Source organism: Mercenaria mercenaria, chromosome 14 (assembly GCF_021730395.1).
Source record: "Mercenaria mercenaria strain notata chromosome 14, MADL_Memer_1, whole genome shotgun sequence".
In the NCBI taxonomy this organism is placed as follows: domain Eukaryota; kingdom Metazoa; phylum Mollusca; class Bivalvia; order Venerida; family Veneridae; genus Mercenaria; species Mercenaria mercenaria.
Window position 1 is genome coordinate 49,946,122 of NC_069374.1, and position 144,179 is coordinate 50,090,300.

The 144,179-nt window shown below is 35.0% G+C and overlaps 2 protein-coding genes across 2 annotated transcripts; both read left to right on the forward strand.

The window, feature by feature from the left end:
* The first annotated feature begins 6,524 nt into the window (after positions 1 to 6,524).
* LOC128548182 (uncharacterized) lies at positions 6,525 to 51,267 on the forward strand. The gene is made up of 4 exons (XM_053522618.1): positions 6,525 to 6,593; positions 33,946 to 34,073; positions 45,481 to 45,592; positions 50,947 to 51,267. Exons 1-4 carry the CDS (start codon positions 6,525 to 6,527, stop codon positions 51,115 to 51,117), a joined length of 480 nt encoding a protein of 159 aa, XP_053378593.1. The 3' UTR covers positions 51,118 to 51,267.
* Positions 51,268 to 53,718: 2,451 nt separating this feature from the next.
* Positions 53,719 to 92,753, forward strand: LOC123527060 (uncharacterized). The gene is made up of 5 exons (XM_053522619.1): positions 53,719 to 53,730; positions 54,342 to 54,618; positions 65,243 to 65,308; positions 85,213 to 88,120; positions 90,546 to 92,753. Exons 1-4 carry the CDS (start codon positions 53,719 to 53,721, stop codon positions 87,837 to 87,839), a joined length of 2,982 nt encoding a protein of 993 aa, XP_053378594.1. The 3' UTR covers positions 87,840 to 88,120; positions 90,546 to 92,753.
* Positions 92,754 to 144,179: the final 51,426 nt, after the last annotated feature.

Consider the following 144,179-nt stretch of genomic DNA (forward strand, 5'->3'; position numbering starts at 1 on the left):
ATCGTAATAATGACAATTACCATTAAAAAAACCTGATTATTATATATGGGGCGTTCCATGAGAAAACCCGTATTAGTTACAAAAAATTCAAAATTGACCTTTTATAATTATATATTACTGAATGGTTCGCTTGTAAAAAGTCACAACTATTGTCATAGGTCCAAAGAATCGGGGGTTATTAGTTATATGATATTAAAACATCTTACACGTTAAATAATTCAAAATAATGTCTTAAAATTAGCTTGAAATAGACGGTTCACTTTAGTCATTGCCAAATATTTCAAAAATAAGCTCACGGACCTATACATTTTATTTCACCATATTATAGGCCATACGTTTATTTACGACTGTGAGAAGTTTCATTAAAATCTACATTGTAGAAAAAATTCTATCCGCGAAAAAGTTATGAAAGTTGCGTTTTTTTCCCATAGACTCCCATTATGAAAAATTGCGTGAGGTCGAAATTTTTCAAATCAGTCTAGCAAAAAATCAAGCACACGACACTATCTTTTTATTTGCTGAATTTTCTTAGTACATTCCGAAGTTTTGAAAAATCAGAGTTTAATCAAATTCTACATTTGTAGAAAATAATTTGATCCTAACGTGCAGAACTACCTTAAGCCTAACAACATTTGAAGCTGTACTAGTCAATACCACAAAGTTCCTGATCAGCGATTAACATACGTAGTAATGTAATAAAGGCCATTATTTTCTATTAATGTTACCATTACAGACTGTAATTGTTTAAATTGATCTGTGTTAAGTGACCACCTGTCAACAAAGATCACATCTTTCATTTCCTAAGGTGGTAAGTATAATCTGGTTTGACTGTACAGGAAATTACATCAATACTTGATCTTAAATATCACATTGTAAGTTTATCATAAAGTTGACGGGACTCGAGCTTTAAACTTGAAACATAATTAACTGATTGGTTGTAGAAAACTTAAAAATCCAAACAAGCCATTAGCTAAATCACTGGTCTGGTATTTCGATGGTCTGTTGACGTACATTAGTATTAAGATCATTTTATTCAGCAAAGAATTTGAAATAAGTTCAGAGAGGACTGACGTTTGATCCATTTTATATGATAATGCTATTAATCAAGCCATTTCATACTGGCCTTGTTATTTGTCCAAAGGTTGTCGTTTTGGCCCAACATGTACATTCGCAAACGGAAATGAAATAATTCGAGATTGATTTCAGGATAGTTGTATATTATTAAGTAACTACCGACCATTAAATAGAGTGTTATTAAAATCTGTTAAAAGAATACTTTGGAAGTGGCAAATGTTTTTACAAAGTGTCTCTGCAAAGCTGAAAATGGGACAGTTTTCTCGCACGGTATAGAAATCTATAACAGCGTCCTGTCTCAACAGCGTCCTGTCTCGCTGTTATTAAATATATACATATTTTAAAAAGTTTCATAAGGCCTTGCACGTTGTATTAAGAATACATAAAACGACTTTATAAATAGATGTTGTGCATACTTACATGTTAACAAAAGCACTATCTGAAAATTTAGTCAGGACCATAAAAACAAATGATTCAATAAAACGTTTTACCATGTTAGTAGTATATAACGAGGCGTTTCGGAGAGTTGGGGCAGCGGTGCAGCGGTGCAGCGGGGCAGCGGGGCAGCGGGGCATTTTAATCCGACTTAATCCCTAAACCGACATAATCCCCTAATCCGGCTTAATTTCCCCTTCAATGCGTAATCGTTGTGGAGTGTGGTCCCGAATTCAAGATCTATATAGCAAGGGATTTTAGAATATTTTTTAATTCTGGCAAATTGTCTAAATTTACAACCTAAGGTGCTGCGACCCTTTGTTCCATTATAATAAAGTTATACGTCCACCTTTATATAATGCTAACAAAGTAATTTTATCCACTTGTTTCATTTTAGGGAGATTAAAATTATCTACGACCGTTCTTAATTTCTTTTCAGTTCTGATTTGTGTGAAGACAAGCGCGTCTTAAAAATTATTTAAAAATTAAAAAAAAAAATACAAAACGGAATATTCTGTATAATATAAACGAAAGCGATAAGCGCATTTTACTTTATTATTATTTGCACGTTTATCATTATCTTATTTATTTCCCATTATTTTAAGTGACTGAAAATAACACCCGCAGCCGGTTTTACAAATGCAATGATTATATTTTTTCTTTTCATTTTATGACTATGATACAGAGCACAAACATATGCGCTTAGCCCTTCAACAATATCCAGTAAACCCGGGAGCATTTAAAAAAATTAATTTGAAAGTTAAATGTTTAAAAATCAGATAAAGCAAATGTCTGTTTAGATGTTATACATAATTACACAAACAAAATCTTACCTTCAATATCACACTGAGCTTTTAGTTATAGCGATAAAGGGCGGTAATCACAAACAATAAATTCACTAATATTTTCCACTTTGTAAATAAATTTCAAGTCTTTGGCTGCTTCTTCAGAAAAGTAAACATTTTGACTTTCCATGTACATATTTTTCATTATTTTCAACCGACACTTTATTGATCTTTCTATGGCTATAGTAGACAACGGAAATCTTCCTAATTCACCAAAAACTGCACAAGTCGGCGTTTGTTTCCGGTCCCCTCATGCATATTTGAAAAATCTTAGATGTATTTTACAAAAACTTTATGACTATAGATACCCATATTTCAGATCCGTACAAAAATTTAAGGAAACATCCAGATAGCAAACAGTAAAAGTTTTGTTTTCATATTCGGGTTTTATAAATACAAGGGTTTTTGTTTTATTTGATTTTATTCATGATACTTAATCCCCTTCAATGCGCATTCGTCGACAATCGGGATTAAAGTAAAAACGCCACCAAAGGGTACCGAAAACTAATCTCTTTTGTAGAAAAAATAAAACAATAAGTAACATTCTATTATAGGATGTACACCCCTCTATTGAAACGTTAATCGTAAGGAATAACACCGGCATTTATGGGCAAATAAGTGCAATATAAGGAAAAGTTACAGGATTATAATGATAGAACAAATATTTTTGGGGACCTTGTTGTTGTTTTTTTCACCCCACACTGTCCTCGGATAGGGAAAAAAAAGCCCAAACAACTTGTGTTACACAGGGGGTATTTAAAATCCTCATGAGTCACTATTTTTCTCAATATTCTCTGTCTATATACAACAAAAAATTTTTAAAATTCATCGCATGATCCTTTATCAAAATTGTATAATTTTCCCACAGGAATGGTCAAATGTCTTAAGTGTGTACCCTTCTGTAAGCAAAGGTTCTCTAACTGATCTGCCTCTATTCTTTTCAATTAATTGCAGGAGCTGTTTTATTAAAGTTTTCTCTGACAAGGCACAAAAAATTCACAAATTAAATGACGTACCGCTTATCAGAATAGCAGTTACAATGACCTCCCATTGTGCTGTTTAAGTCATTTCAGGATATAGTTTCTTACATTCGCATTATAGGCAGAAACAAAATGGCGTGTATAATCATTTGATGTTTTTATATTTAATAATTTTATGATAGTTAAACAAATGAAGGTATTGCATTATCCATTTTTGTACACTTATTGAAACAATTAGACGGACGTTCTGGAGGACGGACATTAAGCCACCTAACAGAAGTTTTAGTCACAGACTAATAATTAACAACTTATGTAACCCGTTTTCATTTTAAAAAACATGGGTATTAAACCCTCTGGTACAACGTTTAATCTTATCAAATAAGCATTTATGAACAGAACATTAAAGTGAACACTTTTGCATATATATTAAGAAAATTATACTCATGAGTAACAGCATTCAAACGCGGTTAATCTGTTCCATTTCAGTCTGGGGATTACAGTGAAATGACTGCGGGGCCCCCTTGAAACCCGATTCTGGATGAGTGTAATCAAAGACCTATAATATACAAAGAAATGCAGCTTTTCTAAATCTTACCAACTCACGCGGCAGATGGGCCAAATCTCACAAAGTCACGTTTGCAAATATCTCGTGTTTTATTAAAGATAGAAAAAATGAAAAATATCATGCAATAGATCAGGAATTTATCTACAAAATGATACCTTACTTTTCAAAATCCGACAACAAACAAAAAAAAGTTTTTATGCAAAATACAAAAGCCCTTACATTAACAGCAGTATATATAATTTGCCATTAAATCGCTATACTGGCAAAGTTTAAGTGCACATTTCTTAATCACTTTTGCATATATCAATAAAATTATACTCATGAATAACAACATTCAAACGCAGTTAATCTGTTCCATTCCAGTCTGGGGATTACAGTGAAATGACTGTGGGGTCCCTTGAAACCCGATTCTGGATGAGTGTAATCAAAGACCTATAATATACAAAGATTTATGATTATAGATACCCAATATCTCAGATTCGTACAATAATACGGAAACATCCAGAGGGTCAAACAATTAATGTTTTGTTTTTATATTCAATTTTATTTATACACGGATTTTTGTTTTATTTGCTTTTATTCTAAGATACTTAATCCACTTTAATGCGCAGTCGTTGACAATCGGGTTTAAAGTAAAACCTGCCACCGGAGTAACGTAAAACTAATCTCTATGATTGTAAAAAACAGTAAGTGCATTCTATATATATAGGATAATACACTACCTCTATTGTCACGTTAAACCCCGTTTATATGGGAGAAAAGTGTAAATAAGTAAAAAAATTTAAAGTTGTTACTTTTAGAACGAATTATGTATAGTATTATAAAAACAAAACGAAAATTTTTAATAATAAAAGCGTTGAAGGGGTACTAAATTAACTGAAAATGTTAAACGTTAAAAATCAAAGCGCTAAACGAAACTGATGTTAATTTAAAGGTATTTAAAAATTAATGTCTTTAAAATTTGGGTAAAACAAAAACGGTGGCTGGTGTAATCAAAGCGTGAAAGTACTTTTATTATTTCAGAGGGAGAAGACCTTCCTCGATATTCAGGGGAAGATCATCATAACCAGATACCAAAGGTTTTAACGCGTTATACTAGACAATTTTATAACAAGTTAATTCAATGTCTCAATGATTGTATCATAAAGAAGAAAGCCCTTCTATCAAACTTACTTTAATTTCTGTCATTTCTGCCAAAGAGATATGTTAAAAGAAGAAGAAATTATCATAAAAGTCACATTAAACATCTCTCCTTTATAAATTAGCATAAATTACTAAAACTAAAGAAAACTATTAGCCCGTCTTAATATTTAATCTGACAATCGAATTTAAAGTTAAAAAGAGTCAGGGGGTTAACAAAGACTTATCTCTATTGTAGAAAAACAACACGTGGCATTCCACTATAGGATGATACATACCTCTATTGTTGTTACTTTAATTGTGAAGAATAACACCGACGTTTGTAAACTAAAACTTTGAGTGGTTTTAATCAAAGCGTTGAAAGTACTTTATTATTTCAGTCGGAGAACACAAAAACTTCCTGAGAGTTTACAAAAACTGATTCGATTAATACGAAAAATCGATCGACATTGACAAAAACTTACCAGAATGCAACAAAAACTCGATTTTTTACACTATATAATTTAACGGGATTTAACATTTTTTGAGGCTGTGTAGTATATAAATATCTATTTATCTCTTAATTTAAAATACGAACGTATATTATAATGGACGAAGCAAATGTTTTGTCTCGACAACACCAAAGTGTGTGTATACTCGAGTTCTCTTTACAATTAAAGTATGCTAGGTACGTCGTAGATACGCTAGAATCTGTCGCATTTCATCACACTTGTCTCGGGTGTAGCAAAGGTTGGCTGTCACAAAGGGATCATACTTGTTTGAATAAAAAACCCGAGGTGCAAGCCAAAGACGTTTATATCGATAACAAAATTTGTACTCAAAGAGAGTAAGTAAGCTGTTTACTTATTATGGCGATATCATAGACGGTTTGACGACGAAAGCTGTTGTTTGACTGGGGGACGGAAATGAAGGTTTTGGACATGTATGCACGGCATTATAGACATGTTCATGTTACAAGTGAAATGAAAAGACTATCGAGAACTCGCATGAAAAAAAATCCCGCCTGGAGGAGAAAACGTTTTGAGGGCAGCCAGAAGCATTCTAACGCAGCACGCATGCTAAAAATAAACAAAACACGTAAATTAACTAACACGTTGACAATTTTCTTTCCTCACTGGCGAAAATGACGGAGGAACTTCAGTTTAAAAGTAGAAAAATTGATCAACCCTTTCTACGAAGTTTAAAAAACGAAGATTGTCTTTTTATAGAACCATGTAATTGTACTTGGAAACTGAAAGCTGTTGTTTGCCTGGGATACGGAAATGAAAGGTTTTGGACTTGTATGCACGAGCATTATAGACATGTTCATGTTACAAGTGAAATGTAAAGACTATCGAGAATCTCGCATGAAAAACAATCAATCCCGCCTGGAGGAGAAGCGTTTTGAGGGTAGCCAGAAGCGTTTTTAAACGCAGCACGCAGGCTTAAAAATAGACGAATACGTAAATAAACTAACACGTAGACTTTTTTTTCTCACTGGCAAAAATGACGGAGAAACTTCAGTTTAAAAGTAGAAAGAGTGATCACCACACGGAGGAAGAAGAGATCTATCAAGTAGAACCTTTTACCTAACAATTCAGGGCAGATTCCTCCAAAAAGGGAAAACTTTTTATCCAATATGGTCTTTTACCTTCGTTCATATACATCATTTCAGTTTCCATATAAACGCATTTACTTAAACATGAAGATACAACTGGTCGTTCTATCAATATATCTGTAACGAAATTTGAATTATAGCCAGAGTTTTATAGAGTTACATATGCATGTGTAGTTAAATGATACTAAAAAAATAATATAAGAAATAGTGTCGGTCTAAATATCAGATAGATCTATATAGAACCTTTCGTTCTAATGTAGCGATTATTTTGGGTCGTTAATGTTAAAAGTATTTTCAACTTATTTCTTTTCATGCAAAATTTATAAAAGAAACAGTAATAGTTTGAATTAGGATCGCTGCAAACAGCTTTCTGTAATATTTTAATGAACCGTATTTCTTTAAACTGGACATTCATGGTTGAGAAAATGCGCAAGCTAATTCTATATTGATTACATATCTGTAAAAGTTTGAATGGTTTTAATTTCAAAAGCGTTGAAATAATTTCTTTTTTTTTTATTCAGTCGGAGAAGATCTTTCTTGTTATTTTGAAGAACATTAGTATACCTTTGGGTTATAAAACCCTTTAAATTTGAATTTGTTTGACAGAAACGATGAATCTTTGGTTGACGTATTGGTGTACACAAATAAAATAATCGTATTCCTTTATCGTATTTTATTTCTTCAACATCGTTTTACAAATTGATATCATGCTTTTCAATAAGCGCTCTAACAGTTCTAAATGAAGAATTGCATCAACGTTATCTACGTTTCGTAAGCAGAATAAGATTTTGTTTTTTATCCTTCTCTAAGACTGGAAAACCAATTATATTGAAGTTCTTGGCCACCACTTCGTATCACATCTTTGACATAAAGCGCTATTTCCACATTCTCAGGAATATAAGTCATCCAGTCACTTTCACTGATTGCCTCAATATTCAAATTCATCTTATGAAAACGAATCATATCGATCAAAGTGTCTTTAAAAGATATAAAAGTGCTCTTTTTCTTAAGCCACTGTTTTATGCTTCCGTGGGAAAATGTTTGTGGCGTTATTTTGCAAAGAGCCAGTTTATACGGCTCATAGTCCAACACGTAATATAACGGTATGTATGGTCTTTCAACACAGTCAGAAAATATTTTTCCACATAGATCCAATGCTAACTCATCCATCATTTATATTATTTAAAACTGCCTCTTCGGCCTGTTTTCATACAAATTGCGTGTATTTGATGAACACAAATCAGCAAAAAGCTATTTCTGTTTAAATGAAATTAAGATACTTCCTTTAAACGAAACCTAGAATAACACGATAGTAGGTAGTGAAGGCTCAATGCATTTACATTACACAGTGCGCTTCAAATAATCAGTTAATAAATACATTAATAAAACGTACATAGCATCGGAAAGGACTGTATTGTTAGCTTAACGGGCAACGTGGACGTTTTCCAATATTTTTTAAGAAGTATTTTTGTAAAAAATTTAAATTTATAACTTTAATAATGTTAGATATCATATTGTTAGCTTATTTCTATTATCAAAACGCGGTTAATCTGGTCCTTTCCAGTCTGAGAATTGCTGTGCAATGACTGTGTGGTCACTTGAAAAAACGAATCCAGATGAGCGTATTCATCTTAAAAAATACATGATATTTGAATTATCAGTGTTTTTCATAGTTACATTTAACATGTCAGAGATAAATAGTTCTTTACAATTTCCGATTTCCGCGAATTAAAACAAACGGGTGATCACGTATGGCATAGCATTACCGCATACGAGATAGAAAGATAAGTAGAAAGACAAACAATAAAACATTCACTGGTGATCCCTAGTTTTTACGTACATATTTTCATGAGAATCCGTACTTGATAGTCTGGTCCCCGAATTCTATGACAAGTTGTACGATGTTTGATATAAGTTTGTCTCGTCTTTTCATGAAACAAAAACATGAGTTTATAAAACTATGAGCTGTTGAGAAACATTCGACGCTAAAAGAAATATTTAAATGCCTTAAATAAACCAACACTTCATTTTCTATCCCCATGTCTTTATACATTTTTATTTGGATATTAGTATTGCTATAGCTGAAAACCCTCTACCACTTTCGTTTTCGCTTGAATAGATGAATAGATTATTACTGGCGCCGTGGCTATCTTTCAAAATCTGAAAGGCGTTTAGCAAAAAAGAAAAAAAAAACTTAGCTGAGTGCAACAAAATATGCATTCCTTTAACAAAAACTTTTTTTTGGTGGCTATATCATTAGTATCATTAATATCAATAGTCTTTACAAAAACTTACTTAGGTTATACAAAAAAGTTGATTGCGTTTACAAAAACTTACCCCGGGATGCATCAAAATATCCCAAATACCTTTAACAAAAATTTCCTGAGGTTTTACAAAAATGACTCGATTAATACAAAAAATCGATCGACATTGACAAAAACTTACCCGAATGCAACAAAAACTCGATTTTTTACACTATATAATTTAACGGGATTTAACATTTTTGTGACTATTCGCGCAAAAACATCATTAGTCTTTACAAAAACTTACTAACTCTATACAAAAAGTTGATTCGCGTTTACAAAACTTACCCGAATGCAACAAAATATGCCATTACCTTTAACAAAAACTTCCTGAGAGTATACAAAAACTGACTCGATTAATACAAAAAATCGATCGACATTGACAAAAACTTACCCGAATGCAACAAAAACTCGATTTTTTACACTATATAATTTAACGGGATTTAACATTTTTGTGACTATTCGCGCAAAAACATCATTAGTCTTTACAAAAACTTACTAACTCTATACAAAAAGTTGATTCGCGTTTACAAAAACTTACCCGAATGCAACAAAATATGCCATTACCTTTAACAAAAACTTCCTGAGAGTTTACAAAAACTGACTCGATTAATACAAAAAATCGATCGACATTGAAAAAAACTTACCGAATGCAACAAAAACTCGATTTTTTTACACTATATAATTTAACGGGATTTAACTTTTTTTTGTGACTATTCGGCAAAAACTTTCATTAGTTTTTTACAAAAACTTACTTAGGTTATACAAAAAGTTGATTAGCGTTTACAAAAACTTCCCCGGATGCATCAAAATATGCCATTAGCTTTAACAAAAACTTCCTGAGAGTTTACAAAAACTGACTCGATTAATACAAAAAATCGTTTGACAATGACAAAAACTTACCCGAATGCAACAAAAAAACTCGTTTTTTTTACACTATATAATTTAACGGGATTTAACATTTTTTGAGGCTGTTCGCGCAAAAATAGCATTAGTCTTTACAAAAACTTACTTAGGTTATACAAAATGTTGATTAGCGTTTACAAAAACTTACCCGGATGTATCAAAATATGCCATTACCTTTAACAAAAACTTCCTGAGAGTTTACAAAAACTGACTCGATTAATACAAAAAATCGATTGACAATGACAAAAACTCACCCGAATGCAACAAAAAAACTCTTTTTTTTACACTATATAATTTAACGGGATTTAACATTTTTGTGACTATTCACGCAAAAATAGCATTAGTCTTTACAAAAACTTACTAACTCTATACAAAAAGTTGATTCGCGTTTACAAAACTTACCCGAATGCAACAAAATATGCCATTACCTTTAACAAAAACTTCCTGAGAGTTTACAAAAACTGACTCGATTAATACAAAAAATCGATCGACATTGACAAAAACTTACCCGAATGCAACAAAAACTCGATTTTTACACTATATAGTTTAACGGGATTTAACATTTTTGTGACTATTCGCGCAAAAACATCATTAGTCTTTACAAAAACTTACTAACTCTATACAAAAAGTTGATTCGCGTTTACAAAAACTTACCCGAATGCAACAAAATATGCCATTACCTTTAGTCACTTGAAGTCCATGATCCAAGTACCATTTAAGGAGAGGTGTTGCGAGCAGGATTTGGCGAGCTTTAGTACCACCCACAAGAAGTCGCCTTGGTTTGTCATTTCAACTGGTATTCCCAGACGCGGTTTCATTATCATAATTATCTTCCCTCTAATTATCTCCCCTCTTATTATCTCCCCTTAGGGGTGTTATCACCACGGACACCAATGCAAAAACTCGATTTTTACACTATATAACTTAAGGGGGTTTTTAAATTTTATGTGGCTTCGCCCCAAATTTTCATTAGTCTTTACAAAAACTTTACTAACTCTATACAAAAAATTGATTAGCGTTTACAAAAACTTACCCGAATGCAACAAAATATGCCATTTCCTTGGCTACACTATGGCTACGAGTTGCGTCAACTCTCCCTCTCTTGGAACTGCTTCGGTCAAGGCACCAGCAAGCGCCCTGGTCACAGTAGCTTATGGTGTGAATGTTCACACCCAGGGCGCTTGCTGGTGCCTTGACCGAAGCAGTTCCAAGAGAGGGAGAGTTGACGCAACTCGTAGCCATAGTGTAGCCAAGGAAATGGCATATTTTGTTGCATTCGGGTAAGTTTTTGTAAACGCTAATCAACTTTTTGTATAGAGTTAGTATGTTTTTGTAAAGACTAATGATATTTTTGCGCGAATAGCCACATAAAATGTTAAATCCCGTTAAGTTATATAGTGTAAAAATCGAGTTTTTGCATTGGTGTCCGTGGTGATAACACCCCTAAGGGGAGATAATAAGAGGGGAGATAATTAGAGGGAAGATAATTATGATAATGAAACCGCGTCTGGGAATACCAGTTGAGTGACAAACCAAGGCGACTTCTTGTGGGTGGTACTAAAGCTCGTCAAATCCTGCTCGCAACACCTCTCCTTAAATGGTACTTGGATCATGGATTTCAAGTGACTAAAGGTAATGGCATATTTTGTTGCATTCGGATAAGTTTTTGTAAACGCGAATCAACTTTTTGTATAGAGTTAGTAAGTTTTTGTAAAGACTAATGATGTTTTTGCGCGAATAGTCACAAAAATGTTAAATCCCGTTAAACTATATAGTGTAAAAATCGAGTTTTTGTTGCATTCGGGTAAGTTTTTGTCAATGTCGATCGATTTTTTGTATTAATCGAGTCAGTTTTTGTAAACTCTCAGGAAGTTTTTGTTAAAGGTAATGGCATATTTTGTTGCATTCGGGTAAGTTTTGTAAACGCGAATCAACTTTTTGTATAGAGTTAGTAAGTTTTTGTAAAGACTAATGCTATTTTTGCGTGAATAGTCACAAAAATGTTAAATCCCGTTAAATTATATAGTGTAAAAAAAAGAGTTTTTTTGTTGCATTCGGGTGAGTTTTTGTCATTGTCAATCGATTTTTTGTATTAATCGAGTCAGTTTTTGTAAACTCTCAGGAAGTTTTTGTTAAAGGTAATGGCATATTTTGATACATCCGGGTAAGTTTTTGTAAACGCTAATCAACTTTTTGTATAACCTAAGTAAGTTTTTGTAAAGACTAATGCTATTTTTGCGCGAACAGCCTCAAAAAATGTTAAATCCCGTTAAATTATATAGTGTAAAAAAACGAGTTTTTTTGTTGCATTCGGGTAAGTTTTTGTCATTGTCAAACGATTTTTTGTATTAATCGAGTCAGTTTTTGTAAACTCTCAGGAAGTTTTTGTTAAAGCTAATGGCATATTTTGATGCATCCGGGTAAGTTTTTGTAAACGCTAATCAACTTTTTGTATAACCTAAGTAAGTTTTTGTAAAGACTAATGATGTTTTTGCGCGAATAGTCACAAAAAATGTTAAATCCCGTTAAATTATATAGTGTAAAAAATCGAGTTTTTGTTGCATTCGGGTAAGTTTTTGTCAATGTCGATCGATTTTTTGTATTAATCGAGTCAGTTTTTGTATACTCTCAGGAAGTTTTTGTTAAAGGTAATGGCATATTTTGTTGCATTCGGGTAAGTTTTGTAAACGCGAATCAACTTTTTGTATAGAGTTAGTAAGTTTTTGTAAAGACTAATGATGTTTTTGCGCGAATAGTCACAAAAATGTTAATCCCCCGTTTAAAATTTTATAGTGTAAAAAAACGAGTTTTTGTTGCATTCGGGTAAGTTTTTGTCAATGTCGATCGATTTTTTGTATTAATCGAGTCAGTTTTTGTATACTCTCAGGAAGTTTTTGTTAAAGGTAATGGCATATTTTGTTGCATTCGGGTAAGTTTTGTAAACGCGAATCAACTTTTTGTATAGAGTTAGTAAGTTTTTGTAAAGACTAATGATGTTTTTGCGCGAATAGTCACAAAAATGTTAAATCCCGTTAAATTATATAGTGTAAAAAATCGAGTTTTTGTTGCATTCGGGTAAGTTTTTGTCAATGTCGATCGATTTTTTGTATTAATCGAGTCAGTTTTTGTAAACTCTCAGGAAGTTTTTGTTAAAGGTATTGGCATATTTTGATGCATCCGGGTAAGTTTTTGTAAACGCTAATCAACTTTTTTGTATAACCTAAGTAAGTTTTTGTAAAGACTATTGATATTAATGATACTAATGATATAGCCACAAAAAGAAGTTTTTTGTTAAAGGTAATGGCATATTTTGTTGCACTCAGCTAAGTTTTTTTTTTCTTTTTTGCTAAACGCCTTTCAGATTTTGAAAGATAGCCACGGCGCCAGTAATAATCTATTCATCTATTCAAGCGAAAACGAAGTGGTTTGAGGGTTTTCAGCTATAGCAATACAATTCCAAATAAAAATGTATAAAGACATGGGGGTAGAAAATGAAGTGTTGGTTTATTTAAGGCATTTAAATATTTCTTTTAGCGTCGAAAGTTTCTCAACAGCTCATAGTTTTATAAACTCAGTTTTTGTTTCATGAAAAGAAAGAGACAACCCTTTTATCAAACATGTACAACTTGTCATAGAATTCGGGGACCAGACTAGCAAGTACGGATTCTCATGAAAATATGTACGTAAAACTAGGGATCCACCAGTGAATGTTTTATTGTTTGTCTTTCTACTTATCTTTCTATCTCGTATGCGGTAATGCTATGCCATACGTGATCACCCGTTTGTTTTAATTCGCGGAAATCGGAAATTGTAAAGAACTATTTATCTCTGACATGTTAAATGTAACTATGAAAAACACTGATATATTCAAATATTCATGTATTTTTTAAAGATGATTACGCTCATCTGGATTCGTGTTTCAAGTGACCACACAGTCATTGCACAGCAATTCTCAGACTGGAAAGGACCAGATTAACCGCGTTTTGATAATGAAAAAAGCTAACAATATGATATCTAACATTATTAAAGGGTTTTAAATTTAAATTTTGTACTTAACTTACTTCTTAGAAATATTGGGAAAACATGTCCACGTTGCCCGTTAAGCTAACAAAAACAGTCCTTCCGATGCTATGTACGATTTTTATTAATGTATTTATTAACTGATTATTTGAAGCGCACTGTGTAATGTAAATGCATTGAGCCATTCACTACCTACTATCGTGTTATTCTAGGTTTCGTTTAAAGGAAGTATCTTAATTTCATTTAAACAGAAATAGCTTTTTGCTGATTTGTGTTCATCAAATACACGCAATTTGTATGAAAACAGGCCGAAGAAGCAGTTTTAAATAAAATAAATGATGGATGAGTTAGGGATTGGATCTATGTGGAAAAATTTTTTTCTGACTGTGTTGAAAGCCCCTACATACCGTTTTTATTACGTGGGTTTGGGCTATGAGCCGTATAAACTGGCTCTTTGCAAAATAACGCCACAAACATTTTCCCACGGAAGCATAAAACAGTGGCTTAAGAAAAAGAGCACTTTTATATCTTTTAAAGACACTTTGATCGATATGATTCGTTTTCATAAGATGAATTTGAATATTGAGGCAATCAGTGAAAGTGACTGGATGACTTATATTCCTGAGAATGTGGAAATAGCGCTTTATGTCAAAGATGTGATACGAAGTGGTGGCCAAGAACTTCAATATAATTGGTTTCCAGTCTTAGAGAAGGATAATAAACAAAATCTTATTCTGCTTACGAAAACTGTAGATATCGTTGATGCAATTCTTATTTAGAACTGTTAGAGACGCTTATTTGAAAAGCATGATATCAATTTTTGTAAACGAGTTGAAGAAATAAAATACGATAAAGGAAAACGATTATTTTTTTTGTGTACACCAATACGTCAACCAAAGATTCATCGTTTCTGTCAAAACAAATTCAAATTTATGGGTTTTATAACACAAAGGTATACTAATGTTCTTCAAATAACAAGAAAGATCTTCTCCGACTGAAATAAATAAAAAAGAAGTTATTTCAACGCTTTTGATTAAAACCATTCAAACTTTTACAGATATGTATCAATATAGAATTAGCTTGCGCATTTTCTCAACCATGAATGTCCAGTTTAAGAAATACGGTTCATTAAAATATTACAGAAAGCTGTTTGCAGCGATCCTAAATTCAAACTATTTACTTGTTTCTTATATAAATTTTGCATGAAAAGAAAATAAGTTGAAAATACTTTTAACATTAACGACCCAAAATATATCGCTACATTAGAACGAACAGGTTCTATATAGATCTATCTGATATTTAGACCGACACTATTTCTTATATTATTTTTTTTAGTATCATTTAACTACACATGCATATGTAACTCTATAAAACTCTTGGCTATAATTCAAATTTCGTTACAGATATATTGATAGAACGACACAGTTGTATCTTCATGTTTAAGTAAATGCGTTTATATGGAAACTGTAAATGATGTATATGAACGAAGGTAAAAGACCATATTGGATAAAAAGTTCCTTGTTGGAGGAATCTGCCCTGAATTGTTAGGTAAAAGGTTCTACTTGATAGATCTCTTCTTCCTCCGTGTGGTGATCACTCTTTCTACTTTTAAACTGAAGTTTTCCCGTCTTTTTGGGCCCGTGAGAAAAAAATGTCTACGTGTTAGTTTATTTAGTATTCGTTATTTTAAACCTGCGTGCTGCGTTAGAACGCTTCTGGCTACCCTCAAAACGCTTCTCCTCCAGGCGGGATTGATTGTTTTTCATGCGAGATTCTCGATAGTCTTTACATTTCACTTGTAACATGAACATGTCTATAATGCTCGTGCATACATGTCCAAAACCTTTCATTTCCGTATCCCAGGCAAACAACAGCTTTTCAGTTTCCAAGTACAATTACATGGTTCTATAAATGACAATCTTCGTTTTTAAAACTTCGTAGATGGGTTGATCAATTTTTCTACTTTTAAACTGAAGTTTTCCCCCGTCATTTTCGCAGTGAGGAAAGAAAATTGTCAACGTGTTAGTTAATTTTACGTGTTCGTTTATTTTTAGCATGCGTGCTGCGTTTAGAATGCTTCTGGCTGCCCTCAAAACGTTTCCTCCAGGCGGGATTGTTTTCATGCGGATTCTCGATTGTCTTTACATTTCACTTTTAACATGAACATGTCTATAATGCTCGTGCATACATGTCCAAAAAACCTTTCATTTCCGTCCCCCAGTCAAACAACAGCTTTTCGTCGTCAATACCGTCAAAGATATCGCCATAATAAGTAAAAAGCTTACTTACTCTCTTCTGAGTACAAATTTTGTTATCGATATAAGCGTCTTTGGCTTGCACGCTCGGTTTATTATTCAAACAAGTATGATCCGTTTGTGACAGCCAACCTTTGCTACACCCGAGACCCAAATGTGATGAAATGCGACAGATTCTAGCGTATCTACGAACGTACCTAGCATACTTTAATTGTAAAGAGAACTCGAGTATACACACACTTTGGTGTTGTCGAGACAAAACATTTTTCTTCGTCCATTATAATATACGTTGTATTTTAAAAATTTAAAAGATAAATAGATATTTATATACTACACAGCCTCAAAAAATGTTAAATCCGTTAAATTATATAGTGTAAAAAATCGAGTTTTTGTTGCATTCTGGTAAGTTTTTTTTCAATGTCGATCGTTTTTTTTTGTATTAATCGAATCGTTTTTGTAAACTCCAGGAAGTTTTTGTGTTCTCCGACTGAAATAATAAAGTACTTTCAACGCTTTGATTAAAACCACTCAAAGTTTTAGTTTACAAACGTCGGTGTTATTCTTCACAATTAAAGTAACAACAATAGAGGTATGTATCATCCTATAATGGAATGCCACGTGTTGTTTTTCTACTATAGAGATAAGCTTGTTAACCCCTGACTCTTTTTACTTATTTCCCATTGTCAGATTAATATTAAGACGGGCTAATAGTTTTCCCCCTTCAGTTTAGTAATTTTGCTAATTTTAAAGGAGGAGATGTTTAATGTGACCCTTTTTTGATAATTTCTTCTTTTTTAACATTAAACTTTTGGCAGAAATGACAGAATTAAAGTAAGTTTGATAAAGACTTTCTTCTTTATGATACAATCATTGAAGACATTGAATTAACTTGTTATAAAATTTTCTAGTATAACGCGTTAAAACCTTTGGTATCTGGTTATGATGATCTTCCCCTGAATATCGAGGAAGGTCTTCTCCGTCTGAAATAATAAAAGTACTTTCAACGCTTTGATTACAACCAGCCACCGTTTTAGTTTTACAATTTTAAGAACATTAATTTTAAATACCTTTAAATTACTTCAGTACGTTTAGCGCTTTGATTTTTAACGTTTAACATTTTCAGTTAATTTAGTACCCTTCAACGCTTTTATTATTAAACTTTTCGTTTTGTTTTTATAATACTAATACATAATTTCGTTCTACAGTAACAACTTTATAATGTTTTTTACTTATGTTTACACTTTTCTCCCATATATATCGGGTTAACGTGACAATAGAGGTAGTGTATTATCCTATATATATAGAATGCCACTTACTGTTTTTTACAATCATAGAGATTAGTTTTACGTTACTCCGGTGGCAGGTTTTACTTTAAACCCGATTGTCAACGACTGCGCATTAAAGTGGATTAAGTATCTTAGAATAAAAGCAAATAAAACAAAATCCGTGTATAAATAAAATTGAATTAAAAAAAAAAAACAATTAATTGTTTTGACCCTCTGGATGTTTCCGTATTATTGTACGAATCTGAGATATTGGGTATCTATAATCATAAATCTTTGTATATTATAGGTCTTTGATTACACTCATCCAGAATCGGGTTTCAAGGGACCCCACAGTCATTTCACTGTAATCCCCAGACTGGAATGGAACAGATTAACTGCGTTTGAATGTTGTTATTCATGAGTATAAATTTTTTTGATATATGCAAAAGTGATTAAGAATATGGCACTTTTAAAATTTGCCAGTATAGCGATTTAATGGGAAATTATATATACGCTGTTAATGTAAGGGCTTTTGTATTTGCAAAAAAACTTTTTTTTGTTTGTTGTCGGATTTTGAAAAGTAAAGGGATCATTTTGTAGATAAATTCCTGATCAAATTTCATGAATTTTCATTTTTTCTATCTTTAATAAAACACGAGATATTTGCAAACGTGACTTTGTGAGATTTGGCCCATCTGCCGCGTGAGTTGGTAAGATTTAGAAAAGCTGCATTTCTTTGTATATTATAGGTCTTTGATTACACTCATCCAGAATCGGGTTTCAAGGGGGCCCCGCAGTCATTTCACTGTAATCCCCAGACTGAAATGGAACAGATTAACCGCGTTTGAATGCTGTTACTCATGAGTATAATTTTCTTAATATATATGCAAAAGTGTTCACTTTAATGTTCTGTTCATAAATGCTTATTTGATAAGATTAAACGTTGTACCAGAGGGTTTAATAGCCCATGTTTTAATATGAATCGGTACATAAGTTGTTAATTATTAGTCTGTGACTAAAACTTCTGTTAGTGGCTTAATGTCCGTCCCCCCCAAACGTCCGTCTAATTGTTTCAATAAGTGTACAAAAAGTGGATAATGCAATACCTTCAATTGTTTAACTATCATTACATTATTAAATAATAAAACATCAAGTATTATACACCCATTTTTTTTCTGCCTAGTAATGCGAATGTAAGAAACTATATCCTGAAATGACTTAAACAGCACAATGGCAGGTCATTGTAACTTGCTATTCTGATAAGCGGTACGTCATTTAATTTGTGAATTTTTTTGCCTTGTCATGAGAAAACTTTTAAAAAACAGCTCCTGCAATTAATTGAAAAGCAATAGAGGCAGATCAAATTAGGAACCTTTGCTTACAGATGGGTACCACTTAAGACATTTGACCATTCCTGTGGGAAAATTATACATTTTGATAAAGGATCATGCGATGATTTTAAAAAAATTTTTGTTGTATATAGACAGAGAATATTTAGAAGATAGTGACTATGAGGATTTTAAATACCCGCCTGTGTAACACAAGTTGTTTGGGCTTTTTTTTTTCCTATCCGACGGACAGTGTGGGATGAAAAAAACAACAACAAGGGTTCCCAACAATATTCGTTCTATCATTATAATCCTGTAAATCTTTTCCTTATTATTGCACTTATTTGCCCATAAATGCCGGTGTTATTCCTTACGATTTTAAAGTTACAATAGAGGTAGTGTAAACATCCTATAATTTGAATGTTACTTATTGTTTTATTTTTTCTAAATAGAGATTAGTTTTCGGTACTTCGGTGGCGTTTTTTACTTTAATCCCGATTGTCGACGAATGCGCATTGAAGGGATTAAGTATCATAGAATTTAAAAACAAAAAAACAAAAACCCCTTTTATTTATAAAACTGAATATGAAAACAAAACTTTTACTGTTTGTCTATCTGGATGTTTCCTTATTATTGTACGGATCGAAATATGGGTATCTAAGTCATAAAGTTTTGTTAAACTACATCTAAGATTTGCAAATATGCATGAGGGGACCGGAAACAAACGCCGACTTGTGCAGTTTATGGTGAATTAGGAAGATTTCCGTTGTCTACTATAGCCTAGAAAGATCAATAAAGTGTCGGTTTTAAATAATGAAAAATATGTACATGGAAAGTCAAATGTTTACTTTTCTGATGAAGCAGCCAAAGACTTGAATGTTATTTACAAAGTGGAAAATATTAGTGAATTATTGTTTTTGATTACCGCCCTTTATCGCTATAAAATAAAAAGCTCATGTGTGATATTTTAAGGTAAAGATTTTCTGTTTGTGTAATATGTATACATCTAAACAGACATTTGCTTTATCTGATTTTTAAACATTTAACTTTTAAATTAATTTTTTAAATGCTCCGGGTTTACTGGATATTGTTGAAAACTAAGCGCATATGTTTGTGCTTGTATCATAGTCATAAAATGAAAAGAAAAGATATAATCATTGCATTTGTAAAACCGGCTGCGGGTGTTATTTTTAGTCACTTAAAATAATGGGAAATAAATAAGATAATGATAAACGTGCAAATAATAATAAAGTAAAATGCGCTTATCGCTTTCGTTTATATTATACAGAAATATTCCGTTTTGTATTTTTTTTCTAATTTTTAAATAATTTTAAGACCGCGCTTGTCTTCACACAAATCAGAACGAAAATGAAATTTAAAAACGGTCGTAGATAATTTTAATCTCCCTAAAATGAATCATAGTGGATAACATTACTTTTTTAGGGATTATATAAGGTGACGTATAACTTTATTTAATGGAACAAAGGGTCGCAGCACCTTAGGTTGTAGTTAGACAATTTTGCCAGAATTAAACATATTCTATTCATTGCATATAGATCTTGAATTCGGACCACACTCCACAAAGATTACGCATTGAAGGGGATTAAGCCGGGTTAGGGATTATGTCGGTTTAGGGATTAAGTCGGATTAAAATGCCCCGCTGCCCCGCTGCACCGCTGCACCGCTGCCCCAACTCTCCGAAACGCCTCGTTATATACTACTCATGTTAATCAATATTCAAGCCTTCACAACTTTAGAGAAAACAATTATAGAAAAACGGATTTGTAAAGAAATTTGTATATTTTCATTACAAAAATTTTGCAACCTCAACCCCTTTAACTTTGACCCTTCAACATCTGACTCCGTTTAGGCTATATAAAAACATATTTCTTCACAACTCAGAGTGAGTTACTGAAACTTAAAAAAAAAGACTGAATATCGGACACTTGGACAGAAACAAATTTCAAGTATCACATTTTCTATGTGTCCGTTTGGACATCGTTAATTTTTTATTTAATACTAAGCCGCGTACGATGACGAAATCGCGAGGCGCGATGGCCCCGAGGATGAAACAACAATGGTTCGAAGGTGAAAACGCAGTGGCACGATGATGAAATCGCGATGGTGCGATGGTACGATAGTGAAATGGGCGATGTAATATCGCGTTTTCATCATCGTACCAAACGTGTTTTCACCATCGAATCATCGTTTCCGTCGCCTTTTCTTCATCCGATACCATCGCGTTTTTTTTTTTTTTTTTTTTTTGCCATCGTTAATAATTAAAGGTCGTCAATGTAATTGTTTTTTAATAAAATGCTGCTAAACTGGCAGGACATCCATGACCTAGTGGCGGGGCGGGGGGGGGGGGGGGGGGGGGGGGGGGGGGGGGGGGGGGGGGGGAGGGGGCTGGGGAGGGGGGAAAAGCATTTTGTTTGCACCTACCTAGGTGACCGCCCTCTACCTGAAAAATATCCAGAGAATTTCCTGTGTGGGTCTCTTAATTACTGACACTTAACACAACAAACCATCAAATCAGGCGTTGGTTCATCTTGTGTGTTGTTTGAGGTTGTCTGGAAGCCCTAAGAGGGGTTTATTATCAAATACCACTCCATATCGTGATAAAAACCATGAAGAAAAAGCTCTAAGTTATTAAAATCCTTGTCGATCAGTCACATATTCTTAAAGCAAAATATTTGATGAAATCATACATGTTTAAGTAAAATTTGCTTGACGAAATATTTACAATTAACTATGAAGCGTAGTGATTATGGAGCTCTTGCCAGCCAATCAGAATCTTAAGAATGTTTGACTGACAAATAATAGGCTGCGACATAAAAAGGACAGTATTAGCAAGCGAGTTTCGAATTCTGTTTCGTAGACGGACCAAGTGGTCCAGTACGTGGTAACATTCTCGCATGAAACCAGTTTGAATACCCGCCCCTTTAACTAAAATACTATGATTTTGTATAGAATCTCGTGCTGTACGGTTGCTTTACGTCCTGATGAAACAGGGAGGCTTCTGAAAGTGGAACGTCTTCTGTATCTTGCACTATGGGTGCTTTTCACCTGAAATGCTAATGGAAAAGGGAAGCTTCTGAAATTGGAGCGTCTTCTGTATCTTGCACTATGGATGCTTTACACCTGACACGCTTATGGAAAAGGGAAGCTTCTGAAAGTGGAGCGTGTTCTGTATCTTGCACTATGGGTGCTTTACACCTGACACGCTAATGGAAAAGGGAAGGTTCTGAAAGTGGAGCGTGTTCTGTATGTTGCACTATGGATGCTTTACACCTGACATGCTAATGGAAAATGGAAGCTTCTGAAATGGGGACCGTCTTCTGTATCTTCCACTATGGGTGTTTTACACCTGACACGCTAATGGAAAAGGGAAGCGTCTGAAAGTGAAGCGTCTTCAGTATCTTGCACTATGGGTGCTTTACACCTGACACGCTAATGGAAAAGGAAAGCGTCTGAAAGTGAAGCGTCTTCAGTATCTTGCACTATGGGTGCTTTACACCTGAAACGCTAATGAAAGATTTAAGCTTCTGAAAGTGGAGCGTCTTCATTATCTTGCACTATGGTTGCTTTACACCTGAAACACTAATGAAAAATGGAAGCTTCTGAAAGTGGAGCGTCTTCTGTATCTTCACTATGGGTGCTTTACACTGACACGCTAATGGAAAATGGAAGCTTCTGAAAGTGGCGTGTCTTCTGTATCTTGCACTATGGGTGATTTACACCTGACATGCTAATTGAAAAAAGGAAGCTTCTGAAAGTGGAGCGTTTTCTATATCTGCATTATAGGTGCTTTACACCTGAAACGCTAATGGAAAAGGGAAGCTTCTGACATTGGAAGTTTTCTGTATCTTGCACTATGGGTGCTTTACACCTGAAACGCTAATGGAAAATGGAAGCTTCTGAAATGGGGACCGTTTTCTGTATCTTGCACTATGGGTGCTTTAAACCCTTAAACGTTAATGGAAAAGAGAAGCTTCTGAAAGTAGAGCGTCTTCTGTATCTTGCACTATGGGTGCTTTACACCTGACACGCTAGTATAAAAAGGCAAGTATCTGGAATTGGAGCGTGTTCTGTATCTTGCACTATGGGTGCTTTACATCTGGCACGCTACAGAACAAAGAAAGCTTCTGAAAATGGAGTGTCTAATGTATCCTAAAAAGAAGGAGGAAAAGTTCTAGAGTTAGCCCGCCTTTCGTATCTTGAACTGTCCTCCCACTAAAAACTACTGACAGTGAATTTTAACGTCTTCTGCATCTTGCAATTTTGGTAATTTATACCTGGCACGCCGAAGAACAACGACTTGCAGCTATTTCCGATCTTTTTAGTATGAATACTTTACAACTGGCACGAGTAAAAAACAAGGGGGCTTCGGGTATTTGAGCGTCTTCTGTAGCTTGCACTATAGGGGTTTAAAACCTGGAACGCGTTTCAAAAAAGGAAAGCTTCTGGAATAATCTTGCACTATGGGGACTTGGCACGCTAAAGAACACGGACAAAGTCGGCATTCGGAATGTCTCTGTATCTTGCACTATATGTACATTACTTTTACACCTGGGACGCAAAGATCGAGGGAAAACTTCAGGAATTAGCGGGACTTTCGTATCTATCTCTGTCCTTGCACTAAAAGGTATCGACTTTTTTTGATGGAGTAATTGCTCATAATTGAGCCGTGCCCTGAAAAACCAACATAGTGGGTGTGCGACCAGCATGGATCCAGACCAGCCTGCGCATTCCGCGCATCTGGTCAGGATCCATGCTGTTCGCTAACATTTTCTTCAATTCCAATAGGCTTTAAAAGCGAACAGCATGGAGCCTGACCAGACTGCGCGGATGCGCAGGCTGGTCTGGATCCATGCTGGTCGCAAACCCACTATGTTGATTTTTCATGGCACGGCTCATATGATGTCGGTGAAGTGACTGTAGCTTTTTAATAACTTGTGTAATATAGATTAACTTTTCTTCTCCAATAAATATTAATCGCGCCAAAGATTTAAAAACTGTTAAGAAAAAAAAATACTACTGGAGTCTATACCAGTAAAGGTCCCTTTCTGCCAACCCTTAAATTCAGTCATGGGGTTGTCAGTTAAGCGATGAATTTTTAGAAAGATGTCTTTTGGGTCTATATCACTGTTTCAAAAAAAACGGGAGTTGCTAACCTTTTCAAGCAATAGCCTGCTACGTAACGGCCGCAAACACACTTTACAGAGTTAAATAAAAGCTGTAGAAACAGAAAATTATGGATGAAACAACACTTACCTTGAGGGTTTTTAATTGTTACTATATCTATGTTTTAAGGTCAAACCTAATCTTAAATCGCGTCCTTTCTTATCTATTCTTCCTGGTGAAAGCGCATTAGCCCTGCTTTATCAACTTTTAGGAACGGAAATGTGTAAATTTTCTGTTATCAAAACTAAAAAATATAGCACAAAAAATGGTGATTTTTGCCTCTGCGACTAATGCAGACTTAGATCAGACTGCACATCATGCAGGTCGTCATGGTCTGCACTGTTCGCTATTGAACACCCTTTCCCGTAATTATGGTACTACTGCCCAAACTGAATGATGGACCAGTCAATTTCAGAAATTTAGCAGGGTTAAGGTTAATAAATGGTGTCATCAACAATGAATCCTGTCCCCGTCCATGGTACTTTTTTTATAAATATTTTCCTAAGAAATTTATTACAGTTCAAAATAGTCCCGGGAGAAAACAGACAGAACAACTGAGACGCAAAATGATAAAATTTACACAGTTTTTTAATAAAACCATTTGAAAATTTAGCTATAAAAAAAGCTTCAATGGACTAGTAATTTCAAAAACTACTTCCCACAAAGATCCGGAAGTACTTCCATATCTTGATGACACCGTATACCGACCCGTATTAAGGCAATATCTGTAATAAAACAACATCTGCAATCGATGATATGCGTTTCAATATCAACATATACGAAATGGAAATCAACAGATAATGAGCACTATTTTAAAAAGTAGTATGTCAGTAACTCTTACCGCGGAAGCTCTAAATGACAAAAATTTTTATTTCGCGCGGAAAAGCCTGAGGTAGCACTGTAGACCTGCTAGAGATAAGATCGAAAACTCATTCAGAATAGGTGAAAACGATGGCATTTTCTTCCAAAAAGAAAATGACTTCCTGCAAATAAACTGTAGTTTATACTAATTTATTTTAGGTCCACTATGAAGCAAGTTGTGCAACTTATATTAATCACTCTCGAACCCGTGATCATTCCTAGCTGATGGAAACCATAGCTACGAGTGTATAGAAAAATAGAAGCCAGTTTCTCTTTTAATGCCGAGCGCCAAGCAATTGACCTGCTGGTACCATTTTTCACGTTTTGGTATGACGCGACCGGGTATCAAACCCATGACCTTTCGAACTCGATGCGAACGCTCTACGACTAGGATTTCGTTGCGGTACCAAAAAAAAAAGAAACTTTGGAAAGAAGAAAGCGGTCGTTTAAAAAGAATAGCTTCTAAAAGATTTGGAATTTCAAAGTTGGTACTAGCAACTTCAAACTTTAAAGTGTGCAATGTAAATTAGAAACCAGCAAAGTGCAACCACTTCTAGTAAATAATTGAACAAGAAAGACAAACGTAGAAAGAGGGCGCGACAAATGCTTGAAAATCACCTTACAAAGAGTTTAGGACTTTGGCTTTGGCAGGCACTGTCGAAACAGAATCTGCATTTTCAAACGAGATCAATCCGTCAAAACTCATTCAGTACCTTTCGACGCGTTTGGAAAATTATGAATAGAGATGAAATCCAAGACTACATCTATTTTCTATTTATTTTACTAACCGTTCTTTTGGCGCGCACAATTGAATAATATTTTGCAAGCCTTGATGACGTAATCATTCAAATAAAGTTTTATAAATATTCTTTGTGTGGTTACAGACGGTACTAAATTGACAAAAAATATCATAGTTACCTTGGTTACAGACGGTACTGAATGGACAGAAAAAATCATAGTTACCTTGGTTACAGACGGTACTGAATTGACAGAACAAATCATAGTTACCTTGGTTACAGACGGTACTGAATTGACAGAACAAACCATAGTTACCGTGGTTACAGGCGGTACTGAATGGACAGAAAAAAATCATAGTTACTGTGGTTAAAAGGCGGTACGGGAATGGACAGAAAAAATCATAGTTTTCCGTGGGTTACAGGCGGACTTAATGGACAGAAAAAAATCATAGTTACATTGTTACAGGCGTACTGAATGGACGAAAAAATCAAGTTACCTTGGTTACAGACGGTACTGAAGGGCAGAAAAATCATGTTACCTTGGTTACAGACGGTACGAAAGGACATAACAAACCATAGTTTTCCTTGGACAGACGGTACTGAATGGACAGAATATAAAATTTTTAAAATAATATAATAAAACAATTTCCGGTCCGAATGAGCCCCCTTCCCCCAGAATGTTAAACTTCATAGTATGATTGAACATGCAGAGTAGATGACTTCTATTGATTTTGGGGTAACTCTAGTAAGGTCAAGGTCCGCAGCAAACAGAACATGGAAATCCATTTCCAGTCATTAACTTTAGAACCACTTGACCTAGAACCTTCAAATTTCATAGGGTGATAGGACTTACAGAGTAGATGACCAGTATTATTTTGGGGGTCATTCCATCAGAGGTCAAGGTCACAGGGGGCTGAACTTAGAAAACACATTTCAATCAATATCTTAAAAACCATTTGACCCAGAATGTTAACGTAATAGGATGATGGGACATGCAGAGCAGATGACCCCTACTGATTTTTGGGGTCACTCGATCAAAGGTCACAGTGACCTGAACATGGAAAACTATTTCCAGTTCATATCTTAAGAACCACTAGGCCCAGAATGTTTAAACTTTGTGGGATGATTGGACATGCCAAGTAGATGATCCCTATTGCAGCCAGCCATCAGTGTCTCTTTGACTTTTGCTCGACCTGTCCCCTATTGACAACTATGCATTTGGGGAGACATGCACTTTTCTACAAAAACATCTTCTAGATACATTTTGCAGCTGCCTGTAATAGTTATAATAAATGTAATAATGACTTTTACTAATTTAGTATGAAAACACAAAAACAATACTGGAAGGGAGCATTTTACTCGATATTCGAAGAATAGTCTAGCATTCTACTCACCCTGGCGTCGGCGTCGCGTCGGCGTCGGCGTCAAACCTTGGTTAAGTTTTTGCATGCAAGTACATACAGCTATCATTTAAAGGCATATAGCTTTGAAACTTATTTATTCTTTTTCTAGGTCAATTACCAACCCCACTGGGTCAAGTTCATAACTCTAACATGATTTTGAGCAAATTATGCCCCCTTTTGGACTTAGAAAATTCTGGTTAAAGTTTTACATTTCAAGTTACTATCTCCCCAAAACTATGCAGATATTTAAATTTAAACTTCACTGTGTCTTCGGGGTTATAAAAATAGTTGATAGCACCAAGTCCCATAACTCTGGGCCTTCATTTTGGCCAAATTATGCCCCCTTTTGGATTAGAAAATTTTGGTTAAAGTTTTGCGTGCAAGTACATACAGCTTTACTAAAAGGCATATAGATTTGAAACTTATTTTTTTCTTTTTAGATCCAAATTTCCTACCTCACTGGGTCAAGTCCCATAACCTGACATGATTTTGGCCCAAATATGCCCCCTTTTGGACTTAGAAAATTCTGGTTAAAATTTGGCGTGCAGTACATCAGCTATTACTAAAAGGCATATTGATTTGAAACTTATTTTTTCTTTTTCTAGATCAATTACCTACCCCACTGGGGCCCAAATCCAAAAACTCTGACATGTATTTTGAGCAAATTATGCCCCCTTTGGACTTAAAAAAATCCTGGTTAAAGGTTTTACAGCAAGTTTCTATCTCCAAAAATAATGCAGATATAAATTGAAACTTCACATTGTCTTCGGGTTTTAAAACTAGTTGATAGAATCAGTCCATAACTTGACTTGTATTTTGGGCAAATTATTGCCCCCTTTTGGACTTAGAAAATCCTGGTTAAAGTTTTGCGTGCAAGTACATACAGCTATTACCAAAAGGGGCCATATCTTTGAAATTTTATTTATTCTTTTTCTGGTCAGTTCCCAAAACCCACTGGGTCATTCCATAACTCTTAACATTTTATTTGGCAAATTACCCCCTTTTTTGGACTTAGAAAATTCGGGTTTAAAATTTTTACATAAAGTTACTACTCCAAAACAAATGCAGATAGGGAATTGAAATTTAAAACTTTTTTTCGGGGTTATTAAAAGTTATAGCATCAAGTCCCAAAAACTCTGATATGCTTTTATAAAATTTGTCCCGTTTCGAACTTAAAACTCTTTGAATTTAACTTTTTGGGTAAAATTCCTGCTTCTGTACAATATTTCGAAAGTCAGTTTGGCGTCTTACGCAGCTCTTGTTCATGCTGATCACATATTATTTAAAATTAAAATTTTTTATTTTTATTTTTTTATTCAGTCGCTGAAGATTTTTTTGACGGCCTGTAATAAACATCTGTGATTTAATTGAAAGGGTTTATTTTTTTTTAGAGATGACTTTTTTTGATAGTTTTTAAAGTACTTTAAAAGGGCATTAACTTGATAGAAACTAAAAACTATGCAAATACTGTGAAATCATTTCGTTTCGTGGGCTTAAATTTTTTTTGATTTTGGAAAAATGCTTTCTATTTTAAAATTTTGTGGGGTTTTTAAAATGGCTTTTCAGGGGTACTAATTCAAGGGTTTTTAAAATTTACTTTTGAAATAAAATAAATACCTTTTGTGTCTCATTAAATTGGGGTTTGTTTTTTTGGGGGTTTAACACCGTTAGAATTTTTTTGTTGATTAACAAAAAACCCCAAACCCCTTTCAAAAAAAATATATCCCCCCCCTGAAAGTGTTAAGATTTACATGAGTATTTAGAATTACAAAAGCCCTTCAAAAAAAATATTTTCATTTTGAACAAAATTTTAAATTTTTTAAAAGTCAACTATAATGCAAAGATCTTAAAGCATTTTTATCTGAATACCAATTTTACCATGGAACTACACTACAACCCGTGCTTTTAAAAATTTAAAACCGGGGCATCAAATAAGGGTTTGGGGGTAAAAGTTTACTGTACAGTAAGTATTAGAAGTATATATATGACCTTTTCTCAATTTTTTTTCCCCCCAAATTTCGTATTTTCCATTTTTACCCAAGACTTTTAATTTAAATTCCTTATCAATAAAAAAAATAATGTTAGTTTTTTCTTAAACAGTTTGATTTTGGGATTTATCTGTTTCTTTAATAATAAAAAAAAATGTTTTCTCTAAGTTCCCATTTCTAATTCAGTAACGAAAGTTTTACAGCTAGCTATCGTCAAAACAGATGTAATACCTATCTTTTAGTAGGATAAACATCTTAAGGGGCCCCTGTAGTAGTAACTGACATTAATTGCCCCTCACCGCTGTGTGTTCGAGCCTTGCACGTTGATAGATAGGATTTAAGGAAGCAGTCCAGTGGACTTGAGGAACTTTTAATTCTGCTAAGTTATGCCCCTTTTTATGCCCCTGGTATCTACTGATGTGGGAGGCATATAGTGATTGTTCCATTCGTCCGTATGTCCGTACGAGATTAACCAAATGGGACCTTTCGTCTAGAATCAATACCCCTAACTAGAATGACTTGATACTTATGCAGATGTAACCTGTGACCATTCCTCATCTTCAGACATCACCTGACCTCAGTTTGATCTTGAACTTGACCTCGTTTTGGACTTAGGTTACTTTGTATCGACGAGGATGCCACTGGAGGCATCAAGCATTTATTGAACGCAGCTCCTTGTTCAACTTCTGGTATTCATTAATTTAATTTTTCTAGTGACACAGCTTTTGAATAGTGGAGCCTAGTCTGGCTAGCGACTTGATAATGTTTTTATTTCTATTCAGTCATACTCATATATTCTGACCGATCTTTCTTTGCTCTGATTATCTAGTGTTTTGAGAAGAAAAGGCACATAATTATGCAAAATTTGAATAGCCTTAGGAGTTACCTTATGTGAACAAAACACAGGATCTGAACACGGACTATATAAGTGGAGCCTTGCAGTCCTCCTCCAACTCTTGTTTAGCTTTATCATTTTCATTGATTTTTAACCATTCAACATACAGTTTCTTTAAAGGTCTGAATTACTTTAAATTCTTTCCAAGTCATGCGAAAAATGTGTATTTATTTGGTATAATATTTCATGAAATTTACTAAGCAAGTATTGAAGTAAAATTTGTTTGGTTATAATACTAATATGTTATGTTGATATTCACTAAAAAGCTTGGCTATCATGTTACCCGTTGTTACTATGATACAGAAAAATTAATGTAAATATACTTTTTATGTTCCTACATTTATGTGTTAGGCACATATAGTGTTGCTGCTGTCCGTACGTCAGTCAGTATGTCCTGAAATTTTGTGTGTCCAAGTCCTCCCATGTCTCTATTAGCCTGATTTGCTCCAAACTTTCACAGATGAACAACCTTGATGTCAGATGACCATAAAGGAAGGGACTTTTTCTGTGACTATTTTTACCACAGTTATTGCCCTTTGATAGCTTTATATATATAGACTATAGAGAGAAATCTTGTTGGTCTAACTCCTCCCACACAATTAACCTGATTTGCTTTAGACTTTCACAGATGAACATGCTTGATGTGCAGATGACCATAAAAGACGGATTTTTAGCTCGACTATTCAAAGAATAGTCTAGCTATTCTACTCACCCTGGCGTCGGCGTTGGCGTCACACCTTGGTTAAGTTTTTGCATGCAAGTACATACAGCCATCAATTAAAGGCATATAGCTTTGAAACTTATTTTTTCTTTTTCTAGGTCAATTACCAACCTCTCTGGGTCAAGTCCCATAACTCTGACATGTATTTTGAGCAAATTATGCCCCCTTTTGGACTTAGAAAATTTTGGTTAAACTTTAACCAAAATTTTCTATCTCCAAAACTAATGCAGATATTGATTTGAAACTTCACATATGTCTTCGGGGTTATAAAACTAGTTGATAGCAGCAAGTCCCATAACTCTGACCTTCATTTTGGCCAAATTATGCCCCCTTTTGGACATAGAAAATTCTGGTTAAGTTTTGCGTGCAAGTACATACAGCTATTTCTAAAAGGCATATAGATTTGAAACTTATTTTTTCTTTTTCTAGATCAATTACCAACCTCACTGGGTCAAGACCAATAACTCTGACATGTATTTTGAGCAAAGTATGCCCCCTTTTAAACTTTGAAAATTTTGGTTAAAGTTTTACATGCAAGTTACTATCTCTAAAACTAATGCAGATATTGATTTAAAACTTCACATGTGTCTACTGGGTTATAAAACTAGTTGATAGCAGCAAGTCCCATAACTCTGACCTTCATTTTGGCCAAATTATGCCCCCTTTTGGACTTAGCAAATTCTGGTTAAAGTTTTGCATGCAAGTACATACAGCTATAACTAAAAGGCATATAGATTTGAAACTTATTTTTTCTTTTTCTAGATCAATTACCAACCTCACTGGGTCAAGACCAATAACTCTGACATGTATTTTGAGCAAAGTATGCCCCCTTTTAAACTTTGAAAATTTTGGTTAAAGTTTTACATGCAAGTTACTATCTCTAAAACTAATGCAGATATTGATTTAAAACTTCACATGTGTCTACTGGGTTATAAAACTAGTTGATAGCAGCAAGTCCCATAACTCTGACCTTCATTTTGGCCAAATTATGCCCCCTTTTGGACTTAGCAAATTCTGGTTAAAGTTTTGCATGCAAGTACATACAGCTATAACTAAAAGGCATATAGATTTGAAACTTATTTTTTCTTTTTCTAGATCAATTACTAACCTCACTGGATCAAGTCCCATAACTCTGGCATGTATTTTGGGCAAATTATGCCCCCTTTTGGACTTTGAAAATTCTGGTTAAAGTTTTACATGCGAGTTTCTATCTCCAAAACTAATGCAGATATTGAATTGAAACTTCACATGTGCCTTTGGGGTTATAAAACTAGTTGATAGCAGCAAGTCCCATAACTGATATGCATTTTGGTCAAATTATTCCCCCTTTTGAACTTAAAACTCTTTTGATATTTAACCTTTTTGGGTAATACTTTCCTGCTTCTGGGACAATATTTCGAATAGTCGAGCTTGGCTGTCTTACGGACAGCTCTTGTTTTGTGTGATTTCATAGTTGGAGGACAGTCTTCATGTGAAGAAGACAATAGATAATGAACTTTTTCTGTGGCTATTTTTTCCAGAATTATGACCCAGCCTTTCTTAATTTTACAAAATAGGCCATAGTGAAAAAATTTGGTGTGTCCAACTCCTCAAGACAAAAGCTTTTTGAAAGAATGACATCCACGTTGCTCAGGCACACAACCTTATCTGAATGCAATTTTCTTCAAACTTCTAGTCAAACATCCTTGACATGTGAAGATAGTCTATACTACAAAAAAAAAAATTGTTATTTAGAACATGGCACACTTGGGGGCATCCATGTCCAATGGACACAATTCTAGTTATATTTGGCCTTAAATTCATAATTATTTTTACTTTTCATATTATTCCATCTCTGTGTCTGTAATTGTATTTTGTATTTAAATTTTGACATGTTACCGAAATAGGATCAACTTTCTGTTTTTAGTATCAAAATAAACTATATAAGTTGAAATATTTTGAAAAATTTAAAGATAGATATCATTATCAGATATATATGTACAGTTTTTTGCACATGTATTTTACTATATAACAGTATCAGGTTATTCTGTTTGTGTTATACAGTATTTTGTTTTTGTTAAGCTATTTTGAATTGTATTTCTGAACATAAAAAACATTCAGATTAAAATACCCATAACTGAAAGGATACTTCTGATGAACAGAAATTTCATATAACTTAAAGATAAAATGCACTTTCCTGTCACAAAATACCACATATGAGCCGTGCCATGGGAAAACCAACATAGTGGCTTTGCGACCAGCATGGATCCAGACCAGCCTGCGCATCCGCGCATTCTGGTCAGGATCCATGCTGTTCACTAACAGTTTCTCTAATAGCAATAGGCTTTGAAAGCGAACAGCATGGATCCTGACCAGACTGCGCGGATGCGCAGGCTGGTCTGGATCCATGCTGGTCGCAAAGCCACTATGTTGGTGTTCTCATGGCATGGCTCATATAATATTTATTTTGCTTTGTTACGTAAGTGGTCATTTTATGTTTGACCAAATGTTTGTTTATTTGGCAAGTGATGAGTTCAAGTTAGAACACTGACCTTTCATTATATCAGTGAGGTTTAAACACCTATCATAACCCAGACTAAACTGAACATAATAGATCATGGTTTTAGTGTGGCACAGATTTATAATTTTCTATAATTTTATTGCTGTTTTTGAGGGTCATTGACATTCTGACATGTAGAGACTTACCCAAAGCCTTCTTTACACAAGGGAAACAATCCGTTTATATAGTGAAATTGTTGAGTGAACACCGTTTCTTAATCCTAATTCTGCCCATGTTATATCAGTGCAAAGGAAAAGTAACCTATTTATGATAAATGCCATGTATGATTACACAGTCTTGAAATTGATTTCTTCGATTTTCTCATATTTCTAGATATTTTTCTATACTTTGACGCATATAATATTGGTAGTAGAGATTGTTCTCTTTCCAGCAGTAGCCTTTTAAACATATTTCACCTTGTGGAATTTTGTGGGTTTTGACTTTTAAAAAAATCGTCTGTTTGTTGACAAATTTCACCACAAAAAATGTTCTACGTTTACCAGGGCAATCAATTATTTGATCTTTACATAGTTTTGTATTCAGGTTGCTAATCCATGTGACATGCATTTTCATGATTAGAGGTAAAAAGGGCATAGTTTGCATGAGGTTCTAGGTCAATAGTCACCTAAGCCTATCATAAGTATTTGCGGAGTTGTCTCCATTTTTACCAAATATTTCATCCGGGATCATTTTTTTCAGCTCAAATAACTCTTTTTCAGGAAATGATATTTTAATAATTTTTTTCAGTCCTTGTATTTTGATGCAGTTAACTACACATATATTTAACATAGATAGCTACTACTTGAAGTTTGTATTTTCAGTTACAATGCCAGCAGGCTAAAGGTTAATATAAAGAGATAAAAGAGTAAGCAAACTGTACATATTTCATTGTTTTGTGTTTTAGTTATGCAAGTATGGTCAGCAAGACAGGAGGGAATACTATTACACACTTGGTTTTCATAGCGATGCTGTATTTATAGCTGAAAGAAATGATAATGAGACAACAATCCTACTGTCTTACAATGGATTTAGGTAAATTCACATTATATATCCCTTGTGAAAATGAACATCTGGAATACCACTGGAACATCAACTGGAATTCCATCTCAGTTCCACTGGTATTTTTCAACAGAATAGTGTTGGTATTCCACTGGAATAGCGATTATTTTCCAGTGGAATTCATTTGGAATACCAGTGGAATCCCCCCCCCCCCCCAAATACCGTAGAAAAATACCAGTGGAATTCCACCAGAATACCAGTGGAATTCCACCAGAATACCTGTGGAATTCCACCAGATACCAGTGGAATTCTACCAGAATACCAGTGGAATTCCACTTAGAATACCAGTGGTATACCATCAAGATTCCAGTTGAATTCCATCAAGTTTCCAGTGGAATTCCACTTAAAATACCAGGGCTATACTATCAAGATTCCAGTTGAATTCCATCAAGTTTCCAGTGGAATTCCATTTGAAATACTAGTGGTATACCATCAAGATTCCAGTAGAATTCCGTCAGGTTTCCAGTGGAATTCCACTTAAAATACCAGTGGTATACCATCAAGACTCCAGTAGAATTCCATCAAGTTTCCAGTGGAATTCCATCTGAATACAAGCAGAATATCATCTCAATACCAGTGAAATGCTGATGACCCCCACCCCTAAAGGCAGTGGAAATCCTTTTTGTTCTAGTTAAATTACATCCACAACTCTCACCTGGAAGAATGGAAAATAAATGGTATTTTAATGGTAAGTCAATGAAAAAAAAATGGTACTTTAATGATATCTAATGTAAATCAATGGTAAATCAATGAATATAAATGGTACTAATGATATCTAATGAAATTCAATGGTAAAAATGCACTGCATGGACAGCATTTTTCCCACTGCAACTGGCGGGCATTCAAGGGACACTGGACAGATGACGATTCTGACAGATGGCCCTGTCTGTCAGTGGATATTCATTTATCATGTGACTTAAATCCTTGCGTTAGGTTAATATATATCTTGCAATGTTGCTTTTAATTGGATGTTGGTGTCATCATCATGTGTAAAATATGAAATGTGCAAGTTTACATCATGATAAAGACTCATGCTAGTCTTTATCAATTTATTTCAAATACATTATGAGCCAGGTGAGTCGCTAGGTGAAAATGTGCATTTTGTCACTATTTTAGGGGCCATAGGTCTAGAAATAGGCAATGGCTACGAAACGTAGGAGGTGCCCAGAAGTTCATATCATGTTATAGACTTGTGCAAGGTTTCATTAATCTATATGTAATTCTTTTTGAGGTAGGTGCATCATCACAAGATGAAAATGTGCAATTTTCACTATTTCAGGGGCCATAACTCTGGAATTTGGGAGAAGGGTGCATTGCCAGCTGGAAAATAAAATAGGAGGTGCACAAGGTCATATCTTAATAATTTAGACTCATCCATTTATATCAAATACTTTTTGAGCTTGGTGCGCCACAAGGTGAAAATGTGCTTTTTTGACTATTTCACGGGCCATAACTCTAGAAATAGGGAGCAGAGACAGACGAAAAATAGGAGGTGCACACGTTCATATCATGTTAAAGACTTATGCAATATTTCATCAATTTTTATTAAATACTTTTTGAGCTAGGCGCGTCACTTTTTTTTTCCCTACACACATACACACAAACGGATGGACATACAGATGCATGGATGACACTAGACTAAAATTATATGCCCCCACCACTCATAGTGGGGGCACAAAAACACATATTTTGACAAAGTAAGAAGCATGGAAATCAAGAACTGATCAAAATATTTACATGTATAAGAATAAAAGACATGAAAACCAATGGCAAAAATATGACTGCATCTGACTAGAATTATATGAATAAAAGAAACAGAATAAATATCACTTTTTATAATTGATTTAAACTTCTTTTGTTTTCAACATATATAAGGCACTTACTGTAGCTGATACCATGCTATTCACATAAATCTGGTCCAGAATTTCAAACTATATAAAAACCATCATTTTTCCGCCAAAACTGGTGCTATTTTATTCACAAATCATGAAATTCAGTTGAGTGGAATTCCACTCATACTGGTATTCCAAATTCAAATTCCAGTGGAATTCCACCTGTACTGGTATTTCAAATTCAAATTCCAGTGGAGTTCCACCTCTACTGGTATTTCAAATTCCAGTTCCAGTGGTATATTTGGTAATTCCACTGGTATTCCAGTAACATAGCAGATTCCAGTGGAATTTATGTAGCATTCCACTGGAATTCCATTGATTTTTTCACTAGGGATTCCTGTTATCTTACAATGGATTTAGGTAAATTCACATTATATTCCTGTTATCTTACAATGGATTTAAGTAAATTCACATTATATTCCTGTTATCTTACAATAGATTTAGGTAAATTCACATTATATTCCTGCTATCTTACAGTGGGTCTTACAGTGGATTTAGGTAAATTCACATTATATTCCTGCTATCTTACAATGGATTTAGGTAAATTCACATTATATTCCTGCTATCTTACAATGGATTTAGGTAAATTCACATTATATTCCTGTTATCTTAACAATGGATTTAGGTAAATTCACATTATATTCCTGCTATCTTACAATAGATTTAGGTAAATTCACATTATATTCCTGCTATCTTACAGTGGGTCTTACAATGGATTTAGGTAAATTCACATTATATTCCTGCTATCTTACAGTGGGTCTTACAATGGATTTAGGTAAATTCACATTATATTCCTGCTGTCTTACAGTGGGTCTTACAATGGATTTAGGTAAATTCACATTATATTCCTGCTGTCTTACAGTGGGTCTTACAATAGATTTTGGTAAATTCACATTATAATCCTGTTATCTTACAGTGGGTCTTAAAATGGATTTAGGTAAATTCACATTATAATTCTGTTATCTTACAGCGGGTCTTACAATGGATTTAGATAAATTCACATTATATTCCTGCTATCTTACAGTGGGTCTTACAATGGATTTAGGTAAATTCACATTATATTTATCTTACAATGGATTTAGGTAAATTCACATTATAATCCTGCTATCTTACAATGGGTCTTACAATGGATTTAGGTAAATTCACATTATAATCCTGTTATCTTACAATGGATTTAGGTTAATTCACATTATAATTAATCCTACTGTCTTACAATGGATTTAGGTAAATTAACAGTATAATCCTCTTATCTTACAATCAATTTATTGGTAAATTCACATTATAGTCCTGCTGTCTTACAATGAATTTAGATAAACTCAAGTTACAAAAAATTCTGCTATCTTACATATACTGCAGTCTTAAATTGATTTAGGTAAACTCAAATAATAGACTTTCTATTTTACAATGAGTTATGGTAAATTCAAATTACAGTGTTGTTATCTTACAATGTATTTTGGTAAAATCGAATCTTACATTGTAATTTGGTAAATTCATGTAACAATGTTACAATCTTATAATGTATTTTCATAAATTCAAGTTAAAGTGCTGCTATCTTGCAATGTATTACTTATCTTACTATGGTTTAGGGTAAAATCAAATTACAATGCTGCTACCTTACAATGAATTTTGGTAAATTCAGCTTACCTTGCTGCTATTTTGAAATGTTTTTTAGTAAATTCAAGTTACAATGCTGCTATTTTTATTATGAATTTTGGTAAATTCAGGTTACAATGCTGCTATTTTTATTATGAATTTTGGTAAATTCAGGTTACAATGCTGCTATTTTTATTATGAATTTTGGTAAATTCAGGTTACAATGCTGCTATTTTTATTATGAATTTTGGTAAATTCAGGTTACAATGCTGCTATTTTTATAATGAATTTTGGTAAATTCAGGTTACAATGCTGCTATTTTTATTATGAATTTTGGTAAATTCAAGTTATGATGTTGCTGTCTTACTATGGTTTATTAATGTAATTTGAAATTTCAGTGTTGCTGTCTTAAAATGTATTTTCAGTTGGTAGATTCAAATCTTACAATGTATTTTGGTAAATTACTTGTAGAAGTTTTTATGCCCCCAAAGGGAGGCATATTAGTTTTCAAGTGTCCGTTCATTCGTTTGTTTGTTAGTTAGTTCGTTCGTCACAACGTTAACTTCAAACTTCACCTGCTGATAGTACTTATTGAGTACACCACCCCTACTGACTTTGGGGTCACCAGGTCAAAGGTCAAGGTCACAGGGGCCAACGTTAACTTTTTGCATGAAGGCACTTTACTCGCGAACCACTTCACCCAGGACCTTCAAACTTCACATGCTGATAGTACTTATTGAATACACCACCCCTACTGACTTTGGGGTCACCAGGTCAAAGGTCAAGGTCATAGAGGCCAACATTAACTTTTTGCATGAAGGCACTTTACTCGCGAACCACTTTACCCAGGACCTTCAATCTTCACATGCTGATAGTACTTATTGAGTACAGCACTCCTATTGACTTTGGGGTCACCAGGTCAAAGGTCAAGGTCACAGGGGCCAACGTTAACTTTTTCCATGAAGGCACTTTACTCGCGAACCACTTTACCCAGGACCTTCAAACTTCACTTGCTGATAGTACTTATTGAATACACCACCCCTACTGACTTTGGGGTCACCAGGTCAAAGGTCAAGGTCATAGAGGCCAACATTAACTTTTTGCATGAAGGCACTTTACTTGCGAACCACTGCACCCAGGACCTTCAATCTTCACATGCTGATAGTACTTATTGAGTACAGCACTCCTACTGACTTTGGGGTCACCATGTCAAAGGTCAAGGTCACAGGGGCCAACATTAACTTTTTGCATGAAGGCACTTTACTCGCGAATCACTTTACCCAGGACCTTCAAACTTTACAGGCTGACGGTACTTTAAGAGTACACCACCCCTGCTGACTTTGGGGTGACCAGGTCAAAGGTCAAGGTCACAGGGGCCAATGTTAACTTTTTGCATGAAGGCACTTTACTCGCGAACCACTTCACCCAGGACCTTCAAACTTCACATGCTGATAGTACTTATTGAGTACACAACCCCTACTGACTTTGGGGTTACCAGGACAAAGGTCAAGGTGCTGCGGGGGCATTTGTCACCATTAGTGATAGCTCTTGTTAATTATCTCCCTTTAATATGCATAAATTTCCTTTTGTCAAGATGAGAATTTTAAAACCAGAAAAGGTAAATTGATGAGACACGTGTAATGGTAGCAATGAGAGAAAGTACATAATGCATGAGCAACAACTCTATCTTGAGTATTTTTGGAGTTTTCTCCCTTTTTAGCTCGACTATTCGAAGAATAGTCTAGCTATTCTACTCACCCAGGCGTCAGTGTCACACCTTGGTTAAAGTTTTGCATGCAAGTACATACAGCATATAGCTTTCAAACTTATTTTTTCTTTTTCTAGGTCAATTACCAACCTCACTGGGTCAAGTTCCATAACTCTGACATGTATTTTGAGCAAATTATGTCCCCTTTTGGGGTAAGAAAATCCTGGTTAAAGTTTTGCGTGCAAGTATATACCGCTATTACTAAAAGGCATATAGATTTGAAACTTATTTTTTCTTTTTCTAGATCAATTACCTACCTCACTGGGTCAAGTCCCATAACTCTGACATGTATTTTGGCCAAATTATGCCCCCTTTTGGACTTAGAAAATTCTGGTTAAAGTTTTGCGTGCAAGTACATACAGCTATTACTAAAAGGCATATAGATTTGATACTTATTTTTTCTTTTTATGCCCCCGGCATCTACTGATGCGGGAGGCATATAGTGATTGTCCTGTCCGTTCGTCCGTCCGTCCGTACAAGGTTAACCAAATGGGACCGTTTCGTCTAGCATCAATGCCCCTTACTAGAATGACTTAATGCAGATGTAACCTGTGACCATTCCTCATCTTCAGACATCACCTGACCTTAGTTTGACCTTGACATCATTTTGGACTTAGGTTGCTTTATATGGGCCATCTCTTGGTTAACCAAATGGGACCGTTTCATCTAGCATCAATATCGCGTACAAGAATGAATTGATACTAATACAGATGTAACCTGTGACCATTCCTAATCTTCAAACATCACCTGACCTTAGTTTGACCTTGACCTCGTTTTGGACTGAGGTTGCTTTTTACGTGTTTATTGAATGCAGCTACTTGTTCTAGATCAATTACCAACCTCACTGGATCAAGTCCCATAACTCTGACATGTATTTTGGGCAAATTATGCCCCCTTTTGGACTTAGAAAATCCTGGTTAAAGTTTTACATGCAAGTTACTACTAGTATCTCCAAAACTAATGCAGATATTGATTTGAAACTTCACATTGTGTCTCTGGGGTTATAAAACAGATTTCATCAAGTTCCATAACTCTGACATGCATTTTGGTCAAATTATGTCCCCTTTTGAACATAAAACTTCTGGTTAATTTAGTTTTGCATGCAAGTTACTATCTCTAAAACTAATGCAGATACTGGATTGAAACTCAGTAGATATTTTAACCTTTAGGGTAACATTTTCCTGCTTCTGGGACAATAATTCGAATAGTCGAGCATTGGCTGTCTTATGGACGGCTCTTGTTGTACTGAAATTTTACTTTGTCTGGACAGTCATTGACTTTAAAACCAGTGAAGGGAATACATTTAAACTTAATATAATGATAGATAGCAATGAGAAGAAGTGAATAGCTTGACAACTGTAATTCTGTTTTGAGTTACTTTTTAGCTCGACTATTCGAAGAATAAGTAGAGCTATCCTACTGGCCACAGCGTCGGCGTCGGTGTCTGCGTCGGCGTCACACCTTGGTTAAGTTTTTCGTACCAGTCCACATTTTGACAAAGTCTTTTGAGATAAAGGTTTGAAACTTTCAACACTTGTTTACCACCACCATGGCCAGTTATAGGCAAGAGTACATAACTCCATCAAGTATTTTGGCTGAATTATGGCCCCTTTTGACTTAGAAATCATGGTTTAGTTTTTCATACCAGTTCATATTTTGACAAAGTCTTTTAAGATAAAGCTTTGAAACTTTCAACACTTGTTTACCATCACCATGGCCAGTTATAGGCAAGAGTACATAACTCCATCAAGGATTTTGGCTGAATTATGCCCCTTTCGACTTAGAAATCTTGGTTAAGTTTTTCGTACCAGTTCATATTTTGACAAAGTCTTTTGAGATAAAGCTTTGAAACTTTCAACACTTGTTTACCATCACCATGTCCAGTTATAGGCAAGAGCACATAACTTCATCAAGGATTTTGGCTGAATTTTGGCCCTTTTTGACTTAGAAATCTTGGTTAATATTTCGTACCAGTTCATATTTTGACAAAGTCTTTTGAGATAAAGCTTTGAAACTTTCAACACCTGTTAACCATCATCATATCCAGTTATAGGCAGGAGTACATAACTCCATCATGGATTTTGGCTGAATTATGGCTCTTTTTGACTTAGAAATCTGGGTTAATATTTCGTACCAGTTCATATTTTGACAAAGTCTTTTGAGATAAAGCTTTGAAACTTTCAACACCTGTTTACCATCATCATATCCAGTTATAGGCAAGAGTACATAACTCCATCAAGGATTTTGGCTGAATTATGGCCCTTTTTGACTTAGAAATCTTGGTTAAGTTTTCCGTACCAGTTCACATTTTTAGCTCACCTGTCACATAGTGACAAGGTGAGCTTTTGTGATCCCCCTTCGTTCGTCGTCCGTCCGTGCGTGCGTCCGTGAACAATTTCTTGTCTGCACGATAGTGGTTTCATTTATGATTTTATTTTAACCAAACTTGCACACAACTTGTATCACCATAAGATCTCGGTTCCTTTCTTGAACTGGCCAGATCCCATTATGGGTTCCAGAGTTATGGCCCCTGAAAGGGCCAAAATCAGCTATTTTGACCTTGTCTGCACAATAGCAGCTTTATTTATGATTTGATTTTTACCAAACTGGCACACAACTTGTATCACCATAAGATCTTGGTTCCTTTCTTGAACTGGCCAGATTCCATTATGGGTTCCAGAGTTATGGCCCCTGAAAGGACCAGAATTAGCTATTTTGCCCTTGTCTGCACAATAGCAGCTTCATTTATGATTTGAATTTAATCAAACTTGCACAAAACTTGTGTTGCCATAAGGTCTCAGTTCCTTTGTTGAACCGGCCAGATCCCCTAATGGGTTCCGGAGTTATGGCCACTGAAAGGGCCAAAATTAGCTATTTTGACCTTGTCTGCACAATAGCAACTTCATTTATGATTTGATTTTAACCAAACTTGCACACAACTTGTATCACCACAAGATCTTGGTTCCTTTTTTAAACTGGCCAGATTCCTTCATGGGTTCCAGAGTTATGACCCCTTAAATGTCCAAAATTGGCTATTTTGGCTTTTGCAGCCATATAGACACTTCATTTATGGTTTTATTTGAAACAAACTTCCAAAATATCTTCAACAACAACAATAAATCTTGGATTCCATGACAGATCGGATCCAATCGTAGTTTCCAGAGTTATTTTATATCTGATTACCACACCTGATTGTAGTCAAAATGGATTTATATCAGTAAGTACTTACAGGACTTATTTGAAATTTCATTATTGTCAGTAGTTGGACCGAGCCAATCAAGGTAGATAACTATGGACTGATTTTATGTCAAATTACCTCCCTTTATTTCAAATTAAAATGGGTATATCTCTGTAACTAATGAAGATACTGATCTGAAATTTCATTTATGTCAACAGATTTATTTGGCAGATCCTTCTTTTGTTAACTTACAATAATTTTCTTTTGAATTACTTCCCTTTTACATTACTATAAATAGCCTATTTTAGTAACTTTTTTATTATTGGCCATAGGGAAAAACCGAGACCACTTTTCTGTGGTACAACATGGATGGTACCTCCAATTTTTAGGTGTATTTTGACATATCTGTACCTTGTAAGAATTTTGTTTTTATGCCCCCGAAGGGAGGCATATAGTTTTTGAACCGTCTGTCTGTCTGTCGGTCTGTCAGTCTGTCGGTCTGTCGGTCTGTCCGCATTTTTCGTGTCCGGTCCATATCTTTGTCATCGATGGATGGATTTTCAAATAACTTGGCATGAATGTGTACCACAGTAAGACGACGTGTCCTGCGCAAGACCAAGGTCCGTAGCTCAAAGGTCAAGGTCACACTTAGACATTAAAGGATAGTGCATTGATGGGCGTGTCCGGTCCATATCTTTGTCATCGATGGATGGATTTTCAAATAACTTGGCATGAATGTGTACCACAGTAAGACGTGTCGTGCGCAAGACCCAGGTCCGTAGCTCAAAGGTCAAGGTCACACTTAGACAATAAAGGATAGTGCATTGATGGGCGTGTCCGGTCCATATCTTTGTCATCGATGGATGGATTTTCAAATAACTTGGCATGAATGTGTACCACAGTAAGACGACGTGTCGCGTGCAAGACCCAGATCCGTAGCTCAAAGGTCAAGGTCACACTTAGACGTTAAAGGTCATTTTTCATGATAGTGCATTGATGGGCGTGTCCGGTCCATATCTTTGTCATTCATGCATGGATTTTAAAATAACTACGCATGAATGTGTGACACAGTAAGACGACGTGTCGCGCGCAAGACCCGGCTCCGATGGTCAAAGGTCCTAAACTCTAACATCGGCCATAACTATTCATTTAAAGTGCCATCAAATCAAAGAAAAACATTGTGTATGCGATAGACGTTGTATTTTTCAATTGATCTTCATGTATTTTGGTCAGAATGATTACCTTGATGAAATCTAGGCCGAGTTCGAAAAGGGGTTATCTGGGGTCAAAAACTAGGTCACTAGGTCAAATCAAAGAAAAACCTTGTGTATGCGATTGAGGCTGATTTTTATGCCCCCGAAGGGAGGCATATTAGTTTTCAACTGTTCGTTCGTTCGTTCGTTCGTTCGTTCGTTAGTTAGTTAGTTCGTTAGTCACAACGTTAACTTTTTGCATGAAGGCACTTTACTCGCGAACCACTGCACCCAGGACCTTCAAACTTCACATGCTGATAGTACTTTTTGAGTATACCACCCCTACTGACTTTGGGGTCACCAGGTCAAAGGTCAAGGTCACAGGGGCCAACGTTAACTTTTTGCATGAAGGCACTTTACTCGCGAACCATTGCACCCAGGACCTTCAAACTTCACATGCTGATAGTACTTATTGAGTACACCACCCCTAATGACTTTGGGGTCACCAGATCAAAGGTCAAGGTCACAGGGGCCAACGTTAACTTTTTGCATGAAGGCACTTTACTCGCGAACCACTGCACCCAGGACCTTCAAACTTCACATGCTGATAGTACTTATTGAGTACATCACTCCTACTGACTTTGGGGTCACCAGGTCAAAGGTCAAGGTCACAGGGGCAAACATTAACTTTTTGCATGAAGGCACTTTACTTGCGAACCACTTCACCCAGGACCTTCAAACTTTACATGCTGATAATACATTATGAGTACACCAACCCTACTGACTTTGGGGTGACCAGGTCAAAGGTAAGGTCACAGGGGCCAACATTAACGGGGGCATGTGTCATCCTATGGAGACAGCTCTTGTTCTTTTTGGTTAAATTTCTTTCCTTTGTTGTTCCTGTCCTTTGGACTTAGATATTTTTTCCGAGGACCTTCTTGTCCTTAAGTGCAATGATAACAGGTGAGCGATATAGGGCCATCATGGCCCTCTTGTTTGTAAAGTGTTTGACATATGGCTTTGAAACTTTTATCGCTTGTTTAGTATAAAAGTCTCTATCTGTGTGAAAGAGTACATAACTCTGTCATCTATTTTGGCTGAATTATGGCCCTTTTTGGACTTTGAAATTGGTTCTGTTTTCATACAAGTCCACGTTTTGTCAAAACTATTTGACATATGGCTTTTAAACTTTGAACACTTGTTTATCATTATGATTTCCATCTGTAGGCAAGAGTACTTAACTATTTTGACTGAATTATGGCCCTTTTTGGACTTTGAAATTGGTTCATACATTGCCATTTAGTGCAAGACTTATCGAAATCAAAGAAATACAGGAACATTGTTTGTCTAATCTATTTATTTCTTGTCTGAATATCTGTGGAAATATTTTGACCCCATTCTTCAATCAATTCTTCGAATAGTCAAGCGCGCTGTCATCAGACAGCTCTTGTTTATATTATTTACCCCTTTTGTTCTTTTTTTGTAAAATTTTGCTTTGACTATATTGTTTTGACTGCTGAAGGGAATGAAATGAAATTTAATGTAAGTGACAGATGTCAAAAGAAGAATGTGAACAAGGCATAGCACAAAAACAAACAATTTATCCTACAGCTTCCTTATTGTACAGAATCTGCAGACAGAACGTTTTCAATCTCAGATACTTTCGGATAGGACCAGCTTTGCTCTATTTCACTATAAAACACAGTTGCAGGGAAAAATATGACTATTTGTGACACTGCTCTTGTATTTTGTGTAGGTCAATGAATGGAAAGATGACATATGTCAGACTAGTTTGTGACAGAGAGAGAATTCTACCACAAGATGCCAACTTCACTATACTGAAGGATATGAAAGGTCTGGGGAAAGTGGTATGTATCTACAACTAAATGTAATACTAGAATAGATCATTCGATAAAAAAGTAGTATTTATTTACAGATGATTATAGGGGCCTCCGTGGCTGAGTGGTTAAGATCACTCAGACTACAAATCACTTGCCCCTCATTGATGTGGGTTTGAAGCTCAATCAGGGTGTCAGATTCTTCATGTGAGTAAGCCATCCAGCTCGCTTGTGGAAGGTCGGTGGTTCTACCCAGGTGCTCGCTCGTGATGAAATACCGGTAATGCACTGAGGGGCACCTGGGGTCTTCTTCCACCATCGAAGTTGGAAATGTAAAACACAACAAAAACAAAAAATAAAAACAGATGATTATCCTTCATAGATAAAATACCTGTACCCCCTGTAAGTGTTGTGAGTGGCTGCCTTTTTTTGTAAAGGGACCTGGAACATTTTTATCATAAAAATGGCATGCACCCTTATCTAAGTTTTGTATGATATAAATAATTGAGAAATGAAAAAATGTTTGCTTTAGAGCTAGGAGGACTCTGCTTTTTGGTTATATATAGCTGAAGTTTGCACGAAAATTGTGAAATTATTGATTTAAATAATTTAATTTCAAAAGGCATCTCTTTGGCCAAAATATTTACAACATGGTGGTTTAAATTTGTGGATTTCAGTGTTTTAACATAACATGAATGGAAATTTAAGGTGAAATCATTTAATTGTGTGGGCATGAAGTTTTCATAGTGATATGACTTTGTGGATTTGAACTTTTGTTCATAACATTTATGGGAATTTCACTTGTTAGTTGGTATTTTATTACATGGATTGACTCAACCATGAAATCCATGAAATTTTCCTCCCATGAATATTAACCTTTAACCTGCTAAATTTCTAAAATGGACTGGTCCATCATCCAATTTGGACAATACAATTTAGTATTTGAAGAGGGGTTCACTGAAAATTTATTAACTGAATAGCGACCAGTGCAGACCAAGATCAGCCTGCACGGAATTTTGGTTTGACGGAGATCATCTAATGGCAGACATAAATGTTAAAAAAATTTTAAGCTCAAATCCTTTCTGTAGGATATTTCTCTCATGAATGACATATGCAAAAGGATATTGAAATCCATCAAGTTTGAAATGACAAGAAATTAACACTAATGCTAGATTAATGGAGTTTTTGAATTAATTGCTACTTTGCATCATCATAGGAACACTTCAGCAGTTTGCACTTTAGAATCTGCAGAAATTTATTAGTAGCATATCCATTAACTTAAAGCAAAGTCGAATGTCATTGATAGATTGTAGCGCGTGAGCATTACCAGAACACATGAGCACTGCCTGAGCATGCAAACTCTACATAAGCATGCAAAGTACCAGAGCATGCAAACTCTACCTGAGCAGGCAAACTTTACCTGAGCATGCAAACCCTACCTAAACATGTATTTTACTTTACCTGAGCATGCAAACTTGACATGAGTATGCAAACTCTACCTGAACATGCAAACATGACATGAGCATGCAAACTTGACATGAGCATGCAAACTCTACCTGAACATGCAAAGTATCTAAGCATGCAAACTTGACATGAACATGTAAACTTTACTTGAGCAGGCAAACTTTTCCTGAGCATGCAAGCATGACCTGAGCATGCATATATTACCTGAGCATGCAAACTTTACCTGAGCATACAACTTGACATGAGCATGCAAACTTAACCTGAGCATCCAAACATTACTTGAGCATGCAAACTTTACCTTAGCATGTAAACTTTACCTGCACATGTGAAGTACCTGAGCATGCAAACTTGACATGAACATGCAAACTTTACCTGAACATACAAACTTGACATGAGCATGCAAACTTAACCTGAGTATGCAAACATTACTTGAGCATGCAAACATTACCTTAGCATGCAAACTTTACCTGAGCATGCAAACTTTATCTGAGCATGCAAACATTACTTGAGCATGCAAACATTACCTGAATATGCAAACTCTACCTGAGCATGCAAACTCTACCTGAACATGCAAACTCTACCTGAACATGCAAACTATTACCCAAGTACACATACTGATACTGATACTGATTAGCTTAAATGGTGGATGTAAATTATCTATTTGTCCATCTTCCACTCCTGATGTTTTTACAGTCTCAGTCCTTGAGCAAGTTTAACCATATTGGTTCAAAATATTGAAGTGACTGGTATTCCCAAATTGCATCTCTGTGACTTTGCCTTGAACTTGTGATAGAGAAAGAAAAGTATGTATAATTAGTAATCACTACTTCCAGTAAATTTTGTATGTTTTATAAAGCTTCAGTATTCACTTGATTTTTAGCTCGACTATACGAAGTATGGAGAGCTGTCCTACTCAACCCGGTGTTGGCATCGGCGTCCTTCTGTGTCCGCATTTTGGTTAAAGTTTTGATGCACTTTCACTTTATCTCTGTAATTACTTGATGGATTTGTTTCAGACTTAAAATAACTACTGTAAAATCATTTAATTTTGTGGACATGAAATTTCGTGGTTTTGGTCAAAACCGCAATTTTGTGGGGATATGAATTCGTGGATTTCAACTTTTGAACATAAAATTAATGGGAATTTTACTTGTTCGTTAGGATTAAATTTCATGGATTAACTCAACAACAAAATCCATGAAAATTAGTCCCCCACAAATACTAATAATTTCACAGTATTCCTCATCATCAGCCACATCATATGGCACAAGGGGCATAACTCTCACACCAATATTTCATGATTTATCTCCCTGTTTTGATGCACTTTCACTCTATCTCAGTTATTATTATTAGTAAATGGATTTGATTCAAACTTGAAATAGTTGTTCAACCTTATCATCCACATCATATGACACAAGATCCATAACTCTTGTACCAATATTTTATGAATTATGCCCCCCCCCCCCTTTTACTTAGACTTTCAGGTTAATTTTGATGCATTTTCACTATAATCTCAGTTATTACTAAATGTATTTGATTCAAACTTGAAGTTGTTATTCCACATCATCACCCACATCATATGATACAAGGTGCAAAAATCACTCTTGAACCTATGTTTCATGAATTATCCCCCTTTTTGCTTAGAATTATACTTATTTAATGTTATTTATCTCCCTTATTACTTAATACTTTTGACATAAGACTCAAGCTATTGTCCAATATCTTCATTCTTATTTGGAGTCATTAAACACTTAAGTGACAGCTCCAGCTTCCTCAGATGTGCCCAGTTTCACTATCCAGCATTGAAATACTGCCGAGCATGCTGTCTCCTGTTACAGCTGTTGTTGTAGTACATGGGTAGTGCAAAATGGTCGATGTTAAACTGAAAGCTCAATAAATTTAAGAAAGGCTGCCAAAACTTCCTCAATTTTCCATCAAAAATTTGGATAAGCAAGCCTATATAGCTGAACACATGTTGTACCCCTCTTCCTACAACAGTCAGGGTTAAAAATGTAGGAAGATTGGTGCAACATGTCTTCAGCTAAAAACCGGTCAGATATCAATTAGAGTTATTGTTTATTTAATGTTTTTATTTTGAATTATTTTATATCAAAACCAATGTATTGTCAAAATTAAACTTAAGAAAGACAGCTGACTAATAAACAATAGATACACTAGGTATGATATAATTATGTACAGCAATGTTTATGCTACCAGTAGCAGCTACAAGGCAATATTATAGGTTTTCTAGATGAATGATTTTACACCATCACTTCCATTTAATCAGATGTGAATAACTACCTTAAATCCTAGGAAGTTCTGTAGAGTGCCTATTATTTATAGATTATAAATTGCATTAGATTTGTATGGATCTGCTGTGCCAATATTACTTCACTTAAGGAGTTGTATAATTATTTTGTATAATTATTACAATAATTGTACCAGGTCCTGTCAATGATCATACTGTTTATTGGACCATAATTATGGTGTTCACGATGATGTTCATGTTGTATTGAATAAAGAATGAGGTATATGAAATATGAACAATTCTAACACGATCCGCAGCAATTGCTATATAAACATATATCGAAATCGCCTATACATGAATCTACGATAAAATATGGTTGGCTGTTACATTTCACCCCCCTATGATTGTAACATAAGAGATTCTACTTCATTTCCATTACATAGGAATTATTTCAGGGCCAAACGGTTGAAAACAGCATTTCAAAAACATAAATATAGTAAAAAGTCATACTGACTTACATGTATATGTAGGTCCGTAAAACACATTCTGATCTCTACGAGCGAATTCAATTAGCTTAATTATGATTCAGCGGTGACGTCATAAATATATGACATAAAGTATGACGTCATAATGATGTGACGTCATATAAAAGTTAAGCTAGTCACTCGTAACACAGGGTCAACTCGCCTATTTTGATGATTGTGTTCATAATTAGTTTGCGAGCTGTTAGATTACTAATTTATAAATACTTCTCAAAATTCTGATAAAAAAGAAACAAATATCTATACGTTCCATTGGCTGTGCAACACTTTCTAACCATAGGGGGTAAATTGTAACAGCATATGACCCGAATGACGTATTACGCTGAAAATGTAGTACTGTAAAATGTGAATTATTTGCGTTGTTAGAATCGAAATAATAAATATGTTCCAATAATTTTATCGCACTTGTGATTTAATTATTACGCATCCAAACTCCTGCCCATATTTTATTAACTGATAAAATATAGGAACAGATTTATTATTTCTTAATTTATAATACTGATGTTTAAATTGTCTCATTCCAACTTTTTTACTTGGCTGTTTAAAGGATATTTTTAATAGAGCTATTGCACTCACCAATGCATTGATGTTGGCTTCAGCATCCCAATTTGGTTAGGTTTTATATGTAAGCTGGTGTTTCAGTATCCTCTAATGGGAATTGAATGAAACACTGCATACTTGTTCATTGTGATGATATGACTTGCAATTCACAGGTTCCTTAGTTTTTGACTGAGTAATGCCCTCATTTTGACAGTACTTCCGGTTATGTTTTGTATGTAAGCTGGTACCTCAGTATTGACTTAAGACTCCCAAGATGGTACCTCAGTTTGACTTAAATTAAGCCTCCCACACTTGTTCAATGTGATGATCTTACATGCAGTGTACCTGTTCCATAACTCTATATTTTATATTTACAAAGTGATGCAAGTTTTTCAAATTTTATGTTTATTTGAGCCGCACCATGAGAAAACCAACATAGTGGCTTTGCAACCAGCATGGATTCAGACCAGCCTGCGCATCCGCGCAGTCTGGTCAGGATCCATGCTGTTCGCTAACGGTTTCTCTAATTGCAATAGGCTTTAGAAATTTAGCAGGGTTAGGATTAATGATGTAAGTGATGTGTATTTCAGTATGGAGAACTTCACCATGTCAGTTGTTGCCCCGATGGTTATCTACAGGTACAGAATACAGACCAAGATGGACAACCGGTGAAGCAGACCCACACAGAAGGACAACTTACAATTAATGGAACAGATAATCTGTCAAACAGTACTGATTCTGGTGAGAAATCAGTTTTATGAATGTTGACTCTGTGGTCAGCTCAGGTTTAGGTCGAAGTGACTTAGCTTACTTGTATCTGTGTGGAAGCCCATTGCTGATCAGCATGTTTAGGCAGCCCTGCTCATTTGACTTAACAGAATGGTTTATGTTCTGATATTTGAAAGTTTCCATCTCTGTAAGCCATGCCAATATCTGTATTTTATTGTGTAGACTTCCCTATTTTTCCAAACCACCTATATGTAATTGTGCCTGTCTGAAAGTACAAAAGTTAATTGATTTGTCTTCTTCATCCATGCAGTCTGATCATGATCTGCACAGTTTGCCATTCAGTTTCATTCTGGTATTCATCCCTTTAAACAGTCAATGATACTGTCCAAGATGAAAGATGGACAATTTCATTATAGAAATTTAGTATGGTAAGGGTTGAAAATTTAATCTTTCAAGGATCCCCATGCAAAAACAGGGCCTTTGCAGAATATATTTTTTATTTTTGCCAAATATTTGCCATAACCTTTGCAGAACAGTTGCAGCATATGATTGCTGAATATATTCCACAGACGAGTAGAAATGGAACGAAACGTGCAACTATTCTGCAAAGCTTTGCAAATACATGTATACACTACTCATAAATGAATAATGAAATAAAGTGCAATAGTAAATATATATCAGGTATTTTCTAGTTACGATCAGCGTGTTTTATGCGTTGACTAATATTTTGTCTTTTTTCATTTAAAAACAGATTTTTTTTCTATTTCTAGTTGATATATGAAATACGAAGAAATACTTAAATAATACTCTATGATAAATATATCAGAAATCCTTTCCGATGTTCAGTGCTTTTCGATAAGAGTGTTTTATACGCTAGTGTATAATTATGTTATATGTTATTCATTTAAAAATGAAGAAAGAAACTTTTTTAAATTCATTTTCTGTTTCAATTATTATGTGAAATATGAGGTAATAATTACATCAATTACAAAACAAACATGGCAGACCAATTTAGAACATTTCATGCACCGAATCATATAATTGTCATTTATTCATAAAATAAACTGTAAGATCGATATTTCTTCTTTCATAATTCGTTTTCTTTTTATATTAATATCAAGACCTATCCAGTATCTCATTATACCGGATGTAAAAAGTATACATTTTCGTCATTTCAAGGTAGAATAAATTGCAGCTTATTGTTTTTGGTGATCGATCCACTAATTGGGAACGCCTACTGTACTTTTGATTGGCTGAATGATTCTTGATTAACGCTTCTTGTTTAAATACCATTTTACTTATTAGGAACGCCCACCAAGCTTTTGATTGGCTGATCGTTTCTCGATTAACGCTTATCGTTTCGATATAATTTGATTGGACTTTCACTGAGATAACCGGGAAACGAGAAACGTTGCAGAAGCGTTTCAACAGCGTTTACAAACGAGATTACACGGACGTTTATCGCGAGCGCCACTGTAACCTGTCCAAGATTTTATAGAGTTACAAATTCTGACCAATTTTAATTAAGACTTGACCAAACATATGGCCTCTTGTGTGTAAAGAAGCACTTTATTTTCATTTTGCATAATGACCCAGCATTGATGCCTAATTACCCAGTTTAAAACTCATCGAAAATTTCATAAAAACAAACATTCTGACAAATCGAAAATTAAAGCAAAAAGTGGCCTCTACAGTGTAAACACGTTTTTAAGCTTTCGACCTAGGGACCAAGTTTTGTTTCTAAAATGACCAAGATTAAAAACTTTTCAATACTGATAACAAACAATCTGACTAAATTTAATAAAGACTGAATAAAAATGTGTCCCCTAGAAAGTAAACAATCTTTTCTGTGGTTTGACCTGGTCATCTAAATATGGACCTAATGTACCAAGATAAAAAAAGATTTTATAGAGACAAATATTTTGAACAAGTTTCATGCACATCAAATGAACAAAATTTTGAGCTAGTTTTTTATACTATACAACGCAGTTTTTAACTTTGCATAGGAATCATCAAGATAAGAATTCTGACTAAGTTTAAAGAAAGTGACATAAATATGATCTCTAGGATGTCAACTAGATTTTGCTATGATTTGACCTGATGACCTAGTTTTTGACACCAAATGACCCAGTTTAGAACTGGGTGTAGAGTTTATAGGGTAAGCATTCGGTACAAGTTTATATCAAACCAAAGCTGAAATGAAACCTCTATATGTGGATGAAGGGTAAAAAAAGCTCTTTGAAGGGGCCATAACACTGGAACCTCTGATGGGATCTTCAAAGTTTTCGAAAAGAACCGTGAAATTATACCATATTGAGGGACATGATTGGATTTGGCTAGAGTCCAACAATAACCGAGATATTATGCCAATACAAGTTGTATGCAAGTTTAATAAAAATTGATTGGAAAATGTGGTCTCTATCGTGTTCACAAGCGAAACTAACAAACAAAATGGCCCTTTAAGGGGCTATATCATTGCAACACATTGATGGGATATATGTTCAGTTTCCGAAAGAAACCTAGGTATTTTACAAATTGTGTTCAAGTCTGTTTAAAATTGATCTCTGTTTAGTTCACAAGAAATTGTGAACAGACGACAGACCGACACTATGAGACAGATGAGCTAAGAACGCATGACTGTTAATGTAACCATCATTATTGTAGCAAAAGGATAATAAATGATATTCTGGAATCAGAACCTTAATATTGTATTTATGTTATATATCATAGTTAATAAAATATCACAAATGTGCATGATAATAACAGGTAAATCTTTCTCAACAGTTACATACCCTACGAAAATACTGTCATTCTTTAAACACATTTGCCGCGTAGGTGTATAATCTTTTGTAAAATCTGACATATAGTACGGAACATTACTCAGTCAACATGGAAAATGATTCAAAATACGATATATATTCCACCTCTTCGTACAAGCTTTGTCTCAGTGAACGTTTTCCACTGAATTCGCACATGCATTGTATCTGCATAATATTTCTTCTTTATGAATATGAATTACTAATTAGACGGTTTACATCTGTATTGTTTGTATGGTTGTTTGAGAAAATTGCATGTAAGAGGTCGTCGGGGTCGAGTGATCGTTGACTTAGAATCATTTTTTTACCGTTAAATTCATGTCTGGTCCTTTTATGATTACTTGTTTCCAGTATCTAAGCACTAACGCGAGTGCAGCCAAGCAGGCACATACATCATATAAGTGGTTAATACAAAGGAATGTATTTGTTTAATCCCACAGGTTCTTCTCAGACTGAATAACTCTGTTCCAAATGCAATTCCCAACCTTCAACAAGAGCTTGACGAGTATAAAAACAACCCTCTTGATCCAGAGGCTGAGGAACAAATAGAAGAAGAAATAGAAAAGTTGCAAGAAATGGAGAAAAACCTCGAAATGGAAGTACAGACTGTAAAGAAGGATTTTGAAGATTTTAAGGGAAATGTTAAAGAAGTAAAGGAAGATGTTGCTGCTGCACATAGAAAGATTGATGAAGAGTTGAAAGTGCGAAGAAAAACAGGTGGGAATTTACCTTTAGCCCTTTTAATACACGCGTAACGTGTTCGATATGTACAAAAAACTAACTGTAAGAAATTATAAATCATTAAAATGCTGCAGAAGGTGGGTTAAAACTTACTTTCACATTTGTTTAAGTGCATATATTTCTGCGAATGAATTAACCAAATTTATATCATTCAATATTGGTTATTTTCATTTTTGTTACTTAGTAGAAAATTTGGTAATTAGCCATTCAGAAATGTTATTTTCATATAAAATATAATTAGAATGTGATGCAAAATACAGTATAAGATACCTTCTGAGAAAATGTTTAAATTTCTAAGTAACATTTCACCGTTAGCTCCCATTAGTCTAGTCCGATTTTGCAGATATAAGCTTATTTAAGAAGTTACAAGCATTTTGTTAGTATTTGGTCCAACATACTTTTTTAACATATTTTGGGTATGCTGAATCCAAAAATATATGTTGGCCATTTGGCAAATGTCTTTGAAAGGGTTAAAAAATGGGGGAAAAAATGACCACTATTTTTAACAAAAAAAAATTCCATCGATATTGCTTTAACAAATCTTTATCTTTAGATATGTTTCAACAAATTATTTCATGTTACTAGTATGATTGAGTGAATGTTTATCAATAAAATATATCACAAGTTAAAAATGTGAACTTTACGGGGTTCATAAAGGGGAATTTAGAAAAAAAAAGAAAAAAAAATATCCAACATCATTTATTGAATAGAAAAATGAGACTAAGTATTAGATAGAATTTTAATGTCGAAAAGAAAATGATATTTTTGATGAAATGGTATTGCAGTTTTAAAATAGTCATTTAAGAAAAAATAAACAATGGGGAAGTTAAAACTTAATTAATATGACATTGTCTACTATGTAGAACGTATTTTATCTTTGTAAGATCACTTTTATTAATAATCATTTCTTTAATACCTTAGCATCATAATAATTGATGAAAATTAAGTGTGATAGGGATTAAGATTAAGGCTAATGTGAACTTAATCAGTATAAACAATCCATGTCTCTATCACAATAACAATCTGAGTCAAATCATGTTTTTGTTAAAGTCCTTATCTAAAATCTTTGGAGTATTTATCTGTTGTTTAATGCAAATTTACTCTAACAAGACACACACTTTCATGATCATTAAGGTTTTAGAGGTGTCAAGAATACTTCACGGAATCAGGACTTTTCATAGGATTTTTTACAGGTAGGACAAATTTACATGTATATTTTATTTCTAAATTTTTTTAGAGATGCTTTGCTTTATATTCTTCGTTATATTTCAAAATTTGGTGAAATTGTATTTATTTTAACTTTCAGTATCTGTGATAAGTTCATTTATAAGAATCTGTTAAAGCTAGCTTTTTATATACTATAATTGCTTGTGAATGATAAGTACTAAATATTATTTTGTTTTCATAGGTGTTAAAATATTCCAAAGTAAGAATGGACAAGACTTTGCAAATCAAGAGACCATTTCAAGATAGCACAGAATAATGCATCATTTGTCAGAAGGCAAAATCTGACAAAACTTGAAACTAAACAGCCTCAAGGAATAACATCTCTAAAAGAGTTTGCTGAATCAAGATTTCTTTTAGAGATTTTTTCTAAATATAAAGCCATTAGTAGAATTGAAAAAATTGATGAAAATTACAAAATACATTGCCATAGGAAGTGTTATTCTAATTTTGTCCACAAAGAACTAATACATATTATATATAATCCAGTCAAAGCTAAGTTAAATATAGAATAAACATCAGATAAAGCTGCATCCTCATCAAACTTATCATATACTCCTACTAAATTGGGAAATGTGTATGTTCTGTCAGGATAAAAAAGAACATGAAGAACTCTTTTACATAACTAGTCAGTGATAGTATTTTAAAGGATGCGATTATGACTCTCTGATGTCAACAGAGGGCAAATATCATAAAAATGTTTAAATTCTTTTAGATACGGAGTTCACAAAACCAAGTTGGACAACTCAAATACAGATCTTGCCATCATGTTTCTTATACATGAACGTGGGTATGCTGCAATGAAATCGCAAATACTGCAGCTTTCAAACAGTCGGAACAGATACCGCATACGTACTGAAGCCCTACAACATAAACTGAGAAACCAGTTTTAGTTTGTAACTCCACTTCATATATCTTCTGATGAAAGTAATGCACTTTTTGTTCTATATGAATGTGCTGCGTCAATGCTTAGAGATGCCCATTATAATATTACTGGTAATAGTGATGAACAGCTGACAGTACAGAAATATAATTCCAGTGACGACTTCTTGTCATAAGTAAATGTAGCACTTAAATTAAGGGCTAATTTGTTCTCTCTGAAAGGACATTCTGGACTGAGTGTGACTGAAAATGATTCAGTAAACTGTGTTCCGGAGTGTCTTTTCATGTTTCTGTATTTAACGTATGGTGGCCAAGAGCTTCTAGATGAAGAATTTGACCATAAAGATCCTGAATCTGATAGGCAAACAAAAATAGTGTAGCACAAGATATTGTTTATGGAATGAGTGATGGTAAAAATGGAACCCTAAACACATTGATCTTGCAAGTACATTGCACTAGATGACTAGGTTAAAACATTTAGTTAACATATTTTATAGAACAGGACACACATAGAGCTACAGAGACATACTAAGAGTAGACACATCTTTAGCTGAAAAAAACAACAACCTGGAATCAATGGATCCTGAAACTGGTCATGTTATTCCGCTGAATCTTACTGGGAATGAGATATCGACACATTAAACACTGTTGTTCAGAAGTGTATGCATATATCAGAAAGACTGGGACAGTCGCATACAGTTATAACTGTTGACCAGGCTCTTTACTTTAAGTTTGTGGATTTGAAATGGGCAGTGCCCTGGAATGGGTGGTTTACAAATTTCAATGAATTATTTGAAATCTGGTGAAACTTTTTTAGCACTTGCAAATAAAATTGACGTAGTAGATTTTTATCAGAAGCTGATCATGCAATCGCCTACAGAAAGGATGTTGGTTGTTGGTGTCGGCTTTAAGGAAGAAGTAACTGTTGAAAACTCTGCCATTGAACTTAATTTGGATGAATTAAAGGCTAAACGGAAGGAAGCTGACACAAGAATCATTCTCCATGCTGTTCACTGCAGTAAACGATCAAATTGTTTCTGCCAGAGATACTGCCGTATTTGCTCTAACTATGCCACTTGCAGGAAATAAATGCAACAGTATGGATGATGGCTGGAACAGTGAAAGAAACGAAAATACATTCAAGTGAACACAGTGTTACATAACTCCTCAATAACTGAAGAGTTGCGTAGAAATTTACTTGCCTTTCATGCACCAACTGGCTGAGACATAACATCAAATTTATGTGGAATCTCTAAAGATCTGTATTTGAAGTGTTTACAGCAAGTGTAAAACTGATAGAAGGTCTTGGATATGGACAACTGTCTGATGAAGTAATGAAAAACTGTGAATATTTTATTTGCAAAATGTATGGCCAAGTTGCTGTAAGTACTGACAGTGCTCAAAATGTTATGTTTGGCAGGTCTACAAGTCCTGAACACATACCCCCAACCAGTGATGTTTGCTCATTTCACATTAAAAGAACTCATTATCAAGCCCTGGTATGGAACCAATCAACTGTTCTCAATGCAGACCTGCCTGCACCTAACGACATGGGATGGAAGGTGGCAGGTGACACACTTAAGCTAGTTCTTATTACCCGTGATCCAATTCCTCAAGCTTGTATTGAGTTCATTGCTTGCAAGTGTAAACCTGGATGTAGGACCCTCAGATGTTAATGTAAAAAGACTGGGATCTTATGCACAGATATAAATTATGTATATGCGATAAAAGCATTACCAGCTGTATGGACTCGAGGCACGAAATGAACATGAAATTAACATGAAATGGGACTGTGAAAGCAAATGTTTCAATCTATAATATTTTGAAATAATTATATGATTATATGAACAGTTTATGGATGAGCTTCTGTCCTGTAAATTCATTTCAGATATAAAATTAGTGTACTGTATTCAGCAATGGCTTTGCAATTATAACCAACGTGAATTATTTAATAATCATCATCATCTTTTTGGCGAAATAGTCAAGTTAGTGTGGGTTTTTAATGCTTTTTTCTCCTAAAGGAGCACACACTTGGATTAAAAGCTATTTATCTTTGAAAAAAGTGTTGTTAATTTAATCTGTTACTATGTTACACATAACTTTGATAAAAAATCTCCACATATTTTTGAATATTGTAGTACTACTACATATTTATATTAGAAATATCTCAATTTGGCGGCCATTTTGTTTTCCGCCATTTTGACCTACAAAAATCATTTGTCAGATGGCCAACATATATTTTTGAATTCAGCATACCTAAATTATACTAAAAATGTATATGGGACCAAATACTAACAAAATGCCTGTACCTCTCACATTTACTGAAATCTGGACTAGACTACATCCCCTTCCCTACATTCTGTCCTTTTTGCAACTTTATCAATGTAATCACATAAGGATTTCATCATTTCCCTATAATGCGGAACAGACTACTTCGGAATCAATAATTTTACATAATCACGAGATATGTCACCTGTTTATAGAAAGGACATAGGTTAGGCCAACATTCTCCCCATACCTATCATGTTGTATTGAGTTTAAAAGGGATTCAAATGAAGCTTTGTACATAAGATTCCTCTGAAGTGCAATTGTGCATGTTTTTAGATGGAGAAACACTTCGGCGTCTGAACTGGAGTTCTGATTTGGTAAAATTCCTGTATCTAAGTTGGTATCTCAGTAACCGTTGGTGGGAATGACTTGAAACATCGCACACTTATTCACAGTGATAAACTAACTTACACTGCACGGGTTCCATAATCTAATTTGCTTTTTGTAGAAAGTTACGTCCCTTTCTGTCAACATTGTCTATTGAAAATGAAAACAGATCACAAATAACAATGGAAAACCTCAAATGACTATTATCGATAGGTTTAATTAAAATATTATACAAAACAGTTAAAATCATAATTCACACAAAGCCGCATAATTTCATTCTACTTAAAACAGAAAGCCAAACAAACTAGATGTAAAATTACATTTGTAAGTAACATTTATTGGTGATCCATGTAGATAGGTTTAGTAATGTACAGTTGTCTATAAAATCAAAAACTTGCAACAAGTCTCAAAACCGGTTTCCTGTGTCAGATCATTAACAACACCTAATCCTAGGTATGGAACATGGTCAGAAGTTTTGTATTTAAAATATTTAAGCCATCATCAGGTTTCACACACTAAATCAATAGATTAAGACATAAAAGGCCTATTAACGTGGTCTATTTGAAACATAGTCTTGATGTTTACCATGAAATCTATTTCCTATTAGTTCCTTACTACTTTAAAATCATTTCGGGGACTACAGGATTTCGCTTTGTCACCCTTTCTACACTCCGCCATTCCCTTCACTGTCCGTCTGTTCGTTCGTACGACCGTCCGTCTGCATATTCAAGTCAATATCTCCTTTATTCATCAGGGGTCTTAGTGATGAGACTGTAGGGATAACGCATTTTTTTCGTGTTATAACGTCTGCTGAATCCCGAAGAATTGGTTGGTGCCCGAGCCCGTAGGGCGAGGGTACCAACGTATCCCGAGGGATTCTGCAAATGTTATAACATGAAATGAACATGCGTTAACGCTATTCTAGCATAAAACGCGGGAAAAATACTAATAAATGAATACATCCTACCTCAATGTCATTAAATTTCCATGAAATGCGCGGGAATGTTTGAGTTGTTTTTTACGTTGACGTCATTTTAGTTTGAATGATCCGTTTTGGGGCCGAATGACGTTTACGCTTTGCCACGGAACTCACATATATAAAAAGGTGTTATAACAGCACGTGAGCGCAAGAATCTCTCTGTTAACACACGTTTTCTCTCCTGTTAAAACACCCCGAAATGTTGCAATAACAGCAGTTTTATGCTAGAATACGTGTCATGCTCAAAACCAAGACACATTTCGCTCAAAGGTCAATGTCACACTTGGAGGTCAAATGTCAACAGGGCTTTTTTGTCCGGTCTGTACAAGAGATTTTAATACTACTTGGCCTAAAATCCTACAATCTAAGATCATACAATTGTTTGGATCAAACGCTTCTCATAATTAAACGACGTTTCACGGCTAACACACAGAAAGCTAGGTAAATTTCAAGGACACCTATGGAGATTATATTGTCATAAATAGATTTTAATATATATTGCTTAGAATATTCCCCTGGATGTGACGACGTGTCAAGCGTTAAACGCGACCCAGTAGCTCAAATGTCAAGGTCACTCATGTAGGTCAATTGTCAACAGGGATTTTTATCTGTCTAGTCAGTAACTCAACAGTTTTTTAAGGGATCTTAATTTAACTTGGCATAAATTTAATCCATGATAAGACGACATTACGTGCGCATCACCCAGACTACTAGGCCAAGGTCACACTTGCAGGTCAGCGGTTTTAATAGATCTTTACCGGTGAGATCAACAAATCTGTCATCCGCTGAGATTTTTTTAAAATTACTTGGCTCAAATGTTTCCTATAATGAGACGTGACTTTACGTAAAACCCTTAACCTTAACTCCAAGTTCAAGGTCAGAGTCAGAGGTCTAAGGTCAATAGTGTTTTTTCTCCCGGATCATATCTCTGTCATACATAATGGAATTTTGATGTTACTTGACCAAGATATTCCCTATAATGAGTCAATATGTCATGTGCCATACCCAGACCCTACCTCAAGGGTCGAGGTCATTATTTAAGGTCAAATGTGAACATCGATCTTTTCCTGTCCATTCTGTAAAATACTTCAGTAAAAGCTCATGTTCCATTTAGACCCAATTCACCTGAGCTATTGTGATCACACTATGTCCATCGTGCGTGCATACGTCCGTCCATCATTATGCCCCCCTTCGAAGAAGATGGGGTATATTGTTTTGCAGATGTCGGTCGGTCGGTCGGAACGTAGACCAATCCGTTTCCGGATGATAACGCAAGAACGCTTGGGCATAAGATCATGAAAGTTGATAGAAAGGTTGGTCATCACTAGCAGATGACTCCTATTTATTTTGAGGTCTGTATGTCAAAGGTCAAGGTCACAGTGACCCTGAATAGTAAAACGGTTTCCGGATGATAACTCAAGAACGCTTGGGCCTAGGATCATAAAAGTTGATAGGGAGGTTGGTCACGACCAGCAGATGACCCCGATTGATTTTGAGGTCTGTATGTCAAAGGTCAAGATCAAAGTGACCATGAATAGTAAAACGGTTTCCAGATGATAACTCAAGAACGCTTGGGCCTAGGATCATGAAAGTGGATAGGGAGGTTGGTCATGACCAGCAAATGACTCCTATTGATTATGAGATCTGTAGATCAAAGGTCAAGGTCACAGTGACCCTGGATAGTAAAACGGTTTCCGGATGTTAACTCAAGAACGCTTGGGCCTAGGATCATGAATGTTGATAGGGTGTTGGCCATGACCAGTAGATGACCCAAATTGATTTTGAGGTCAATATGTTAAAGGTCAAGGTCACAGTGACCCTGAACAGTTAAACAGTTCAGGAACGCATAGGCCTAGGGTCACTAAATTTAATAGGAAGGTTGGTCATGACCAGCAGATGACCTCTATTGATTTTGAGGTCATTAGATCAAAAGTCAAAGTCACATTGGCCATGAACAGTTAAAGCAGTTTCTGATCTTCTTGTCTAAAACCACAGAGCCTAGGGCTTTGAAATTTAGTATGGTCCTCTATCAAGATGATTCAAATTATTGTCCTGGGATCTAATATGGCCCGCCCCGGGGGTCACATGGTTTATATAGACTTATATAGGGAAAAGCTTTTAAAATCTTCTTGTCAATAACCTACAACATTTAAATTTGACCATATGTATGGTTTTGAGTGGCAAGATGAACCTTGACATGAGTTGACCTTGACCTTGACCTAGTGACCTACTTTCACATTTCTGTAGCTACAGCCTTCAAATTTGGACCACATGCATAGTTTTGTGCACCGAAACAATTTTTGACCTTGACATTGACCTAGTGACATACTGTCACATTTTTGAAGGCTTCAAATTTGGACCACATGCATAGTTTTGTGTTCCGAAATGAAATTTGACCTTGGCTATGACCTAGTGACCTACTTTCACATTTCTCAAGCTACAGCCTTCAAATTTGGACCACATGCATAGTTTTGTGTACCGAAAAAAAGTTTGACCTTGAAATTGACCTAGTGACCTACTTTCACACTTTCGAAGGTACAAGCTTCAAATTTGGATCACATGCATAGTTTTGTGTACCGAAATGAACTTTGATCTTGAGATTGACCAAGTGACCTACTTTCACATTTCTGATTGTACAGACTTCAGATTTGGACTGCATGCATATTTTTATGTTCTGAATTGAAATTTGACATTGATTTTTACATACTACCTACTTTCACATTTCTCAAGCTACATCCTCCAAATTTTGAAGCACTTGCATATTTCTGTCTACCGAAATGAACTTTGACTTTGATATTGATCTAGTGACCTACTTTAACATTTCTCAAGCCACAGCTTTCAAATTTAGACCACATACACATTATATTGTACCGAAATGAAATTTGACCTGGAGCTAGTCTTGAAATTTGGAACATTCAAAAATGGCTCAGTGGATGGCACAAATATCTCTTTGTAATCTCTTGTTAGGTTAAAGGTCAAGGTCAGATTAATACAGAATGGTAGAACTAATTTACAGTGAGCATATAATTTCTGTTCCTTGTGCAATTACTAAATGCATCAAGGGGGGCATTTCGTGTTCGACGAGCTCTTGTTAATAATTGTGTTTAAACGAAATTTTCTCCAAAGCTACCAAATAGAGTTTGGCGACACTTGGCATGACTGTTCCTTAGGTGATTATCTACCAAAGTTGTTCAAACTGTTCCACTTGGTTGCAAACAGGGGCCATCAGAAACTTCAAAGGACACCTCCTCCTAAACTGATGGTCCGACTTTGAAATAATTTCAAACGAATGGTCCATATTATACCGATTTATTAAAAACATGGCCGCCAGAGGGTCTGCTCATTTTTCCCTTTGTGCGTTACATGTAGTTGTAATTTTAAAAATATTCATATATGAAACTGACTGCCCGATTGTGAAATATTTTGTCACAAATGGTTCTTGTTTAACCCCCCATTACGATTGTTCGAATTATCCTAATTTATCAAAACTACGACAGACAGGGAGGGGGGCGGGATTACATATATGTATAAAGTAGAAACTTAGAAAATTTTCTTGGACAAAATAATTAACCCAATTTTAAAATAAATTGTCCTTACGTGACGTTCTACAAATAGTGTTCATTCTTTTCTGATTCGGTACAAACACGTCCAACAGAAGGCGCAGTCACTTTTAAACATTTTTTTTAACAAAGTCTCCTCCGAAACGACTAAATGAATTTTGATGAAACTTTACGAAACTGATCTTTAGATAGCCCTCTGTCAATTTTGTTCAAGAGGTTCCAGTTTATTGAATATATGGGTATTTTGGTTAGAAATAGGTTTCAGCCGTCAGACTTTATTTCTTTTCTCTAGAGCTTTGCTATTTGTCATGTAATATAAAGGTTTGATTCTACCATAATTTTCAAAATAATTTCCCTTAGACTAAAGATAGACATGCCGCTATGTGTGACATGTACTTAAGATTGGAAAGTTTGAGAATATCCTATTCTGGATCAGTAACAGCCAGAGCCTTGATATATGGCGTGTAATATCAGAGTTGTGTTGTCGTCTGTAATTATTCAATTTTTTTGCACTAAATTCAAAAATGTGCGTTTCATTTATATAAAATGGGCTAACATGAATGATACCTAACTATGTTGTAAGCAATCAACAACTGCAGATTTTTGTATATACAAATTTTAATCCAAATATTGTGTTATAACGTATTGTATATATAGTACAATATTGTTAATACATCATGGACAGATATAAAGTGATTTTGTTGTGCTGCAGTAGAGAAAATTAGTCGCGTTCCAACAGGAGGCTTTGTATTGTGTGGCAATACTTCCGTTTGAAGCTGTTCATTAAGGGTCAAAATCATTAGCTCAAATCATAGAAAAAGAGTTCACTTGTTATATTAACATATTTGAGGCTATATTATCTACATTGCCTGTATAAGCCTAGTAAGAAATTTATGTCTTTATGAAACCAGTTTCAATTGGAAACGTGTCCCTTTATCATCATAATGAATGCGCACTATGATTTAATTTGTAATAACACATATATTCAAGGTCAAACAGTCAGGAACAAGTGAGTACCATCAAGACCCTCTTCTTGCAATTGTTTCAACAACAACTCTACCAATATGTGTCTTGATTTTGTTAAAATGTTCAAAGTGCATTCTTTTTGTAATAAAAATGTAACACTTCAATAAGATATAAATAATTATAAATCTTAGAATACCAAGTTAACTGACATTAAATGGTTTATAAATTTTATATAATCGATACTTGTCTGAAAAATATTAAGAATTTAGGTTTAAATTACATGTATCAATAATGATAATGCTTATATAAGTTGAACAATTTTTCTTCCATGCAGCAAGAGAATCCCCGAGCATATTCCGAAGACTATACACGAAGGTATTTATGCCCAAAATAAAGAAAGGTAATGTAACATTTGACATACCAGTCATCTCAGATATTGACCTGACATACTGGATCTTTGTTCATGAGTTTTCAATTTCTTGTGATTTCGTTAGTTGACTATAAGAATAATTGACGGGTTGAATTAAATGTGTATCAAGTTGTTCTGGCAAAACTTTCCTTTCTTGATTCTTTTGAACCTAGATTCTTATTGTATATTGAACATTTTATTTATATATTCGGGAGTATACTTGCAAACTGGTTTTCAGTAAATGCCGGGTCAGGTGTCTAGTCAATATCTAAAGTGACTTATAAGTAATATATCCTCATGCCAGTTCTTACGCTAGAAGTTTTCTTTCTGATTGAAATGTTTGACACGATTTTGCTACGGACAGTTGTGTCTTTATCATTCATATTGATATCAAGAATAGTATTAAAGTCTTTCCAGATTATTAATATTTCATAATCATTAGTTGCTTTGAGCTGTTTCAGAATGTTAAAAAATCTACCTTCTCACTTTTTGGACTAAATGTATCAATTATAACCTAATTTCGTTTCGTTTACGACTAGTGTCAAACATTTCAAATGGACCTTCACTCTTCTGTTTTATTTATTTGTTATACATTAGAATGCATTCATTATGTTTATTTTTAGTGTAATAATAAATTGTAGTTTATAATAAAATTGAAAATAAATCTGACAAGAGAGATGATTTTTGTACCCCTTAACAACGACGTTGTAAGTGAGGTATACTGGTTTCGGGTTATCTGTCTGCCTGTCTGTTTGTCTGTCTGTAGACACAATGTTGTGCGCACCGACTATCCTCATTTCTCATCGTATGCGCGCCTAATCTTCCGACCTCTTGCATACGATTTCATAAAATGGTGCATGTTACGTTCTTTCAGATAAATATTTTACAGGGTTATGGGACTTTGTATTTTATTACTATACTATATACATACAGTTGATATACATACAGTCCGCATAATATGCAATCTTGTATAGGTCAAATTGCCATGTGTTCTGTGACAGTGTGTGCGGCGGTACATTCTTCACCTTCAGTGATAGCTTTAGTTATTTTATTATTGTCAAATGTCCTTATTTACATTGGAATATAACCCGGGAAACGTGATATGAGATATATTTCTTAAGAGATAATTTTGTTCTTGAAGATTCTTTTACAATTCTATAAATTTTCAACACACTTCATCAGCAGGTCTACCGATATCAAAATCTTGAAAATTATCTTGCTTTATATTATGCTGTTAACTTAATGAAAACTTGAAAGTGTTATTCAAAGACCTGCATATATGCTGAGGACGTATTCAAGTATGTCAATGTATCAGACAAACCTGAAATTTTATGATGAAGATAGAGATGTGTCTAAAGATGTTACTATCATTCCGGAAGTGCTATATTTCAAACACGCCATGGTTTGATTTCAAAACATCTTGCATACTATCATAGACCTTCAAGATGTGCAAGTCCTGAAACGAATATTTTTGCACCTTTTGAAGTAAACTACTGTTTATGGCGTTTAAAAGTGAAGTATCATACGTCACGTAAAAGTGACAGAAGGTGTCCAACTAACAAATGTTGAAAATGTCAATGTCACTAAAACTGTATTTCATTTCGAGAACGTCTTATTTTGAGCTTGGAAACGTTACAACGGAAACGTGACAAGCCGACACACCTTAAAGAGATTGTTGTTACCTAAATGTGAGCTTCTGTTGTTGTTTTTGTCTTTTTTTCGAAACGTGTTGCAGACCCAAACCCTTAAAAATGATATGCAACAGATATGCCTTTAGGACATGTTTGTACATGCAGTTAACACATTTAGGATATTTTGAAGCGAGCCATTATTAGTCGAATACTTGGTAAAACAGCGATAAATTTTGAAATTCTCTCCATGAATAATAACAAGGCAAGAACATCTGAGCAAGTTTTACAATTATTACACCAAGAAAACCAAAACGGTTGTAAATACTTAATTCATGCTGAAAACAGTTCATAACCCTTTAAGACCTTTATGGTTAAAATAGTGGTTCAGTAAGTATATAAACATATTTCACTGTTTTAAAATTCAATAACACATCAGAATTGCTCTGTGAAGACGAAATGCTTTTTATCTTGCCTTAACAACTTCCTGTGTACAGTCATTTGTACCGGCACCCGAGAAGGGACAATATATCAACATCAGTTATGATAATATCAACTTCTTTTGCCATCAGCATTTCAGGTGCACAGTTTCATGTACCGTGACTGGAGAAGGACCTCATAAATGGTGTAATGACAACAACCTTCTTTGCCACTTCACGTTTACAATAGATTGAGACTAGATGAAGCCCCATTTTTAATCATTAAATATTATGACATCAGCTTTCCTTACCATCTATTCCTTACGTGTAAAATTTTCAGATCTTAAAGTGTGATGAGATTAACTTTCATTGCCATAAATACAATAGGAGGGTCACATATATCATTATCAGATGTAATGGTATAAACTTCCCTTGTTATCAATTTTTCATGTCTATTTTTTCAAGTACCAAGCTTGAAAACAAACCAAATTTTAATACATCATCATCAGATATGATGATATTACTTTTCTTTTCAATAAATAATTTTGCGTGTTCAGTTTCATGTAATAGGGCCAGTGAAAGTTCCAATATTTCATTATAAATATGATTATATCACTGACTTTTTTTGGTATAATTATTTAATTTGAACTGTGTATTCGGGGCTGGAATAGAAACCCGTATATCATCATTAAATGAAATGTGATGATGTCATATTTCATTGTCATCATTACTTCACGTCTACAGTTTCGGGTACCGTGCCTGATGTGATGATATGCAAATGTTCTTGCGATCAATGTTTCACGTGTACATTTTCAAGTACTGAGGGTCCTTCATGTTCATTAGTTGTAATTAAGTCAAAGTTCGTCAGCATCAATAATCATATCTCATTGTCTTTTGTTTTGCAGTGACATTTTGTGAAACACAGGGGTAGATTTAAATTGTTTTTATTTTTTGAACTGTTACTTTTGATACATGTACTATTTTGTGATTTCAGTGGTGTGAGTGATGCTGAATCTTCTTTAGAATGCTTCTATCTTTACCACACATGTAACGTAATATAACGTACATGTATTAGCGTTTCATGGCTCATTTACGCTTCCATAGAATCAACATCCATTACATGAAATTCATTTTAAAAATAAATCTGAAATGTCTGGGTCTGCAACTCTCAAATACGGAAACATCTTGCATCCGATCTTAAACTGACACTCCGACAGCATCGAAAAGGACCTTTTGAGCGATTTGACGAAGTTCCAAAAATCTTAATGTACTCTTTCTCCGTTACAGATCCCTGTTTGATTTGTGTTTATTCCGAGTTCAAATATTTTTGCATAGATGAAAAGCTGACATGTCGTGTTGAGGCCCAGGTATTTTCAAATCGTTAGAAGATGCTGAAAATTGACTCCACATTAGCAAAACTTGTCCGCGCACATACTCTTGACTTGATGGCACCTATGCGTGATCCCTGACTATCGGCCAATGTAAAGGCGAATTTCGTTTTCTTAACGTAGTTCGAATGGCGGCCTTTTCCGTGTTGTCAAAAATATAAATTTGCCTGGCGAGTTTGCATGAAAATGTACCCGGTGTCCTAGGATATTGAGAATATAGTCGTTATTAAGTATTTATATTACATTAGATGTATTTATACTTTCGATTTCTTCCAAAAATATTCTTTACTTCTTTTTTTTTCAACAAATGTTTAAGGTCCAAAACATGTGTATCAGAGTAGTAATATTTTAAGGCTAGTTATTTTACAAAGGTTCTGCAAGTGTAAATGGTGCACACTTACATTGTATATACTTCTTCGTAGATAGTAATTTATAGTAAGTACATGTCTTGATATTTTGTGCAGTTTACACTCACTAAGGGCGGAACATATCGTTGCCTAAGCGCAGGTGTAAGACTGTCTTGGCATAAAGAAGTTCTTATCCAATTTTTGCGTGGAGATAACTATATGTTAACTTTTTAACAATTTAAAGAATAGTATTGAACTTATATGGTACATTTTACTAAAAGATTTACAATAAAACCATGGCAACTTTCGCATCACGAATTACAGTGGCAGGACATCCTATATATCAGTAATCATTTTACATATAAAAAAAGAATACACTCTTTGAACAGTTGTAATACAGTGTAAGCTTGATTAAATGCGATGTTTAGAACATGTTCCTGACGATGTCAGATGACATATACACGCTATATACAATATGTGCATTTTAAGGAAAACAGTCTTCGGATTTTGTTTGCAATTCCGAATTTTTCGCAAACTAAGGTATTTTTGTTTCTGTAATATCTTTGATTTTTGAAATATTACAGTAGTTATGGTCTCATAGGGAAATAATTGACCATTTTCTTGTACATTTCGTAAAAAAAGAATTCTAGGGACTATTCCAGAGATTTATTTTCTCCCGTGGGGTGTTTTACTATCCCGCGGGAGGATTTGTCGCACTTTGTTATTTACGTGAGTTGAATCTCAAAGTACTTTTAATTATATTATTATGTTTTGTTTTTTTGTCGTATTGTTAAAATACTATGTCGTATAAACAACAACTCCCAATCCTTCATTTGATTTTAATTTGAAAATCCACTCAATGTATCGTTTTTGGACGGATTGTCAATAATACATATAAGAATTTCGACTTAATCGATTTTTAGCTCACCTGTCACAAAGTGACAAGGTGAGCTTTTGTGATCGCGCAGCGTCCGTCGTCCGTCCGTCCGTGTGTGCGTGCGTCCGTGCGTAAACTTTTGCTTGTGACCATTCTAGAGGACACAGTTTTCATGGGATATTTATGAAAATTGGTTAGAATGTTCATTTTGATGATATCTAGGTCAAGTTCGAAACTGGGTCACGTGCAATCAAAAACTAAGTCCGTAGGTCTAAAAGTAGAAAACCCTTGTGACCTCTCTAGAGGCCATATTTTTCACAAGATCTTCGTGAAAATTGGTCAGAATGTGTATCTTGTTAATATCTAGATCAAGTTCGAAACTGGGTCATGTCCGTTCCAAAACTAGGTCAGTAGGTCAAATAATATAAAAACCTTGTGACCTCTGTAGAGGTCGTATTTTTCATGGGATCTGCATGAAAATTAGTCAGAATGTTCATCTTGATGATGTCTAGGTCAAGTTCGAAACTGGGTCGTGGTCAAAAACTAGGTTAGTAGGTCAAATAATACAAAACCTTGTGACCTCTCTAGAGGCCATATTTTTCAAAGATCTTCATGAAAATTGGTCAGAATGTTTATCTTGATGATATCTAGGTCAAGTTCGAAACTGGGTCACGTCCAGTCCAAAACTAGGTTAGTAGGTCAAATAATAGAAAAACCTTGTGACCTCTGTTGAGGCCATATTTTTCAATGGATCTTCATGAAAATTGGTCAGAATGTTCACCTTGATAATGTTTAGGTCAAGTTTGAAACTGGTCCATGTGCGGTCTAAAAGTAGGTCATTAGGTCAAATAATACAAAAACCTTATCACCTTTACGGAGGGATCTGCATGAAAATTGGCCAGAATGTTCATCTTGGTGATATCTAGGTCAAGTTTTAAACTTGGTCAACTGCGGTCGAAAACTAGGTCAGTAGGTCTAAAAATAGAAAATCCTTGTGACCTCCCTAGAGGCCATATTTTCAATGGATCTTCATGAAAATTGGTCAGAATGTTCATCTTGATGATATCTAAGTCAAGTTTGAAACTGGTTTATGTGCGGTCTAAAAGTAGGTCATTAGGTCAAATAATACAAAACCTTATCACCTTTCTAGAAGTCATTTTTTTTCATGGGATCTGCATAAAAATTGGTCAGAATGTTCATTTTGATGATATTTAGGTTATGTTTGAAGCTAGGTTATATGTGTTTAAAAACTAGGTCAGTAGGTCAAATAATAGAAAAACCTTGTGACCTCTGTAGAGGCCATGTTTTTCATGGGATCTGAATGAAAATTGGTCAGAATGTTTATCTTGATAATATCTAGACCAAGTTTGAAACTGGGTTACATGCGGTCAAAAACAAGGTCAGTAGGTCAAATAATAGAAAAACATTTTGACCGCTCTAGAAGCCATATTTTTCATGGAATATGTATGAAAGTTGGTCTGAATGTTTATCTTGATAATATCTAGGTTAAACTTGAAACCAGATCAACTGCGGTTAAAAACTAGGTCACTATGTCTAAACATAGAAAAATCTTTTGACCTCTCTAGAGGCCATATTTGTCAATGGATCTTCATGAAAATTGGTGAGAATGTGTACCTTGATGATATCTAGGTCAGGTTCGAAACTGGGTCACGTGCAATTAAAAACTAGGTCAGTAGGTCTAAAAATAGAAAAACCTTGTGACCTCTCTGAAGGCCATATTTTTCATGAGATCTTCATGAAAATTGGTGAAAATGTTCTTGATGATATCTAGGTCAAGTACAAAACTGGGTTACATGCCTTCAAAAACTAGTCATTATGTCAAATAATAGAAAAGCCTTGTGGCCACTCTAGTTTGATCTTCTTGTCTTTAAGTACAATGAAAACAGGTGAGCGATATAGGGCCATTTTGGACCTCTTGTTTATTAACCACCATATATTTGAATACTTCGCCGAAAGAAAATTGTTCCAAAATGGCAGCACACAAAACACAAATGCGCTTTAATTGAATGCAGGCAATTAGTGTAGCATAAACGCGGGCTGACGATGTACCCGCTGACCAATAAACCATGCAGAATTTGTATACAAGACAGTGTTCTTATTGTTGGGTGACCGATATTTCAATTTTACATCAATAGAATTCACAAATAAATTAGCTGTAATAAGAATTAAGAATTTAGGGGAAGTAAAATTTGCAATTTTTAATCACCACAAAGAAGTGAAATAGAATAATTTAATTTTGATACATGCTTTTGTAATTAAAGTAATTAAATACTTTACCAATGATTTATGATACTTAGAAATTCATTGAGAAAGGAATTTATTGCATTGCCAAATAGGATATTACTTAGCTCTCGGTAAATCTGTAAAAGTTATTGCTAGTTTTAGAGGAAAAACAAAATATTTCAGTTTTAAATTATTTGGCTGTTACAGTCTATTTTAATTTGCAACACGGTAATCAGTTATTTGTGTATTCCTTAAAAGTCTGATCGTCGCGGTGACCTTAAATTTTTTTTTTCGGTTCTGTTCCTTGTGTTTATAGTTTGATGTATATTGGCCCAGTAGTTATTACAAAATGTTTGATTGTTTTGTAATTGTAGGTATGTGTCTACTTCTACATGCACATCTGTGCTGTCTGACCATGATAGTCTGCAATGTTCATATTAAGTCATTAAATTCACAATAAACATTGAATGTTGGCAAGGAAGTGATTACAATGTTGTTAAACAACAACCGAAAAGACATTTACTAGCTTATTAGTCCCAACAGAAAAGGGACATTGCTGATCTCGGACAAAGTCAATACATTTCAAGACAATCCGTCCTCCAATGTTTACAATGCTTTGATTAGTAATTCATATCATTACTTCCAACACCAGATTAATTATAAGTTAAATATGTGCGAGATAGAAGATTATCATTAACCCAACAGTTGTGACATTCGTTGATTTAAAAATTGTCAGAATACAAGTATGTCCTTATGTAAAGATGGTACCGTTAATTAAGCTAACCATTCGCCTCATAGTGAGGAAATTTCTATTGAACAAGTAATGTTTAAAACCATATAGCTCAAATGAAAATGACTTATTGGTTCACAATAAAATTGTATGCCTGTGCGTTTTTTTTTTCTTTTTTTTTTTTTTTTTGTTTTTTTTTTGGGGGGGGGGGGGTTGTTGTTTTTTGTTGTTTTTTTTTTTTTTTTTTTTTTTTTTTTTTTTTATGTATTTCTTCTTATTATATTTGCTATTTTGTCTATAAAAGGTACATGTTTTACAAGCGTACTATTGAAGTATCACGTCCTCGTTCAACGCTCATGGATTCGTCCAATCACCTTTCAGCTATCGTACTTTCGTGGCATCACTACTGAGGCATCGCGGGTACCTGGTGTAACAAAGATAGCACGATGCCCTTGCGCCACACGATAAATAACATTACAAATTTACTCCCAATATCATCCTTTGTATCAACAATTTTTAAAACTATGGTGACATATTTCTGCCACGAGAACCAAGGCAGTTTCTGGAATCGGAGAGTTTCCTGTATCTTGCACTATCGTCCCACTAAATTACTACTAGATCTGGTAATGTAAATAGATAAATCTTGACGACGTCATGTGAAAACCTCTATTTCTATGTTTGTTTGGTGTATGTTCGAGCCCTTCTTTCCTTAATGAATTTTAATTATTCTTCATTGCAGGTCTTTTTGTATCTGGTTTTTTTTATCTATTTGTTTAGTTTATGTATGTTTCATGTCATGATATACATTTATTCAAATGTTCATTAAAAAGTACTGTCGTATCTGATGTGAGATCCTCAGAAAAATGTCAATAAGTACTCAGTATAAGTGCACGACAAAAAAGAATCATGATACAAACGGTTACACCATAAAACATGCTTAGGAAAATAGTAACACGTTACAAATCGTACGCGTTAACCACTAGAACACGCCGCTACTTACAACTGTTTTGTGATATAAGATATTTGAGATATAATGTGTCCGCCTGATTCCTATTTTTATTTTTGTTTGTTTATCCGGTATATGAAAATAAAGGCCGCAGTTATCGCTTTCTTTTAATAGTGAAGTTTTTATGTCTGCTGTTCATCGAACTGTGTCATTATGTCATGTCATGCATATAAATGAAAGTAGTCCAACAGCATATAATACGGATTATTACATGACTGTATTCTATTGTTTCTCTGACTGGCTGAAAACGGTTCGAAAAGTAATGAGAACATATCATATCAACTTATCTTGGGTTACAAATAGTACAAAAAATAAAAATAGATCGAAGTAGGTGCTTGGAAAACCAATATCACCCTGATTTGGTCTAAATTTATTCCTTTTTTCTTTATTAAAGATACAATTGTAATAACAAGAATTCATGTAAAAAACGCCTTCGGCTCGGTGAATATAACTCTTTTCGGGTTGATGAATCCTGATATCAACCTATGAAAAAGTCGATAATTGTATAAGGTACAGTCCGTGTATGACAATTTTTCAGTTCGTTATTGTATACCGTAGTGCTGTATTACTGCATTTTGAATATTTTCAATTGTCTTTGAAAAATATGTTTTTAAAACATAGATAAAAAGCAAAGATTTTTAAAAAAGTATAAATCACGGGGAGATTCGAACCAACGCAACAATGGAAATATAAAAGAATCGCACAGTCATAGGCTAACGCTCTACGACCGATACTAATCTTCTACTTCAAGGTAAGCATTCCAGTTAGTAGTATAATATAAAAGTGTGTACTTAGATAATGATAATTATCGATTATCCTCCTGAACTGGACTCGTCCAAATAGTCACTCCGAAGTTATCAGACACGAACTGTACAATATGGAATTTAAAAGGTACAATACGGATTTTTTTCTGCCTGTTCATATTTGTGAAATACAAGCAGATTATTTACAAAATTTATATAGGTATAATAGGGTCATTATAACAGTAGTTTGATCCGGGAAGCAGTATTCGGCTCGATTGGATTTTGCCAGATCGGATCTCACGAGGCGCGCAAGCGCCGAGTGTGATCCGACCTTGCAAAATCCACGAGAGCCGAAGTCCCAGATCTGTGTGTTTGTGTGTTCGGGTTTAACGTCTTTTTCAACATTTTTTCAGTCATATAACGACGGTGTCTACTTGTAGCAGTGAGCACAATGCCCAACTTTATAGTGCTGCCTCACTGGAATATCACGCCTTAGACACGTGGCATGATACCCCACCCAGTCACATTATACTGACACCGGGCTGACCAGTCCTAGCACATTCCCCTTAATGCTGAGCGCCAAGCGAGGAAGCTGCTAGTACCATTTTTTACGTCTTTGGTATGACGTGGCGGGGGATTGAACCCACGACCTCCCGCACTCGAAGCGAACGCTCTACCACTAGGCTACCGAGGCGGTAAAGTTCCAGATCTAGCTACAGTTATAATGACCCTTTTATTATATAACTTTACCATTTTGATTCTTGTTAGTTTTTTCTTGAACGAAATCTTCAATGTTTATGAATTTAGTGAAGTTTTTATGTGCGCTATTTTTAGAAATGTGTCGAGTTATGCATATTTATGAAAAATAGTCCGGCAGCATACAATACGGAAGGTACAATACGGAATTTAAAAGGTACAATACGGAATTTTTGTCTGTCTGTTCATATTTAATTGTGAAATACAAAGCCGATTTTTTACAGAATTTATATAGGTATATAATAAATAACAATACTCTTTCTGTCTGCCTAGTATGCACTTGTTTTCTGCCGTCATTTACTATATAGAGTAGGCTTTGAAATATTCGTACACATGAATAATCTAATACTCGTAACCATTAGTTAACTAGTTCACTCGATACACCATACATCAAAGTGAAATCAGTTTATTCACCAGATGTTTAAAAATTCACGTTAGTTTCGTAATAGTGTAAGCCTTTAATTTCACATGGTTAAAGCGACTAACCCACACATCGTGGTGTCAGATTAAAAAAAATCAAACGTTTGCTTTATTCACTTACATGCTGCATAATCGATGTTCTTACAATGTATTTTTATTCAAATCACTCTGCGTCCGTGGTCCGTCCGTCCGTCCGTCATTCCGTCCGTCCGTCCGTCCGTTAACAATTTCTCGTTATCGCATCTCCTCAGAAACTAGTTGGGAGATTTTGACCAAACTTTGTCAGAATGATGTATTGATACCCTAGTTGTGTTCCCCTGAAAATCAGACTGGTTCAACAATTTTTGAGTGAGTTATGGCCCTTTGTTTATTTCTATAATTTACATAGATTTATAAAGGGAAAAACTTTGAAAATCTTCTTGTCCAAAACCACACTAGCCTAGGGTTTTGATATTTGGTATGAAGCATCATCTAGTGGTCCTCTACCAAGATGGTCCAAATTATTTCCCTGGAGTCAAATATGGCCCCGCCCCGGGGGTCACATGGTTCATATAGACTTATTTAGGGAAATGCTTTTAAAAACTTCTTTTCAATAACTTCAACATTCAAATTTGGACCACATGTATATTTTTGAGTGGCAAGATGAACCTTGAACCTAGTGACCTACTTTCACATGTCTATAGCTACAGCCTTCAAATTTGGATCACATGCATAGTTTTGTGCACCAGAAAAAACTTTGACCTTGACATTGACCTAGTGACCTATTTTCACATTTATCAAGCTACAGCCTTCAAATTTGGACCACATGCATAGTTTTGTGTACCGAAAAAACTTTGACCTTGACATTGACCTAGTGACCTACTTTCACATTTTTGAAGGTACAGGCTTCAAACTTGGACCACATGTATAGTTTTGTGTTTCGAAATGAAATTTGACCTTGATTTTGACCTAGTGACCTACTTTCACATTTCTCAAGCTACTGCCTTCAAATTTAGACCACATGCATAGTTTTGTGCACCAAAAAAACACTTTGACCTTGACATTGACCAAGTGACCTACTTTCACATTTTTTGGAGGTACAGGCTTCAAATTTTGACCACATACATAGTTTCGTGTTCCGAAATGAAATTTGACCTTGATTTTGAACTAGTGACCTATTTCCACATTTATCAAACTACAGCCTTCAAATTTAGACCACATGCATAGTTTTATGTACTGAAAAAACTTTGACCTTGACATTGACCTAGTGACCAACTTTCACATTTTGGAAAGTACAGGCTTCAAATTTGGACCACATGCATAGTTTTGTGTTTAGAAATGAAATTTCACCTTGATTTTGACCTAGTGACCTACTTTACATTTAACATTTCTCAAGCTAAAGCCTTCAAATTTGGACCACATGCATAGTTTTGTGTACCGAAGTGAACTTTGACCTTGAGAATGACCTAGTGACCTACTTTCACATTTCTGAAGCTACAGGCTTCAAATTTGGACCACATGCATATTTTTGTGTTCTGAATTGAAATCTGACATTGATTTTTACTTGTACCTACTTTCACATTTCTCAAGCTGCAGCCTCCAGATTTGAAGCACATAGCATAGTTTTGTATACTGAAATGAACCTTGACCTTGAAATTGATCTTGTGACCTACTTTTACATTTCTCAAGCTACAGCTTTTAAATTTGGACCACATGCATGGACCACATGCACAGTGTTGTGTACCGAAATGAAATTTGACCTTGATTTTGACCTTAGGCTAGTCTTGAAATTGGAACAGTCAAAAATGGCTCAATGGTGGGCGCCAAGATCACTCTGTGATCTCTTGTTCATCAAATTCTTTTGAAAATCGTTGTTTCCCTAATTCATTTAAAACTAAAACATTCGTCTACAATTTCTGATAAGGGTTTACCGGTTTATGAAAAAACGAAATCCCCGTCAGCAAACATTACGTGATTTTCAAAAGAGGGCACACGTGTAGGTATCGCACACTATGTAACGTTTTGAAATAAAAACATTCAATTAAGTCAACAAACTTATAGTCCATTTCAATCGACCTGGCGGGGCGTGCTTTAGCGACGCATTATCAGGGGCGGATACAGGATTTGGTGTTAGAGGGGGCGTAAAATATTTGTAGTTTAGAGGAAGTAGGGGATCCGGGGGCATGCTCCCCCAGAAAATTTTGAAAACAATGGATCCATCAGGTGCATTCTGGGCGTTCTGAGGTACTTTATTTGCTATTGACAAAGGACAGATTTTGTGACAAAATCAACCCAAATAATATGCTAATTATGGTCACATTTTATGAATTGTCAGACTTATTCTTGCGTAAGTACCTCGGAATTTCTTAGACTGATTTCTGAGGATTTTATTGGGAAGGTTAAACTAGGACTAATTAACATAAAAACTGTGAAGAGCTTTATAGGAACTCATGCAAAATTTGTCAGATTTTAAATGTTCGAGCATAGCGAGCGAGAAAAAAATGCATATATTTTTCACCAAAAATAAGACAAATAGCCTGTGCGATAAAGAAAAAAAACGCATATTTTATATTTTTCACCAAGAACAGAAGACAAATTACGTATTCGAGCGTAGCGAGAGAAACAAAACAAATGCATATTTTTCACCCATAAAGATAAATTATCAATGCGAGCGTAGCGAGCGATAAAAAATGCATACTTTTTATTCTTCAGCCAGAACAAAAGACAGATTATGTGTACGTGAGCGTAGTGAGCGAGAAAAATGTACATTTTGCAATTATTTTACCCAGAACATAAGACAAATTGCCTATGCTCCGGCGATTTTAGAGGGTGGGGGCGCCGGTTGCGCCTCCCTCTGAATCGGCTAGTGACCAAAATGATGTAACAATGTTAGTGATGATTGACTTATCAGCTGCTTTCAATACCATCGACCACAAGACACTATTGCACCGCCTCCATGACCACTTTTGTATCGCTGGGAAACCACTCGAATGGATAACTTCATATCTGAGCGACCGCTACCAAACTGTGACCATAGATAGTGAATTGTCAAAACCAATGCGAATGACATACAGTGTCCCACAGGGATCCGTTCTCGAATCAAAATTTTTCACAATGTACACTAAACCAGTTGGTACAATATGCAAGAAACATGGACTAAATCACCATTTTACGCCGATGATGGACAGCTTTATTTATCTTTCAAACCAACAAATCCGGTCTCTCAGAAGGATGCTTCAAATCATTCACTCGTCACTTCACGCATTGATTATTGCAATGCGCTCTTGTATGGTGTTCCAAAGGCCTTGCTGAATAGACTTCAAAATCTTCAGAACACTGCAGCTCGAATCATAATGAGAATATCGCGTTATGATCACATTACGTCGATATTAAAAGAACTGCATTGGATACCAGTTACTCACAGAGTGGACTTTAAGATTCTAGTTCACACATACAAAGCATTGCATAACCAATCACCGATTCGTGTTAAAGACTTGCTAGAACTCTATCAGGCAGCAAGAAATTTGAGATCCAAGAACAACTCAAATCAACTAGTTGTTCCAAAAGGCAGAACTATGAGGTACGATGAACGTAGATTTTCATCAGCTGCAACTAAGTTGTGGAATGCTCTTCCGGCTACCATTAGAGACGCTAAAAGCTTGGATGCTTTCAAAAGGTCACACCTTTTCTTTAAGGTCTATTGAAACTAAATTTGCACTGGAAAACAAGCTGTATATGACTTTGCGATAGAAACTATTTACTGTTGTTTATTATTCTTTATAATACCATATCATTCTGTGATATGTAGTTTGTACAGCGCTTTTGAACGTTTATTTTATGGATGAAAAGAGCGCTATAAAAATTTGTTAAATAATAATAATAATAATTAATGTGCAGGATATTCGGCAACCTGATTTTTTATTTAACACTTGTAGCTGTACCTATTTAGCTCGTTTTTTTTTTTAGATTACCATTATTTGCATTAGCCAGAGAATAACTCCGCCCCGCCATGTCAAACAAAACGCACTATAGTACGTTAACAGTGCAATCAGTGATTTCTCGTTGGCCTATAGTGCGTTACGACATTCGTATTATAGTTGTTCGCCGTGCGTTCGATTCCTAGACCCGTTAAACTTTGCCTTTAATTTTTTCTTCACTTCCTATTCAAGGAAGACAAAACGGGAAACATGTTTACTAAAATTATATGAGACAACTGACACGTAATTATGTCTAAATAAACTCCACCTACAGTCCAATATGATCTAATGTTTCTTAATCTTTCCCAGGGCCAGATACAGAAATTTTTGACGGGAAAAGGGGGTGGGGGCGCACCAGACTTGAACGAAGACGTCACCGTCGAGGCGCATAGTAAGGTATTGGAAGGTGTTCCTTTGTACATGTTAAGGGATTCAGGGGGTCTTCCCCTGGAAAATTTTGAGATACAGGTATGAAATTGTGGTAAAAATGACAAAATGCTGCTATGTTTGACATAAATGTGGTGACTCGATCAAATACCCTCTTTATTGTACTGAATGTTTATTAGCAAATATGAAATCACGCATCTCGCGAAATCAAACAGAAAAGCAATAAGATACAATCTTTATTATTATTTGTAAAAGTTATACAAAGCTTATGTAACATCAGCCAATAGATAAATTTTGTGATATCAGATTTCTGCATTAATTTGTTTTACGAATAGATGTTCAGAAAACGTTAATTGTGTATGGCTAAATAAACAAGATTATTTAACTGTTTTTTCGTGGAATTATGTTTCAGAATGGTTGAGAATGTAGTTAAAAATTCGAGTATGCGGACTTTGAATCTTCAACTATGCCCAGCTGCGCCCCATATTTCATATCAAACTCCGGTTAAAGTCGTCGAAAAGTGAACGAGAAAACAAGTAGCAAATACTTGGGCTGTTGGTCCAAATCGTTAGGGTTAAGGCAGTAACCAGTGTTTGCAATAAAAATGAAAAACAAAGAAAACAAAAAAAAAAAGAATGAATAACTTACATGAGTTATGTATACTATACGTTTGAATTTTCTTTTTGCAACTTCTGTTCCATTTACCGGATAAAATTAAATAAATGACAGTATATTTGCAAACTCAATCCGGAGACTGTTAAATATGTAACAAAACTATTCTGAAAGTAAAACATATTTGATAATATATTTCACGTTTTAACGACTCAAAATATATATGTACGGCGGGAATATTTTATAGAATAGTTCGATTAATCGATTAAAGCTAATTCGTATTTACAATTTATGCGATAAATGCATGTCATTTATGTAATAGCATCAAAGATCAGTGGCTTCTGAATGAACTTATAATTGTGAAGTATGCTAAGATGAATTTTTCACGATATTTTCTACAAGAAACCATGAATTAAGTAAGGAAATATACTGAACTTCTCAATTTCACAACTTACGATTTCCCAGTTTCAAAAATTCATAGAAATGTTAAATTGTACACAAATGTAAGTAGTAAGAAATGATAAACTTTGTGACTTCATACTTCGCGACATCACAGTTTCTAAAATTTCATGAAACCTGAAATCCTGAAATATGAAATTTATAACTTGGTGGCATATTTCTGCAATGAGATAGCTATAGGTAGCTATAAAGATAATTTTGTAAACTTTCCAGGAAATGTTCTCATTTTTCTGAAAATATTTCAGTAATTATTAATATTTTCTAAATATTCTTAATTATTTGCAGAATATGTTTTTGTGCAAAGTTTCGCGTTAATGCTTGAAACTGGCACGAGATGTACGTTTGAAAGCTATGTTGCACATTTTTCTGAAAAGAAAATTGCAATGAATTATTTTATAAACATGCTTCGTATTTGCTTGAAATTTTAAGATATTAAAATAAGCTTTTTAGAAAAGTTCAAAATGTCCTGATATTTTTTTTTGAAAGTATCGAAATAGCTATGTAGCTAATAAAGGGCAGTTGCGGGCACTTACATAAAAAGGTATCGTGATAATATTGTAAATAATTATCGCAATAATATTTCCAGGAAACCTTCGACTATTAAGATGATCAATTCAGAACCATTCGTTTTATGAAAATAATTCATGAAAGCTCCCTAGCTATCTCGTGGCGGAACTATGCAACTGTAGACAATGCTTGAATGATCACAACGGTATTATGTTGTAGCCACGTAACATCAATTTACGGAAGCGGTCTAGTGACAAACAGACATCTTTCGAGAGCCAAACGTGTGAGATATAATCGTGCATATGGTTTTGCAGGCAAAAATACGAGATTTTAAAAGTATTAAAACGTTCTTTTAACCTCATATTCATGACTTGAAAAACGTCAGAAAGTCTTTTACTTTTTCTCATTGTTTCTATAACGCTTCCATATATTCTGACACCTGTCAAGCAACACTATTTATAAACCTGCTGTTTCTTTCATTTAACGCTGGTTATTGAGTACTTTAGTCAGTAGAATATTGTAAATAAAATGATTTACGCAAACAATTAAATTACGGATTAAAGGTAGGTAGATTTTACGGAAGAAACAACACCGTAATTTTTCTGTAAAAGAACGTTGTTTGATTCTTCGCATTGTGTAAATAAGGCATATACAGGCGTTGGGACTAAGTGTCGGCTGCTAAACACAGGGGTTCGGTAGGGAAAAAAATGATATGATTTTTTCTCGGTTCTTCTTTTCAAGTCTACTTTTGTTGTTTCGAATACCATTCAGGTTGACAATTTTACTTGAATCCAATATCGCGATAAACAAATGAACATGGATATACGTGTATTACCTTTTGAGGACAAGAACTGCAATTTATTTACAGCAGTAGCAGTGGTAGGAACATGCATTGTAAGTGGCAGTATAGTAAGCAGTGCCAGCAAGGGATGTAGGGACATGCACTGTCAGTGGCAGTATAGTTAGCAATGACAGCAGGGGAAGTAGGAACATGTACTGTCAGTGGCAGTATAGTTAGCAATGACAGCAGGGGAAGTAGGAACATGTACTGTCAGTGGCAGTATAGTTAGCAATGACAGTAGTGGAAGTAGGAACATGTACTGTCAGTGGCAGTACAGTTAGCAATGACAGCAGGGGAAGTAGGAACATGCACTGTCAGTGGCAGTATAGTTAGCAATGACAGCAGGGGAAGTAGGAACATGCATTGCCAGTGTCAATATTGTTCGTCAGCAATGGCAGTAGTGGAAGTAGGAACATGCATTTTCAATGGCGATATAGTTATCAATGACAGCTATGGAAGTAGAGATATGCATTGCAAGTTGCAGTATAGTTAACAATATCAACAGTGGCTGTAGAAGCAAGCATTGCAAGTGGCAATATAGTTAGCAATGACAGCACTGGATGTAGGAAATAACATTGCCAGTGGTAGTTTAGTTAGCAATGGTTGCATTGGGAGAAGGAACATACATTGCCAGTGGCAGTACAAGCAATGACAGCAGTGAAAGTAGAAACATGTATTGCCAGTGGCGGTATGGATAACACTGGTATCAGTGGAAGAAGGGACATGCATTGCCAGTGGCGATATAGTTAGCAATGTTAGCAGTAGTAACATACATTGCGAGCGGGAGTATAATGACAGCAGTGGTCGTAGCAACATGCATTGGCAGATGCAGTATAGTTAGCAATAACAGCAGTGAAAGTAGAAACATGCATTTGCAAGTGGCAGTATAGTTAGCAATATAGCAGTGGAAGTAGGAACATGCATTACCGCTGGGAATATAGACAGCAACGACATCAGTACTGCAGCAGTAGGAACACTCATTGCCAGTATGAGTATAGTTAGCAATGACAGCAGTGAAAGTAGAAATATACAGTGCAAGTGGCAGTATAGTTAGCAATGGCAGCATTGGAAGTAGGAAAATGCATTGAAGTTGATGTTGAGACATGCATTGCCAGTGGCAGAATAGTTGGCAATAAGAGCAGTGAAAATAGGAACATGTATTGCCAGTTGGGGTTTCGATAGCAATATAGCACTGGAAGTAGGAACATGCTTGCAAGTGGGAGCAGAGTTTGTGATGACAGCAGTGAAAATAGAAACATGCAATGCAAATGGCAGTATAGTCAGCGGAAGTATAAATATGTCATTTGTAGTCCCTGTAAAGGGAGTTTTGGAGTGACATCAGTAGCAATAGAAGCATGGCATTTGTAATCGCAGTATAAAAAATTACCAATGATACCAGAAGCATTAGAAGCAACTGACATTTGAAGTCGCAGTGTAGAGAATTGGCAATGCGGTAGAAGCATGCCATTTATAGTTACATTATAGAGACTTACCAGTGACAGCTCAGGCAGTAGAAACATCGAATTTTATAGTCGCAGTTCAGAGTTAGAACTGACTGCATTGGTAGTAGGAACAATACATTTGCAGTTACAATATAAAAAGTTTTATCACAGCAATGGTAATAAGAACATTGTATTAATAGTCGGACTATAGAGGGGTAACTATGACAGCCGTAGCAGTACAAACATGATATTTGTAGTCGCAGTAGAATTAGCAATGACAGAGTAAGCCTTAGAAACATGGCACATTTAGTTGACGTATAGTGAGTTTGCAGTGGCATCAGTAGCAGTAGAAATACGACATTTGTAATCGAGGTATAGAGTTTTAGCAATGACATCAGTATCAGTAGAAACACTGCATTTGTAGATGCGGTACTAGCATAAAGAATGAGCAATGACAGCAGCAGCAGTAGAAAGTTGCATTTGTAGTCGCAGTACAGAGAGTAAGCAATGACAGTAGGAACAATAGAAACATTGCATTCATATCCTCAGTAAACACAGTTACTACAGTCGCAGTAAGGACATTGCATCCGTAGTCGCACTAAAGAGAGTTAACTTAGCAATGACAGCAGTCGCAGTATGAACATGGTTTTTGTAGTCGCAGTATAGACAGTTAGCAATGACAGCAGTTGCAGTAGAAACATGGCGGTCATAATCACAATATACACAGTTAACAATGGCAGCAGTGACAAAAAGAACATTGCAGTCGTAGTCGCAGTACAGAGCGTAAGGAATGACAGCAATAGGTGAAGGAATATGTTGCTTAATATTGCAGTAAAATTAGCTAAATAACCATAGCAGTAGTAGAGCTGACTACGAAATGAATCACAGAATAGAAATATTATGTAAGATAGAGATAATCGGGATGTAGTTTGTATTGTATTCGACATACATTTTTAGCTAAGATATCAGTAATATATGTTTCCTGATATCAAGGTATTATATGCACGTTAGCCCGCCCGCTTAGCTCAACAGACATAGCAAAGATCTACGGATCGTGGGATCGTGAGTTCGAGCCCTGGGCGAGGCATATGTTCTCCGTGACGATTTGATAAAAGACATTGTGTATATTTCAGACCTGAAGGAAGATTTGATTGCGCTCTACAGGGAACAGTATCATAACCTACCTCTTTCACCCTTAATAGAAGAACAAGACACTTCTCTGCTTAAGTTTTACGTCATGCCGGACATCAGTTCAGTGGAAATCCAAAGATCGCTTGGAGGTGGCAATGAAATTAAGTCAAAGGTAACCTCACTACGTGATGTGTTCTACAAGAAAAGCAAAACGTGTCGTGAAATTTATCTTACAGCAGATGCTGGGCTTGGAAAAACTGCATTTAGTAAGCGGCTCGTTTTGACGTGGTGTCAAGCTAAAACGCGTATCAAAAGTGAACAAAAATTCTTTAAGGAGGAAGATATTCGGACAATGTCAGAGTTTGAATTTGTGTTCTTGTTGTCATTGCGCGATTGTTCTGGGGAATGCGACATTGATGAGATGATCGTTAAACAAATAATTCCACGGCTAGCACACGCTTCTGTAACTGTACGCGACATAGAAACTATTCTTTCTAAGGGTAAAGGCTTGGTAATTCTTGACGGATTAGATGAGTGGATACACCCTGAGACCACCTGTAAGCTAAGACCACGTGACATTCCACACAGGAAAGCTAGGAAATGTACAATTCTCACAACAACTAGACCGTGGAAGTTGAGTGTCATCAGTTTAAGTTCAAGTCAAATAGATCAAAAGTTGGAACTTGTCGGACTTAACAAAGAGTCAGCCTATGAATTAAAGAAGAATGTGATTTCACATTTGTCTGAGAAACCTCAGATTGCAGATGAACATATCGATCAATTTGATTCTGCTGTCGAAGATAAAGGTATTTCGGATTTGGAAACCATTCCACTTTTGTTGATGTATCTTCTGTGTTTATGGTGTGATGAAATAGATCTAGGAAGGTCTAAATGTGAGATATACTGCCAAATTTTTGAGCTGCTCCTGAAACGAACGTTTAGAAAAAATCCACACTTACAACAGGCGCGGGAACCACCCCAAAGTGATATCCCGCAATTCTTCAGTGAACTCGTGCATTGCAAAAATTATTACACACTTCTGCAAGCTTTAGGACAATTAGCATTTGAAACATTATTTAGTGAAAAACATGAAAGCACACTGGCATTTAGTCCATTAGTTACGAAAAAGTATCTCAACACAGAAGATATGGAATTATGTCTTGAATCAGGAATATTAACACAAAGTAAGGAAGTAAAATTAACCAGTCAAAGTTCCAAAGTTTCGTTTTCACACAAAACTTTACAGGAATATTTCTGTGCACTGTACGTTAGCTGCCAAAATGAAAATGATGTCGAAAAATTAGTCCAACAAAAGTTCAGCAGTGTACAAAATATTCTTGATATGTCGACAGTGTTTATTTTCATCAGCGGAATGAATGCAGAAATCATGTCTTCAATATCACGCGAATTAATGTCTGTAATCAGTGAAGATAAAATAACGAGAACATACAGATCTATGACAGACTACGATTACAGGTACGTTAATCCTCTGAAAGACATACAAAACATGTACGTTCCTTGCTTGAAAGAAAACACGGACAACACTTCTCTTTGTTTCCAGGATTTTATCATCGACGATGACTATCAAAAAGAAAATCACTTCTTGGATTTAAAATGGCTGACAAAACACAATAAAAGTAATATGCAGTCAGTATTAATCAGAACAGGTGTTCATAGTTTACGTGAACTTATCGATCAGTGTGAACTTGATGACCTGCACAGCGTCAAGAAAATCTATTATGAAGGGGAATGCAAGGAAGCGGAAATTATTCGGTTGTTGACAAACAAGTCGTTGGAATGTGTAACTGTTAGATCAGGTACATGGCAAGGTAATAACTTTATATTCAAACGTAGTTCTTGTTCGAGTGAACTGTCTAAAACATTTCAGAATATTTCTCAGTTACGAGCAATTCATATCGATGGTTTCGAGCTGGAGCACGATGTGCTGAAGGAGTTTCTGAATTATATTATAAACAGAAAATCAATGGCGGAGATTATATTGTACGACTTACACTGTGTCACACACGATATTTCCTGCGGAGAAATGAATTTGGACTTTTCCCAGCATTCAGATCTAACGACGTTAGCATTAGACAAAATACCTGTGTCACAATTAAAAGTGAATGTATCGTCGTTAGAGAATTGTCTTGTAGGAGATTTATCCAAACCCGGTCTGTCCACGTCATTCCTGAGAAAGCTGCCAGCAGCCAGTAAACTACACACATTTAGGTGTGGTTATCTAAAATCTTCCGATGACATTGAAACATTGCTGCAGACATTACCATTGTTAGTTCAAGTGAAAGACGTTAGGTTGGTGGATATCAACCTAGGTGAAAGGTCAGTGTCTCTGTCACCGGAAATGGTAAATATAGAAAATGTTTACCTGGAGGAGGTAACAATGTCTGGTTCATCATTACGTAATCTAGTTAAGGTAGTAGAGAAACTTCCACGCTCGGTGACAGTAATAATGCACGCTTGTAATATAACACCGGAAACAGAATTTGCAGACGTTAAAAAAGATATAAAAACATCGGAGAATTTCATGGACATCACGTTTGATGGAATCAATCGGTACAAACAGTACGAGTTTGTGTTTCAAACAACTGTAGCTGGAAGTCGAGTACATTAAGTTAACCAGTGAACTTGGACTAATAGTGTAAATATTTCATAAACATTACTCATTGAATATATGTAACATAAAACATAACACAGATGACATATGACACACATATATGTACAGAGTTAAAAATAGCTGCTCGCGAGTGAAATAGACACGAAAATCAATTCTAATTTAGCTACCAGTACTGATTAAGAAAGAACAGGAGTTAAAGTGGCCGAGTTAAAGTACATGTAGTTGTGCACAGATGAAGAGGATGGACGTTCTCATACCTACATTGATTGATTACACAAGTAAGTTATTTTATTTGTTTTTATTACACTTAATAATAATAAATTTACTAAATTTTTAAATAATGCAGATCTAGATTTATAGAAAAAACTGAAACGTTTATTAGGATTTGGGCCGTGAAACTTAAATAGCTTTACTTATTTGACTTATCGGGATGACTAAAAATATGTTATGATCTGATACTTTTGTGCCAACCCCCCCCCCCCCCTACTCCCCCAGATGAGTGGTTGGGCATATAGATTTGCTATTGTCCGTCCGTCCGTCCATCAATCCGTCCGTCCTTCCGAGAATGTTGTGTCGCCCCTAGCTCCAAAAGTGATGTAGAGTCACAAAGCTTAATAGGAATGTTGGTCAGCATGTGTAGTTGTGCACCTGGGGTATCGCGTCCAGATTCATTCAGTCGTGAATGAGTTATGGCCCCTGACTTTGTAAAAATTTGTCATTTTAGTGTTGTGTCGTGCCTAGCTCCAAAAGTATTTGATGTAGAGTCACAAAACTTTACAAAAATGTTGGTCAGCATGTGTAGTTGTGCACCTAGGGTTTGGTGTCCGGATTCATACAGTCATGTAGGAATTATGGCCCCTGACTTAGTTAAACATTGGTCATTTTAATGTTGTGTCGCGCATAGCTACAAAAGTATTTGACCTAGAGTCACCAAAGTTTACAGGAATGTTGGTCAGCATGTGCAGTTGTGCACCTGGGGTTTCGGGTCCAGATTTATTCAGTGGTGTAGGAGTTATGGCCCCTGACTTAGTTAAAAATTGGTCATTTTTATTTTGTGTCGCGCATAACTCCAAACGTTTTTGACCTAGAGTCACCAAAGTTTACAGGAATGTTGGTCAGCATGTGCAGTTGTGCACCTGGGGTTTTGCGTCCAGATTCATTCAGTGGTGTAGGAGTTATGTCCCCTGACTTAGTTAAAAATTGGTCATTTTAATGCTGTGTCGCGCATAGCTACAAAAGTATTTGACCTAGAGTCACCAAAGTTTACAGGAATGTTGGTCAGCATGTGCAGTTGTGCACCTGAGGTATCGCGTCCAGATTCATTCAGTGGCGTAGGAGTTATGGCCCCTGACTTAGTTAAAAATTGGTCATTTTAATGTTGTGATGCGCGTAGCTCCAAAAGTATTTGACCTAGAGTAACCAAGGTTTACAGGAATGTTGGTCAGCATGTGCAGTTGTGCACATAGGGTTTCGCGTCCGGATTCATTCAGTCATGTAGGAGTTATGGCCCCTGACTTAGTTAAAACTTTGTCATTTTAATGTTGTGATGCGGGTAGCTCCGTAAGTATTTGACCTAGAGTCACCAAAGTTTAAAGGAATAATGGTCAGCATTTGCGGTTGTGCACCTGGGGTTTCGCATCCGGATTCATTCAGTATTGTAGGAGTTATGGCCCCTGACCTAGGAAAAAATTTGTGTCCTTTGTCATGTAGTTGGGGCATCAGTGTCCCATGGACACATTTCTAGTTCATTCTTTGAGGGATTTTGAATTTTTGATGTAATTTGGCACTAATGTTCACCATCATGAGACGGAGTATCATGTGTAAGAACCAGTTCCCTAGGTCTATGGTCAAGGTCACACTTAGAGGTCAAATTTCTGATAGAATAATGATAAGTTTGTCCGGAGCATTTCTTCTTCATGCATTTGAGGGATTTTTCGTATCTTGGCTCAAATTTTCACCAACATAAGACAGAGTGTCATGTGTCACGTCTCTATCTCTAAGGTCAAGGTCACACTTGGAGATCAAAGGTCAAATATATGAATTAATTTTTTTTCTGGCCGGGCGCCTGTTACGGGTTTGATGAATGCTTCTTCCCATTGTCACCAAACTTTATATGTAGGTATATACCTATGACACTCACTTTAGGTCAAGTTCAATTGTCAGATGTCAAAGTCACTGTGACTTCTTTAATTGAAATGCATATGAAAAGTGAATGATTCCACCTGTTGAGACTTCAAAGTTCATTTTTAGCCTATAAAATCTCCAAAATTCATCATATATCATGTATATGCGGTTCTGAAACAAAAGCTTTTCTTCTAATATTTCTAACAAACTCTTGACAGGTGTATTTTGTGACTATGGCATTCTTGTTTGCATGTAATATTGTTTTCATTAATTTTGTGGCTTAGATGCCTGAAGTCAATTTCTAACCACTATTCCGTTACTGGAGAGCATATGTTCAGAAATATTGTAATACTGCATTAAAGAACTGACCAAGAATGCAGTCTTACTATTCAATTTGGACAGTTTGTCAGAATTATGTGCTACTAAACAACCAGTTCCATGCTGGATTTCAAACTTCATCTTAGTAGGGGTTCTCCCAGTTTCTGTTAATTTTATGAAATATCATCTAGGTGAAATACTGGTACCCTATCTATTGTATCACTATTTATCCAATGGATGGTAAATGTTTTCTGTTTCCAGGCCAGCATGTGTTCACTAGGTTGCTGCTTTGTACTGGTGTGTCTTATGACAGTAGATGAAACGACTTGTCGTCCAAATCTGAAATCAACTAATTATACTCTTGTCAAGAGCAGTTGTATGGACATTCGTCACAAGAGGTTCAGTTTTGTTTACCAGTGTTGGTGGGATTCTGTCTCCAGAATAAGTTAAGTTATGCTTAGACATACATATTTAATTGAAATTTTCAATAAGGCATGATAAAAAGAATTATTTGTATCCGGTATCTCGACACACCCTAAACTTTTTGGCAGTGTTTATAAGAAATATCAAACTGCATGCAGTAGTTGCTTCTCTTCAACCTCAGAACTATACAAATAGGTAAGGGAGATCACTGTGTAGAACAAGCAAATTCGATGAATTGGTATCCCCAGCCGAAAGGGTTTGTGGTGAGGAATGGCAAAAACATATATCCGGCAAAAAGTTAAGGATGTTAATAAGAAGCAAATAATTTCATTAGTCAAAATCAATTTAACAGAAAACAAATGTTTAATAAAAGAGTACATAATAAATGTATGATACTTTGATCTTGAAGAATTTATTTTGAATGGGACATGCTTACTGTAATAAGCTTAATTAGCTTTTAAAATTAAATGCAGTTAATTGAAATGTGAGCTTGAAGTTTAACTGGAACGAAATATTGTCTTTGAGTGGTTTGGCACCAGGCGTTGCAGTTTAACATGTACATTTGAACTTAAAAGAACAGATGTTCTTAAGAGAACACAGGTAAGATATCTTGAACATGGCTGAGGACAAGGTTTGTGCAGTCACAACTTAATATATTTATTTTTTAGGGGGTGGGGGTGTGGGGGAATGGGAGAGGAAACAAAATTTCACATGTTGATTATAAATATTGATGGAAAATTAAAAATGAAAAAAAGGTGAAGTTTGAAGGGGGGGGGGGGGCAGAGGATGCATGATCAGTGGTGGGCATGACTGGGTGGAGGAGTGAGGTGGGGGTATGGTAAAACTTGCATGTTGATAAATAATCATGGAAGGTTTGAAACAAATCTAAAATAAGAAATGGAAAAAAAAAATATTTTTCTGCCAAATGGTAAATTTGTTATGTACAAATATGTGGATTTTTAGAAAATTAAAGGGCAATAACTCTGAAGTTACAAAAGAAACCCGTTCGAAATTGTGTGTGCACAACTACATTGTAGTGCTCTAAATTCTGTTAACGTTTCATAGTTCAAGGTCAAATATATCAAAAGTTATGATGCAGAACTTGCCATATCTATAGATCTATAGTACCCTATATAGTTAACACTGGAAACTTCTAAGGACCATAACTCTGGCGTTACTTGGGCAATCTGTCTGAAACTTGATGGGCCCTATAACCTCATAGTGGTGAACATGTATATGAAGTTTGTTAAAAAAATTTAAATAAGGAATTTTTTTATGCCCCCGAAGGGAGGCATATAGTTTTTGAACCGTCTGTCGGTCTGTCAGTCTGTCCGCAATTTTCGTGTCCGGTCCATATCTTTGTCATCCATGGATGGATTTTCAAATAACTTGGCATAAATGTGAACCACAGTAAGACGACGTGTCGCGCGCAAGACCCAAGTCCGTAGCTCAAAGGTCAAGGTCACACTTAGACGTTAAAGGTCATATTTCATGATAGTGCATTGATGAGCGTGTCCGGTCCATATCTTTGTCATCCATGGATGGATTTTCAAATAACTTGGCATGAATGTGTACCACAGTAAGACAACGTGTCGCGTGCAAGACCCAGGTCCGTAGCTGAAAGGTCAAGGTCACACTTAGACGTTAAAGGTCATTTTTCATGTTAGTGCATTGATGGGCGTGTCCGGTCCATATCTTTGTCATTCATGCATGGATTTTAAAATTATTGGGCATGAATGTGTACCACAGTAAGACGACGTGTCGCGCGTAAAACCCAGGTCTGTAGCTCAAAGGTCAAGGTCACACTTAGACGTTAAAGGTCATATTTCATGATAGTGCATTGATGGGCGTGTCCGGTCGATATCTCTGTCATTCATGCATGGATTTTAAAATAACTGTGCATGAATGTGTGGCCCAGTAAGACGACGTGCCATGCGCAAGACCCAGGTCCGTAGGTCAAAGGTCCTAAACTCTAACATCGGCCATAACTATTCATTCAAAGTGCTATCGGGGGCATGTGTCATCCTATGGAGACAGCTCTTGTTTTTTTTTGAGCGGGGTGGGGGGGGGTGGGGGGATAGGGGGGGGGGTGATGGGGATAGGGAGGGGTTTGATCAAGTTAAGGGTGTGACCAGGTGTGGGTACGCAACATCACATGTTTAAAATAAATTTTCATGGAAAAGAATGAAAGAAATTTAATGAAATTCTGCCAAATGGTAAGTTTGTTATGTACAAATATGTGGATTTTTATACAATTAAAGGGCAATAACTCTTAATTTACAAATAAATCCGAACAAAATTGTGTGTACACAACTACATTATGGTGATCTAAATTCTGTTTAAGTTTCATAGGTCAAATATATCAAAAATTATGATGCAGAAATTGCCATATTTATAGTACCCTATATAGTTAACACTAGAAATTTCTAAGGGCCATAACTGTTGTGTTACTTGGGCAACCTGACTGAAACTTGACGGGCCGCAAGAACTCATAGTGGTAAACATGTACATGAAGTTTTAAATAAATATTCCCAACCATTTCCTAGATATGGCTCTGGACGGACGGACGGAAGGACAGACAGAAGGACGAACGGACGGACAACGCCAAAACTATATCCCTCCGACTTTCGTCGGGGATAATAAGCATTGTGGTTATATTGCAGTATTGCAGAAGTTTATACGGACGTAGTCGTCCGGTGTAACGAGCAGTGATTGCCTTCAGCTTTCTTTGTGCTGACTTCAGTTTCAGACTGTTTTGTTTTGCCTTCATGAAATGCTTAATAACTCATGCGCCTTTTGTTTAGCCAGCACCCAGATACTGTGATTTCATTAAGGCAGAACCAGCATAGCCATGACTTAGTTTGTGAATCTGAGAGTGTATGCGGCCAAAACAGTTCCGACCAAAAGTAACTTCAGGCCCGTAGCTACACTGAGGCACAGGGAGGCCGGTGCTTCCCTGTTTTTCTGCCAAGATTATGAGAAAAAAAGGATATATTTTGAAGCACAAGTAATTTCTTTTAACGCATAACCGAGCTGAGGCACTATCATTTCATTTTATTTTGTTTAAACTATTTACTCCCATTTTTAATATCAAAAATAATTATACTATAGCATAGTTTTCGTGCAAGTTAAATTTATGCGCTGGTTAATTTATATTCCATCTTATACTGTTGCTGCCAGTTGGTTCATGTTCTTGCGAAAGATTTTTAGCGCACTGCAAAGCCGCCTTAATGGCATTGCGCTGAAGTTAAATGCCTTGAATTTGAAAGTTATGGGATTCAACCGGGCATAGCGTTTGATTCAGTCTCATTATAGTGCATTTTAAACGATCTGGCGGGGCGAGGTTTTGCGGCGGTCCACTGCATTATTGTGCAGGATATGTAGTTTTTTCGGCAACCCGATTTCTTATTTACTGGCCGTCTAACGTATACTGTAACCAGTGTAGCTATACCTATTTTGCTCGCTTTTAAGATTACCATTATTTGCATAAGCCAGAATTTAACTCCATCCCGCCAGGTCAAATTCTTCTTCTTCGTCTTCGTTCACGACTATACTGTCTGACCAGTAGCCTTGTGGTTTTCCGCAGATCCACAATGCCTCCACACAGATTCTGGCGGGTTGAGGTTACCGTATCTATCGACCAAGTTGCAGCTCGCTCCTGGTCATGCTTTTTACATATCTGAAGTATATACTCCATAGTCTGATCTCCCTAACCGCATGGACAAGTTGGTGATGGTGCCAGTCTGTATTTCTTGTACATGTGAGCATTGAGCTTGTTGTGCCCTGAGCGAAGCCGGACCAGCATCACTTTTTCAAACCATAAAAACAGATGAAAAGCATCTTCCTCAATCCTTTATCTCGTTAGTGCCTTGATGATGGTGATTTTCTCTTTGCAGCTCACAGGTATTGTTGGTTGTTCTGACTGAGCTCCTAGCTTAGCCAGTTGGTCTGCCTCTTCATAATCTGAAAGTCTAGAATGGGATGGAATGCACTGAAGTGCTACTTTGCAGGTTAGGGTTAGGGTTAGGGTTATAGTCAGGCTCTGTATTTTCCTGGATAGCTGCGGAGCTTTATTGTTGATCAGAGCTTCCATAACAGACAGTGCATCTGTGAGAAAGACGACTGAGGAGCTTTCTTCTTCCGAGTCTTCAACCATTGAGACAGCCTTATGAGTGCTTTACTCTCATCCTGGTGATTGCTGCAGTGTTTTCCTGTGGCAGCATGTAGTGTTTTTCTCTTGCCAGATGGGTTGAATAAAATCTCCTGCTCCTCCATCTTTGATGGCGCATGTGACTAATCCATCTGTATAGACATGAGTCCATGTTTCCGGAGGATAGTCTTCATTGATCATAGCAAGTGTGAGGCTCTTCCGAATACCTTCATCCTCTTGCTTCCCGCGGTCAAGACAAAGAACAACAAGTCTCACAGTCACTGAGGACAGATCAGTCGCTAGAGGGTTTATGTCTTCTCTACCTAGGGGAGTCGTTGGTATGTGCAGTTCAGTTTTAAACTCTCGATTGTGTTTCTTGGCCTCGTGAACGAAGCTGCTACGTTTGAGCCGATTTTTGGTGTAGCCTTCAAAATTGGCTTTCATGGGATGGCCTTGAAAGGACCTGAACTTCTCTGCTTGAAGCAGGACCTTTGCATGTCTCTTGTCTTGTAACTGATGAACCTGTTAGCTTCTCCATGAAGGAGATTGGTGTAAACTTTGTAGCATCTGTCATGATCCGCAATGCATGGTTTTGTACCTTGTCCAGAGCCGGTTGGTTAGTTTGGCAGTAGTGGACCAGGCAGTGGAGCTATACTCTAAATGAGGTCTCAATGTTCCCTGATATACTGTCTTCAGTATTTGCTCATTTGCTCTCCACGTTGCTCCAGCAAGTTTGCGCATCATGGCCAGCTTCCTACGGGCCTTCCTTCTGCTAGACTAATGTGGGTTTCCAGATTATCCGTTTGTCAAAGGTCAAAGGTCAATCCAAGGTATTTTGCCTCGTCTGCTTCAGTCAGCGAAGTATTTCTCATCTTAGTTTTTCCCGCCCTCTGCTTTGACGACAGAGAGATAGTATGGTGGACGATTTCTCTGTATTGATCGAGATACACCAACCTTTAGCCAAGTTGAAAGCTTGTTGATGGCTTCTTGCATCCTGTGTGTGGCTGTTGTGTCATGTTCTTCCTTACACCATAACACCAGCGTAGAGTGCAGCCGTAACTCCTTTCGGTAGTTCAGACACCAGATCATTGATGAAAAGCAGGAAGTGGGTAAATCTCCGCCTTGCGGGGTGCCAATACGCAACAGGAATTTCCTACTACTGGCATTATGTATTAAGTACATTTGTAATTACTTACCTTATTGTATATGTATAAACTTTGTTGCTTCTTTCAAATTTTCGTTTCATGTCAATCATGCTAAAAAGTTTATAAGTGATCATACATTTACTAAACAGAAGATGTAAGAACTAAGCAAACATGACCATATGCCTTTAAATGAGCATTTTAGGTCGACAATAATCGCAAATACTTTGGCTATTTCAAAATTCTTATTTTCATTCAAAAATGTAGAGCTAGATCTAGCTCTACTCGAATCTTTTAAGTGTCATTTGTTTTTTCCAAAATCGATATCTTAAAAGTAACAAAAACGTGTTTGAAATGCAGGAAGATTCACTAAATGGCACCCTCGAAAAACATTTTCCAGGGGGAATATGCCCCCTGACACGCCCCCCTCCCCCATCCCACACACACACACACACACACACACACACACCTCATTATGATCTGTTAACTGTCTCACATTTCTGAGTTGAGGACATGTGTTTTGTCAGTGTAATTGCTGCTGGGCCTAGCAAGACTTGCATGCATGCATACAGGAGAGATTCATCTGATTTTGTCACTTTAAGTTTGATATTTGATGGCAGATAATTTTTTGCTCTGTTGTAGTTGCCAGGACAGACAAGACAGTGCTTAACACAGCTGTCACCATAGTAACTCTTTAAACACATGATTATGACAAGCATAACATTGTGCATTTTTGTTGTGATAGTGTCTATGTTACTGTTATAAATAGTATATGCCTTCTTTAGTTCTGAAACACACCGGGCCTTTACAGAAAGTGAGAACCTGTTGCATAAATTAGTCTTATTTGTACCGGGAAACATGTTTTTGCTGAAAGGTGCTTTGTTTATTTGCCGCCGCATTGAATTGCTTAAATGTCTGATGTATTTAAGATGTTCAGCTTTGAGAGGCTGGCCATTGTCAACACCACTATGTCTTTTAGAGTCACCATTACCAGTGAAAGAGTGAATACTTAGATTTGTAGCAATGTCAGCTGTAACCAAGCTGTTCCATCTGTACTCCTTGCCAATAGGCACAGATTCAGAAATGGTGGCGTACTGTGAGTGCCCCCTGTGATTTGGACATACAACTGTTTTTCCCTTGTTTCTTAGCTCGGACGAAATTTTGCAGAATTTGCTCTGAACCGAAACACCTATAACATTTTTGTCACGGGTATTGTTTTCGCACTTAGTGGTGGTGACAGTAGTGCCGGCTTGAAATGGTGTGTTATCAGAATTAAACAGGGGTTGTTGTAACACGAATCACCTCCAATATCCACATATATTTTTTTATTTTTATGCCCACAGGGTTTGTTTTCAGTTTCAATGCTTTGCCAAATTTCAGTCATATCTTGTTTATTTAAGCCTACCATGGCCTGACTGACTTTCTTAGCTTGATGAACCATACCGGTCATGGCAGGGGGTGTAATATTTGTATTTGCTAATATTCTAGAAGCACCGGTATTGCTGACAGATGTAGTCATTAAGCCTAACTGCAAGCCTATATTTGCTTTAGCTGCCTTTCTACCTCTTTTGTGAGACTCAGCCTGTTCAAGTAATCTATATAATGCACTTGTATAGTTACAGACAAAGCACTTGAGCCGTTTGTACCAGCACAAGCTCCATTTACGAGATGCCGTAAGGTCAATTTCTAAATCACCAACACATGAATTATTGCCTAAACAGTGTTTCTTTATTTCAGAGTTGAACATTTTATTGACCTCAAAGGGCCTGTACAATCTGTTAGTCAAGAGATCAGGGTGTACATTACTAAATTCTGGAGTAGCATAACGGGAGTATATGTCCCATTTTGAAAGGTAAGTACATACAATATTCTGTTCCTTTATTCTAGCATCAAAATACAGACTTGTTAAGCCTTACATGTTTTTTGTTTACATTTTTTGGTGTGTAGTTTACCTTCTTACCTTTTACATGACTCGAAGCTTTCTGAAAGCCGTGTTTCTTTGAGACCCTCTGCCGAGGCGTGAGATTTGGCATCTTACACTAGATTTGAACTGTGACTTTCACCAAAAGTAGAATGCCTGATAAGGTTTTTCTCTACTTTTTATAAGCCAAATCATTTGAGCAATAACTGTCAGGCGATGCAAAAGTTCAAATTGCTAAATAAAGATTGGATAGAATTTGTCATATTTTCCTTGCTTGTGATAAGCCAATTAGATTTGATTGGTATACCCAAAGGGCAAGCTGAGCAATGTTCTTAATCAAGTATATCCCCCGGTGGTACACCAATTCAAAGAACAAAAGTTGTAAATTAGCCTTTGTTTCATTCCAAACCTAAAAAAATATTATCAAAAACAGAAATTTTATGAAAAAAGTGTTTGTTTTTTTCACAAAATCTGACCTTTTTTAGCTCCCCAGAGCACAAAGTGCTTATGGTGAGCTATTGTGACCGGTCATTGTCCGGTGTCCGTCGGCGTCAGTCGTCCAGCGTCCGTCAACATTTGCCTTGTGAACACTGTAGAGGCCACATTTGTGACCCAATCTTTATTAAACTGGGTCAGAATCTTAATCTTGATAATCTCTAGGTCAAGTTCGAAACTGGGTCATGTGGGGTCCAAAACTAATCAGTAGGCCAGATCAAAGGAAAAGCTTGTGAACACTCTAAAGGCCACAATTTTGACTCAATCTTTATGAAACTGGGTCAGAATGTTTGTCTTGATAATTTCTAGGTCGAGTTTGAAATTGGGTCATGTGGGGTCAAAAACTAGGTCACCCAGTCAAAGGAAAAGCTTGTGAACACTTTAGAGGCCACAATTTTGACCCAATCTTTATGAAACTTGGTCAGAATGTTTGTCTTGATGATTTCTAGGTCAGGTTCGAAACTGGGTCATGTGGGGTCAAAACAAGGTCACCTGGTCAAATCAAAGGAAAAGCTTGTGAACACTTAAGAAGCCACAATCTTGATCCAATCTTTATGAAACTTGGTCAGAATGTTTGTCTTGATGATATCTAGGCCAAGTTTGAAACTGGGTCATGTGGGGTCCAAAACTAGGTCACCCAATCAAATCAAAGGAAGAGCTTGTGAACACTTTAGAGGCCACAATTTTGACTCAATCTTGATGAAACTTAGGCAGAATGTTTATCTTTATGATTTCTAAGTTGAGTTTGAAATTGGGTCATATGGGGTCAAAACTTAGACCACCCAATCAAATCAAAGGAAAAGCTTGTGAACACTCTAGAGGCCACAATTTTGATCCAGTCTTTATAAAACTTGGTCAGAATGTTTGTCATGCTGATTTCTAGGTCAGGTTTGAAACTTGGTCATGTGGGCTAAAAAACTAGGTCACTCAATCAGATTACAGGAAAAGCTTGTGAATACTTAGGCAACAACTTTGACTCAATCTTGATAAAACTTAATCAGAATGTTTGTCTTGATGAATTCTGGCCAAGTCAAAGGAAAAGTTTGTGAACACATTTGAGGCCACAATTTTGACTCAATCTTTATGAAATTTGGTCAGAATGGTTGTCTTGATGATTTCTAATTCAGGTTTGAAACTGGGTCCTGTGGGGTCAAGAACTAGGTCACTGTGCCAGATGAAAGGAAAATCTTGTCAACACTCTAGAGACCACAATTTAAGTTTGAAACCATGAGAATTAATCAGAATGTGTGTCTTGATAATCTGTAGGTCTGGGTTAAATTTGGGTTAAAAAGTAGGTCACCAAGTTAAATCAAAGGAAAAGCTTGTGAATACTCTAGAGGTCACAGTTGAGACCCAATCTTTATGAAACTTGGCCAGAATGTTTATCTTGATGATTTCTTGGGTAGGTTTGAAACTGGGTCATATATACTCAAAAACTAGGTCAGTAGGCCAGATCAAAAGAAAAGATTATGAACACTCAAGAGGCTACAGTTGTGACTCAATCTTTATAACATTTTGTCAGAATGTTTGTCTTAATGATCTCTAGGACAAGTTCGAATCTGGGTTATGTGGGGTCAAAAAGTAGGTAAGTAGGTCAGATCAAATGAAAAGCTTATGAACACTCAAGAGACTACAATTGTGACTCTATCTTTATGAAATATGGTCAGAATGTTTGTCTTGATGATCTCTTGGTCAAGTATGAATCTGGGTCATATGGGATCAAAAAACTAGGTCAGTAGGCTAGATCAAAGGAAAAGCTTGTGAACACTCTAGGCCACAGTTGTGTTTCAATCTTTATACAATTTTGTCAGAATGTTTGTCTTGATGATCTATAGGACAAGTTCGAATCTAAGTCATGTTGGGTCAAAACGTAGGTCATTTGGCCCGATCAAAGGAAAACTTTATGAACACTCAAGAGGCAACAGATGTGATCCAATATTAATGAAACTTTGTCAGAATGTTTGCTCTAGCTCAAATTCAAAACTGGGTCATGTTGGGTCAAAAACTAGGTCAGTAGGCCAGATCAAAGGAAAAGCTTGTTAACAGTCTAGAGGCCACAGTTGTGGCTCAATCTTTTGTAACCAGTAAAAGATTGACATTTCTTAAATGTTGCATGTAGTTTAACTGTAGATAAGAGCCTTAGAATCAGCAGTAGTTCACTTTTGGTCTTCAGCACATGTTTGACTGTACTTGAGAGTTCATGTGTGGTCAGCAGAGCATGTCTTACAGTATATAAGAGTGTTGTGGCCATGGTTAATATTGTAATGAGGCCGTCAGCATAGGTTTGACAGTATTCAAGTGCCTTGTTGCCTTTGTTCGTAATTCGTCATTAGCACAGGTTTAACGGTATTTGAGGTTTCACAAGTACATGGACTTAAGAGCTTCAATGGTAGCTTTGGATAATTTGTGGTCATAGATTTAGGTTTGACTGCACTTAAGAAACACGGTTCAAAGTTTGTCATCAGCTCATGCTTGACAACTAAAAGGCCTTGTGCCATTGATTCACCAGTGGTCACCAGCACATAAGAGCCTGGCCACCTTAATTTACTTGTTTTGTTGTATTTAACGTCGCACTGATACAGTTATAGATCAAATGGCGACTCTCCAGATTTTTCGATCGAGGAAGACCTGAGGTGCCCCTACGTGCGTATTTCATCACGAGCCGGCATCTGGGAAGAACCACTGACCATCCACAAACCAGCTTGATGGCTTCCTAAAATTAAGAATTAAATGCCAAGAGTGATGCTTGAACCTACATTTCGAAGGCTGACGGGGAAACTATTATATCTGACATTTTGAAAATATTGTATCTGCAACCATCAACTTTTTTGACTGGGAAACTATTGTATCTGCCTTCTAGCACATACAATAGTTTCCTGGTAACATTTCCTGTTACTGTCTAAATTTGAAAAAAAAAACATTATTTGTGACATTATGGTCTGTAATTTAAACACCAAACAAGGAGAAAACTTGTTATTGTAGTTTAGGTTTTATGTGAGTATTAAAGAACTAAAGTAAATAATAGTTTACGTTAACATTTTCACATAATATTATACAGATACAATAGTTTCACGGTAACTGCAAAGACACTGGTTATAAAATAAAATGTTGTATGTGCAAACTTGTATGGGGTGTCAGTCTTGATTTACTTAGAACAAGTGAATCCTCCATGCAAACAGTGAAGTCCCTGATCATACGTCACATTCTGTTGTGTCTGACGTTGGTCTTCAGTGTTTGCCAAAGTCCTCTTCCGCAGATACTAGGCATGAATTGTTTAAACAAAACCTGTCCAGAAATGTTTCCGAGGTGACCCTCTACCAAAATGTTTCTACCAAGATATTTCAAGCTGTTCTTAAAATCACTTCTTTTACACACATTTATGTAGGAAACGATTCGAAAATATTATCTAGTCTAAAACCAAAAAGCCAAGATGCATTACCATAGAAGTTTTCTTTGTGACTCCTCCAGGATTATGCTGTTCTGTCACATGGGAGGGTTGTATGCTTCAGAGAGGGTAAGGACATGACAAAACGCCTAAGTTACTATTCATTTATCGCACATGCGTGTGGTCATGTGCTTGCTTTCTGGCTTTTCATTTTGCTGTCTGTCATTTTTAAAATTTTAGTCTAAAATATTGATAAAGTTGATTGAAGTTATTGTAATAAACTGAAGTTCTGTTAGAAACATCTTGTCGATTTTGTAAATTTTTATTTGTACTATAAAGATTTAAATTTTTGAGTGTATATGAATACCTTTGTCCAAAAAAAAGAAACAATGTCATGTAGAAATCTCTGTTTCCAGAAGTTTTTTTCAAATGATTCTTGATAATATTCTGTCTTTACCGAAGTTTCACTATACTACTGTAGCTGTAACACAGGTGATACAGAGAACAAAATCCCAAAATTGTTCACATAAAGGTAAATTATGCCTTAAACTATTTTTGTTTTTGGTAGCAGCTCAAATAAATTAGGGTAGGTAGGTCGGAAAAATGTTTCTTGTTTGTTTAAAATTATTGAGACTTTTCGGAAATTACTTTTATGTCAAGAATGTCAAGAAATGAATACAAATAAAGAGGTTATGCCTTTAGAGCACCAATAAGTTCATTTCCAACATCACTGACAATGTTTAAAGCATAAAAAGTGCAGTTCTGCAACTTTTTATTAAAAACTTTGAAAGAAAAATTCTCTAAGGCCATAAAAACATTAAAATTTTAGGGTCGGGCCAAAACTTTTGGGTAGGTCGGAATAACGCCGTTTTTCAACAGTATTTCAGTCATTTAATGGCGGGCAGTTAACCTAACCAGTGTTCCTGGATTCTGTACCAGTACAAACCTGTTCTCCGCAAGTAACTGCCAACTTCCCCACATGAATCAGTGGTGGAGGACTAATGATTTCAGACACAATGTCGTTTATCAAATAGTCACGGAGAGCATACGCCCCGCCCAAGGATCGAACTCACGACCCCGCGATCCGTAGACCAATGCTCTACCTACTAAGCGGGCGGGCTACAGAACTCTGTAACCAAGCCGCTGCACATCAATATTGGCTATTGGTTAAAACATATTACAAAAGTGCTGTAACATTACTGAAATAATGACAGTGGAATTCACCGACTGTCCTGAAAAATTAAATTCGTGTTGAAGATTTGGGAGGGGTGAAACCGGTCCAAATTAAACCAACATAGTGCATTTGCGGCCAGCATGGATCCAGACCAGCTGTGCATCTGCCCTGTCTGGTCAGGATCCATACTATTCACTTTCAAACCCGATTGCAATTAGAGAAACTTACAACAGTTAGCAAACAGTAAGGATCCTGACCAGACTGCACAGATGCGCAGGCTGGTCTGGATCCATGATGGTCATAAATGCTCTATGTTGGTTTTCTCATGCTGCAGCTCATTTTCCCCTTGTATAGCTTCATTTTAGCATAAATTAATTTCTTGATTACTTGCATGAAATTTATATCCGGATGTAATGAAATGTGTACAGTACAGTCAGGTATTAATGCATACAGTTGCAAAAAAAAATATTATTAAAGGTGATGATAAACATATTTTTATTTTATTTGTCCATTATTACTGGCTTAAGGTATTATTAAGAGCTTACATATTTGACATGTGGCATTGCCTAGTGGACCTCTACAAAATTTGTTCAAATCATGACCCCCGGGGGAATATTGACCCACCCCAGGGGTCACTTGATTTTACATAGGAAAATCTTCAAAAACTTTCTTAAAATAAACCAGAAGGCCTAGAGCTTAGATATTTGACATGTAGCATTGCCTAGTGGACCTCTACAAAATTTGTTCAAATCATGACCCCCCAGGGTCAAATTGAACCCGCCCCATGGGGTTACTTGATTGTACATAGAAAAATCTTCAAAAAAAAATCTTAAAATAAACCAGAAGGCCTAGAGCTTAGATGTTTGACATGTAGCATTGCCTAGTGGACCTCTACAAAATTTGTTCAAATCATGACCCCCAGGGTCAAGTTAACCCGCCCCATGGGGTTACTTGATTGTACATAGAAAAATCTTTAAAAAATTTCTAAAAATAAACCAGAAGGCCTAGAGCTTAGATATTTGACATGTAGCATTGCCTAGTGGACCTCTACAAAATTTATTCAAATAATGACCCCCGGGATCTAATTGACCCAGCCCCAGGGGTTACTTGATTGTATATAGGGAAAATTTCATAAATTTGCTAAAAATAAACCAGAAGGCGTAGATCTTAGATATTTGATATGTAACAGTAGACTTCTACAAACATTGTTCAAATAATGCCCCCGGGGTTATATTGGCCCCGCCCCGGGGGTTACTTGATTGTACATCGGAAAATCTTCCAAAAATTTTCTAAAAATCATCAGTTTGACATTTGAAACATGTAGCTCATATTTCTCTGGTGAGGGATCCAGGGTCATCATGACCCTCTCGTTACATTTTTATGAAATGTGGTCAGAATGATGACCTTGATAAAATCTAGGCCAAGTTTGAAAATGGGTGATCTTGGGTCAATAACTAGGTCACTAGGTCAAATCAAGGAAAAACATTGTGTATGCAATACAGGCTGTATTATTCAATAGATCTTTATTAATTTTGGTGAGAATGATTACCTTGATGAAATTAAGGCCAAGTTCGAAAATGGATCATCTGGGGTCAAAAACTACGTCACTAGGTCAAATAAAAAAAGAAAACCCTTGTGAATGCGATAGAGGCTGTATTTTTTAACTGATCTTCAAAATAATAACATTGAGGCCAAGTTTGAAACTGAGTTATCTAGGGTAAAAAACTAGGTCACTAGGTCAAATAAAAGAAAACCTTGGTGTATGCAATAGAGGCTGTATTTTTCAATTGATCTTCATGAATGTTTTCAATTGATCTTCATGATTGCCGTGACGAAATCTAGGTCATGTTTGAATATGGGTCCTCTTGGGTCAGAAACTAGGCCACTATAGGCCAAATAAAAAAAATTGTGAATGCAATAGAAGTTGTGTTTTTCAATTGATCTTCATGAAATTTAGTAGCAATGATTGCCTAGATGACGCCTACGTCGAGTTAGAATATGGGTTATCTGAGGTCAAAAACTAGGTCACTAGGTCAAATTAAAGAAAAACCTTTTTTATGCAATATAGACTGTATTTTTCAATTCATCTTCTTAAAATTATGTCAGTATCATTGCCTTGATAAAATAAAGGCCTAGTTTGAATATGGGTCATTTGAGGTAAAAAAACTAGGTCACTAGGTCAAATCAAAGAAAAACCTTGTATATGCGAAGGAGGCTGTATTTATCAATTGATCTTCATGAAATTTGGTCAGAAGGATTGCCTTGATGAAATCTAGGTCGAGTTTGAATATGGATCATCTGGGGTCAAAAGATAGGACAAATCAAATCAAAGAAAAACCTTGTGTAATTATTACCCAGGAGTGAAAAGAGGCCCTGCCCCAGGGGTCACTTGTATATGAGTTATATAGTAAAAAGTACTTCAAAAATTATATGATCATATTTCCTAAATTGTTTAATTATAATTACATTGTACTTGATGACCGCAAGTGGTAAGGGTTCATTTACCTGTGACCTTGACCTACTGACCTACTTTCATGTTTTCTAAGATGCAGGCTTGAAATTAATGTGACATACACAGTTTTGCACACTGATCATAACACTGAATTTCAGTGACTATGAATGTGACCTACTGGCATACTTTCTTAATATTTAACATCAGTTTGACATTTTGAAACATATATCTCATATTACTCAGGTGAGTGATCTAGGGTCATCATGACCGTCTTGTAACTATTACAAATGTTTCAGACTAACATAACATGTTAATATATGCTTACAATATTTTCAGACCACCAGTTGCGATTCAGAACCTTCAGCACTACTAAATAGTAAGTTCGTAGACCATTGGTTTTACCACCAGGATCCCTTTTCAATTGAAAATTTATCAGACAATGACTGTACAGTTTTAAACCTGGATCTGAAGACATTAATGTTACAGTAAACAAGTCTCTACAATCATCCAGTTCTGCTAGACTAAGACTGATGAGAGTACTAAGATTTGGACCATCAGCTTAATATTGCTAACTGGATCCCAGCTTAACTGAGAAGTAACTAAGCTTGCAGACCAGCAGCTGTATAGAACTATTTGCATACCAGCTCCTGTGAAATTTTGTGTGATATTAGATGTTCGATTTTCGACACAACAATATGAATCTGATTTAGAATAATAAGCCTCGCAGTAAAATTCTACATTAATAAAGAAATTTAGATTGTAAACCCAGTACATGTAGGATCACCTGTAGTGATTAGCAACCGCTACAACTATTTTTAGCTCGACTGTTTGGAGAAAAAGTAGAGCTATTGCACTCGCCCTTGCGTCGGCATCGCCATTGGTTAAAGTTTTTTATTAAGTGAAATATTTCTGTTACTATCAAAGCTATTGACTTGAAACTTAAAATACTTATTTACTATCAAAGTCTACACCAGGAGAAGTAATCCCCACAACTCTCATTAGAATTTTGACAGAATTATGCCCCTTTTTAACTTAACTTTTTTTAAAATTTTGATAAAGTCAAATATCTCTGTTACTATTAAAGCTTTTGACTTGAAACTCAAAAAAGTTATTTACAATCAAAGTCTGCAAGAGGAGACACAATTTCCATAACTCTTATTTGAGTTTTGACAGAATTATGCCCATTTTTAACTTAGAATTTTTGGTTAATGTTTTTGATAAAGTTAAATATCTCTGTTACTATCATAGCTTTTGACTTGAAACTTAATCAGAATACTTATTTACCATCAAAGTCTACATCCGGAGAAACAATCCCCATAACTCTGATTTGGATTTTGACAGAATTATGCCTCTTTTTTAACTTAGAAATTTTTGTTAAAATTCAAATATCTCTGTTACTATTAAAGCTTTTGACTTGAAACTCAAAATAGTTATTTACTATCAAAGTCTACACCAGGAGACAAAATTCCCATAACTCTGATTTGAATTTTGACAGAGTTATGTCCCTTTTTAACTTTGGAATTTTTACTGGCAAATCTCTAATTCAGAGTCAAACACTGAGAAAAGTCGAGCGCACTGTCTTATGGACAGTTCTCGTTGTTTATTGGGATGTTTATGTTTTTAAATTTGAACCTAAGGTGGAAGCAATCAGATATATGATGTGCACAAGTTGTCAGTTTTTTTGACAAGATGAACTCGTAACAGCTTGTCTGATAATACATAACACATATTGAATGTACAAATTATACATGTCATGTCATATGTCTTTCGTTCCGTCATTTCATATACTGCCATTAGTTTGTTCATGACTTTGAATACTCAGGGAATTTACACACAGATTCAGTATGCTGTACATAAAATGCCTTTCACATATTTCATTTTGTACATACATAGACAATACATTTCCGATTAATATGTAAGTATACTGTCTATTTGTAGCATTTTCATTGTCACTTAATTGATGCATAGCATTTCGTTACAATACTCAGGGAATACACATTTTGTCATATTATCATATGTACATATACCTGTTTTGATTGATAGCACAGCTTAAGGTTTGGAGAAAAAAAAATGAGCTACTAATGCAAGTGTAAATATGTGTTTCTCCTTTAGTCTGTTATTTGTAATTTAGTTCTTTTTTCTATGCTAAGATTTGAATATGTTTCCCGTATTGTTTTGTACATAAACATACATTGTTGAATTTACATGCACAAAATATGTTGTTTATACTACTCTTGCACGTTATTTGTAACAATAACATGTTAATGTTACTACTGAGAAAAGGGGAATCGGGTAGTGAAACCATTATCCGTGACAAAATAGTTGTACTATTTCTGAACCGTATTGACTATAGAAAAAACCCTGAATTACCAATAAAGACATAATCGACTTGTCCGATAATGTTTTTGTTATCGTTCTCTATTTATACATGTGTATATATCTTCTGTTTCGTTAGGATAGTAAGGAAATAGACAGAGTGTTTTGTTATTATGTAGCAGACCGCATTATAAAATAGATAGTTTTATACTTGCCTTATTGATATGATTTTGAAAACATAAATACACAGGTGTATTTTAACATTGTGTACATAATAATAAATTTTGTGCAGATCTTTGTCACCCTTTAGATGAAGTAACAAGGGAAGTAAATAATAAATTCATTTTTTTTCAATTGAAGTTTAGAAATTCTTGTTAGGGATAACACTATGAAAAGCTTTCATTTGACCTCCACATCCTAGAAATGTTTAAAAGTTATACATTGCTTCTAAAAGGGTATAGTTATTACATGATAGTTTTAAAGTGTTGTACAGTACATTTATCTTATGAAAAGGCTATACAATGTTTTAGATTGTTCAGCAGTGAGTTAAAAACAAGAAAATCAATGTTAATCATTTGGAATGTAGAAGTTTAATTTTGATTTTGGAAATTATGTGGTTTTCTTCATAAATGAATTTTTATTTTGTAATATAAACAGTCTGGACCATGTGTGATCCGGCTACATTTGTAATTCACTTGTACATAGTTTGTATATAACATGTTTCTTTTATGTTAAAATGTACAGTAGGTTGTAAGTGCTCTCAATAACATATGGCGCCTTGGCAGACGAGTGGTTAAGGTGGCCGACTTCGAGTCACTTGCCCCCTCGCTTACGGAAGGTCAGTGGTTCTACCTATATACCAGCCAGTGCCTGAAAATGCCAGGAGGGCACTTGGAGTCTTCCCTCACTACCAAAAACTGGAATGTTGTTATATGACAAGATTGTGTTGATTGGATGTTAAACATAATAAAATGGTAACACATACCACATGTCGATGATGCCCACAGCTAAGTTAACCATTTCAAAAGAGCTCGGATTTTTTTACTTGTCGAGCTTGTAAATATGTATATACACATCACATTTTATTTCGCTGAGGTTGTGAATTTAAATGGGCAGCAATATTTAGAGTTTTGTTTTCACTGTGTTATTGTAGGTACATTTAAGTGTTTGTTTAACACAAAAGTGACAGACTTTGTGTTACTGTTCAGTCTTTAGAATAGTATAGTAAAATAGTTTAAACTAAAGAGCTATACGCAATTTAGTCACTTTCTGTTCTATATATATATTTCTGTTTGTACATAATTTTATTCAATTAAGCTTTGATGTTAAAATTTTATATTATTTTTGTCTTAATTCAAATAATGATTATGTTTGACACGTAATGTGGAATTTGTTAAATGAACTCAATATACACTATTTGGTCCAAGAGCATGAGAAGGGAAATCTCAAAGTCATGAATTTTCTGTCCAGTAAGCTAAGTTACAAACAAATCAATTTTTACAGAGCACGAGCCTCTCTCACTTAGATTTCATTCACAGTAAAAGATACAGTAAGATCGCTGTTCAAGTTAAGAATGATGTATTTCATTAAATGATACCTGTATGCCCTTGTGTAGCATCCTTTCAAAGGAAACTATAGTCAAAATAGAGTGTATATCAAAATCCCCTTGATCAAAATCCCCTCCACTGAAAAATGACTGGTGTTACAAAATCCCCTTCATACATTTGCATGGGGTATCATAATCCCCTCTGTGATTTTCATTATAGATATATAGATATCAGTGCTACAAATTATATTATGTTTGCTAAAGGCATTGTATTTACGTGCTTTATGCAATAGACTTTGAAGTTGTATATAGTTGTATTTGAACTTGATGAAATAAGTAAAAACCACAGAGGGGATTATGATACCACCTGCAAAAGTATGAAGGGGATTTTGTAACACCCTGTCATTTTTCAGTGTAGGGGATTTTGATCAAGGGGATTTTGATTGTCTCCCGTCAAATATGATGACTGCTTCCGAAAGGAGAAACAATCTACTATATTTAGTATATATAAGTTTCCAGTTCTGCAAGTAGAAATATTAAATTTGGAAATGAAATAAACAAAACGCTTTATAGCCAGTTTAGCTCTGCTCACGGGGAATCTTTAGCAAAGGTTCGACTGTACATAATTATATCATTTATGATAAGTTATCATATTTTAATGGTTTGTTTTCTAAACTATTCATTATATATTTTAACCATATATTGTTTCCCATCTTATCAGGGATAAACTATTTCCACGCAATATGTTGAAGCATTGTTTAAAGTTTCTCGTAAAATCTGGGAACAAAATGGTATATTATAGATCCATTGTTTTCCAGTTTTAGCACCTGCATTTGTCTTTGACGTGTTTTATTGTAGACTGAAGTATTTATTAAAATGATAACAGTGTGATAGTTGTTCGAACATGATATATATTCTAATGACCTTGGTTATATCAGTTCATTTTTATAAACGGGACGTATTATCGGAACGCCCCAGGCGGGCGGATGGGTGGGCGGCATCCACAGACTTTGTCCGGAGCATATCTTTTTCATGCGTGGAGGGGTTTTGATGAAACTTGGCACAATTGTTCAACATTATGAGACGGAATGTCATGCGCAAGAACCAGGCCCTAGATCTAAGGTCAATGTCACACTTAGAGGTCAAAGGATACAAGAATGAAAACTTTGTCCGGAGCATTTCTTCTTCATGCATGGAGGGATTTTGATATAACTGGACACAAATGTTTACCACCATGAGACCGAGTGTCATGCGCAAGAACCAGGTTCCTAGGTCTAAGGTCAAGGCCACACTTAGAGGCCAAAGGTCAGGTACAAGAATGACTTTGTCTGAATCATTTCTTCTTCATGCATGGAGGGATTTTGATGTAACTTGGCACAATTGTACACCATCATTAGACAAAGTTTCATGCGCAACTCCCTTCTTTAGAATTGCTTCCCTTTGTCGTTACTATAAAGCGCTTATATTGTAACTTTTTCATTACTAGTCGTAGGGAAAAATCGAGACCACTTTTCTGTAGTACAACATGCATGTTACATCCAATTTTGAGGTGTATTTTGACCAATCTCTACCTGGTAAGGAATTTGTGCAGACTTACATTTTTTAGCTCACCTGAGAACGAAGTGCTCAAGGTGAGCTTTTGTGATCGCCCTGTGTCCGTCGTCCGTCATCGTTAACACTAGAGATCACAATTTGGGCCTTATCTGAATGTTTTCAAAAACTAGTTAACACTCTAGAGGCCACATTTAATGCCCTATCTTAATGAAACTTGGTCAGAATGTTAATTGCGATGATCTTTAGGTCAATAGGTCAGGTGACTGATATAGGGCCTTCATGATCCTCTTGTTCATATACATTTTAAGTTTAATTTTTCATGAACGTTGTCTTTATTTTAGCCAGGAACCATGATCCTTAATAAGTTTTAATGATTCATGAACCGTGTTTTTATCACAGCCAGGAACCATGATCCTTAATAAGTTTTAATGATTCATGAACCATGTTTTCATGAGACAAGAACCATGATTTTGCCTATTGAGATTATGTGATTATCATATGATTGTATTTATCTTGTTTTGAAATGTTTATATGTTCAATGCAAAATATCTGCAAACATATTTTACTGATTATAAATTTTAATAACTTTAATGTATATATTGTACTATTGAGAATGTTTTGAATTAAAAGGTAACAATGGAAGCATTATTTGATATATTGTTTATTATTCCAATTCAATGAATTGTTCGTTTCATGTGGAAATGTTGTGCTTGAATTGTGCAAGTCCTGAGAAACTGAGAAATTGAGAAACTGACAAAATGAGATACATGTACTTTTATACATAGATATTGAGACACTGACACTCCGAGATAATGGGATACTGACATACTGAGGTAATGAGATACTGACACACTGAGATAATGAGATACTGACACATTGAGATATTGACAAACTGAGATGAGATACTGACATACTGACACACTGAAATAATGAGATACTGACACACTGAAATAATGAGATACTGACACACTGAGAAGCTGTCATACTGAGAAATTGACACACTGAGATACTGACAGACCATGCCATGAATATACTACCACTTTAGATTCCCTACAATTTAACTCAGCGCCAGAAAATAGTGAAGAGTACAGCCAGTCTACTTAACCATCCACCTATCGGTTTCTTCCTTTGTGATCAGTGATATGCCAAAATATAACATTGCTGCAAAGCATAGTTGTAAATACATATACACTACTGACTAGTGAACAAATTAATCCCAATAGAGCTAATGCCTCTTCATGTAATCATTCTTTGATTAAATTTATTTCTTTACTTTATTGGGAATTTTAACACAAACATTTTATCATTTTAGTTTTTTCTTTTTATACGCCCGTTTGAAAAACGGGATGTATTATGGGAACGCACCTGGCGGGCGGATGGGCGGGCGGCGTCCACAGACTTTGTCCGGAGCATATCTTCTACATGCATGGAGGGATTTTGATGAAACTTTGCACAGTTGTTCACCATCATAAGACGGAGTGTCATGCGCAAGAACAAGGTCCCTAGCTCTAAGGTCAAGGTCACACTTAGAGGTCAAAGGTCAAATTCAAGAATGACATTGTCCGGAGCATATCTTCTTCAGGAATGGAGGGATTTTGATTAATTTTGGCACAATTGTACATCATCACGAGACGGAGTGTCATGTGCAAGAACCAGGTCCCTAGGTCTAAGGTCAAGGTCACACTTAGAGGTCAAAAGATACAAGGATAAAAACTTTGTCCGGAGCATTTCTTCTTCATGCATGGAGGAATATTGATATAACTTGGCACAAATGTTCACCATTACGAGACGGAGTGTCATGCAAAAGAACCAGGCCCCTAGGACTAAGGTCAAGGTCACGCTTAGAGGTCAAAGGATACAAGAATAAAAAACCTTGTCCGGAGCATTTCTTCTTCATGCATAGAGGGATTTTGATATAACTTGGCACAAATGTTCACCACTACGAGACGGAGTGTCATTTGCAAAAACCAGGTCACTAGGTCTAAGGTCAAGGTCACACTTAGAGGCCAAAGATACAAGAATGACTATGTCCAAAGCATTTCTTCTTCATGCATGGAGGGATTTTGATGTAACTTTGCACAATTATACACCATCATGAGACAAAGTGTCATGCGCAGTTCCCTTCTTTAGAATGACTTCCCTTTGTTGTTACTATAAATAGCTTATATTGTAACTTTTTCATTACTAGTCTTAGGGAAAAATCAAGACCACTTTAGTACAACAGTGATGCTACATCCAATTTTGAGGTGTATTTTGACCAATCTCTACCTGGTAAAGATTTTTGTGTGGACTTGCATTTTTTTTTTGGGATTTTTTTTAACTTCCCTTAGTTGTTATTATAAATAATTTATATTGTAACTTTTTTTATAATTGACCGTAGGGAAAAACCAAGACCACTTTTCTGTGGTACAACGTAGATGTTACTTTCCAATTTTTGGTGTATTTTAAGGTATTTCTCCCTGGTAAGGAGTTTTTTTGTGGACTTAGAAAAACAAAAGACTTACAGTGATTACTAAACAACCACAAAATTAAAATTCCATTTGAAAATACAGGTGCTAGAGTAAAGAAATTTGCTGTGACGGGCGTATATTGTGACATTCTTGCACTCTTGTTATTTGTTCATAACACCATTCATTATATTATAAAAAGATGTTTCAGCAAATACGAGTAGCTTTTTATTAACACTTTGATTTTTATCCCCCGAAGGTGGGCATATTAAAATCGTACTGTCCTTGTATGCATCCGTATAAATTCTTGTCTGGGCTGTTACCCTGCCATCAATAACGGCATTTTGAAATAACTTGGCCATAATGAGAAGACGTGTCATGCGCAAGACCCAGAGCATTGGCTCCAATGTCAAGGTCACACTTAGAGGTCAAATGTTGACAGGATCTGTTTTGTGTCTGGTCCATAACTCGGCCATCAATGAAGAGATTTTAAACTTGCTTGTCACAAATATTCCCTACAATAAGTTGATGTGTCATGCGCAAGACCCAGACCAAAACCCCTAGTTCCAAGGTCAATGTTACCTTTGGAGAACATTTTTAGTCCCCTACTGGTTAAAAACCAGTTTTAGGGACTATAGGAATGCGCTTTTCCGTTCGTCATTCCGTCTGTCCATCCGCAATTTTGAAATATCATTCATGAAGGAATTTTATATTTATTGACACAAATGTTCTCCATGATGACTCGAAGGTCAAGGTCACAATTGGAGGTCAAAGGTCAATAGGTTTTTTTGGTACTATATTCCCCATGTTAATACGTCGTGTCATGCTCAAAACACAGAACCCAAGCTTAAAGGTCAGGGTCAAACTCGGACGTTAAATTGGGGGGGGAATTTTGCCAAATACCGGCGTGGAAAAAAAAAAACAGGGGCTTTTATTAAAATACAAATTATATTTCTAAATAGTCAAGAATTGTATTTATAAGGTTTCTTTAAAGTTTTAATCAAGTATTGATTTTATATACATGCAAAACATGACTTTCAAATGAAATAATAGGTAGAAAATCAACTTTTTTATACATCTAATTTTAAATGGTAAAATGTGGACATTCTTTAAAAGAAATAGTATATTTTTTTCAAATACATGTACATACTTAAGACATTCATCTTAAACATAGTATCAATTATTTAAAGACATTGTATTTATAAATCGTGATTGACAGGCTTTAGAAGAAAGTCCCTGCTGCAATAAATACCTATTATAGTGTGAGAAAGCACAAATATGGATAATGGTGATGAAATTAGATTTGTTATCTGATTTTCTTTTCATTTAAACATCATCATTGTAACTAGATTACTCTTTACATGTAAGAGTACAGCTTTTCCAAAATCTAATACCGGAAGCCTGCTACAAATAAAATATGACAGTGTCATAAACTGGGATACTGTTGTAGAAGGCAACATGAATTAGCATTAGCTCTACACAAACAAGCATTGTTAACAGCCAAATTTCAGCATATGAACTTGTTGCTGTAACATGTGTGCATCTAAATTTGGATAGAGATAAGCATATCTGTATGAAATATGATGAATTGCATCCCACCCCTTTCCCTCACACACTCGCTGTATTTGATAACTCTTTCAAATTAACTGTAACTATTATAGTCCCAGACATCTATAAGAATTAAAAATATATTGTTATGCTATGGAAGATATCAGTCAAAATGTGAATAAATACATGCAGTTTATCTAGTACAAAATGGTTTTTCACATACAGAAACATTTGATATGTGTACTATCGGGATCTGTTGAGTTCAGTCTTATTTAATCCAATATCTTCAGACAACTGGGTATTAACAGTTGCAGAAATGGAATTTAAGTTTTAAAATCCCCAATGAATGTGTTCTTAAGAAAAATGGCATTTTTGAGCGCTATCCCGTAATCAAATACATGTAAACATTTGTTCAACAAAGCAAGCTTAATGGCTTGCCAACCGTAGATATGACAATAACATTGCTAGACCTTAGTAAGCTTGTTGGGTACTTAATCTTCAAATCTACTTTCTATATTGGTTTTACGAGTTTGATTTAACTATTTCTTGAAATATCGACTATCTGATGAGACTAGAACAAAACTGAAGTGCCTTCACTTCCTTCACCACTTAAAGTGTGCTAAAAAGAAATGGTAAGCAACCACATCTAAAAAGTGTCTTTAGTATTGTGTGAAATTCCTGTGATTAGGAAAAGTTTTACTACAATGCTGATATTTTGATACATGTATTTATAAATTTTGTCATTTCTAGTTAAAATGAATCTATCTGAGCATCACCGAGTTTAACATTGGTACTTCACTTTTATTCTCCCAAATTCAACGCCATTGTTCCTCTTTTGTAATCTTATTTCATTCATCTTGCTCCAGTTAAAGTTGAACTTCTTCTACATTTTAAAAGGATGGATGTTATTGGCATACAAAACAAATACCCAGTTATATGTAAATAATTTACAACATGTATTAAAAACTGGAAACCATTAATGGAAGAAAAACAAAGGAAATATCTACTTAATCTACTTTATTTGTAGAACCATTGTTTGCTTAAAACAAAATCATATTTAACCAATTGAATAACACTTCACATTGCACAGAAATGTATATTTCCCGTATATATGCAATATACGAACTTTAAAAGTTCCCTAGAAATGGGGTTCATTCGTGTCCTGCTTTAACATAAGTTTCATTTTCATGTATTTGAAGGGTCCTGAGATTTTTTCCCGTATACTTTCCGTATTTTAGTATATACGGAACACGTATACGAGCCTGTATATTCCGAATATACGTAGTATACGGATCCCGTATTTGTGTCATATACGGACTGTGATTGCATCTAATATACCGGGCATATACGGACTTGTATTTCTAATATACGGGCTTCGGATTTTTTCCGTATACGCATGATATACTAAGTATACGGATCCCGTACTTTTGTCATATACGGGGCATATACGAAACTGTACTTTTTGATATACGGGCTACGGACTAGTCCCGTATATGCATGGTATACGCAATATACGGATCCCGTACTTGTGTCATATACGGGGAATATACGAAACTGTATTTTTTACTATACGGGTACGGACTAGCCGTATATGCATGTATACGCAATATACGGACCCCTTACTTGTGTAATACGGAATTTTTTTGCATCTGATATAGGGGATATAGAACGTAGTTTTTGATATACGGGCCGGGTTTTCCCCGTTTTTGCAAGTATGAGAGTATACAGATTCATTTTTGTGTCGAATTTTAGACTGAGTGGTTTCGTTTTTTTAGAATTCAGGCCCAGTATTTCTAAAAGATACTTTCCCAGTTTTTCCCGTTATCATTGGTAGTATACAAACCCCGTATTTTTCTTTTATGGAACTGTTTTGGGAATGGGCCCCCCTTTAAAAGTGACAAAATGAATGTCAGTGATACTCAGCGAAACGGTATGTTAGAAAAAGCAAGAAAAAGACGGGGGATGAGAAAAAATTATATTGTTTTTAAATTGGGAAAGTCGTTTTAAAATAACTTTTATTAATTAAATACTTTTTTCAAATAGTTTTAAACGTTTAAAATATTTCTTTTCTTGTTAAAATGAAATAAGCAGAATTAAAATGTGGAAACAAACATAAAGCATTTTTTTAATATTATTTTGTCTTTTCAAATTTGAAAATAGAAATTCGCACTTTTAAATTTTGCGCCGGATAAACAATTCAGTTGAGTATACTTCTTTTTCTGTCTGTGCTTGTGTTGTTTTTCCCCATGAATGTTGATTACCGTATAGGCTTTTCGATTTCCGTCTTCTAAAAAAGAGCAGTAACCCCCTTTAATGTTAAAGTGTATTAAAAACGGGGTTTTAAAAAAGACGATGTTGGTTCTGTGCGGAACACGATATGAAAGAGGTTACAAAATGATAAACCCACATGGAAAATTGTTTCTGATCTCAATAGTATAAGTTTTATCTGTTTTTTTCGAAGTCTTTTGGGAACGTGGCTCATCCGCGCTGTATGTTGCATTTTTGATCAGATGTAGAAACTTCCAACATAAGATTTTCTGCCCGTAAAAAAAATGTCGTCCCTTTTTCTGATTCCAGTAAACAACTCTTGTGTAAACCGGGAAAAAAAAAAAAATGAGCTTTAAAAAAAGGGTTTATAAAAATGGACTTTGCAATTCATAGAATGATAATTATATCTTTTAAAATGATGTAAAAAATTATGAGAATAAAATACATGGGGGCAGGAGTGACGACATCATTAAGTTAGAACCCCCTACTCTTTTCGTCGCGAAAAGAAATTGATATCATTAAAGGCCTGGAATTAATACAAGGTATTACAGTGTTTTTTTTGCATTTTAGGGTTTATTTACGTTAAAATCACCCCAAATTATTTTTAATAAATGATGGTGTTATAGTGCCGTCAACGTTTTCCGGCAATCCTCCCCTAATTTTGTGGATGTCTTCAAACTGACATACAGAAATAAATAAGTAGGGAGATTTTTTTTCAAGAGATTTTTCCCTGTCAAAAAATTCAAAAGCACATAAAGTGCGGTATTGGTTTAAAATAAATTCCCCATTTTTTCCTCCAAATGTAAAAAATAACCCAGGGTAAAATTTTAAAACCAACGCTAGCGTTAACGAAACGTGCTAAATTAGTTTTTCCTTAACCTGTCCGCCATTACGCACCCGCGTTTTAGAACTTATTAAAAATGCACAAAACTTTTGTACATTTTGGTTTAAAAATTATCAGAGGAAAAACAGCTTATCGATACCAGGGGTTTCCCCGGGGACTTTACGAAGTTGAGGAGAGAATGAAACAGTCGCTTTGAAGTTTTTTTTTTTAATTTTAAATTTTTAAAACATCTTTTTAAAACTTTGTGACTGAACAAGTTTAAACGTATATTGCCTCAAAACGTTTTAAATTGGTTTTTTAAACAATCTGAAGATTTTCCCAAAAAAATTTCCAAACTCGCGGTCGTAAAATTTTGCAAGTAAAAATATTATTAACTTTATCTCTTATTTCAAAAAATATAATGTTCGGGTTTTTAAAATTCAGCAAACCTGATTAAAGTATGAAAATAAAAAAACCCATGAAAATTTGGGATTTAAAATTATCCAAATTCTAGTTTAGCCAAACTAAAAATTACTAGATAATATCAGGGTTAAATATTTTTACATTTTTTATTTAGAGTTGCCGATATTCGATATAATTAGTAAAGTGTATACATGTCTAATTGTGGTAAAATGAAGAAATGGTACTTTTTTGATTGAATGTTTGAAGATCGTTTTCAGAATATCGTTTTCTTCCCTAACAAATGCACTTTGTTTTCAGAAGTTTGGTTTTGACGGCGCATGTCTATTCGTGCACGTGAACGGCCCTGGCTATTAAAAAAACGATAACATGTAAAGTTTTAGCCCTTTCCCCACGGAGGTTTTTTGTTCCACAGTTTTTTTTTTTTTTTTTTTTTTTTTTTTTTTTTCAAAAATATATGCCCTGGTTTCCTTTAATCTATTCCTTAAATGACAGATATACTTGACGAAAAAATTTAAAAATGACATCTACGGAAAAAAAATGTTGAAGGAGTTTCGAAAAAAAAAGCAGAATTACAGTTCATAAATGTTACCTTTTAAGTGAAGTTGTCACATTATGAAATTATTATGAAATTTAAATAGGAATTTTCTTTTTCTATGAACTTTTAAAAAAATGTATATATAGAAAAAAGGGGGGCGGCGGGAAACAAACCCCTGACCGCAGCGGCATAAAGAATTTTCGCTTTCGTTCCAATAACGAGGGAGGGTTTAGTGTTTAACGCGTTAAATTTTCAATTTTTATGAAAAAAAATAGTTAAAACATCGTTTCATGTGTTTCCGAAACTTATAGCCTGTCAGTAAGTAGTATAACCATTAATTTTTATAATTATCAAAAAAAAATTTATAATGCCGTACCATAAAAAAAAAAAAACAACTAGTGAGTTTGCGCCAGCATGGATGAGCCCAGCCTGCGCACCCCTTGCAGTCTGGTCGGATCATGCGTTCCTTTCAAGCCTTTGGAAATAAGGAAAAAATGTAAGAACGCATGGACCCTGAGCAGATGCGCGGAGCGCGGGTTTGGTCTCGATCCATGGGGTAAAAAACCCCACCTATGTTGTTTTTCCATGGACGGCTCAATTTATATAATTTTGTTCTGTTTTGTCGGCGATCTGGAGGCCGGCCCTTTTTTTATTTCTTTTTAAAAATTGGTTTTTTCAAAAATTTTTTCCCCAAGATTGCATACGGTTAAATTTAAAAAATAAAAAAATTTTAAATTGTGTCAAATGTTTAATCACACTTTAAATTTCATTGTGATTACAATATTGGGGGGGGATAAGAAATTCCCGGTCAGTGTTTGTTTCAAGGGGGTCAAAAAAATATTTTAAAACCCATTACTACAAGTGATGGTCATGTATTTATGTTTTTGCTTTTCGCATTGTAATTAATATCATTTCTTCTTCTGTTTTTTAAAAGTCTTTTTATCTTTCCTCGGGGGTTTTTGCTTTTTGATTTTGCACTGTGTCTAAAAATTTTTGACGACGGGATTTTGAGAAACTTGATGGATGAGAAGGCCTCCAAAATTTACTTAATTAAATTGACAAATATATATCATCGGAGGTAATTTTAAAAAATCCCAATTTTGCCATTTTTTTTGTTGTTATAGAAACGTACTTAGAAAACCTGTTAAGTAACATTTGCGCCCTGCTGAAAAAAAAGGAGTTTGTGGCAATTTGAAGATTTTTCGCGTAAAATGGAGTAAAAAAGAGAACTGAAAAAATACCAGTCAATCGGGAAAATCGTCAATTTATTTTTTAAAATGGCATAATGGTCCGTTGAAAAAGATTTAAAATAAAGACTAAGCGAGCAAATTTCTTATTTATTTCCGTATGGTCTGAAAGTAAATGTTTTTTTTAGGTATAATATGTAACGATTTTAAATATGTTAGACACCCTATTATATTCAAAATTACTTTTATTTGACAATAAAAAAGATTATATACATATTGACTTGTACCGATTTCCTTTTAATATTTTTTTAAAAATTTATTCAAATACACGTTTAGTAACCCTTCGCGTAAAAGCTAAGATAAAAAAAATTTTAAATGACCAAAGTATTAGTTATCGATTCACCCCCCCCGACCCCCGTGTTTTACAACAACAACACTTAGACGGAAATCGAAAAATGGTTATTTGTTCTTAGGGAAGCTTCCCGCTTTTCGGTTTTAAAGTGTTACTAAAAGTTGGTAATGCAAAAGATCTTTTAGTATGTTGTATTTTGGTCACTTTAAAAATTTTTAAAAAATTAGATTAAACATAAATTCACTAAAATTTAAAATTTTTTTTATTACCAAACCTTTTTGATAAATACTTTTAAAAAAAAAATTTGCATCAAACCGCTTACAAGATTACAAAATTTTGTAGAGATCAAATAATTGTAATAGTATTAATTTCTTCATATGCCCTGAATTTTTTGCAGAAAAAAAAACAAATTTTTTCTCTGATAGAGGCAAGAGATGTTTGCTTTTTTTTTAAAAGTCCATTTGAAAAAAAGGGTTTTTTTGTCGATTAACGGTTCCCATTTTCTAAAATAAAAAAGAATGTCTTTTTAACTTTATTTAAAGCTTTTCGAGATTCCGTTTTTTCGAATGAATGAATGTGGTGCGCATTTAAACATTCTTTTAAACTGCCTCGGCACCCAGTTTTACGGAAAAAAACTTCTTAGGAGTTTTTTGGGTTTTTTGTCCCTTTCAATTTAATCTCGTTTAACCCATGTATTTTCAAATGATTTTTGCACGATTTTTTTTTTTATTTTAAAAACTTGCAAAATCAAACTTTTGGGATGAAACTTGTAGACATTGGGGAAAGAAGAATGAAATAAAATTTAAAAGATGGTTGTGAAAAAATGAATGAAAGAATGAATGAATGAATGAAGGAAAAATATTTAACGGCTATTTAAAAATTTTTTTTTTTTATTTTAAGATTACAAAATTTAAAATGACATTTTGACGCTTCTGAATTTGTTAAAAAAAAAAAAGGGAACCCTTTTTCGATTAATTTAAAAATAATTTTATGGGTTTGGTTTGTTAAAAAAAAATCAGGTTTTTTAAAAATTAAAACATATTAAACAATAAGTACTTACTGGGGCTTTCCTTTCCTCTGAAAATGCAAATTTCGTTATCGCATGCGGTCACTTGAGCCAGATGTTATCGCCCGAGAATGACGCGAGAAACGTGTTCCCGACTGATTTGGGTACCCAAATTATGCATTTAAAAATCCCACTTAATTGCGTTAATTGTGTTAATTGGATTTTATCGAGTTTTTGAAATTTTCAATTTGCAGGGAGAAAAAAAGTTTGAATTTTCAGACGGATTTCCCGGCTTGGGAATGAGCTATCTATTGATTTAGTTTAAAATACTACAATTATTATCAAATTGTTGCAGTTTAAAATTTTTGGGAGAAAATTTATGTCCCTTTTTTTTTCGTGGGGGTGGGTTAAATCAGTGTAAATGCTTATTCATATTATTTAATGAAAGGCATCTTTAAACTTTGCCAAAAATTTTTTTTTTGAAAAATTTTCGTTAATTTTTGCAATATTTGTATTTTATCAGTTAATAGTTTCCCGGTTATATTTCTTTTAAAGTAAAGTATTGTGTTATCGTACTGTTTTATCGTTATAATTTTTTTTTTCTCTTAAAAATATTTATTTTTAGTAGGCTTGTGACGATAATGTGTCTTTTTTCCTGAATATTTTTTTATAATCGACATTATTTTAACGGGTGATATGATAACTTTTAAAAAAGGGCCCTAAAAATCACGGGCGTTTGACAAATAAGTGGAAGTTTTCAATAAAATTTTTGGGGGAAAAAATTAGCCAAAAATCGAAAACCCCCTACCTATAGGAAGCAAACGTTTGCGCTCGTACTGCACATGGACAGTATATATTAAAAAAAAATTATATTCCTTTCCACGCCCTTTAAAGTACTAAAAAGTTTAGGTTTTATGGCCCTTTCAGCTCCCGAAGAAGCAACATTTATTACACGAAATTTTTAAAAAAATTTTGAAATGCTAGGTCGCAGCCTTTAAACACGGTTATTTCTTAATCTGAGGTATAATGACATCTCAGACAACATCAAAAAGAATTTTGAGGTTTGATGAAATTCCAAAAATTTTCAATGTACACTTTGGGCCGTCGGGGCCCCTGAGGGATTTTTGTTTATCAAAAACTCAAAATTTTTTCATAGATTAAAGCTGACTGCTGTACTAAAGCCCAGGTAATTCAATTGTAATAAAGTGCTGAAAAATTGGCTTCCAAATAGCAAAAAAAAAAAAAAAAAAAAAGAAAAAGAATCCCGCGACATTGACGGGGGACCCCCGCCCGTGACCCTGACTATTCGAATCAAAAAGCAGCTTTCGTTTTCAAGTTTAACATTTCTACTTTCATTTTATTTACTTCCGGAAATAGCTGAAGGTCGAGTGACGTCATTTACTGTGTTGTCAAAAACATACATATGCCTGGCGAGTTTGCATAAATATGTGCTGGCCGTCCTAAGGTTATTAGAGAAATCATCTTTTATCTAAAAATCAGTGCTTTTTCGACATTTTTTAACACGTCTGTACGAAAACTGACGTTTGAGACAAAAATGGCTAATCTAAAATGCATTTTAGGAAATCTGTATATCCTTTCCACAGCCTTAACGTACTAAAACGTATTAGCGTCTGATGGCCCTTTCACGCTTCCGTAGAAACAACATTTATTACACGAAACTTATTTTGAAAATATTTCTGAAATGTCTAGGTCTGCAGCTCTCAAACACGATTATATCTTACATCTGAGGCATACTGACACTCTCAGACAACATCAAAAATGACATTTCGAGCGATTTGATGAAGTTCCAAAATTATCAATGTACACTTGGTCCTTTACGGACCCCTGTGGGATTTGTGTTTATCAAGAGCTCAAATATTTTTTCATAGATTAAAAGCTGACATGCTGTACTAAAGCCCAGGTAATTTCAATTCGTAATAAAGTGCTGAAAATTGGCTCCCCAATAGCAAAAAAAAGAAAAAAAAAAAAAAAAAAAATGGGAATTCCACGCGCATACATTTAGACGGGGTGACCCATGCATGTGACCCCTGACTATCTACGAATCAAAATGCAGCTTTCGTTTTCAAGTTTAACATTTCTACTTTCATTTTATTTACTTCCGGAAATAGCTGAAGGTTGAGTGACGTCATTTACTGTGTTGTCAAAAACATACATATGCCTGGCGAGATTGCATAAATATGTGCTGGCCGTCCTAAGGTTATGTAATATTTGTATCGCTATTTATGTTTGGACATTGAAAATGAATTTACGGAAATATACGAAATATTCACATGTGGTAGGTCAATACTAAAGGACCCTACATCCACGAGAAATAAAATAGTCTGCCACAGTGTATACTAGAGGGGACATAGGAAACATTTTATTTATCACGTGCACACGTGTTAGCACCACATTCGCACATGTTAGATACCACGTGCGAATGTGTTGATCAACACGTGCGCACGTAATAACTATCTTAGCTAACACGTTCGCATGTTATAGCTATCACGTTCGCAGTTGTTAGCTTACACATGCGAACGTGAAAAATAACCAACAAAACTAATCGAGATATCAGCCTTTTTTCAAAAACAAGAAACACTTACTTCGTAAATTACAGCTAACAGCTAACTATAAACTTCCTTATGAAAGACATCCATTTAGAAAAATTGCAGATCTTTCACGCTTTTTCATTGATCAGCTAACACGTGCGCACGTGTTAGTTATCACATGGGCACATGGTAGTAAAACGTGCTGTCACTTGCGCACGTGATAGTTATCACCCGCGCACGTGTGAATTACCACATACGCACGTGGTAGCTAACACGTGCGCACAGAAAAACTAAAATATTTCCTATGTCCTCGCTATGCCACCGTACTATACATATAACATCTGCAGAATTACCTCGAAACAAAAGTCAACGGATATGAAAATATTTTTCGCTTAATGATTTATAATTAAGTAACAGCTGAAAGTGAACATTGAACAAAAAGGTATAATATACATATTTTATAGCTCTTTGAATTATATTAAACTGAATGACTTCGGTAGATTATGTGCTTTCTTTATTACCAAATTGCTGTTATCTACATGGTCCGTGGTCGAGTGGTTTAGATCGATGACTTCAAACCAGTTGCCCATCACCGATGCGGGTTCAAGCCTCACTCAGAGTGTTAAAATTCTCCATGTGAGGAAGACATTAAGCAGGTGCTCGCTCGTGATGAAATAATGCACGTTAGGGCACCTGGGGTATTCCTCCACCAAGAAAACTGGAAAGTCGCTAAAGGACCTATAAGTGTGTCAGCGCAAGGTTAATCCAAAACAAGAGGACCATGATGGTCCTGAATCGCTCACCTCTTCCCACATGACCCAGTATTGAGTATGACGTCGTTTTTCCTATTATTTGACATAGTGACCTAGTTTTAGAGCTCATGTGACCCAGTTTTGAACTTGACCTAGATATTATCAAGATAAAAATTCTGACCAATTTTCATGAAGATCCATTGAAAAATATGGTCTCTAAGAGAGGTCACAAGGTTTTTCTATTATTTGACTTATTGACCTTGTTTTCGAAGGTACTTGACCCTGTTTTGAACTTTACCTAGATATCATAAGGTGAAAATTCAGATCAATTTTCATGAAGATCCATTGAAAAATATGGCCTCTAGAGAGGTCAAAAGATTTTAATAATTTTAGACCTACTGACCTAGTTTTGGACCGCAGTTGACCCAGTTTCAAACTTGACCTAGATATCATCAAGATGAACATTCAGACCAACTTTCATACAGATCCCATGAAAAGTATGGCCTCTAGAGAGGTCACAAGGTTTTTTTATTATTTGACCTACTGACCTAGTTTTTGAAGGCACGTGACCCAGTTTCAAACTTGACCTAGATGTCATCAAGGTGAACATTCTGACCAATCTTTATGGAGATCCATTTACAAGTATGGCCTCTAGAGAGGTCAAAAGGTTTTTCTATTTTTAGACCTATTGACCTAGTTTTTGACCGCACATGACCCTGTTTCAAATTTGACCTAGATATCATCAAGATGAACATTCAGACCAATTTTCATACAGATCCCATGAAAAATGTGGCCTTTAGAGTGGTCACAAGGTTTTTCTATTATTTGACCTACTGACCTAGTTTTTGAAGGCACGTGACCCACTTTCAAACTTGACCTAGATATCATCAAGATGAACATTCAGACCAACATTCATACAGATCCCATGAAAAATATGGCCTCTAGAGAGGTCACAATGTTTTTCTATTATTAGACCTACTGACCTAGTTTTAAAGGCACGTGACCCACTTTTGAACCTGTCCTAGATGTCATCAAGAAGAACATTCAGACCAATTTTCATGAAGATCTCATGAAATATATCGCCTCTAGAGAGGTCAAAAGGTTTTTATATTTTTAGACCTACTGACCTAGTTCTTAACCGCAAGCGACCCAGTTTCGAACTTGACCTAGATATCATTAAGATGAACATTCAGACCAACTTTCATGCAGATCCCTTGAAAAATATAGCCTTTAGAGAGGTCACAATGTTTTTCTATTATTTGACCTACTGACCTAGTTTTTGAAGGCACGTGACCCAGTTTCGAATCTGACCTAGACTTCATCAGGGTGAACGTTCTGACCAATTTTCATGAAGATCTTGTGAAATATATGGCTTCTAGAGAGGTCACAATGTTTTTCTATTTTTAGATATACTGACCTAGATTTTGAAGCACGTGACCCAGTTTCAAACTTGACCTAGATATCATCAAGGTGAACATTCTGACCAACTTTCATGAAGATCCATTAAAAAGTATGGCCTCTAGAGAGGTCACAATGTTTTTCTATTTTTAGACCTACTGACCTAGTTTTTGAAGGCACGTGACCCAGTTTCGAACTTGACCTAGATATCATCAAGGTGAACATTCTGACCAACATTCATAAAGATCCCATGAAAAATGTGACCTCTAGAGTGGTCACAAGCAAAAGTTTACGGACGCACGCACGCACGGACGGACGACGGACACCGCGCGATCACAAAAGCTCACCTTGTCACTTTGTGACAGGTGAGCTAAAAAAACAAAAAACACACACACAGAAAAGACCTTCTCGGGCTGTAGCAGACGATACTGTATTAAATCGAACGAAAGGCGTTTGTTCGAATCTTTGGACGCAGACACATTATATCGATTATTTCGCGTCTGTAAAAATATTAAAATTGATTTCATAAGTAAAGTATCAATACATGTCTTATATATATTTTCAGTACAAAATATAAATGGATTAGTTCCTCTATTTTTCTATAAATATTTGCATTGTATGCACAAGCGTTGGAAATGTGCAGAAAAAGAGTTAATTTATGCTTGCATTAGATTTTTACAATGGCGATGATCCACGGATGTATTTATCACTACAAATAAATAGGGATGAATTGATTAATTTTTCTTTTCTCAATCGGCTATTTAGATTAAATGTTAAAATAAATCGAGAACGCGCTAAATGAAATGATGGATTCATTCATGTTTGATTTTAAATTTATACCTGTTTTGGTCCGTGAGTGCTTTTTTCAGTTCATGTCATATTAGTATTAAACATTTCTTTCTTTCAATGTTGGCATTCATTCTACATACACGTACAAGTTCGAAAACAAGCAAAATGTTTGACCTTTGAAATGGCGTATCCCGTATTTTTGAAATATATAAACTATTTAAACCCCGTATTTCCGGCATATACGGGAAATATACGGAGTTGTATACCAAGCATATACGGACATATACGTCCCGTATTTTCGAAATATACAAATTATTTAAATCCCGTATTTCCGGCATATACGGGAAATATACGGAGTTGTATACGAAGAAAATACGGGAAATTTAAAACCTGTATTTTCGAAATATACAAACTATACATACCCCGTATATCCAGAATATACGGGAAATATACGGAGTTGTATACAAAGAATATACGGGAAATATAAGTCCCGTATTTTCAAAATATACAAATTATTTAAATCCCGTATTTCTAGCACATAGGAAATATACGGAGTTGTATACCAAGCATATACGGGACATATATGTCCCGTATTTTCGAAATATACAAATTATTTAAATCCCGTATTTCCGGCATATACGGGAAATATACGGAGTTGTATACGAAGAATATACGGGAAATTTAATCCCTGTATTTTCGAAATATACAAACTATACATATCCCGTATATCCAGAATATACGGGAAATATACGGGGTTGTATATGAAACATATAGGGGAAATATACGTTCCGCATTCTCGTAATATACGGATTTATGTATTCCCGTACACCAGACATATACGGGAATATACGGTGTTGTATACGATCAGAATAACCCTTTTTAGAATTTCCCGTATTTCAATAATGTCCGGGGTATCGTATACTAAGAATTCCGTATTTCATAGTATACGGAAATCCGTATTTTATTAGTATACGGACTTTTAAATATACAAGCCCCGTACACGCCCGTATTTTAGTTTTCCCGTATTTCTTCCCGTATACGGGTAATATACGGGATCCCGTACACTCCCGTATATTAACTCCTTTTTCGCAGTACAGTTAGCAAGGTACCTCCGTAGCGAAGTAATAAAGGATGTCTATATCAAATCCTAGACCATTGTCTCTGAGGTTTCGAGCCCTGCTTTAGTCATTATCTGAGTCATCCAGCCTGCTTGTGGAAGGACAGAGGTTCAACCAGGTGCCCACACATGCCCGAAATAATGCCCAGAAGGGCACATGAGTTCACCTCAATAATTACAGATAGAAAGTTGCCATTTATCCTGCACTGTGTCAATGTGATGCAAAACTTTAAACATATATTATTATGTACCATATAAGAGTGTCTTCAAGAAATGGGCCATGAAGTTTTGTTTTGTCCTACCAAAACAATTTAGGAATATGACAATTTTTCCGCTCTGAATGGTAAAGAAGGAAAGCCTACGCACCCGCCATTATAGGCATGAGCAGATGCCCGGGTAGAACCAATAATCTTCGGTAAACAGTTGCATTGCTTTAACATAAATGAAAGAATTTTAAGTCACTTGAAGGATTTCAGTCCCACATAAATGATGGAAAAACGATTTAAATGTCAATGTCCAGCTTTGAATGGCAAAGAAAGGTCTTTTTACCACTCAGTTATGCATTACTCTGAGACAGCCGCCATTTAGTTAAAGTATAACACTACAAAATGAACATTTGATTTATCTAAAATTACTTCCAGTTATTTCCTATTTATTTTATTTAAGTAAAAGAATTTATAATAAAGCATTGCATATCAAAACTGCAGCTCCAAAATGGAGAAAAAGTTGTACAGAGTGAATGTTCATTCTAAAATATCTGAATGTAGTTCTCACAATTTGTAATTATCTCCCTTTTTATTAAACCAAAAAGATAAATACTGATAATAACACACAAAGTTTACTTTGTCTTATTTAATGTAATAAGTACAATCGCTGTGCCGATAATTGACAGTATGGTTGATTTAGACATATTTTGTATAAAGAAATGTATTTTGTTAATGTTAAATCTGTATTTTAAAGATATTGCAAATTTAACTAAATTGTAATGTTTTAACATTACAAACAAATTATCTCCCTTTAAGCATAAATTACTACACTTTAAAAGCACAGGATAGAATTTAATGTTCCATTTAAACTTGTTTAATACACTCTAGCATTTATGTAACATACAAAGTGTATATAGTACAATTTAGAGAAATTTAATTGGTAAGAAAATGGAAAATAACGTAATTTGAGGCGGCCATTTTGAAATCAAGATGGCCGCCAAAATATGGACGATAGAAAATGTTACCAATGGATTTTGAGAGGTTGGGTGTCAATGGATTTTGAGAGGTTGGGTGTTTAAACTTTACAAAAAAACACAACTTTGTAAAATATAGCAAAATTAAATCACAAACTTATTTTCGGACACTTCGACACAGACTAATCACTACGCATTTATCAGGCCGATATCTGCTTGCCATGAAAGCTGTTAGTTTATCCACTAAGTATAATAATGGAATACTTTTTCAAGAAATTGTACAAGAGCAGGACCTCAAACATTTTATCTTTTTTTGAGAATAGCCCCGGTAAATAAAAAACAATATCAAAATTTGTTTTACTCTATCCTTGTGTACCTCAAAACGGGATGGAAAAGTGACGGGTTTCAAAGTCTGAATGAATAAACCTTGACTTTGTGTAGTATGACGTTTTCACATTTCTAGTTGGAGATTTAGACATGTTACCAGTTTAAAGCAGTCATTTGTTTTAATTCTTAGGTCTAAATCATTCGTGATGGAAAGAAATTTAATTGATCTCACATTATCAGGCATGGAAATGGAGTGAATTAGGATATGGACGAAGGGCATTTGATATTTTAAGCGTGGTTTTCGGCTGTACTTTATCCGATTTAAAACCAACATGCTTGTTGTGTACATCAGTGTCCTATTAACATCCATGATTTATAATGCTCAAAATGCAAAGTATGAGGTAAGGCATGCACCTTTAACTGTAAGGAATCGTGAGTCACTGAACCAAGACAGGGCGTAGGAATTTACAAATCATCTGATTAAAAATCTATAACGATATTTTGTATCAAAACCATTTTAAAGCAAATATATGTTAAGCATATAGTTTATTGACTGCATGATTAATAGAATATTAGGTAACTGTCTTCTGAACTTATGTTTTTTTCCGCCTTATCTCTGAAATGTTTATCCCCCTCGACAAGCCTTGATTAACATTTCTCCAACTTGGCGGAAAAAAAAAACTTAAGAAAAAGATAACGGAAAGATAGTCACATGATATTCTCTGTATGTGTAAATGCTTAAGACAAAGTAAAACACGTACACAACGAAGACTAAGCGAAAAAATAAAGAAATGCCGTTTGGAACTGCCTTGGAACTATTCAGTAGTGTACCCCTATCAGCCATTAATAAGTCGATCGTATAGTGGATTACCTTTTGTACATTAAACATATTGTACATTTTTATTCATTCCATAGCCAAATATTATCCTGAATTGATGAATACGCAAACCTTCTCTTTCTAGATGCATATTTAAAACGGATATTCTATTTTTTATAAATTAATTAATCCATAGTTCAGAAGTAGTCTTTCAAATATAAAATAATGATTCTAGCAGAACAATTTTTATAGAACTGTTTTTGAATTCAAAATCACGTTAAATGTGCAGAAATACAGAATTTCACTTTCAAGACTATCCTCCTATCCTCTTACTGACTTGCCGTTGAAACGGGCATGTGGAAAAAGCCAGAATAAAGGATTGTACATCTAGTAATGTCCTAGAGGAATAATATAGAGAAAACTATTGGAAAAATCCGAGGAAATTTAAGTGTTTGCATTTGTTTTAAAGTGAGAACGTAACCGAAATCCGTTACATCGATAAAGCTTTTCAAATGAGAAACAGGTAGTCGGATGAATATTTATTTATAAACAACATAGATATTTAAACCTAGAATAAAAGATATAAGATATTAAATATCTATCAAAGTTAGTATTAAAAAACAAACAAGAGAAAATTTTAGAACTCACAGCATTGTACATCGAATGATCTTTAAAATCGTCAACATACAGGTCTTCTTGTTTGATAGATAAGTGTGTGGAATCACTGACTTACAAACTAAGGTAGATTACACGAAAGAAGAATTTGCGAATCATCAAGAAAATCAAGGTGTGTGGAATTTAAGGAATGACATTTGTATAAATGATAAAATTGTTTTAGATCTGTAAGTATTACTTTTATAACCTGTAGTTGTATTTCTATCTATGCATGATATATATGTAAGCTTTTATTTGAGAAAGTGAATACCGTTGAAGTTTGTTTGCGTTATATAATCATTGTGTCAAAGTAAATCGCATTTTCTGAAAAACAGGAACAACGACAGTTCATGCATGTATGGCACTGAATCAGACCTGCTCTATTTGTCCGCATACTTTTATTCTCAATGTTCATAAACGAACACGCAAATGAAATTAAAAAGAAAACTATTTTAAATGCCTTTATAGGGTGACTCCGTTTTAGCCCTAATTCATTACATAAACGGTAGAGTAATATCAACGGTTACATTTAATGACGCTATGAAATCAATTTACATACTGGTATATGACGTCTCGGAGACACTGACATAGCTTCCTGTAAGCAATTTAGACACATCTTCTTCGAATAATTATGTGTAAATGCCATTAAATGCAGTAAAAGTACGAGAATGTAGTAGATGATTGGTATTACATATATTTTCTAGTTTCTTTATATTTATATGAAATAAAATCTGTAAAAGGATCCTTTGGAAGCACAGAATGCAACCAAGAAAAATAATAGCAGACTCGGTTTGACTGAGTCTGTTCATGAGAGGTAATGAAATGTGCAAAAATGAAAAGTCATGTCTTTGTTTACATATTTTCAGAATGTTTGGTGATAACAGCGATCATTCATTTCAAAGTGGCTGTCCTGGTATAAGTGACTTTGTTTATCTTTCGCAAAAAACGAAGTATTTACCAAAAAAAGCCTTTATAAAGAATCCTGCCACCGCGATACGCCGTTCCTAGTGGAAAATTATGCGACTCTCAAGATAAAAATTTATTTGATCAACAAAAAACAAAAAAACAAAAATTTGAATCAAGAAAATATTCATTCCAAAGAAATGGACACATACGAGGGGAAATAATAAAGGTCACTGCTGTTTTTACGGAGCAGAATATAAAAAAATGGCCATATGGAAGAGGGCAGCAACTTCGTGACAATGTTAAACACATTTGCGCAGGATGATGATATTTTAAGAGAGTACTTGGGCAATACACAGTATAATTAAAATACATATCTACTGACAATGCACATATAGAGATCTAATTCAAAATACGCTTCTCCTGACATTCAAAATAAGATAAAAGGAATTGTTCTAATCAGAGTAAACTTGTAAGCGGACGGACTGTAATAATGCTCTTTTTCTTTGCCATCTTTGTTGGCGAAGCAACTGAAAACTTTCGCTATGCGTTGGTATTAAGCCTACTGATGATAAATGTGCTCTATAAGGAGTTCCTACAGGGTTTATTGCAAATTGATCAAAGGTGTTAAAATCAAGCGCAATATTATGGATATTTTCTTTACAATTTCTCTTGTATCGGAAAATGTGTTGGGGATAATCGTAGCGCTGTTGAGCCTTTTGCAGAAGCAAAATATGGATCTACTAAATGCCGTTCAAGGGACAAAGAAAAAAGTTTTCTAGAATGAGCAGAATCACTCTTCAGTGTGGCTTGAAAACATCTTTATCAAGGTCTTTTGGAAGGCCAATGCATAGAAACAATCATGATACAGAATCTGTCTTGAATTACTGACTGTTTACGCTATACAATGTTCTTGTCGACCACAATGATTAGAAATAGCAACTCGCATTCTACAAAATGAAGACCGTTTTGCTGCCGAAAATCTACTGAAAAGCAGTCGGAAGCCCAAGTTCCTATTTACACCGCATATGCACCAGATCTTCATGGCACATTTCAGATTTTTAAAAATGATATAAAAAAGTAAAGAGTAAATTGGGTTATTGTCAGTCAGAAACCACAGACTTCAGACCACTCATACAGCCAAGTAAGGGTTTGATGCGTGGGTAAACACTATTTTGTCTGTGCTTCTGACCATGCCTCCAAAGTTTACATTTTGCGAACTCTCATTCAGTGCAATGAAACGCATTCAAAAACCACATTTGTCCAACAATGACGAGTGATAAAATGTTTTACTAGCTCTGATACACATTCACATGGATGTTGCATTGATGAAGACTACGTCATCAATGCATTTGCTTCTCAGAAATTCATAATATGGACTTTTTCTGACCCGTTTAAACGGTGTTCCTTAAGGGCCAGTGTCTGCTTCCTAGGAACGTGAAGCACGAAGGTACGACGGATCGATGGCGAAGTACTGCAGTACGATGGCCAAGTGTAACTGTACGATGGTGATAAGCAGACGTTACAATGGCGAAGCGTGACACTATGGTGGTGACAGTCTATCGTACTGTTGCGCTTTGCCATAGAACTGTCGTGCTTTAAAGTCTTAGTGTCACCATCGCACTTCAACAGCGCATCTTCGTGCTTTGCCACCGCACTGTCGCGCTTCACCACCGTAGTGTCAACATCCTACTGCCGCACTTTGCCATTAGATTTTCGTGCTTCATCATCTTTTCTTTTTTTAAACATGAACCGACTTTATTGAGACCTTTACTGTGTACTGTAGTATTTTCAAGTCTGTCAAATGATCAAAACTTTTCGACACGATTATTATTGAAATGAATATTACACTGCAGATGAGATTGAAACAAATATCACCCGGGTATCATGCAAACGAAAATCTCACTGCAGAGTTTCATTCAGATGAATATCATCTTGCAGCTGGATGTTATTAAAATACTTTGTATTGTTTGAAATTTAGTATCCAAAAATAATTTACGTTAGTTTTTTTATATTATTGAGCAAAATGCTTGTTTCCACCTTACATTTATATTGATTAAGAAATACATCACAATCTAGTAAATACAATTTAATATCTCATACCAAAACGTTATTTGTTTTACCACTATGATGTTTATCGTATAAGTAATAAAGGTCCAAAATTACAAACTATTGATTTGAAATTTCTCTAAATTTTAGAATGACAAACTTTCCCACGTCGTTTCACAACATGTATTCTCAAAGGGAAGTAGCTAGTAACATACACGTGTATCATACCATGACGTGAAAACTGTGGGCGATTGAATATTGTATGTCTACAGTAAATGCAAGAAATATTTACAAATGTAGATTTATCGTTGCTAATGCAGAAGCAATATTAACATATACTGATGTGGTAGGCTGTTCAAACATGAAAAGCTGACGTTTAACTTGAGAAGAAATACAACGTGAATATGTTCAATTATAAATACTTTGTATATTTTGTCCACAGTCATATGAAGACCTTGCAAATACGTTGCAAACACAATTTATTAAACTTTCAATTACATTTTAAGATAATATGTCATGATGAAAACTGATAAAAATGTGAATACTATGTGACATTTTTCTGAATTTCCTGCAAGTATACGTTTGACTGCTTAAATTAGATTGAACCTGTCAATGTTTTTCGTTATAATTAGCCGTTTGACGTATGAAAACGATTTGTTACCTTTTCTCTTTCTTTTAAAATAATTTTGGCAAGAGGCAAGTAACAGAACGTTTGTTGTTGTTATTTTTTTGAAAATATAAAATAAAACGTGGTGACAGTTTCAGTGACTTTTTTTATTTCGTTTTAACGAAATCATTTCGTTTAAACGAAATCATTTCGTTTAAACAAAATTATTTCGTTAAAACGAAATAACTATTTCGTTTAAACGAAATCATTTCATTTTATCGAAATAACAAATTCGTTTAAACGAAATCATTTCATTTTAACGAAATAAAATTTCGTAATAATAGTTATTTCGTTAAAACGAAATGATTTCGTTTAAACGAAATAAAAAAAAAAGTCTCACATTACCTAAGTGGAAAAAAGTGTGTAACATGTCACTTAAGGGGCACCGTAGTTATAAATGTAAAAAAAAAGTTTTGTGTTTGACCCTGAAAAGCTGATTTTGAAATGATTTAAAGATCATTACTTTGTTTTGAAAATGGCATCAAAACCTTACAAATTATGATTTTGATACATGTTACTTGAGTAAATTTGCTTTTGATAGAAAGGATTTCTCTTGTATATATTTATAAGAGACTTTTCTTTTTCAATAAAGCATTTCTTTAAGTCAGTATCATCGAGTGAAATGTCCTTTAAAAATGTTACATACGTAACAGTAACGTAATATTTTATTTTACAAGAATTTTACTGTGCTATACTCTTTTTAACTTTGTATGGTTTCTCATAACTTGCACAATTTTACGTCTGAAAACATGAATATATTGTGCATTAAAACAATTTAAAAGACTTATTTTATTAATACGAAATAAGCATGAATAATATCACATGACAGAAATCTGGTAAAGTACTTTCAAGGTATAATTTCTATAATAGTTTAAATGTACGATGCTGAGTTGAAATTGATATTCATTGCTACCGTGTCGTTTTCTGTGAACTTGCTAATAACAGTTAATGTCAACATGTTGCTCCTGCAGGGCTGGGAAATGTATGGAATTGAATAACCTTTCTTTGATTAAAGTGATTAAAATGAAAAGATACATGAGTATAGGTCAAAGATATCTTAAATCATCATCATACACATTGTACGCAATTTATTTAAGTACCTTTGTATATCAAATGATCATAGGCAAACGATACAAATGTGAATTTGTAATTGTTTTACTTCAAGATGATAACCTCAAAGATGAACTTAAAATAAGATAGCTTACCGCTGTAACTTGATATATACACCTTTATCCTTTAATGCAGGGACTTCATTTTAGTCTGAATCCAGCAATTATGGTCTATAACATGATACAGAGCTATTTGCTCTTTACATACACATTTAATGTTTGGCACTAAAATTTTTACGAATTCTAGACCCATACAATAGTATATGATGTGAAAATTTCTTAAAAATTACATAAAATATTTTACATAGATGTAGTCTAGTAAACTTGACTACTTGAGGTTTTACTCTTGCCACAATCTGGTTTCTCGTTCTTCTAAATTTACTTAAGGTGGAATGCGCTCCAAATATTTTTTGCCGAATTTCGTCCTGAAATTTATACTGTATAAAATTCAAGAAATATGTGATTGAGCTCCGGTTTTACTTTGTTGCCATATTGTTTGTTTTTTTTGCTATTGTGTCACAAACATGGCCCCTGATGTCACTTTTCATGTAACGCCCAGTTCCGGACGCTTTCGGCATTTTTCCTTTACTAAAGAAAAATGTTTTAAAGAAAAAGTCTGTTTTTTTTAAAACATGTAATAACATTCAGGTGATTACGGACATGTTTCGAAAAAAAAATGTAGATAAAATATCTTATTATAATAATGAGATATTTGATAAAGGGTGTAAATTATGTAAACAACATTTCGCAACTAAGGATATTATCGAAAAAGAATTTTGATCATTGGTTAATCAACATGTATTATGTGTGTTGATTCCTTGATATGACTTAAAAACTATTTAAATTCAAGTGTTCAGATTGTGAACACGAAACTACAGTTTCTACATCTATACCTAGGGCATCTGGAGGAACAGATATGACTTTTACTTTTTCCGTACTTCTTAAACCTGAAAGCTGCAACTAGTGAGTGTTTTATGAAATCTTTTCTAGTATCCATTATTAAGAGCTTGTAACTGCACTTGATCAGAAGGTTCCCGCCAAGAAATAAATTATTTTTGCACTGGAGCAGCAGTTGTTCTTGATTCTAATAAAAAGATACTGTCTTAAGAATAAATTCTCTGTTTCTGACCAGCTGCTATACTTTATAATCATCTGAAGCTCTATTTTTTTTTAAGAATAAAGTCTGTTCGCTGAACTAGCTACTCTGCCTTACTATGACCTCACTGTCCTTGTCTCTTTGTCTCTCTCGTGCGGTAGGTCGGGACTTTGATCGCCAATCGTTTATCAAGGATATGAAAAAATGATACCATTGCTCAGCATTATGCGTATAGAACAGACTCTTCTCTCAACTCGTAATCTCGCACGAATGAGATGTGGAGATAGAGAATCTGTCATTGGTCTTCGGTTAAGATCAGAAAATCCCAACCCGAGGGCGCACCGCTCAAGTCTTAAACGAAGCTGTGCCGAGTTTAAGGCTTGAGCGTTGCGCCCGAGGGTTGGGATTTCCGATCTTTACCGAACACCAATGATGGATTCTATTTCTCACTTACCACCCACAACAGAAACAATAATAACAAGCATGAAAATATAAAACTATTTCAGTGACGCGGGAAATTGACGTCCATAAGCAGAAGTGACGTCGTGACATTTCAGTGACGCACACTAACAAAGTTCCGCTTTAGTTTTATCGTTTGTAGCGTAACGGTACGTTCTTATCATAAAGTGATGAATTTTGAATCGAGAAATACACTATAAGAAACAGAGAGAAAAGAGAAAGGTACCTGATTTTTAATTATTTTACATAAATAATATGTATATTCAGTGCATGAAGTAGTCCGTCACAGGAGTGTGGGATAACCCATGTGAGATTAATAATATCTGTCATGTGTTTACGAATCGGATAGAAATTTCCGTCCCGAGGGCACCTGCGCATTGGGCGGTAATGATGCTTGACGAATTACCGCCCATGCGCAGGTGGCCGAGGGATGTATATTTCTATCCGATTCGTAAACATATGACTAATATTTTTTCTTGCATATCGTACACATACTAGCATTTCTTTCTGGCAGATTATTGTTTGCATACCGTATTTTACAAATAATAGGTAGAAATACTTAAGTAGCACTCTTTCTTATAGTAGACTATTAACACAAAGCGCGGGAAATTAACGTCCGCAAGCAGAAGTGACGTCAAGATGTTTTGCTTTACGCACAATAACAAAGTTCCACTTTAGTTTTATCGTTTGTAGCGTAACGTTATGTTCTTACGGTAAACTAACGCATTTTGATTCGAGAAATATACTATAAGGAACGGAGAGAAACTATTAAGGTACCCCGTATAACTTAAGAAACGACACCAATTTTGTAACTTTGTCTAGACGAACAGAAATATATTCCATATCTATTATTCCGTCATCTCTTGCGCTATGGAATGAACTTGAGAATAAAATTCGTGATTCACAAACTCTGTCGTCATTTAAATCAAATCTTAAAAAGACTGTTTAAACCACCCGAGGTACCATCATTTTTCTTACACGGTGATAGATTTCTTACAATTCATCATACCAGAATAAGAAATATTTGTAGCAATTTGAATAATGACCTTTTTTTGAATCACATAAGAGAAGATCCCAACTGCCAGTGTGACAACGGAATAGAAGATATAGATCACTTCCTTTTTCAAATGCGTCAGATTCAGAAATGAAAGGCTTCAGCTGTTTCGTAACACTCAACCTTCCATCCATTAAGCTCTGAAAAACTGCTTTTTGGGGTAGCTAACTTGAACGACGCAGAAAATCAAACTATATTCAATGAAGTACAAACATATATAAAGAATACAGGTCGATTTAACCAAACCTAATGTTTATTTATTTCATTTGTTCCCTGCGGAGTCTCTTTATTTAAAAGAAAACGCATCTGAGGTTTGGGTGGTTGACTGAGGTCGGTAGGTGGGACTTAGTTTGGAACAGAGCATCACATAGCATTTTTCTTTTACTTTTCATCTATAGCCCAGTCACTTTTTTCTCCTTTTTTTTGTTTATTTTTACCTGTCTTTCACTTGAAGATATTTTCTGTCATCGGTTTAATCTACGTAATAATGGCGAGGTGGGGAGGACTGTTTATAATGTTGGTATAACTTTAAGTCCAACCAATTTGCTGTTCTTTTCATTTCAATAAACGATTATTTATTATGTATGTTATGTATCCATGTAGAAATGAAAATTATATGCAATAAAATATAAAATATTAAACTTTAAACCTGCTTTTTTTCGTATTTTATGTAAACAATATATTATTAGTGCATGAACCACTAGTTGTCATTAACCGCACGAGAGTCATCTGGCATGGGGGTGCCAGATGGGTTTTGCCGGCATGGGTAAAATCACCGGAAAAGCCAGTCCGATGTGCAAGAAAAGATTTTCCAGGACTTCTAAAAATAGATATTTTTCTGTCCGATAAGTGAGAAATTGATGTCTAAATTGGTAGAATTTGTTTCATGATTCATGATAAATTAATCCGTGTAAAAACTATGAAATATCAGATAGAGGATATGGTATACTGTTTTCGTACTGATTATATTTGTGAAATGGAGCAACAGTCCAGCATGCGTCGATAAATATTTCTGGTAAAATCAGACAATCGCTCATATTATAAAATTATATATGAACGAAATTTCTAAATGTTTAAAACATGTTTAGGTACCTATTTTTTCGAAATTAAATCATCAACTGACCGCATACTAGCTTTTTTTACAAAGCTAAGTTAACATGTTGCATCAGACTGAGAAGATTTGTAACAGAAAAGACATCTATTCTTCTAGCTTTGAATCTGCATTATGGAGCCATCAATAGGAATAACAAATGTATAGTCAAAAGTGGATATATTGTTCATAAGTATTGATCTGACTCTCAATAGAGAAATAACTACTGCGTAAGTATTCTTTATGATTTAAAAATATTGCATATGCAAGTAGCTGCGGGGACAAAACAATTAGTCATCAATTTCAGAGTTGTGGGTTGTAGTCCTCAGTCTAACATTTTTTATTTTTTTTTTCAAATTTCACTCCAAATTTTAAAAGACGGAAAATTAATACACTTATCTATTCATGTTTTATGTTTTTTCTTTACTATTTAAAGAAATATACTTGTTTTCAAGATATTTGGTAGTAAGTGTTGAATAAAATCTTTAAAGGTACCTTAGATAAAAAAAAACAAATTACTCCCGAAAATAGATAATACAAGAGAAAACAATTAGAATTCGTGAAATTCTTTGCAAAAGACATTGTAAGAGAATAAGAATAAAAGCAAATACGGTAACACTTCATTATATTGAATTTAAAAGAAAGGTCTGCGGTAATTTCGTACCCGTGGTAACGTGCGTGGAAGTCAGACGGTTAACTACAAAGGTTATTTGTGTAATTATAGATCTTTTCATGATACAATATTGTGTAAAGTAACGAAAACGTCCGCAAATATTAGCGAAGATTTGTAAGTGTCCGGTCAAAAACTTACGGACATCCTTTCACTAGTACAAGACATCTGAAGTTGAGATCGAATATATCGTGAACATTTCTTATAATAAATGCATCTCGTTTTTAACACGAACGTGAGTCGTGTATGTTGAAATACATTCTTTTTTACTTTAACTCATATAGCCACAAACCATGTGGGGGTGAAGGTAACGTTATGATATATTGCGAAAAATTAAAGCCGCTGGCCCCTAAGTATTTATGTGTCTACTAGACGTACACACATTGCGAAACAACATACCAAAATAATACGTTTTTTATCGAGCCGATTTTTAATAAACTGAATTTTAAGGCACAATTTTTTGCAAAACTTGATGTGATTTTTCCTGTTCTAATGTCACAAAATCGTCACTGACGTCCTAAGCGACAATTTCATTTCACTGCATTTATACCATTGAGTAGTATTTGCGAAAATGAACATTATTTTGAGTAGTATTTTTTGTTTGCAAAATGAACATTATTTTGTATTTTTCCTTTATATAACATTCAGAGCACAGGAAAGGAAAAATGCCGAGAGCACTCGGAACTGGGCGCTGCACGACAACTGACGTCAGGGGCCATGTATCTAACACAATAGCAAACAACACGAACAATATGGCGAAAAACTAAAACCGGAACTCAATTGCATATATCCTGAATTTTGTACAGTATAAATTTCAGGACAATATTGGGCAAAAATAAATTGGGCCACCTTAATAGAATTTAAACAAAGAAATGCAGTTTTGTATAAGAGGATTTGTTATGTGTACCTTACCGAAAATAACTATGTAACTTTCAATTTAGGTCACACCATTATTTATTTCTGTGATAGTTTCTTTCCATCAAACTAGCATGTTTCAAATTGACTGAGAGTAGAAGGGACTTCATCGGCGTAAAATTGAAACTAAGAATATCTTGTGTTTACAATATGCTTTAAGTATCTTAAATATGCTTTGTTATCATTGTCAACATATCATGATAATACTATGTTTATCTTATATGCATCTTCTGTATTTAATGTATATGATAGTGCGGTCCGGCTACTGTCACCTATTGATGCCAAAAACAAAAAAGAAGTGAATGTAGGAAAGGTCAACCTGCTTTTCATAATTGAGTATTAGTTTACTTACTTTAATATTTCTTAAAACATACATTTATGACATAACTCTGTCTTAGGTGGGCTTTCATGGTTTAGATTGTTCTTTTAGTGCTTAAATATGGAATGAGGTATTTTAGAATCCCGTTACGGTTAACACATGGACTAGGTTAAATTTAATTTAGTAAAATATAGTATGGGGTGATTTAATACAGCATTATCATTTGGGAAACACTGTTTCATGTTGCAGACATACCTTGGACAATTTCATTTTACTAACTAATGGATTATTGTAAAATTGAAAATAAATAATCAAACAATATTCTAATTAGGGACGGACAGCTGTAATTCAGTTTTCTCATTACTTTTCTTGACATTTCTCCTAATAGTATGAAAATAATTGCTTGCCTAAATTATAATTTTATGATATCGATCTTTTACGATTTCATTATCACTAACCAGCGTTTGTGAATTTTCAGATAGAAATAACTTTGTTGCCTTCAGTTTTTTTAGAATTACTTCCCTTTTTCAGATTCAGATTTTTATGATGCATAATTTTTGAAGTCCAAACAAAAATATGTTTGAATGCAACGTTCAAAAGAGAAAGGGGTTCAATGGCTTTCTATTGCTCTAAACTTGTGCGACAATACCTTTATTCTATATATTTAGGGTTAATACTTTGTTTCTAGTGCAGATATATGAACAACCTTTTTACAACTTACATTTCTCTATAATGTTGTTAATAATTTAGAGCATTAGAAAGACATTGAACACTTTTTTGTTTTAAACTTAGCATTAAATCTTTTTTTACTTCAAACAATATGCGTCATTAAAATATGAAAAGGGGAAATAATTCTACGTAAACAGTAGGCAACCAAATTATTTTTATTTTAATTTGTATCATATGCTATGGATAATATAGGGACCAAGTTCGAAGGAAATATCTTCATTATTTTCCAAGAAATATTAGTTTTTATGTCGTTAACCTGATCGGGCAATGTTACCAGCCTGTTTATCTGTAATAAGGCAATCAACTGAAATACAATATGAAAAATAGGCTATCATATGGTTCTTATGGCAGCCATAGAAAGAAATTGCCCAAGGATCTCGCGAAGTCATGAGATACAATGCATGCTTCTTCTTATGAACAACATAAAGCAATACACAATGTATACAGTAACCTTAAATAATCCCCGTTACAATGTGTCTTTATATTTTTTCAAGAAGAACAGCATTGAACTTCGACGATGGCTGTCATTTTGAATTTTCTCAGATAAAAAATTCCCCAAAGATGACAAGATATCATGCGATGGATTCCCATTTACTGAAGTCTAAAGAACAGGAAACTACAAAAATACCTTGTATATAGATCTACGCTATTGCAGGTTTCGTCCAAGTTCTTCTGGACTATGTTCACAACAGTACGACGAGGTAAAGTTTTTCTTGAACTGCATTATCAATTTGTTTAGGGTACGTTTTAATAGATGCATTTACAACTTGTCTAAACCCTGATTTTACGTGAATGACAGCAGTCTCGTGCAACTCGTACAAACAAGAGTTATGAAAGTATAGTGAAGAAGTCAAGGACACATTATGAAAGTGAGGATAATTGTATATTCGTCGAGTTTTTTTGACATTCCTGCTGTGTATTACATTTGTACTCTAATCAAAACAGCTAATCCGTCAGCTATTATTTGGCCGGTGGAATATGGTTTTTGAAGTTTTAAGTATATAGATTTTAGTTTTCTTCAATTCATTTCAAAAGTCATCTATGAGTTGAAAGGGTTTTTAGAAATATACTTAACTTCTGTATCAATTTTACCGATATTCTTTAAAAAAACAAAACAAAGAATATGGCCTTGTTTTCATCCTATATGAGTTCAAAATGAAAAATATATAATGAAATATGAGCCCCCTTCAAAAGATACATATACTGCAGTAGACATATATATCTTTGAAAACAAGACCATAGTTGTTGTTGAAATCTTGACCGCCAGAAATGACGAACCCAAACCATAGTGACCACGCAGGAGGGCTCTACCCCAGATTCCTTAATAGGCGATATCTCATAACATCTAGGTTATAAATTAACCTCCTAACATTGAACTCTATCTCTTTACCACAGCTGTCTATTTGCAAATAATCTGGCAATACACACGAAAAGTCTATAATCAGTTTCACAAGTCTGATGAGCTCTCAATACAGCATAAATCATTTTCTCTCAATATGTTGTAAATATTATGTATAATTGGATCGCGTACTAAAATGTTCCAATGTCCCATCTTCTTGACTACACAAGGGGCACAAAGGAATGACCGCACTCTGATTAAACCTAGCCCGGTTTACTTGCAAGATGTAGGTACCTGTGAGGAATCGTAGGCGAACTGGTATTCTGGTAGCCTCATTGATCGCATTGATTCACACATAACCAGTAGTACCGGGTGTAGCTTCCCTTATGTATAAGTACAGTTCATATATTTTAGAGAGGGATAGAACATAGCTTGACTTTCAAACCGACTCTTCCAATGATTGACGACCGCCGAATTTATATTTCGTTTCCAACATAGTTAACTCAATGGGTTTTCCATAAAAGTGTCGACATCACCAAGATCAAATCTCGTAAAAATATGTTGTACATGTTTTGCCCACGATGCCGAAGTCCAAGGTTTAACATTAAACTGTCTTTCAAAAATCTGCCTTTCTAAATAATTATCACTTTGGTTACAAATATTGTTAAAGAAATTAAGAATTTTCAAGTCAGTAACAGCTTGTATTGGTAAAATACCAGTCAGAATGTATACACTAGGGTCGGCAACACTATTTGGAAGTGAAAGG

Excerpts from the sequence above, each read along its gene's own strand:
- LOC123527060 (XM_053522619.1), top strand. Across the intron at positions 54,619-65,242 it reads GAAAGTGCGAAGAAAAACAG|CAAGAGAATCCCCGAGCATA; the intron begins GTGGGAATTTAC and ends TCTTCCATGCAG. Across the intron at positions 65,309-85,212 it reads TATGCCCAAAATAAAGAAAG|ACCTGAAGGAAGATTTGATT; the intron begins GTAATGTAACAT and ends TGTATATTTCAG.
- LOC128548182 (XM_053522618.1), top strand. The coding sequence starts at position 6,525 with ATGACGGAGAAACTTCAGTTTAAAAGTAGAAAGAGTGATCACCACACG. Across the intron at positions 6,594-33,945 it reads AGGAAGAAGAGATCTATCAA|TTATGCAAGTATGGTCAGCA; the intron begins GTAGAACCTTTT and ends TTTGTGTTTTAG. Across the intron at positions 45,593-50,946 it reads TGAAAGGTCTGGGGAAAGTG|TATGGAGAACTTCACCATGT; the intron begins GTATGTATCTAC and ends TGTGTATTTCAG.